Raw genomic sequence first — 144,179 nt, forward strand, 5'->3', positions numbered from 1 at the left:
AAGCGTCAATTTCTCAAGAGTGTCTTTTTCAAAATGGTGAAGGTCATACAGCATTGCTGTCCATAATATACTTGTTATGGTTTGGATGTGAAGTGTTCCCCAAAAAGCTGACATTAGAGACAGTGCAAGAAGGTTCAGAGGAGAAATGATTGGGTTGTAAGAGTCTTAACTCAGTCAGAGATTTAATCCCCTGATAGGAATTAACTGAGTGGTAATTGAAGCTGTAGGTAATTGAAGTTATGGCTGCAGAAGGTGGTAACTGGGGCTTGGTTTAGGTATATAATGGCCAGCTGGAGCCTCTCTCTCTCTCTCTCTCTCTCTCTCTCTCCTTCCTCATTATCATGATGTGAGCTTCTTCCCTCCACCACCCTCTCCCTCTGCGATGTCCAGCCTCACCTAACCTGGAGCCCTGGATGGAGCTGTCCTTTTTATGGACTAAGACCTCCAAAACCGTGAGCCCTCAAATAAATTTTTCCTCCTCTAAAATTATGGGTTGGTTCCTTTAGAAACTGCTGATAAAAAAAAAAGACTGACTAAAACAACAGTCAACAGTAGTTTTGAACTGCTCTCAAAATGCTACAAATAAAGCTGAGTTATTTTTTTCGGACTTCCAAAGGACCAGGAATTACTAATGAAACATGATTTTAATGGCTTTGTTACACATCAAAAGCATCTTTTGTTTTGTTTTGTTTTTTAACATATAAAATCATCCTTAAGTGAGCCTGTATTTTTGGAACTTTTAAGAAATGGCAAGGAAAATCAGAGCAAAGGAAATTCTTATTACAAAAATGTGGTTTGTAGCACATGCATATTTTTTAATACTATCATGTATTTAACTACAATGTAAAGAAGAAAAATATGGAAGGTCCTGGTGGCTGAGAATGGCTACCAGAATTTAGAATTGTGTGAAGAGAATGTATCAGTCTCTAATTCTTTAAAATTTGAATTTTCTGGGGGTAGGGTGTTGGTTCAGTGGTAGAGCACTTGCGTAGCATGTGTGAGGCACTGGGTTCGATTCTCAGCATCACATATAAATAAATAAAATAAAGGTCCATTGAGAACTATTTTTTTAATTTAAATTTTCTTTTACAAATGTGACTTTTTCAAGTAATAGGATTCCATTATCTCCTCATGCTGGTGAAAGAGAAGGATTCCTTTTGGTATAATTAAAACAAAACCATGTGTTTCCTCTCTCTCTCTCTCTCACTCTCTCTCTCTCTCTTTCTCTCTCTCACAGCTGTCAGTTTTACTTTTATCAAGTATGAATGCTTAGTTTGGACATGTTCCTTAAAGTAGCCTACTGTGTGGGAAATCCATCAACAGATATCATCAATTAAATAGTACACATACTTTAAATAAAGAATATATGTACTACTAAAAATGATTAAAATATTAACAGTTATAGGTGATGATATTTTGGATACTGAAGGGCAAAAAGCAATTTCACTGTTAAGTTTATCATAAAAAATATAATAAGCATGGCTGAGTTTTGTAAAAGAGATTTTTGATCTACATTAATGTAGTAACTTATTTTTAGAAACTCTAATGTTAAAATGGAAATTTCCATTATTTCATCTCCAGTATGCCATTTTCTGATAATATGAAACACATACAAAAAGGTAGTAGTAATTAAATGTAGCATTTTTAGGGAAACTATACATTTAGGATATCAAAAATTTTAGAGGTTTTTTTTTTTTTTTTTGTAATTTCTTACCTTCGATTTTTTTTTTTCCTAAAACAAGGACAGAAGAATTCATGTGTGTGCATATATGGTTTAGAAATGAGTTTTCCCTCAAAAGCTCATGTGTGAGATGCAAGAACATTAAGAGTTGAAATGATTTGGGTTATGAGGTTTTTATAACCTAATTAGTGAATTAATCCCCTGGCAGGGATTAAATGAATGATAATTGAAGACAGGTAAAGTGTGGCTGGAGGAAGTGAGCATTGAGGGTGTGACATGGGGGTATTTATTCTGTATCTGGGAAGTGGAATCTCTCTCTGCTTTCTGGTCATGTGAGATGCTTTTCCCCACCATGCTCTTTCGCCATGATGCTCTGCTCTGAGGAATGGAGCCAGCTGTCTTTGGAGCCAGAATGGAGCCAGACCTCTGAAACTGAGCCCCCAAATAAACTTTGCTTCCTCTAAAATTGTTCTTGTCAGACCCATTAGTCACATCAGTTAAAAAGTTTACTAAAACAATGTACATATATTAGATCTTAAGCTCTTAAAAATACCTTGGTCATGACAAACTTTACTAGATCATGCTCGTTTTCTCAACTAAAATGGTTACCTTATGTGAAATCAGGCTTTGAGAGTAGTATTCCCTTTTGTTCTGTCAAAAGCAAAGCTTTCACATTAATTAAAGACAGAAATAATATTCTATAATTCCTCTATTTGATAGAATTTGCTGTTAATCATAATTTGGGGATTTTCCGATACCAGGAGCTGAATAATTTTGACTGCTAGAACACTATCAAAGGATAGCAGACATTTCCTAAAACTGAATCCATGCAAGATACTGATGCTAGTTATACAAGACTATAACTCACATTTTCCACAAAAACCAAAGCACTGACCCTCTTGGGAACTGCAGGTCTTCCAGTTTGAACATTTGGATCTGACTGTACTGAGAATTTAATAATTCATCTGACTGTATTTGCTTTCAAGTGGTTTTTAATCTCATTAACAAATAAAAATGGTCAGTTCCATGGCCAGATCTTGGTTACAGGTTGTAAAAATTATGGCAAATAGTGGGAATTCTCTCTCTCTCTCTCTCTCTCTCTCTCTCTCTCTCTCTCTCTCTCTCTCTCCTTCACACACACACACACACACACACACACACACACACACACTACTCTTATAGGAAAGAAAAGAATTGGGTGGAAAAAAGAAGGCATTTTTGAAAAGACAAATTTGATCTGAATTAGAAATGGGTAGAGTAACTCTTAATGGAAAACAGGAAAAGAGGTAAATTTCTCACCAGGTAATTGCATGAAAAAAAAAAAAAGAAAAGTGCAAAGAAGAAATCACCACCATATACATCAAAGAGGAAATAAGTCAAAACAAGTGTTTGCTAAAATGTATATTAAAACAATGCTACCACAGAGGCAAAAATATCAAGGACAAAACTAAATGATATATATTATGCAATTAGGAACAAGTTATTAACATCTGTTTATGTGTTATATTTATTAAAAAGTCATGTATTACTTATAACTTTTGTGTTCAATTATGAGAAACTCTTATTAGATATCAGATTTAATTTGTGTATGAATACACAGAAATATTCATGTGGCATACATAATTTAACACACTCAAGTTTAAAGCAGCTTATCATTAGTACTTGAAATTGTCTCCTATCCTCCTAATGCTTATTTCTTACTGGTTAGGCTAAAGAACAATAAAGTAAAGTTTTATTACTTTAAGAAACTGAGAAGTAGTGATATTGTTATGATTTTGACATTTTTTAAAAAGTCATGATGAGTTTGTGTTAAAGTTTTTCTCTTTTTAATAATCCCATTTAAATATCTTGGATAATTATTGTCTTTCACCTGATGTCTTAGCATGTACCTGCCTGCTAGAGTATTTCATACATAAAACATTTCAATAAATTCTTCATAAAAAGGAAATTTATGCATGAATATGTACACTCAGAAGGGAGTATTTCTTCAAAATATATTCATTGTTGAAAAGACAGTCTTATAATGCAATTTGTTGACACAAAGTAGTAGATATGACTTATTTTTATCTTGAATATGTAAGAACAAACAACTCTGTCTTTTATAATAGATAATTTTAGGCTTTGTAGTCCCAATAAGAAAGACAATATGTGAAACATGATATATGTTTTTATAATGAGATCTCTGAGAAATGACATTTTTCTTTGTTTATGGTTCTATTCACTAATTTGAGAAAAATTTAAGATTAACTCTTAAAAAAATACTGAATAAATAATTCTATTTTAGTGCCCTCAAAAGTGTCCATTGAGAAGATTTCTCCTTTATTGTGCATATGTATATGCAAGATCATATATTCATATCTCCACATAATGAGCTGGATTTGATCCTTCAAAAACTCTCAGAGGAAATAATAATAAAAAAATCAAAATATTAAGCTTAATGAAATACTTTTTTCACATTTTGTATATAGCATTTTTAATAAAACTTAAAACATAAACACATTAAGATTGCTAGGCTAGGGTTCCATTTTAATTTACATCTTATAATATTCATATGGAGTCCAATGGAGTTGTAGTCCTAAAAAAATAACTCCATTGTTTATTTCACATATAACAGAAGATCATGATGTGAAAATGAAAGTTTATATTCTTTATGTCTCTTTTTGTCACATGAAGTGACTAGATGGAAAATGGCATATATCTATGGTTATTTTTTTTTTGGTCAGTCTTTCAAACATCAATGTAAAACCCACTTGTTCATATTATTTTACCACATTTTTATTAAGTCTGGACTCCCTGAAAGCAGAGACCACAATTTTCACTCTCATCCTAAGACATGCTAAGAACCCTGCAAGAGTGCTTGTGATGTACATAACAAGTAGCAGATGAAAGAGTTATTCTAAAACTTACAGCAGAAAGTAGACCAAATGGTCAAATACAGCATAATAAAACATAACATTTTAAATATACACTTAACAAATAGATGTATTTTAAAATTGAACATTTCTGTATATTTCATGAATAAACATATTTATTAAGAAGATATTGGCCAATCAATCCATAAATATTGCCAAAAATTTCCAATTACTGTGGTTAGTTTATAGATTTTTAAAAGAAGTAGGAACTTAAGTGTTTTGAATACACAGTTATCAGATCTAAAAGTCACTATTTTAGAACAAGGATGCAATAGACAATACATGTACCTTAAAAGTCTTGGAACACACATTTCACTAAATATTAAACTCCAATGAGGTCTCAGAGAACTATCAAAAATTTAAAAACAAGTAATCCTATATGCACATGTAATGAAATTCAAAAGCATTTTTAAAAATGTATTCAAAATGTAATGAAGAAAATATTTGGAGAAATAATGGAGGTACACTTACCAAAAATGAAGATGAAAGATCTTAGGTTGACAGTGAACACAGTGAGCTAGAAATTAGATAAGGAAAAACTTGGATCTAGGTATGTGATATTTAGAAATATAAAAGATTAGAAAATAATTTAAAAATATAATCTTAAAAATTATATTTTTATAAGAAAATATTATATAAATATGAGTGCTTTTTTCATTTCTTCTTTTTTGATCCTCATCTATAATCTTTTTTCTTTTGTATTTTGACTTTGTAAGAAACTCAATTTGGATTCCTCAGAAATTATGTAATAATTTCTTATTCTTAATCTGCTGTTCAAGGAGAGGAACAAAAAAATTCCCATCTCTGTAACAGTTAGAATGTCCTTTTATGTGGTTTTGTTGATGTGCTATTAATCTTCTAATGGGTTTGTGAGTGTATGCTTGTTGGGTGGTTTGTTTGCTTTCAGGGTAATGGTGGAGGAGAGACTAGGCAAAGCAATCTGTTCTGGCTTCTCGAGAGAACCCCAGAACTGTAAGTTTTGTGGGAGTATCTTTAAGGCTTTATTTAAATTGGTCATTCCTTGTGAGAATTTCATAGAGGAGCGGGAAGAGGCCGGTAGCAGCAACTGGCAGGCAAAGGAGCAAGGTGAAAGCAAAGCCTCCTGGGCTTCTATGTCCTCTGATAAACAATGCAGGGTCCAAGGCCAGTTCCCTTCTCACTCATAATGGTCAGTCTCTTCTTAGGGAGAAGAGACTTAGGGAAGTCTCTTAGGGAAGGAGACAATTTCAAATGACAGCTTCGTCTGAGAAGCTGAGACTTCTCCCTGTCAGCAAGGACCTAGGTATTGGGGGAGTCTTTGTGGCTTTGGGAAAATCCTGTTAATGGGAGTGGAAATGTTGTAGGGAGGGTGGGCATCAGCCCACCACGTGCCTCAGAGTGTCCTGTTGAAACTGTCCGCACAATTGAAGGATTGGACCTAGGAGGAGAAATATAAACTAATTACTTAGGGTTAATGAGGGTGGATGCTTCCTATGTATTACAAAAATGTTGAGAAACAGTAAAAGCATTCACAAATGAGTTTGTTTACTTTATATGGTGAAGGCCAAGACTATTATCAAACCTTCCATACCAGCACTTTCAAAGTACTTTCCTTTCAAAATTGTAGCATTATGGTAGAAAAGTAAGTCTAATACCTTTTCTTTTTCTTTTTTTTTAAATTTGCTGTTTTTAGATACATGACAGGAGCGTGTATTTTGACATATTAATCATACATGGAATGCAACCCGCTCCAATTTTGAACCCATTCTTGTAAGTGTATATGATTAGAGTTACACTGGCTGGTATTCATATATGAGCATAGAAAAGTTATGTCTGATTCATTCCACTATCTTTCCTATTCCCATCCCTCTTTCCCTTCATTCCCCTTTGTTTAATTCAACGAACTTCCATACTAGTCCCTTTTTAGCAGAAGCAAAATAAGAAATCATGCATAGCAATATTCAACAACCCCAACTTTTGTTTGAATTTGAGCACTTCTGGAAAAGATTTTTTCTACCCTTTCCTATCTGAGTTAATAGTAACTGTATTCTTGAAATTTTCAATCCAAAGCTCCAGAACTATTCTTAATATCTCTTTGTTTAATTCTGCAGAAGATCCTGTGAATTCAGACTTTTACAATCATTGTCCTCTTGGACTGCATTATTTTTTTCCTAAGATATATCTTAAAACTAAGATTTGGCAAACACCACACCCCCCTCAACACACACACCATGTTTTTTTATTTTAGTTTTTATTTCTAGTAATGCTTACTTATTCCTTTTATTTAAACTATTACTCATTTTCACTTTTGAGAAACAGATTCATTTTATCCTATCTGATTTCCCTTACCAAATTTCACCTTACAACATACAATGTAAATGTATTTCTTATGCTTACAGTCTTCTCAGTAGAACTTAAGCTCTAGATAGTCAGGGGGATTTATTGTTCCTTTAATTACTTTATTCTGGGTGCATGTAATAATTCTGTTGAACTGGAACATTCTTTTTTTTTTTTAAAGAGAGAGTGAGAGAGGGAGAGAGAGAGAATTTTAATATTTATTTTTTAGTTATTGGAGGACACAACATCTTTGTTTGTATGTGGTGCTGAGAATCGAACCCGGGCCGCATGCATGCCAGGCGAGCGCGCTACCGCTTGAGCCACATCCCCAGCCCTGGAACATTCTTTATTTTGCAGAGTAAAGGTTTCCTGACAAAACAATTCTCATTTAAGTAACATCTACTCCATTTGAATTTGAACCATTAGATTTACTACAAAATATGGTTTAAAATATATATTTATGTTTAGAATAACATTTGAGTTTTAAATTGTAGCACTTTTTATTTGAAAGTTTTATGTTTGTTTTTTTTGTTTATATTTTGGGGGGATACCAGGGATTTAACTCAGGGGCATTCGGCCACTGAGCCACATCTCCAACACTATTTTATATTTTATTTAGAGACAGGGTCTCACTGAGTTGCTTAGTCCCTTGCTTTGGCTGAAGCTGGCTTTGAACTCACTATCTACCTGCCTCAGCCTCCAGAACCATTGGGATTGCAAGCATGTGCCACCACACCCGGCTTGTTTGTTTACCTTTATGCCAAAATTTTTACATTTATTTATTCCTCAAAGCAGCTTTATATTATCATAACAATTTTACACATGAAACAAATCCAGACTGGCAGATGTTAGCAAATTGCCCATGGACACAAAGCCAATAAAATAAAATCTTTTTTTTTAACCTTTTGTATGAATAAATATTATATATGGAAAATTAGAAAATCATAAATACAAGGCTAAGTTAATTCTTGAAAAATTAATGTACTCATGGAAGAACAACCTATGACAAGGAAGAACACCAGACAAGTAATTCTTGTGGTCCCCTTCTATCTTTTACAATCTCTGTCCTTCCTCTCTCCAAAGTTACGAGTTTCTACAACACAGGATATTTTTCCACAAACTGAATTTTATATAACCAGAATCATGTATTTTTGTATGCTTTATTTCATTTAATGCTCTATTTAATCACTGAATAATACTCTGTTGTATGACTATACCACAGGGTGTTTACGGGTTCCTTTTGGAAGGACATCTTTGATGAATCTGGGTGCTGAACCATTGCTAAAGTGCCATAAATATTTGTTTAGGTTTCAGTATATGCTTAAATTTTCAAATAATTGCATAAGTACATAGGACTATGAATGTTAAATTAAATGATTTATCTTTTTGGAAACTGCTAAACTATCTTTCAAATTATTTTGCATGTTCATCAGCAAAGAGTTCCATTTATCTGCCTCATCACCAGCAAATAGTAGTGTTGGTGTGAGACTTCAGTGATTCTAATTGCTGTATTGAAATCTCATAGTTGTCTTAATTTTTACTTTCTTTTAAAAAAAAGAAAAAAAACTGCTATTGAGCCTCTTTTCATACGTTTATGGAGGAAGATTATTAAGATCTTTCGCTACTCATTTAATTGAACTGGTACCTTCTTTTTTTGTAATATAGTTGTTGACTCAATTCTTTAGTAGATTTTACATTCCTTTAACTCCTCATTGCTATTTTTGAGTTGTGTTTATGTTTTTTGAAGAGTTGCCACATTTAATCTAATTTATGAAAATTGTTGATGCCAATTTGTTTATAATATTTTTATTATTGTTCTAATGCCTATAGGAACAGTTTAGTGTTCATTGGCTACTCTTTCATTTTCAGTATTAGTAATCTGTATATTTTTTCTTTTTATTCTAGATTGCCTGCTTAGAAATTTATTAATATTATTTTCCTTTTAAAAGAACCAGTTCCATAATTCACACAGTTTTTCTCTATAGTGTTCCTATTTGTGATTTCACTGATTTCTGCTCTGAGTTTTATATTTTCTTATGCTTGTTTTAAATTATAATGAGTATTTTTCTCTAAATCTAATATAAAAGTTAGAGTATTGTGTTTAGATATTTCTTATTTTCTAACAAATGCACTTGGGGCTATTAATTTCTCACCAAACTTCTTCCATTACATCCAACACAGTTTGTTATACTGTAGTTTTATTCTTGTTCAGTTTAAAACATTTCTAATTGCTCTTGACACTTGTTTCTTGACTAATGTTGTACTTAGAAGTATTTTTTTTAAATTATACATATTTAGGGATTTGTAGCTCTTTTCTGTTATTAGCTTATAGTTTAATTCCACTGTGGTATATACAATGCATGTGTTTTTCTTTTATGATAGTGTTTTACATCCTGCATAAACACGAATAAAACTCATGCAATGCCAGCCCCCATCTTCCATGAGATGCTGAAGAATGAATCTATCCCTCCCAGAGCTGTGACTCTTGGTGATCACCCAAGTTCAGATATCTGCTTGCTCTTTGTTAACTGTGTACTTTCCTTGATGTCTAGTGTATTTATTAATGTGACTTAAGTATATATGTTCTTTTTTACTCCCATACTAATAGAACTGATGTTTTTTTGTACATCTGAGATTCTTTTCTTTATCAAATTACACTCCTTTGTTTTGAAATATTTAAGGTAGTGGTTCTTCCTTATTCTGGCTCTGGCTAAAACCAGAATACCATTCAATGCTGATTTCCTTGCAGCCTAGTTGAGTCCAGGTCCCTCTCTGCATGCACTCCATGTTCCAAAGATGTGAACCTGTGATGGATGTTCACTCTGTTCTTCATTATCATTTTCTGGAAAAATGCCATCTTCATTCCATTGTTCTTTGTCTTGTTATATGAACCCTATTCCTTAAATCTCATGCCTTTTGATTATCTTTTTCTCTTCCTCATCATTGCTGCCATCTACTGACTTTCTGGTAACTCAAACCAATTCCATAAGTAATGTGAAACCCAGCACACATTATTATTTTTACACAGGGCACCATACTTTAAGACATGGAACTCATGCAATACTCTAGCTGAGTGGTTTATTTACCTCCTTTTTTAAATAACTAATTTCCCATGCAAGCTTAGCCAATCACTGATAAACTAACACTTGACCTTGTCATTGCAGCACACTGTTTTCAGTCTCATAAATTCAAATATCCTATTCTCTACACAAAATTTATCATCCCAACTTGTTTCCAGTTCATTGTTACTGTTTCTACTGCAATTATTTCTGTTCATTGGAAATGTCCTGCCTTTGCTTGCATTGTATTCTGTCTACATTTATCATTTGCATCCTGCCTTTTTTAACACTATCTATTAATTATAGTATTTTTCATAGGATATCTCAAAATTGCATGTGTTTATGTGACTTTGACAAGCATATCATTATGTATTTCTTCTTCTTAAACACTACATGGAATGAAAAAAAAACTCTCTGCTATAGTTTGGATGTTGAATGATTGGGAGGCAGTGGAATTATTAGGTAATAGGGTCTTGTGGGAAGTTCTTAGGTCATGGGGACATGACTTTGAAAGGGATTATGGGATTATAGCCTCTTCCTCTTGTGCTTTCTGCTTTGCTGCCTGAATGATGAAGGAGTTTTTCTCTGCCATACACTTCCCTCTAATGCAATCCACCATGCTCAGTAAAGGCTCCCCAAAATGGGTCCCTTGATCTTGGGACTAGAAACTCCAAAACCATCTGAAAAATTAAATAGTTTTTTCAAATAAGTTAATTATTTCAGTTATTTTGTTATTGTCACAGATTGCTAGCTAACACAATCTGTAACCTCAGATCAAGGGAGTGCTCTTGGATGAGAGAGAGCACTAATTTCTCAGTCAGAGTGGTAAGACATCCTCACTTGTTGAACCATATCTGCTAAGAAGGAGAAACAAGTATACCTATTGAGCTCTATGCAAACTGCTGATTTATGAGAAACATGACTTTTTCCTCAACCTTTATATGTGAAAGTATTATGCAACAATAAATAAATGATACACTACTCAACTGTGAATTCACAGTACATCATTAAAACCACTTTGAATTTGTCCCAAACTATTTTTATCTACATATGCATAATATTTTTTTTAAATCTAAATATATAACTTTTTCTTCCACATATTCTTTGTACCTAATTGTCACTAGGAGAAAGAAACTACGCTACTTAGGATGTAGGTTTCATTATATTCTCCAAATACATGTGTACTTTCCAATGTGTTCAAACACCGAAACTTGACTCTACTTATAATTTTCAGCATGAGCTTTATTTCAAAACTAATTTAAACTAGAGTATATTATATCAGATTAAAACTTTGCATGTGGCATAGTAAAAACAAAAACTCTACAAATATAACATTTATCTTTACTTTCTCTTTATATATATATATATATATATATATATATATATATATATATATACATACATACATATATATGTATATAATTGAGGTAATAACTCTCTTTTTTATTTTGTAAATCAATATATTAAGTTTATAACATTTTAAACTTTATATAAATATAGATTAGTATAAAGAGTTTCATATACCCTAAATGTCATTCCTCTTATTAGTAACATTTTATATTAGTATGCTACATTTGATATAATTAATAAAAATCCATATATCATCATTAACTACAGTTCATATTTAGTCAGATTTGCTTATCTTTTTTCTAATATCCTTTTAATGTTGTAATATCTCACATTGGAGTTAGTCAACATGCCTTCTGATGTTACTATTCAGTGTAGAAATACCTCCTGTTTTCTTTGTTATTGACATATTTGAAGTATTTGAGGAGTACAAATTTGATATTCTGAAGACTTTTTCTTAATTTGAATTAGTCTATTTTTATCACAATTAGGTATTTTTTTTTGTACCAGGAATTGAACCCAGAGACACTTACCACTGAACCACATCTTTAGCATCCCCACCTTTTTGTCATGTTAAGTTGCTTAGGGCTTCACTAAATTTCTGAGGCTGGCTTGGATCTTATAATCCTCTTTCCTTAACCTCCCAAGCCACTGGGATTACAGGTGTGCACCACTGTGCCTGGTACAACTAGATATTTTTATGTCTCAAGTTCACTAGACCATGGTGCCAAATATATATTAATCTACACTGGGTGAATTTATTGTTTTATTCAGTCTGCTAGTTCAAATGTTCATCTCATTGAAAGATAGCCTCACAGGCACAATCAGAATAAGGTTAGCCAAATATCTGGGCACCTCATGGCTCAGTCAACTTGAAACAAATTAACCATCACAATCTACAGAAATTAAAGTTTTTCACATTGGATTTTTGACTATTATTCTCCATTTATCTATTAATTGAGTCATTTATTCATGTCTGTATAAGTAGATGGATATTTATTTTATACTTGAGTTGAAATCCAATGATACTTCATTTTGTGTTTGTGATTTAAGCATTTACTTTATAAAACCTATAAGATACTTCAGCTTTACCTTTTACATTGTCTGTCCCAGACCAGAGTCAACTATTTCTCCAAAGAGCCCTGGCTGCTTTTGTTGATGAGTAATATTATAAATCAAGATCAGGGCCTTGGTGTGTGTATTGCTGCTGGGGTGCAGACCCTTCTCTTTTTCATCAATTCTTCTACACTGTTACCATCTCAATATCTGCATCTCTCCCATTTTTCTGTATCTGTTGAACTCAATCTAATGGTGATCTGAGATTCCTGCCCATCTCCACAATTTATGTAAAAGTATACATTGTAGCAGATTAAAACTTCAGTTCCATATATCCTGCCTCATCTTTCCTCAATTCAAAACATTCCATACATTTTGATCTTACTTCCTGTCTTTTTTCCTTTTACCTGCTGTATTTCAACACTACCCTCATTGCTTTCATATCTTCATATTTTCTGGCTGGGTTGTTTCAACCCTTTACAGATCCACTTTACCAGACTCTTACATCAGTTCATTTTAGATTTTTGATAGTTGAGCACTAATGTCACTCCTTTCTGTGGAGATTTTCCTTCAGTTGACCAAAATGTAACAGATGCTGTTCGTGATAAATTGACAAAAGGGTGCAAGATGTTCTCCTTCCTTGTCTCTAGAGGAGAGGAACTCTGAGTTGTAACTTGGGTTTCAGATCTGCCCATGGGACTGAACTCAAGGTAGACTCCAGCCAAGACCAAATCCTTGATTAGCTGTCTCAGCCCTGACCTGCCTTCCTCATTCCTTATCTCCTGGGAACACAGCTTCTATAAATAACTTTCACAGGAAAACCTATCTTAAAGCTGCTTTTCCAGGCAACTCTGGCAAGGCTGGCTTTCTGTTAGTAGGTGAAATTGTTAAAGGGACTTTTGGTCACACTTAAAGATCTTACGTTGAGAAGCTAACTATGAAAGAAAATGACCAAATGTTGGTCCAAATAATGACTCATTTTCCAAATTAACAAATTTGTCTCGGATAGTCGGTCACATCTTTGTACCTCAGAACCCTCTTTTAATTATGAAAGAATCATTGTCCTTTATCCTTTTGCTTTTTCTCAAACCCCATTTGAAATTATTTTAGCTTGAATTCAGCCAGATGACCAAAGAAAAGTAAATAAGTACATGCTTTTTCACAGGACAGAAGAAAGAGCATTTTGAAGCAAGTGTTCATTCCTTTCAACCTAGAAAGTCCTTGAGGTTAAGGTGTTCCAGTTTTATCCATAGCTGTTGGTAAATTGTTTTTAATAAGAATGAATAACTACCCAATGAATGAAAAATAAATAAATAAATGATAATTCCTCTTCAAATGTTTTTTTTTGAGGGATTTGTGAAAATTGAATTATAAACTGTCAAAGTGAAATGAAGGTTAGGGAGTTCCTGCTCAGATAAACCCAATAGTTTTATTTCACCATCCATGTCAATGACATAGTCACAATATAGATGTCAAACAATTAAATTCTTGATGGAATTGAACCTCCTTCCAAGTTTTCTTCTTCAAATTTGTCTCTGAAGAAATAGCACACAATCTTGTTGCATCTAAAAATTTACCTAAAATGGCCAGTGGTATTACTTGACTCAAAATCTGTAGTTTTGAAGGATATTCACGTTAAGTATGGCCATATATTTTTTTAATAGTTTCTTTTCAAAGTAAGTAATTTTTTTTTTCAAGGTAACATTATGATGAAGTTCATAACAGAATTCTCTCATTCTTGAGAAAAGAAAAAAAAAGTGTCCTCTTTGGCAGTGGAATTTTAATCACATTTGAATTTTCTTTTTTTTTTTTTTTAAATTTTAATATTTATTTTTTAGTTTTCGGCGGACACAACATCTTTGTTGGTATGTGGTGCTGAGGATCGAACCCGGGCGGCACGCGTGCGAGGCGAGCGCGCTACCGCTTGAGCCACATCCCCAGCCCTTGAATTTTCTTATTCACAATAATTCCACTTTCAGCTCTCTCAGGACCTGCATAGCTGCCCACTTAGCACATGCACGAACAAATGCTTCCAAAATTTGATGCTCATTTTCAAATCTGTTTCCCACAGGTTAGTAATAATTTTAATGGCACAGAAGACATATGTTTCCATCAGGATAAATGCACAGTGGTCCACTATGAGAAAAAAACAAGGCAAATATTTTAGTAAAAATATATACTTTATGTTCTTAGGGTAGAAACATAGAAAATAAAAATAAATAAGCATTTTTTTAGGCTTATTGAGACTCTGAACATTGAGGATTGCTTAATATACTCTTCAAATAGAAATGAAAGACAATTGCCGAGGCTATAATATTTGCTATGTATATAGTTGAACATATAAAAGATAGGAGTCCTCTTATCAGACGAGGAAAAAGGGGAAATTTATTCTAATAAAATAATCAAGAAGGTTTGCAAAGAACAGTGTCATTGTTTTTGATGTATATATGGCTAAACATTGATTCTACCTTTAAGATCTGAAGGGAAACAAATTATCTGGCATCTCAAAACAGTGAGTATGTGTTTGTGGGATAGAAGGTTAAAAAGTCAGGGGAAAAAAGGGAGAAACAGAGAATGCACACACACACACACATTTATATGTATGTATATATAGTAATATAATGGGAGATTAAGTACAACTTTGCAAACTGGCAAATTATTAAAAATAAATTTTCTAATATTCCCAGTTAAAAATTGCACTACTTATAGTAAAATATCTATATTTTCCACTTAAACATTTCAAACTTTTCATGTAACTAAAATAAAAATAAAATAAAACACTTCATTATACCATGCTTGCCTGATTACAGATTCACTGACATAGAACTTCTTCAAAATGAGGAATTGCTAGCTAATGACATAGCATTAGCTTGCACATGCTAGCAATCACAAAATTTCATTTATCTGTGTGTGCGTCCAAAGGGATGATTGAGGGAAGGAAAAGATGAAGCAGAATAGAACATGATCTTGTACTTCTAGAACACTGTCCTCAAACTTTCTCATGCATTAGAATCACCTTGGGAGCTTATTAAATAGCATATGCTTTTATCAAATCACCAGAGATTTTGATGAAGTAGATGTAGGATTGGACTCTGCAATTTGAATTTTTAATAAACACCTCCAGTGACTCTGACACAGGTGCTACAAGAAACATATTTTGAGAAATCTAGAAACAACAGTGTTCTCATCATGGGGATAGACATGCTGGACAGGCTACTGAGAAAGACTGTGAGGAATTTCCCACAAAAGTTGAAAAAGGACAGGTACCATCTGGTGATAATTGTTCAGTAATGCTTTACCCAAAACATTTTTAGTGCTTAAAATCCCTGCCAAATGTTTTTAATGACTTCACCATATTCTACACTTGGAAGTTCTAATTAAGGAGACGGTTGATTTGCTTAAAGTGAAAAAGTGGTGGATGAAAAAGAATGTAGGATGGTTCTTCATTCAGCTTTAACATCAACAGAGAAAAACAAGTTAAAATGGAACAAATGAAAGATTGGGGTTAGATGGTTTAAAAGCCCTCATACACTCTGTACAGAGCACAGATGCATAATTTAAGTTTATTAAAGTAGTTCTACTTTAAAGTGTGTCATTTTGAAGAACATTTTTAATCAATAGTTTATTAAAACAATATCCCACTTGATATACTTTATTTCTAGAATTTTAAATTTTAATGTGACACATATTAATCTGTATTATAGTACCAATTATAATAAAACACTCCGCATGAGGCTTTTTCTTACTTTATTACATCCTATTTCACAAGATAATTTCTTGTATCTTCTGATGTTTAAAGTACAATAAGTATAAAATGAATGCTGCTCTGAAATTTATAAGATGTGTTGCATCTATTGCCATTGATGTCCCTGGTTTTACAGTAGTGTCTGTGATGACAGAAGTAAGAAATTACATAGCAGTTTGATGTTTGGTGTATTGTATATGTCTGTAGATTTTAGTTTCCCCAGTGAGAATCCTCGGGAGTATTGAAAAGCTACTATGAAGTGGATTATTTCCAAATTGTGAATGCTTTGTTAGAATAAGGTAGAAAATCACACACATATACATACACTCAGACACAAATATGCAGCATGCATAAAAATTAGTGAAACTTTTTACAAGTCACATATTTTGTTTTTAAAGGGTAACTCATTCCAATTAAAACAACTCAAATTACCCACTTTGTGATTGGGTGACAAATCAAAACAATTTGGATTATGTGAAAATGAGCTATGTATTAAAGAAAACAGTAAACATAGGAGACCTGTAAAACAGGGTGCTATGCATTTGTATCCAAAAGTGAAAGAATAGTGTGGATTTTCAGAAACAGAGGGCATGGCAATCTTCCTTGTTCTTGCTTTTTATTCATTCTCCCCCACCCCTTTGGTACCAGGGCTAGAATCCTTGGGTGCTTCACCACTAAACTACATCCCTAGTCCTTTTTTAATTTTTCTTTGAGACAGTGTCTTGCTAAGTTGCTTAGAGCATTACTAAATAGCTGAGGCTGGCTTTGAACTAGAGATCCTCCTGCCTCAGCCTCCCACTGGTTCTTCATTTTTAACTCTTGCTGCTTCTCCTTTTGATAATAATAATAGTTTTAATTAAAGCTACTTCAATTTCAATGGGATATTTCCATTTTGCAAAACACTCCCATGTTATTTCCTCATTTGAATTAATTCTCCCGATAGGTTTCCCTTGCATACACACACACACACACACACACACACACAGAGAGAGAGAGAGAGAGAGAGAGAGAGAGAGAGAGACTTTACAGCACCACTTATTTTGCATATACTTAATTTCCAGATTTCATCATAGACTACTTCTCTCCAGAAAGCTTCCATTTACTGCTTAAGACTACTTTGGCTCTTCTGTGGTGGCTTCTGCAGCACTGTACTCATATTCTTTCACATCAGTGTGTTGATTGTCTTTTCCACAAGACTTCCAGTGACTTGATGACAGAGTCTGTAAAAAGTTCTCTGGTGTAACTTAACTCCACAGAGCTACATGAAGTGTGTTATACAGTCTCCTTTTTTCCATATTCTTACCTGCACTTGTTATCTTTGGTCTCTGGTAATAGCAATTCTTTGGGGAGTGGGTGATATCTCATTGAGGATTAATTTGCATTTACCTCTTGATTGGTGATGTTGAGCTTGTCTTAAATATACCTATTAGCCATTTCATATACCTGTATATCCTCTTCTGTAATGTCTCTTTATGTCTAATTTCCATTTTTAGTCTTTTATATTTCATGGTTTTGTGGCTCAGCTTAGTAGGTTCAGCTGGGTGTTTCCTGTCAGGAACTCTCACACAATTACAGATGGCATCTGGGGCACAAGTCATTGGAAGACTTCTTTATTCATGTTTCTGGCTCATGTGTTGGAAAAGTGGAAACAGATTTGAGCTCTTTGGTTTCTTTCTGTGGGTTCTCTCTAAAGGACCAGCTTGAGCATCCTCATAGTAAGGAGTTCTCTGTGTAATAGGACTTTTCATGTGAGGACCAGCAACTAATCAAATTAGTGTTAAGACTCTGGGGTGGAAGACGTGAGGCCACAGAGTTCAGTCTTGGAATGCCCTGAATATCTCTTCCATCACCCTTTATTTTTCCATCACATCAATAAAACTTGCCCAAACTCCAGCAGCAAAGGATCATAATCCACCTCTCCATGGAGGGCTAACAAAGTATTTGTGCCATGCTGAATTTATATTAAACACAGTCGTTTCTATTAATAATATATGATGACTCTGTATAACTCTTTTGGGGGGGGGGCTGTGTGGGGAGATTGAACCCAGGGGTACTTAACCACTGAGTCTCCTGAGCCACTGGTCTGTATAGCTCTTAATGTAACTTATTTTTTTCTTTCTCATGTACTTTACTATGAATTTGTCAATTACTTTGAAATACACCCATTGTCTGCTCTTTTATTACTCTCATTATGGTTAAGCAACCATAATATTTTGCCTAATCATGATAGTCTAAGTATGGGTTTTCATTATGCAGACCATGTTTCACCCAATAGAACCTTTCCTTCAGAATCAATGACCATGCCTAATATGTACAAAGTTTCTATGACTTTCTATCTTAATCAGAGGAAAGTCAACGTCCTAGCTATAGGAGCCTAAGCCATCTCTCCTTGAAAATTTATGAAGATATTATTTCTATTTTTCTTCTTTTACCAGCGTTTTTACCCAGACATGCCTCTTCACAATTTTTAAAACACATCAATCCAATCCCACCTCAAGGGACCTGCAGTTGCTATTTTCTGTAGCTAAAACAATCTTATTCCAGATGTCCCAATGATTTAACCTTTCAATTCCTTTTTTCTTCCACTATGAAACTATAGTGTTCTTTATTTTTTGCTCAGAACAGATTTGAGCACATAAAAAAATGCATATGTATATGTGGAAAATTCCTCAATGTAAAAAAATACTCATATAAAATCTTTTAAAAATATAACTAAGCCGCAAATTTTTTTTTTCAAAAACATACTTGTTAAGTGGAATTAATATGAGTAAGTCAGTTATCTTCATTGTATTGAACTTTGAAATTTTGTATTTCTTTTAATTATTTTGCTAATAAATGATTTTATTTTAATGCAATAAATACTTTTGAATGCATTTTTAATTTTTTAAGTGATGATTTTTCAATGTATTCAAAATAATATATAATTTCAGTACATTGCTATTGGAGATACATTTTCAATCATTTAATGTACAAATATTAGTACATATTTAAGTACTGATAAATGTTTGATGGACACTTGAATAATTGTATTTTTATATTTGTAATTCAAAGTGGAATATAGATATCACTTGGAGTACACTATTAAACCATAACCATCATCATGTTTACATGACTAGATAAATCTCCAAAGTGCTAGTTGCTTTTAATATTATTACAATTGGTGATTTAAAATAAATATGTTGTAATAGTGATTTATATAATTTTCCATAATGGAGTAGCCAGTGTGTACTGTTATATTTATACTTTCTTCAATAAAATAATAATCAGCTCATTTCACTTTGCATGACTTTAATACCATACTCATCTTTTGCTCGTCTAAGGGTGAGTATTTTTTATTGCTTAACATCTGAAAATGGGAACACACAGGCATTTTTTAATGTTTTGTTTTATTCTAACATATAATTAATATAACATTAATACAAATCATTATTAAATGAACAAAGAAAAGAAAGTCATCATTCATAATGATGACTATGATAACATTATATTCTAAAATGTTATATTAGCATGCTAATATTTTTGTGTATTTTCTTTCAGGGATATGTATACATGTGTGTTTTTGTGTGTAGATTCATAAGTTTAAAAATTATTATCTACATCTGACTGTGACCATTATGTATTTTAATTTTGATGAATTTTATCATATGTTTAGTATGTAAAAACTTGTCTGAGGAATTCAGAGCATTGCATCAAGTTATTCAGTTTGTTGTATTTTGGAGTGATTTTCTCAGCCATTTCTCTGATATTGGATACCATTCTTGGTCCCAAGGTTTTGCTACCATAAATAATGCTGCAATACACATCCTCGTGCATAATTCATTATGAGCATATCTGATTATTTCCTTAGGATATATGACTAAACATGGAAAATTGGGTCAAAGACTATGGGTATTTTAATGATCTGGATAAACGATGCCAAGTTGCCCTCCAGAAAGTTTCTCTATCTTTGTTTTCCCACAAGTAACATATTAGACTTCTATTTGCATTTCTTTAATTAGAAGTCATATTGAGTTGTTTAATGTATTCATTAACTGTTTCTAGTTTTTGAATTTTTTTGCACTGATGGAGTTGCACCAGTTGGTAATTTTCTCATTGCCAATTTTTCTTATTTATTAACTTATTAAGAAATTATTTTTGAGTCACATATATAAAAATTGTTTTCCAATTACCACTATTAATATTTTCTTTTTTCAAAACTATACATATTTATTTTATTATTATTTTTTAACCTTTATTATATTGGTTTATTTTTATGTGGTGCCAGGGATTGAACCAGTGCCTCTTGCATGCTAGGCAAGCGCCCTACCACTGAGCCACAATCATGGCCCCAAAACTATATATATTTAAACGTACATGTATTCATTTCTTTCCTCTCTTTCTCTGTCACACTATACCTTTCTGTGACTAACCTTTGTTTAAATTCATAATATTATATATCTACTAATATTTTCTCCTTGCTCCTTGTTTTTTATAGTAATTTCACTAAATTAGTGTGTTTATTTTGCCTTAATTTTCTCTATAAACTGCTACTTGTGATTCTACTATAACTCTTCCATTAAAGATATATTAATTTTATTGATGTGTTTTATAAGGAATTTTGACCTAGGTTGTTTTAAAATGGTCTATGAATTGCCCACCATTAACACTTAGTCTCACGTATTAATGTTATTTTTTTCTTCACAAGGCACCCACATATTTGCATATTTATTGTAAATCCATGGCAGTCTAGGCATGCCAGTGAGGCAAATGTTAAGTAGAACTTCATCTAAACATACCATGTTCCATCTCTTATTATTTTTCTGATACTGTGAAATTACAACTAAATTCCAACTCTCTTTGAATTCCAGTTCATGTAAGGATCTCTTATGAAGTTTTCTGTCTCCTCATTATTCTGTTTTATAATTTCAGGTGTCTGATTCTTAATTTGAAAATGTTTATGTGACTCTGAATATCATCTTGAATAACTAATACATAGCAATACATTATTTGTGTGTCTGATAAAAAATAGCAATAAACCTGTAACATACCAGAGCTTAGCTCCTGTAATTCATTAGATGGTTTATTGATTATTCACTGAATGCACAGACTTGAGATAATTATCTTTAGAGACTTAATTTTTTATTCTCTCTAAAATCATATATATTTATGGGACACCATGGAATGTTTCAATACATGTATATGTTGCATAGTGTTTAGACAAGGCTCAACTTATCTATCTCTTTAAATATTTATCATTTTTATGGTAAAAATTTCAAGATCCCTTTTCTCCAGGATTTTCAGATGTATAGTACGTAATTGTTACCTATTGTCACCCTGCTAGGATTTATATTTATAGTTACACTAAAGCTTCCTACTTTTATGTAGCTGTACCTTTAGCAACCTTCCCTCACCTCCCTTGTCCCCAGCCTCTGGTAACCACCTCTGTACTCTCAACTTTTATGAGATCAATTTTTAGAATTTACATGAGTGAGATCATGTGGTATCCGTTTTCCTGTGCCTGGATTACTTCACTTAACGTTATGATCTCCAGTTCCACCAATGTTGCCACAAATAAATTTTAATAAATAAGTGAAGGGATTAAGCATCTGATCCCTTATCTGTATTTCTGTAAACACTGGGCTCAGAGGTCTTCAACCCAAGTGACAGGTGCAATGGAATCTGAGAATGATATTACATTCTTATATCTGTGCATCATTAAAACACATTCAAAATACGAATACATTTAACTTAGTAAATATTTAAAATGTGGGTTAAAATGAGTTATTTAGTACTACAAAATTACACAGGGAAGAATGATCATCCTTTTACATTAGTAAAGCAATCCATGTTGTAAGTGTCTAAATTTGCCCAAGCATCTGGTATGTCACAAACTTTTGGAAAGAGTTTGAATGTATTCCCATATACAATATTACTCTGTTAAAACATGTGCCAGAAAGCTGGTGTAGGATAAGTTCTCTTTTGCAACAGGATATCTGAAAAATGCCATCAGCCTTCATCAAGATGCATGATTTGGCAAGTAGCTCACTAATTGGGTTTTATAGAGATCATTGTCTTCAGAGTTGCCAGTTGATTGTTTCATTCTCCAATGCGGTGGGAATGTCACAACAGTTATTACCTGCCAACTCCCTGGCAGTTCTGAAGCTGACATCAATCTAAAGCAATCTGGACACAGTCATCTAATATTTTACAACATTTATCAAAAGTTTATAATCATTTATTTTTTAATAACTACAAGAGACAAAAATATCCTCGTGGCCTCCTAGATACAGCATGGAAATAGATTAATTGTAGAAAGGTGCAAAGAGCTCAGAGAAGTTAATTTAGTTTGGATTCATGAAATTACTTGAGGTCTCGGTACTAATATCTTCTCTAATTTCCAAAATTCATGCACTTTTATTAACAAGTGTAAGCTTCTTTCAATCATGTGTTTCTCTCATTCCAAAGAATCTGATGAATGTATAAACTGTGTGAAGATTCCATGTTTCTGTCAACTTGCCAAAAAAGTAAACATTTTTAGTGATGACTATATTCAAGTTCATTTTATTTGCAAGAAACATGATGTTAGGCTGTAGCTTTAGATGCTGCAAAAGCCATCACAAGATAATACTCACTATCAGTATTTTTTCTCACACCAAAGTCATTAGGTAATAGAAAAATATTCAGATATGCATTCCATCTTCTTTAATGGCACATATTACTGATTTTAACATGAATTACCTATTGAGGTCGATGCAAATAATCTCACGAGGAATAAATACTGACTATATTGCAAAGAAACTGAATGCTAGAGTTAACAACAAATCTAGGAACAGGTTTATTCTCCCTTACATTTCACTACCAAAGAAATTGGGGCCACTGTAATGGTGCTATGTCTTTGAATAGAGGATGAATAAATCTTTTGAAATGCTGTTTTAGATGGGAGATGAAATTATTATATTTTCATTATAAGAGAAATACAAGAGCAACTGGAAAGCTAAGAATAAGAACAATGCCTTAAAATATTTTAGTGTGGCATGAACAAACTGATATCCAATAGGTCCAAGTTACATCAAAATTACCTTGTGTATGCCTAGAAAGATGCTCAGTCATATAAAAGAGAAATTTCACGAGGTTTACAGACCCTCCTGAATTCATGAACCCTAGTTTATCAATCTTCCTTTATACTATGTACTTCATGCTGCACAAGAATTCAAACTAAAAGTAATTAATGATACTCCACTGTGGTATTGCTTTCTTGAAGGATATTCTTTCCACTATTGCCAACTTTTTGAACTGAGAAATAAAGTGTGAAAGGAAGCCAAGCACCTGGAATACAAGATAAGAAATGATATCAAAGTATAAATCTTTCTAAGAAAAAATATGTTGTCAGCAAAAATAAACAAATTGACCCATGGAGAATACCAGGAAGCCCAGACAGTATCCAACAGCATATGTAAACTTTTTAAAAGATATGTGCCAGGCTTCCAATGTCATTTTTACTTCTCAATAACCACTGTTTAGAACTTTTTTAATCGAATAATTCTTTCCTAATATGTTTCACAGATTTCTATATATGAGTACATCTATTTCTGGTCTTGATCAGTTTTTCTATCTTTATACAAATATCATACTATGCGTCTTAATCTAACTTCAAGAGACAACCTATTAGCTGCAGTCCATCACTCCTTTTCTTAATCTTTCTCCAAGCTATCTTAGTTGTGTGATTTTTTAAAATATAAAATTTATAACAATTTCTAAATGCTACAGAGATGGTTTTGGAATATATATCAGGAGTATATTATTAATCAACTTGAATTTTTCTATGATCAATTGAAGAAAACTGACATTATATATTACTAAAACTTTTGAACATAAGATCACTATTTTCTTATCTCTTTTCTAATGCCCTTTAAATGTTTCACTATTTATTAAAAAAATGTGCACATCATTTGCTAAATTTATTTCCAAATAAAACACAGCTTTATTGCTATTGTAAATTATATCACATAATCTGTGGTTGAAATATTTGTTGCTGGTGTTCAAAAACAAAATTGGCTTTTTAAATCTTATATCCATTGAACTTTCTAATATCCTCAGTTATTTATAGTAAATTGTAATTTATCTCTGTTTCCTTGTAGAAAATCATTAATGACAAATAATGACAGTTTTATTTTCTTCTTTCCATTTAGTATGTATGTATTTTGTATTATTTTCAAACTGTGCTACATAAAGCCTGAAATGAAAAATCAAAGAAGAAATACAGAATATTGTAATAATTATCATTCACCCTTTTAAAGGGAATGATTATAACATTTAATCATTTAGGTGATTATTTGTTTGTTAATATTTTAAAATTCTATAGATACTATTTCCCATGTTTAAAAAAATTGCTTTTTACTCATTCCATTGAAAGTTAACTTATTATCTTTATGTGCATGGAACTATTTTTGGTGCTTGAGATATATTCTTAAATGGAATAGGACAAAATCTCTGTTCCATGAAATTTAACTCCTAAAGTTCCTTTTTCACTAATAGTTTTTTTTTATTTTTTAAAACTATAAATATATATTAAATTTTATCAAAATCTTTTTCGATGTCTCTTGAGGTGGTTACATTCTTCTTTTATTCTCCAAACAGAGCTATTTTAAAAAAAATATATTTAAACATTTATATGACCTTAAGAAAAATCCCAATTTTCTAAGTGTTACTTTAAAAACTACATTTCATGGGTTGGAATTGTGGCTCAGTGGTAGAGCACTCGCCTTGCCCATGTGAGACCCTTGGTTTGATCCTCAGCACCATATAAAATAAATAAGTGAAATAAATGTATTGTGTCCAACTATAACTTAAAAAAAATTTAAGAACTACATTGCAGTCTTCAATTTACTGATAAAATAAGATTAAAAAATAATATAAGAAAGCCTATACAGATAACCAGCAGAGAGTTGTAGAGGGACTTTCCCACAACATTTAAATGGAGACCAAAATTCATTGGTACCACATCACAGTGGTTTTAGGATCAGTTTTAAATGTGAATGCAAACAGTGTATAGTACTCTTTTATTTTAAAAATGACAAATATCTGGACTTTTGAGACAATACCAAAAATTTGAGTATATCCTAGTTCATTAAAGTGTGTATCATTGGACTGATCAAGAGTTAGGAAAACTCTAAATTCACAAATACCTAATCTTTCCATGCTGTATGTATCTTTAAGCAGAGTTTTCTGGCATATATTTAGAAGGCCACTTCCCTCTCTCTGCATCTCCTCTTGCTCCTTGACAGTTATGGGTTTAACTATCTCTCATTCATGAAGGAATGGAGTTAGCTAAGGATGGTTGTCACTTATGAATTGGCTTATTGGAAGTTTTACTGTGTTTACTCAGGATGTTTGTATCTGTATTCATAAATCATGTAAGTCTGCAATTGGCATTTCTCACATCGTTTTTCTAGTATTGCCAATCAAGTTTTTATTAGAACTATGAAATAAGATGTGGAGTGATCATTTATTCAGGGGAAACTAATTTAAGATCAAATTAATATGTACTTTGAGAATTTCACATTTTTCTGGGCATGTTTTCTTTGCAGAAAAATCCTGGGCATGTTTTCTTTGTAGAAAAATGTGTTAAAATATGGTTTCAGATTATTTAATCACTATAATATAATTACATATTACTCCATTTCTTTTTGAGTCATATTTTTATATTTAAATGTTTATTCAGTTTCTCAAACTTTTTTTGCTATATATTATTGATAATATCCCCTTATTACCCTTATAATGTCTGCTGAGCTGCAGATGTGATGTATGATTTATTTATAATGCTTCTGACATGTGAATTCTTCTGACTCTAACTTGATTTGTTATTCTCAATGTTGTCAAAAAATTAATTTTTGGCTCTGAGATTCTTTACTATGCCTTTTATATTTCATCAATTTCAACCTTTTAATTTATACTTTTTATTTAATGCTACCACCAATTTCCATTTTTTCCACCATCCAGAAATTTCAAGTTATCTTTGATTCCTTCTCATGATCCCTGTGCATGTTTAAAATCTCATACATATTTTTCAAATCTAGGTTTTCTGTTGTTCCTCAAGTATGTTGTCCCTCATCCTAAAAGGAAATTCATAAATGTAGCTTTGTTTGCATTGAATTCTCTTTTTCCCATTCATTCTATTAACATGGGCAAGATTTAATCCATTCTACTCAGAGTTCTAAGCATGGTGTTTATTTTTCTGTAGTGTTTATTTTTACTTCCTGATAATATAATTACACCCAGTTCATTTGTGTTGAGTGAAATAAGTAATCCTTTACTGCAATCTATTCATTTAAAATATTACTTAACTTTCTTTTTCATTCAAGTGCTATCATCATTAGATGACAAGTGATAAACTACTAACATGATCTGTTTGATTTTGCTGAGATTTTGCAAAAGAAAAAGAAGAAAAGAAACAAAAAGTAATTTAAAGTATCAAAACTGATATAGTAAACTAAATGGAACCTATTTGATGAAAAAAGCAAAATTTAAAAAAAAATTTTATTATTACTATTATTAAGATTCATCCTATATCATTCTTAGGATGATTAAGACAATGAAGTCAAGAAAAACAGTGATGGTAGAGTTGATGAGGAAGAGCATTGTGGGTGATATTAAGAAAATCTCAATGTGGTTGGTTTTATTTTGTGTGTCATAGCATTTGGGGGTGTTTGAAACTCTTATAGCAATATGGTGCAAGTGAAATAAACTCTAATGTTAAAACTAGTGTGAATGAAATGCTTTAGCCCAGTTGCCTCTCTAAAAAAAAGTCAATAAATCATTTTAACAAATGTGGTTTATTTCCATACTAGAATTTGAAGAACAAAAATCTTACCTAAAGTAATATTATTTTCCCTTTCTTTTCCTTTTTCTGTTCTGAAGGCATTTGATATAACATAGATTTGCTCTTCAGAGAACAGTGTGAGTACTCTCCACACCAAATGTCTTGAAAGAGGCAGAAAAGAGGCCAACACAAAAACAAAATTTATTTGTGAATAGAAATAAAGACTGTATTTCATAGAGTCAGATGATAGGAAAATTGTGAGCCTGTTGGGTCATTGAATTACCAAAGAAATATCTTTAGCAGCAGAGAATGTGACTTAGTTTTATAAGTACAATTCAAGTTTTATTTCTCATATAGAAAGTGCTTACCCTTCAACAGAGAAAACTGTCATTGTATTTTGGGCCCAAAATCATCTCTCTATAATTTCAATTAGTGAACCATTTACCTTTTTGAGGTCAGTAGTACAATTGAGAGTTTCATGAAATTAATTCCATGGGCCACTGCCCTCATTGAAAATGTGATTTGAAGAAAAGGAAACAGGTAAAAAGTTATAATAAACAATCCTTTTTTTGAAGAATACAGAAGGACACTCAATAAAATGTGACTGTTGTAAATATAGAACTGGTTAATTATATTTTGGAATAGCTATATAAGTGATTGACTCAAAGGGAAATTTAAACTGAGAAAATCTACATATTTTTGATTGTTTTTTTAGTTTGAGTCTAAATTTGAACCTTGGTTTTTCTTTTACTTAATCGACATGTCTAGAAAAATTAGTACTGTACACCAAAATGTATATTTTAAATTGTTTAAGGCTTGTTCCTAGAATGCAAGCTCAATGAGAAAGTAGACAGGGAATACTACATTTTCTATTATATTCTCAGTGTCATACACATATTTCTGACAAAAATATTAAGTGAGTAAAGGTCAAATATCTAATATTTAACAGAATCACTCTTAATTAAAAAAAATTTAATCACAAAAGTATATAATTGGGTAATTAAAATTTTTGGTTCATTTTTTACAAATCACTCTGTTATATTAATTAGTATATAGTGTGTTATTTATAAAATAGATTTATAACTGAGAAGGATATTCAGCTGTCTTCTGTAAAGACAAGAAGATATTCACTCTAATGTGCTGTAGGTAACAAATAATTCTATTATTATAAATCTAACAATGGTGCTTAACAGTTTTGAAGTAATTGGTATATTTCTGGTTTTGTTCTAACAGTTTTAGGTCAATCACTTTAATAATAAAACAACTAAAATATTTGGTGGTATCATAATTCCTATGTCAAAAGTGAGAAAACTGAGATACAGAGCACAATTAACCACCATTACTAGCTATCTCGTGACCAAACTTGAGCAGAGTTTTGGATTAAAAAGTCTGAACTTTACATTCTTATAACATTATCTTCTATTTAATCATGACCTTGAAAACAACAGTAATAAATAGATAAAATGTATTGATTCTTTTTGTGTGTAAGGCACTTTGCAAAATGCTAAATGTGTTTTTTGCCTACTTATTATACTTAAAATTCATGACAATTTTGAAAGAGCATTACTTTAATTATCTTCACCTAAGAAAGAAACTCAATTGCAATGTGATCATATTTACAATTCTGGTAAGTTTAAAACCCAAAAGTTCAACTTGATTTAGTGCCAACATCTTTTTTTTTTTTTTTTTTGTGAGCAGTTATACATATGTGTCCCTGGAAAATTGAAAGGATTTTTTTAACTGAGGAAAAATGCCTAATCTGATCCTCAAAGCCAGTGCTTAGTCAAATAGGTCTACTATGGTAAATACATTGCTTGATATGAACAGAAAAAATATAACCTTGTTAAAGATAATTTAGACAGCACACTTTGAGGATGTGTTTTTCATATTCTTGTTGTTGACATGCCTCATACTCCTACACACACAAACACACAAAGACACACACATGTACGCACACACATGCACACATGTACATAGGCTGTTGAGTATGTTTCTAGGCCAGTAACATGTGCAAAGCACAGTTTAGTTTTCTACTCCTACTTAAAATGAAAAATCCCTTATTTTATCAGAAAAGTGGGTGAAAGAAAGTATCTTTAATTTGGGTCTTGACGGAGTAAGTCAAATTCAATAAGTAAGGTATGTTTAAAAAAATGAATGGATAGAATACAAAGCCAAAGACTTTTGTGATTATAAAATGTGAAAAGTTTCTCATTTTAATATCTCTGATGTTTTAATCAACTTACAACATATTCAATTAGTTACAAGTCAGTCTGTTTTATTTTGAGGTTATAATTGTTACAAATGTCTTTCCTAAGATGCATTTGAATGTTGAGTCTTATAGCTTTCAAGCTTTGATGTAATTCTTCCCTCTGAGTGTAAATAGATTAAGGTTACTCCCTCTTCCACAGCTATCAACCTGAAGCTAAGATTTTCCTCTAAAATTAAACACACCCATTGCTTCTGTCATGAATTTGAAGCCTTATCTTCTGTTATCTGGAAATTCTGTCTTTGCTTTTCTGATCCTAGTATTTTAATTCTGTATTAAAGACACTCCTGGTTACTTTTAAAGTTTAAAAGATGGATGATACATGGAGGATGGCACAACTGACCAGTAAGAACTATCAAAGAGATTAAGTCAAAGGCCACATCCTTAAATTGGGCCACAAAACTACAATTGCCAACATGAGACTGTAGACTGTGTAAAAGTATCCAGGATTCATTGCAGCTCCTGTATGAGGGGGAGGCTCTTTTCCTCCTCATTAAGTCTAAGATGGTTTTATGACTTGTCCAGATGGTGAAGGCAACATAGGGCTCCCAAACTAGAGTCAACAGGCTTTTTGTGGGGCCCTTCTTGCTCTTGGGATTCCTGTCTGGAGTGCAACCGAGCTCAGGAGAGCTGAGTTGAATTGCTAGCTGTGAGACTAGCCAATTAACAGCTAGCCTGAATGAGAGAAACAGTCTACCCTTTATACTTTACTGCAATAGTATAAACAAGAGGCAAACCTGCTATTATGGTTTAAATATGAGATGTCCCCCCAAAAGCTTATGTATGAGACCAAGCAAGAAGTTTCAGAGGTGAAATGATTAGAAGATGAGAGTCCTAGCCTAAGCAGTGAATGAGTCCACTGAATTAATGGATTATGAATTAACTGGCAGTAAATGTAGGCAGGTGGTGTGACTGAAGGAAGTATGGGTGTGCTTTGGGATTTATATTTTTCTCTGGTGAGTGGAACTATCTCACTGCTTCCTAGCTAACATGTCTTGTGCTACTTTCCTCCATCAGGCCCTTCTCCATGATGTTCTGCTTCACCTTGGGTTCAGAGGTATGGAGTTGGCAAACCATTAACTGAACCTTGGAAATCATGAGCCAAAATAAACTTTTCCTTCTCTAAATGTCCTTGTTATGTCTTTTGATCACAATGATGCAAAAGCTAACTAAAATACCTGGAGAAAGCACCAACTCTCCCATTTTCCTGAAGAAATGGTAGGTAGGTGGTGATTTAGGAGGATCAGCATAGGTATTAGAAATCATCTTGTTGTATTTATTTATTTATTTATTTATGTATTTATGTATTTATTTATGTATTTATTGATTGATTGATTGATTGATTGATTGGTTTTGTCCCTTGAACAGAAGTTCCCTGCTGTGTTATGGATATGGGTCCTGGAGGATGTGAAAGAACTAAAGTGCCAAAGGAAAAAAAATAAGGCATGATTTTTTTGGCCAGAAGCTAGATTCCTCAGCCTCTGCCATGGACAGCACATAAAGTAAGCTAAGGCAGCTCCATCACGGATGAACTTCAGTTCAGCACAGCTGCACCTACTCTCCACCAAAACAAGTGTCCACTACTGCTGACGCAGGAATAAGCTGAGTCTGGCCCAGATGGAGAGAGCATTCCAGGTAAGCCCAATTCAAACTATCAACTCAGAATAAAAAGTCAAATAAGTGTCTGTAGTTTTAACCCACACAGTTTTGGTTTAGCTATTCTAATTATACATTCACACAAAGTTAAATTCAACTAACAGTCCCAAAAACCTTTAAAAATTATCCATGAATAGATTTGAAACTTTAAGTATATTGTTATCCAGGCTCTATTTTTTGTGTGTATTTATTTCCAAAGCCAATTTAAAATCAGTGCTGTGTCCTCTGTACTTTTTTGTTGGGTTTCTATGATCTTTGCTTATTCCAGCGGCACTATAGACACTCTTAAAGTTGCTGATTGTGTCTCATATCTAATTTCTGAAACCTTCCCCAACATTCAAAGGTTTTGATCTCCATCCCAGAGAAGGAAAAAAGGTAAAAAGTCAAACATTATACAATATGTATTTCCAATGTTGCAGTATATTGGCCCAAATTTTGATAAACATATAAATATTTTAAACGGTTACATATCAAAGGTAAAAAGATAGCAAGAAAATCAATTCAACAGTTCTCTGGAAAAAATGATGCTCTCTTTCTTTGAAGAATCTGATGTCCAGGAAGGAAAGAGACGTGACTTAAACTTTGGCCTCTGGACATCAGCTATCTGCACTCAGAAAACTACTGATGGAGATGGATATGTACATTCAATGGCCAGTTTTTAGGCCTCTACTGTGAGGTAAGACAGGGGCATGATGGGAGCAAGATGGAATTCAGCGCAAAAGAAAGCTTGTATATGACTCCATCACTTACCCACACTTCTGAATTCACTTGCTAGTTGCAAAATTGGGGGGAATTGATGTAATATGACAAAGCCTATTATGGTCTGGCTTAATGTTTCAGTACTCACTTTCAGAGTAGTTATAAGTTTTTTCTCTCTCTCTTCTTGCAATTTGCTTAATTTGTAAATTGAGGGTGATGTTAGAGGCCATCCCATAGGGTTGTGATGAGGATGGACGTGATGATATGCTCAGGGACAGTGCTGTGGGGACTCCTCCATGTTCCTTCTGTTTCTCCTAACACTGTTCTTGAGGGTAGGAACTCACTTTTGTTCAGTTTTAAATGCCAAGGGACCCTGATAAATGTTACATCCCCAATAAAAATTTGTAAATGGAAATGAAATAGAGAAATAAGTAGAGTAGAAAGGAAAGAGGGAGAAAATAAATTTTTTAAAAAGAAGGGATCAGAGAAGAAAGGGGAGTAAAGGAATAATAAAGAAATTGAGGGGGGAATAAAATGTAATTTCAGGATATTTTTTATGAGAAGTGTCAATAGATTTCCACAAAAGTATGGAATTTACAACCTCATGAAAAGGTCTTAATTACTTTATAAAACTAATACATGCTTAAGTATTTATTAAATTGCTCAAAGTGACAGTAAGTAATATTTCAAACAATGGGTGAGTTAACTGAAGATAAAGAAGAACTCCATATGTTACTATGTAACTATAATTACTATTAAATAATCATTTGGAATTACCAATCAGAGTAAAGGAGCACAGACAGTTCTTGTTTGTTTGTTTTGTTTTTTTAAATAGAGACAAAAATATCAATGAGGCAAAAGCACCCTCAATGGTACTATTTCTTTAAAAAAAAACAAAACACATTTGTTTTTTAGTTGTAGGTACACACAATACCTTAATTTTATTTTTATGTGGTGCTGAGGATCGAACCCAGTGGCTCATGCATGCTAGGTGAACACTCTACCACTGAGCCACAACTCCAGCCCCAATGGTATTATTTCTAAGCCCAAGAACTTTCTAAGAATTCACCATTTAAATTGTCTAATCCTTTTACTAATCCCATGAGGATGGTACTAGGATACTTATCCTAGTATTTCTATTCAAAAAGAGAGGGAGCCCTCTGTGATGATGCACACCTAAAATCCTAGCAACTCTGGAGGCTACAGCATGAGGATCACAAGTTTCAGGACAGCCTCAGCAACTTAGTGACACCCTATCTCAAAATAAAAAATTAAAAGGACTGGGAATGTAGGTCTGTGGAAAATATTCTGATTCCCATTTCGAATGAAATAAAAAAAAATTAAAGAGGAAATTATGACAGAGTGGTTCACTAATTTTCTGAAACTAACAAAGTTGGTAAGAAGTTGATGTTCAAACAATTAAATCCAGAGTTCGCTCCCTTTTAATTGAGCTGTTGTTTTATTTGTTATATATTAGTGGTAGTAATATTACCTTAAGTAATGGAATGAAACTAGAACAAATCATTTAGGTGAGGTTATATGTGAAAACTCACTGGCGAGATGATATGTAATCATGTGTAAGAAGAATTAATTTTCCCCCCTGTGACTCTTGGGAGTATGACAGGAGCAATAAAAGGGAGTTGCAAAGAAATAAAAAGAAATCACACTGAAAGAATTTTCTGACACACAGAGCCATACACAGAGAAATTGAGTTCTTGAAGAATCATGGGCCTTCTTTATTCTAGGACTTTAAATGACCTGGAGGACCACTAAATATGAAAAGGAAAATATCAAGCGTGGTGGGGCTTATAGGCAACATATATATTTTAACCACTATCAACAATACTTCCTGCGGTGAGGAGATTCTATGACTGTGAATACTGGCACATTAGCTAATGTCTCATATTTCTACCGATCCTTTATATTGAGAAATATTGGTTTTCTTGGATAAATAGTATTTGAGTTTGGAGTATTATGGGAGGTCATCAAATGCTGCATTTTTGTCAAATTTTAAGTACAAGAAATTTTGTGTTTATATATTATGCTATTTTAGTCAATAACAAAAGCTATAAAATGATTAAGCCTTAGAAAAAATAGAGTCCCTGAAGAAAGATGAAAAAGAACATATATGTGAGGGGAAACAAAGCTGAATAGAAGCATGAGTGAAGCATTAAATATTTTAAAATAAAACAAAAACTGATAAAAAATGTACTAGAGAAATTCTTCATTCTACCTATCCAGTCCCATTCCCAAGTCAAGGTTAATGCAGCTTGTAATAGATTTAGGAAAAAAATGATTCAGGGTCTGAAAGGTTGGCAACATGAACCAAGAGACAAATTCCAAGTAAATCTTTGGATACCAAGAGAAGAGTAAGGATGTACACAGGCAAATCCAAATAGCATGCCCTGCAATAATGAGCAAATAGTCTAGGTCAGGTCACCTGCGTCTATTTCCTCTTATGAACAGCTCTATTACTTTCCAAACATCATTCTCAAAAGTGGGGAGATTGACAAGTATGTTCATATTTAGAGGCCACCATGATTGTGGAGGGCTGAGATTCAGCATGCTGCTAACAAGACTTGAGGAATCATGGAGGGATAGGGTTAAGCTAAATATGACCCACAATTCACCCTACTCATTCCCCTCATCCATGGCCAAGAATCTAGCTCCATTCATCAAGATATGTTTGGGTCACTGGCACTGTATTCATTGATAACCAGCCATGAGATTCAATGTCTTTAACAGGAGCAGATGAATGCCACTGAAAGGTGCCAAGAGCATGGATGGACATACATAGCTCATTTGGTCCTCAGTGAGCCCTCTGTAGAGACTTGACTTGGCCATTTTATTAACTGCAAATTTAAAAATTGCAGATTTTTTTTGTAATTAAAACTTTGAAGAACACTTGTAATGTTGAAATAGAATTGTGTTGTGATAAAACTAGTGTTCTGAAATAGATGTTGCACATCTGATCAGACATGTCCAAGTGGTCCTTCCCTCTTTAAATATACAACTTTAAAATTTCTTACCCAGACACCTAGACAGAACAATATGTGATAATGAAAAATTAAACTTTTTTTTCACTTAACTTTCATTATTGCTTCCAGTATGGGAAGCCAAAAAAAAAAAAAAAAGGTCCTTGATGCTTTTCTGGTGAGAGGATTGAAAACGTGCTATATGATGATTTTTGATATAGTATTTATATGTAATTCAAGAGTGATCTAATGCAATTTCACAGTATTGTAATTTCACATGGCATCACTAAGATACACTTTTTGATATATGAAGATAATAGTCTATTTCAAGAAGTCTGATCAAGAGCACTCTATTTGGCAAACTTGAGAACATCTAGGAGATTAATCAACAAGAAAAGGACTTAGAACATAATGGCTTATAATGACACACAATGGAGAAATATAAGGGTCTTAAGCTTAGTAATATTCTATTTTCAAATTGCTGAAGTTGCATTGTATAGAAGGAATTTTATAATGAATCAGATAAGAAAAGCCGCAATCAGAATGCAGATATTCCAGGAAACAAGGTTTTAATTTAATAAAAGGAAACTCTATATGTTAGAGCTCATTGAAAATAGGAATCGTTGGAAGCTCTCATGCTAAATGTTACTAACAACTTGTTAGATGAAATTATACTGCTGTGGCTGTAGATGGAACCAGTTTTCACTATATCTTGTTTAAATCCAAGCTTGTGCTATTTTCTGAAGGATGCTCCATAAAAATGATACTCAAATTAGAGTAGCAAACTTCACTTAAAGCATATAAGAAGAACATAGAGAAAAAAAAAGAAAAACGTTGTGCTTTCCTTGAAGCCAACAGAAAAGTAAAAACAAAACAAGGGTTTAAGATACTTGTGTTAAAAAAACAGCACTCTATGAAGTCATAAGGCTTACATTTATTTTCATAAAATAAGAAAGTAAAATGTGTTCTCAGTCTCACAGAGCTGTTGGAGTCTATAAAATGTTTTTCACAATTAAGGAAACAATTTTAGCATTGGCTCAGTTCATGCAAGAGGAACATGAAGATAATTGCATCAAGTACAAAATAATAGTCTTACATAGGGAAAAATAAAAGACCCAACTTGGTGTGATGTATTTTTTTTTTAATTCTGGAAGTTAAACTTCAATGGCTTTCAATTATCAGTAGAGGTCAGGATATATTTGTACAGTGAGTTAGTCAGCTTTATGTTGCTGCTAGCCAATTACCTGACAGAAACAGCTTCAAAAAGGAAATGTTTATTTGGAGCTCACAGTTTCAGAGGTCTCACTTCATGGACACCCAACTGCATTGCTCCTTGCCCAAGTTGAGATAGCATAGAATCCGGGAAGAGCACAGTCTGAAAGTTGCTCAGCTCATAAAGGGGGGTTGGGAGGGACCACAGGAAAGATGCCCACTTCTGGAGCACATCTCAATGACCCACTTCTTCCAAACACACCCCACCTGCCTACAGTTACCATCTAGTCAGTCTATTCAAACAGGTAGGGCTGATTAAATTGGGGTTCCCATAATCTAATCATCTCACCTCCAAACTTTCATGTGGGAGCTTTGGGGAACAGCTCATATCCAAACTACAACATGCAGATTAAGAACTCTTATGAAAGTTCCATAAAATGTTTGGTTTCTTATCAGATATTGAGCTGATTGATCAGCCTGGCTCCCTTCCTACCAACACAGCCATGCTAGAATTCATTTGCCATAAAAACTGCAACATAAGTCTTTATTTTTCAAATTTAAATTAAACTCTAGCCAGATATTTTGATCATTGTTTATATCTTTTACAGTGTATAACTTAGAAATTCAGAAATAAAATATTGTTTATAGTTGAGGTGTGAGAGCCTAAGAAAATTAACTAACAAATTTAACTGTCATTTGTGTTATATCAAGTCTTCCTTTATATTGGTAGTGTGTCCGATATAGAAAGATTCATTATGTGATACCAGTACGAATTGTAACATGTCATCCATCTAGATAATAGTTTGATCTGAAGTTATGCCTGTATGTTCTCAATTGTATTTAAGAAAAGTGCATTTACTTTTCATAGACATGTATGACACACTGTACTACATTCCTATTCATACTGAATATTTTCTAAGAAACTGCATGATTTCTTAACTGATCTTCTAACTTAAAAATAACTCACTTTTATACTCTACATTTGATTTTTATAATTGATTTTAGCAGATTTAAATTTGTCTAGGAACTGCACACAAGACTGAGTTCCTTATGGATTCCAAAATGAATATTAGTTTTCTTAAGATTTTTATAATCAATGAGCAACAGAGGCTTAGGGCTATTAAGTATATTTGCATATAAGTATATGGGCATGAATACATAGAATTAAGGATAATGGATTTACAATTTGACTCAATTATTATTAGAATGAGGGCAAGTCATTTATTCTTATTTCTTCTTAGAGATATATGGATGTCCTTATCTACAAAATCTTGAGATTGTAAACTTGTAACTTCCACAACTAAGAAAGATGTATTTTTGTTGTTTTTAAGCATCCAAATCATGACATTTTAAAAAGTGTAACCTCAATGGGCTAAAACCCTTAAATGTTTTCTTGGTTCAGAAAAAAAAAAAATCTGAGTTAAACTCTACATTTGTTGTTGTTGTTTACTATTAGTTTAATTTAAATATTTTGAGTAGATATTCAGATTTCTTTCACATTTGACTAAAACGTAGTAATGAGGAAAAAGCTATGAATATCATTGAAAAATGATGGTAAAGGATTATTAGTTTTCTCTATTGTTTACTACTTGTTTAATTAATCAAACTAAAATTCCCCACCCTATTGATAACCAAGTTTGCTTATATCATCTGCTTTGTTAATAAGTTGTGAGAAAATCATCATATGATTTTTTCCCATGGGAATTTTTAATACCATTACACATTTAATCCATTTCTTTGTTTCGGTTGTCCATAATAAAAGCATGACTCAAATAGAACCTATTTTTGCAGCTCATATAATAGCAACAAAAAGAAACACTGAGCAATCCTTTAGCCAACCTAGAATTGACCTGTGGCATAAGTGAAATGTAAACATGTTGAATCATGTTTTTGCTGTAAAAACTGAGGTTTGGGGAATGTTTGTTACAACAGCATAACTTTGTAAAAATGTGTTAGCATACCAGCAGAGCAGTGTTTGATCTGTTTTGAATAATTAAAATAATTTTGTATCTATTTTTTGTTGTAGATTTTACTTTAAAAGCACTTTTTAAATTTGTTCTAATTAGTTATACATGACAGTAGAATGTACTTTGACACATCCAACATAAATGGAATATAATTTCTCATTCTTCTGGTTGTATATGATGCAGAATCATGCTAATCGTGTAGTTATATATATACACAGGGTAATAATGGCTGATTAATTCTACTATTCTACCAAACCCCTCTCCTCACTTCACTTCCCTCTACCTAATCCAAAGTAACTCTATTCTTCCCTAGATACCGCCCTCTTTGTGAATTGGCTTCTCCGTATCAGAGAAAACATTTGGCCTTTGGTTTTGTGGGATTGTCTTATTTTGCTAAGCATGGTATTCTCTAGTGCCAACCATTTACTGGAAAAAACCATAATTTCATCTTCTTTAAGGTTGAGTAATATTTCATTGTGTGTGTGTGTGTGTGTGTGTGTATCTCACATTTTCTTTATCCATTCACCTGTTGAAGGACACCTATGTTGGTTCCATAGTTTAGCTATTGTGAGTTGAACTGCTATGAACATTGATGTAGCTGCATCACTGTAATAGGCTTATTTTAAGTCCTTTGGATACAAACTAAGGAGTGGTATAGCTGAGTGAAGTTATGGTTCCATTCCAAGTTTTCTGAGGAATCTCCTTGTTGCTTTCCATAATGGTTGCACCAATTTGCAGTCCCACCAGCAATTTATGAGTGTACCTTTTCCCTCACACCCTTGCCAATATTTATCATTGTAACAAAAACAGTATGGTATTGGTACCAGAACAGACATGTAGACCAGTGATACAGAATAGAAGACAAAGAAACAAACCCACTTAAATACAGCTATCTCATTCTAGGCATAGGCACCAAAAACATTCACTCAAGATAAGATAGACTATGCAACAAATGGCACTGGGAAAATTGGAAATTCACATGTAACAAAATTAAAACACTCTCTCTCACTCTGCACAAAATCAACTCAAATGAGGATCAAAGATGTAGGCATTAGAACAGAGACTCTGTGCCTAATAAAAGAAAAAATAGATCCTAATCTTCACCATGTGGACCTAGGTTCTGACTACCTCAAGAATACTCCTCAAGCACAAGAAAAAAATAAAAACTCAATAAATAGGATGGATTCAAACTTAAAAGCTTCCTCAGCAAAGGAAACCATCAATAACAAGAAAAGAGAGCCTACAGAATAGGAGAAAATCTTTACCACATGCAAACCAGATAGAGCATTACTCTCCAGAATATATAAAGAACTAAAAAAATTTAACTCAAAAAAAAAATAACCCAATTAACAAATGGGCTAAGGAACCGAGCAGACACTTTACAGAAGAAGAAATACAATTGATCAACAAATATATAAAAGATGTTCAACATCTCTAGCAATTAGAGAAGTGAAAATCAAAACTACTGTAAGATTTCACTTTATTCTAGTCAGAATGGGAATTATCAAGAATATAAGTAACAACAAATGTTGATATCTATTTCAATTTTAGTAATTGTTAGATATTTTTCCTTTGTGCTGTTATCTATGAGACTCTTTTAAGGGGTAAATTCATTGAAAACTACACTCATGAGATGAGTTGATTGATATCTGAGTTGAGAGACTTGGTAATGTACTTGCTTGAATTACACAGCAATATCCAGATATATGTCATATGCTACCCATATGACATGTATCAGCTACCATGCTAAGTGTTTTGTGTGCATTCTGTCATTTTTACTTAGAATATCCTCCTAAAACATATCCTCATTATTTGACATCACAAATGAGGAAACTGAGATGCAATGTTTAAGTAATTGGCATGAAGAGATAAACTGTGGGTGGTAACACCAGTATTATTACTTGTTATATCTTATTTTAAAGACCGTGAACAAGAAAACAAATCATAAAACAAACCAAATAGATCCTTTACTAAGGTGAGTAATTTATCAAAGACACCACATGTAAATGAGAGCAGTTAGTATAGAACATTTTCAGAACATCTTGAGAAGCAAAGAGAGAGATGTAAGAACCATGTACACTGAAAATATAACAAACAGGATCATGGACTTATCCAGGTGTAGACTGGCATTGTAGTGAATTAAAAGAGAAATTGTAAAGAATAAAAACTCCTTTTAACATTATAAAAATTAGGTTTTTCATAACATAATTTTAAACCTATAGCAAAGGCACATATTTTTGCCTATAAATGATTTCCAGTAAGTTGATTACCTGTGAGAAAAACATTTAGATAAGTTCTCAGCTTTATACAAGGCATTAAGCATAAGATAAATTAAAAGTACATTAAATAGACATTTTAAATATAAATATAAAATACACAATATACAACTTAGAATAAATATATATCAGAGGAAAATGTCAATTATAAAGTTTTTCTCTTTTAATTTTTCTCATCAGGTCTTTTGGTCTTGGAAGTGAGATAGCTTAATAAAACATTTTTAAAGTACTTTTTGTAATAGGACTTATCAATTAAAAATGATAAAGAAAATGAATTAATGTGAGTTTGAAGAGACTGGTGTTCTTTGGAGAAAGTATAGTAGATTAAAAATGTATTTTCTTATATCTAGCATTTGTTTTGAACAATCATATAATTTTAGAGTTTGAATAAATATATGATTATTTGCATTAACATTTACATTTTTATAAGCCAAACCATTGTGATGTAACAAGATTTGGTTACATTCATCCAGGTGCATCTTACATCTTCCATATTGGTATGAAGCCATTGAATATGAAAAAAAAGATTTTTAACATAAAACCTATGTTTTACCAGAAAGTGAACAGAACATTTTTAAATTTTAATTTAGATATTTGATCTGTTCTGATATGACTTTGTTTTCATCAATTCTGATGGAATTCTTATTTTCATATTTTTTTCTGGACAATGTTATATTTCATTATCCTTCATATTACTTAAAAGAAATATCTCAGAATTTTGATAAATCTATAAAATTGCCAAACAGATATCTGAACTTTAGAAAATTCCATCAAAGTAAAATCAAATAAAGAAAAAGATGCTGGGTGCAGTGGTGCACACTCATAAACACAGTGGCTCAGGAAGCTGAGGCAGGAGGATCACATGTTCAAAACCAACCTCACCATCTTAGTGAGGCCCTAAGCAACTCAGTGACATCCTGTATCTAAATTAAAAAAAAAAAAAAAGCAGTGGGTATGTGGCTCTGTGGTTAAATGCCCCTGGGTTCAATCCCTGGTACCCAAAACAAAACAAAACAAAACAGAAAAAGAGATGGTGTTTTTCTTTCCATCCTTTTTAGTTTGCTTTTATTTGCTCTTCATTGTTTTTATATTCTATTGTTACATAAAATATTTGTTTTAACTTACAAATGCCCTAAATATAATCACAAAGGAATCCAACTGTTTTTCCATTTTGTTTCCATCCTTGAATTTTGTTTCAGAGGTAATATTTCATAAATCTACCCTTAGAGGAATATTCCTGATTACTACATTTTTTTCTCTCCTGTCCTCTACAAACTTGTCTTCAGATATAAAGTTTGATTTAAAAAATCTCTGAACTGTGTTTCCTCCTGTATACAAAAACATTTTAGTGTCTATCACATCCTGCTCAAATGTTCAAATCAAGTAAAAGAACTTTTGAGATATGAGATTATTAATATAAATTATGTTCAGAAAACCATCTTCCAATTACCAGACATTCCTTAAGAGATAAAATAATGCTTACTCCCACTTCCTGGCTAAATATAAAACATGTGCATGTTATCCCGGGAGCACATTAAAAGTAATATCATCTGAAGCAGTTGTCTGGCTTTACCTAGCATACTTACTAGCTGCCTGCAGTAAGCCACGGATATTAGTTAAGGAGAAGTGCTTTTAAATGAGAATGGAGTAAATGAGACAGTGGGGAATTAAACAAAAATTATATCATGATGAGATTTAAAACAGTAAGTAACTGATGGGAGTTAGGGTGATATGTAAATCTACTAGTCAATTTCTAGGTAGGTCATGTGTAAAAGCACTAGAGAGAGACATCTCCATGCGATGACAGCAAGAAGACAGAACCACCTTTCACAGTTATGTTATTCCCCCTAGTCCTGTCCCATTTTATTTCATATATCACTTGCATAGTAGCAAACTCATTATTAAATACTCATATTTTAAATGTGATAATTTGTCTGCACACGTGAAAAGCTTCATACACAAGTAAGATTAACCTTGATAGACTAGACCACATATAACCTGATATGCCTACTTTTTTGCTGTTAGATTTCTTCCTCATCTTGCAATTCTTATCCTGTCCTAATTATTCATTCACTCTGAAGTTGTTCCCTACTATCTTGCTTCATTAATTATTAATTCCAACTACATATTAACTGCTATGTTGACTTGTAAAATATTTAACCTTCAATAAATTCCAAGCACATGACTGAAGAGATCATGTTGCATTTATGATTTTAAACACAGTGTGTAGGACAGTTTGTGCAATGCAATAGGCACCATATAATTACATATGGGATTAAAAAAAAGATTATTCTAACAAATTTGAAAATTTTAAGCACTATTCAATCATTCAATTATTAAATAAATGAACAGTAAAAAGGATATATAAAAATTCCAGGCTTATTGAATTAATATATAAGTAATAAATAATTTTGTAATAACTTAGAAAGTGATTAGTGATTAAGGAACAAAAAAAGTAGACTAGTGCAATTGGTATTACAAAAATTTGGGTCAGGGTCCGGGGCAGGTTATAGTATTAACAGAGGGAAACCTGAGGTTTATGCCTGGGCTGTGCTATTCACTAGGTGCATGACCTAATTTCTAAGACACCTTTGCAAAATTAGGTATTTGAGAGAGATTTACTCTGGGGTGCTTATAACTATAATATCCTATGACTCTGTCTATGCTAAACAGCTCTTACAAAGAAGATGAATCAATGATATAATGCTTGTTACACTCTGAGAATACAAATGGAGCATCAGATGAGAACACAAAAATCGTGGCTTTGACAATGTATGAACAGACATTTGCTGTTGTTTGAGATTCAGCACTAATTTAATTCATTGTCTGAATCACTGCGTTTGAAAAGTTGTTAACAATGTCATAGAATTTCTGCAGTTATTAAAAATAATACAATGAAAAATTAAAAATAATACAATACTATACATAAAATCACTTCATCAGACCATGAATAAAGTACTATTTCATAAGGTTATATAATACTATGTTATATTTATGATGTTATGCAATGCCAAATTTGCTTGCTTTTCTGGAATACAAAATTGTGGTGTAAGAAATGTTAGATATTCATATTGAGTTTAATGTGCAAGATGTACTGCCTGTCTACAATTTTCCAGGTGCTTCTTCAAACTAAAGCTTAACTACTTAAGAATTTCAAATATGACAAATAGCTCTTTGAAGTTGACTTTTGTGTGTGCTTCAGAGAAACACAAGGTGGAACATAAATAAAAACAACTCACAGCAACAAGGTTTAAGATCTGACATTTCTAAGCAGCAGGTTTCTTCTGTCCTTAGGGAGATAAACAAAACTATTGAAATCCCCATTAAGTATATTTATAGTCCAAGTATAATGTCCAGGACATGAAACTAAGATGCCAGACTGCCAGCCACCAACTTTGGGATGGAAGAAAACAGCTTCTTAGAGTGAGTGTTTCAATCTTTTTCTCATCAATATTCCAAAGGCATGGCAGCTTAAACTTTATATGGTGCAGGGGAGCTTCTTTTAGATGCTTTCCATGAATACTTTTTTTAAAAAAAATAAAGCATTATCTGGGGGAAATTCACTTCCTATTTACTGTGGTAGTTCCTTATCCTTGGTCAGGAGGAGGAGGCTAAACAGTTCAGAACTTTTCAAGGCTCCACAGCTGGAAAATAAACATGACTGGTACCTTATTGTAAGAAGATACATGGATACACCGCACTAGGAAGAGCAAGTGTTGCTCCCAGAATGTGTGTGAGAGCCAACAGACGTCAGATAAGATATTTTGAAGAACTGGTTTATTTTCATAGGATATTTGAAACCGACTTTTTCATATATCCCCAGAGGGTCAAAACAGTCAAAATGGGACTAAGGTTGTAGCTAGGTGGTAGAGCACTGGCCTGGCATGTGTGAGGCACAGCATACAAATAAAGGTCCATTGTCACCTAAAAAACTTTTTAAAAAATGGTCAAAATGAATGACTATATCATCCTAAAATTCATGTTAAAGTCCTAACCTTCTGTGGGTCTATGTTTAGTTAATTATGATAAAATGAGGTCATACGTGTGGCCCCTGATCCAATTGGAAAATGCCTTTATAAAAAGAGACATAGGAAAGGAGTATACAATCCAGCTCTAATGTTGGATGAAATTCTCTGATTCCATGGGCTCATTAGGAATGCTGACCAGGAAATATGTTTATAAAAGGAATGTTATTCATTGTAAATATGTGCATTCAACATGTGAGAAAAATTTAGTAATGAAAACTGATGAAAACCAGTGAGTCCCAAGATGTGTGGAAGATATGACATTGAAAAGGGCTAAGAAGTGATAATGAAATAGGAAGGGAAACTATATTTTGTGGTATAGATAGGAAGCATGTTTTAATCTGTGAGTGTGCTAATTCACAATTAGTCATAATGATAACTGAAAAAACTCACTGCTACTTTTATTTTGATGTCACAGTTAAACCTGCATTTCTTCTGATTCAATGTCTCGTTTCTTCTCTCCTCTCTCTCTCTCTCTCTCTCTCTCTCTCTCTCTCTCTCTCTCTCTCATCTCTATATATCTATTTTCCAGAAAGGGATCACAGATGGGGCTGTCTTTCAATGGTAGAGTGCTTATCTAGCATATACAAGGGCCTGGTTAGGTTCTTAGCATTGAGAGAAAAAAAGAGAAGGGGATTGACTAAATCTCATATATACACATATTATAAGGAATTAATCTCAAACTTTGATTTTAAAATTTTTTATAATAATAATTGAAATAGGAGATCAATTTAAAATAGTGGGTCGATTGTAAAGACTATCTCAATAAGCAATAGAATAATAGCCTTGGGTTAGCTCATACTTTAGTATACTTTTTAAATGTTACAAATTAGTAGAGATTTAACAATTTTTTGTCTTTCATCCAAACTTTTTTTTTTCTCCTGAAATTACTCTTTGGAATCATTATCTTTATGCTGAATTAGTGTTTGCTTCAGAAACACTCAAATATAGCAAGAAACAGAGCCTAGAGAATTCTTCTACACTGTGGATTAAATTAATAGTCCAAGTAAGAATCTTGATAAGTAAGCAAAATTCCCATTCCAGAATTTACATATTTATTAACTTTTGCAAAAGCAGATGCCTTTAAATCTCAACTTTCTATGCACAAGTTGTCTGTTTCTCAAAATTATTTGCAGATGTTATATGACAAATTAAAAATAAAATATATGACCTCTTGTTTAGAAAACTGTGAACAAGAATATAGCACAAGCCTTCTCAACTCTGTTTAACAGGCGAATTTTGGTTCATAGAAATGTTTGACAAAAACTTTCACATTCTGTCTTTATATCTGCAAAAGCAGAAATCAGAAATCTTGTTTCTACAAATTCTATGTCAAGCTCTCAGCTACTGAATGTTGAATCTGATGTGGATTACTGTCAAGTGTACTTTTACATCTAAAAGAAACAAAGTAGTTCTATTATTATATTCGTCTGTGAACTAAGTTCATTAAATTTCTGAAAGTTTGATTTCTCTCTTTGATATATTTATGATCTCCTGTTCACTGGGACTCCTTCAATCTTCATTTGCTCTTCTGGCTTTCATTTTTTTTTCCTTTCTATAATGTAGTTTCCATATTGCTGCCATGAAAATCTTTCAAAACCACAGTTTTGTTTTAGTACCAGTTTCAAATAACTCAATATCAGCCATGAGAGCATGCCCATACTTTTTGGCCTCTCTTACAGACATGCAAATATGTGTCATGCGTTGAAGCTCATGTGTGTTCATGTATGTGTGTTTTCACGTGTTCAATCAGGCTCATATCTATCCTCCACCCTCTTTGCAAACTATCTGCTACTTAAACTAACTACTCACAGTTCTCAGAAAATGCCAATTTCACTTGTTTGTTTCCCTAAGACCGCAGAACTCCCATTTTTTAAATGTCCATCCTTCTTTACCTCCAATAACCTAGAAAACAGGATAGAATATTTTACTCATGTTTCAAAATTTATTTCATACGTCTGCTTATTTAAGTACTCTGAAACACCTTCCTTCTGCAAGAAAAAAAATATTCAAATCAATCCTTGTGACCCTGCTGAAGTGTATAAAGGTCTCTAGCATTTTGCAGCACTTATTTTTTCATGTCTTAGCTCCTTCTTCAGAACCAATGACTCTCAGCAGATGAGGAGCCGAAAGTATTTTTATGGTAGTGCAAAACGATAGAATTGGGGAAGCATCAAACTCAGAGGTTAAACCTTTTTTGTCAGTGTATGCATGTCCCCAGGTGTCGGGTTTCTTCTTGAGACTAAAAGGCTCAGGGTTTACTCCAGTTGAACTGGGCTGATTGGCCTGTGCAAAATAATCATACAAAAGACACAAATACCTTTTTGTTCAGGGTCCTTGTGACAGCTCCTCTGATCTTAAGGGTACGGGAAGAGAGAGCAAGAGCATGCTCTGACCCCTTTTATTGAGAAGAAGCTATTCAAATGAGACAAGGGGTCAGGTTTCAGGGGGCTGAGTCTATCTTCATGATGTCCACTGTCAGCAGGTTGACTGACACCTGGGTAGGCCACACCCAAGGGCACAGTAAGAGAAGGGGACACACACAAGGTATTTCCAAGGAAGATTATATCCTAAAAAGGGCAAGGGATTATATTACAAAGAAACAGGTTAGCATAGCTTCACCCATGGGGCTGTAGCAAGACACACCCATGCAGGAGACACCCTTGAAGCCAAGAAGGGTGGGGAAAGCTCTGCCACATTTCTGTGACTGAGCACCTCAGCACCCAGCCAGGGAGTGTAACTCAGTCAAGTGCAAGGTTGGTCTCCCACACCCAGGGAATATCAACTAAGGGTAAAGACAAGGTCATTTTTGTCACTTTATAACCAGTACTCAGCAAAGTACCTAATACTTATTACACAAATGCATAGTGCTTTGTCATGAGAAGGGTACAAAGGTATCCTAAGTATGTGCAACATTTTATTTTTCTTCTTTCTTTTTGTTAAAATTCTTAAAATGGGAAGTAATCTCTGTATTACTTTTGAAATGCATTTTTTAATGTATTGAATTCTGAATAACTAGAAAACTGTAAAGGTGCTTTATGTGTATTTCACATATCTATAGAGTGAGTGCATCTTTTTAAAAAAGGGAGGAGAATGTTTCAGGAAGATTTATCACTATTTTTTCCCTATTAGTCAACCCCTAAGATATGTTTTCAAAATTTTAAAATTGACCTTATCAATCCCATGAACATTAATATTTAAGAAATTGTTTGCCATTAGTATAGCTAAGGCTAGAGCACAGTTAATTTCAATTTTGTGCAAAATTTCCAGGTACTACAAAAATCTATTTCAGAAAATAGTGAGCAACATACTCAGAACTCTGTCCTTGCTTTTAAAGGCAAAGGTTGGTTCTGTGACATCGCAATATTTAATATGTAGTATGTGACTTTCCCCCATATAACTTCATTCTTAAATTTCTAAGTGCTCTTTCTCTCTTTCCACTTTATATCTCTTCCTGCTCCCTGTATCTCTCTCTCTCCCTCTTACCTTCATGTGGAAATTAGACATTAGTGAATAAGTGCATGTGATGTTTCATATCTCTTCCTACATCTAAATTTTGAGAATTTCAAAATAACTTAGACACTTAGCTTGGCTGGTTCAGATCAGAAACTTCCAGTATATCCTTTTTTTTTTTTTTTAAAGAGAGAGTGAGAGAGGGAGAGAGAGAGAGAATTTTTTAATATTTATTTTTTAGTTCTTGGCAGACACAACATCTTTGTTGGTATGTGGTGCTGAGGATCGAACCCGGGCCGCACGCACACCAGGCGAGCGCGCTACCGCTTGAGCCACATCCCCAGCCCCTTCCAGTATATCTTAATGAATATTTAGTTGTATAAGAGCTTGATCACTTATTAACCATATTAATGTTGACTTTTACAGCATTTTAAATCAATACAATTTTCTATGAACAGCAAAGCTGTCTTCTATAGAATATGTTACCTCTAATTGGAAAGTGTATCTAATCAATAATTATATTACATTGTATTATATTATGCCATATTACATTTGACTCTATCAGCTCTTTTATGACTGTTCATTGACTCATTCTTTCATCCATTAATAGAAAAGAGTTGTTGAGCTCCCACTGTGGAGCATGTACCCTTCTAGAAACAGGAGAAAAGGACAAAACCAGACAGAAATCTCTGCCCTGAAGCTTACATCTTTTCTTTGATAGTAAGGAGAACAAATCCCATCTATCTGTATCATACAGATGTTTTTCATGGAACTAAATACAACTCAGAAGTCATTCTTGCTATTCTAGTCATCTTAAATTACACTTTGGCCAGGGTTAGAAATTTTAACATGGCCAAAACCAAAACAAATGAAGTACAGGAGAGTCTATTTGCATCTCACAGTACACATACACATATAGACATGAGTAGGCCATGCATTTCATAGATCTGCATCTACTGGGTCTAATTATTTTGAAAAAGGATTGCTTTGGTAAGCATGGAGCCAATAGCTTTCCATGTAGGATCATACAGAGGAGGCTGTTTTATGGTCTGCTTGCAGGCAGTCACCTGTATCAGCAAATTAATCAGCTAGAAACCTGGGACACCCTGAATAAAGTGCAGCTAACTGAAACAGCTCCACATGTCTTTTTGTTGTTCTTGCTGTTGTTGTTTGTTTCTGTGTTTGCTGCAATTATCTAACTAAAAGATAAATATTCACTCTGAATAATCTGAGTGATTAAACTGTCTTTAATCTTAAATGCTTCTGTTTAGATCAATGGTTTGATAAGATCAACTGGAGTGGTTTTTCTCTCTGGAGGTACTAAGTAACATCTGGAGACATTTTTGGTTGTCATAACTGGGGGAAGTGCTGCTGGCATTTATAGGGTAGACGCCATGAATGCTATCACATTCTCTAAAATAAATAGGACAACCCAACCAAAAAAGAATTATATGGCCCAAGATCTCAACAGCACTAAGACTGAGATTTTGGGCCATATAGATATGGATTAGATAGAAGTGAAGGGATAGTGCTCATTTCTAAAATATATGTGCTCATTTCTAAAATGTTCATTTCTGAAATGTTGTTCATTTTTGGAGAACTTTGCCAAATTTAGAAAACAAAAATGCATGTTGCCCTGTTGAATGCGAAACTCAAATAAAGTCCTTCTTCTTCTTCATTTTTTTTAACTTCTATTTTTTTCTTTTTTAGTAATCTTTTTTTTTGGGGGGGTGTGTGTACGTGTATTTGTGTAAATGTATGAAATACACTATTTGCGACATACAAGTGATACCAGTGTTGGAGATTGGGTCTTTATTCCTATAGTGTTGAAGATTAAATACTCTAGAAATGCTGAGGCAAGTTCAGAAAGCCAGTCTTTTATTTAAGAGAAGGAGAGATGTGCAGACTTCTCTGGAGAGAAAGTGACCCAGAGCAAGGTGTATCTTGCTCCTTTATAGACCCGGGAATCCCCCACCTTCTCTTTCTTCTACATGTTAAGTGCCAAAGGCAGGAAGGAGCAGCACAGGGGATAATCACTAGCACACTCTTGTGCCTGGAGGTGCTCTCCTATCTTCTCAACCTCCATCATTCATTACCTATACTGACTGCCAGACATTCCCCACCTGCCTCAGTTTGTTGAGGAATGTGACATTTCCTGTCCCCTCAGGCCAGCTGGGGCTGCAAGCAGATTGCTTTTTGGCAAAGAAAGCATGTGGGGAGTCAGTACAGTAGGATCATTTTATACAATTATTCTTTTAACCTGGTGTTCCCACCACCATCTGCTATTTGTCCCCCTACACAAGTACTAAAAGTTTATTAATTTTTATTTTAATTATTCAAGTTTTACTTGATGCCTTGTATTTCATATTGCATCTCTATTTGTGAGATATTCAATATCTGTAGACATTGGCTTCTTTATACTATAGTATAGACCTGTTACTTTGTTTATTGATGAAGCACATTGTGCTCCCCATTTACATAAATTTACCTCACCTAGACAACCTACAATCTGGAGTGCAGTTCTGCATCAAAAACAATTGGTAACAATGAAGATGGCCAACTCAAATTGACAAAAAAAAGGTAAAATTCACATTTTGTAGGATAAAGAAACATCTCTTAAATATCCAGATAATTTTTACTGGAAACAAATAATATTTTCACAAATTATGATGGATTCCAGTAGAAGGTTTATGGGTATTTGTGATAAGTAAACATTTACTAATTTTACAGAATAATATGATGGTGGACTAACCCCTCTCTTAAAACATTTCATATAAATATGAAAGAGATGATCAATAGTAGTGAAACCTCAATACCAAATTAGACCCTGGAGGAGCTGTCCCAGTACAAGTTCTAGGAAAAGAGGTGAATCTACACCATGTGAGATGTGGGCTTTGCTGGTGTTTGTGAGTTGACACACTTTTCCAGGACTCCAACAGGATTCCTCAAGTCTCTAGGAGGTTCTAAGCTAAGTTCCTCTTGTGAAACTGCCCCAAGGGACCAAAGGGCCCAAGTTTATGTTCCCTCTTGAGACCAGCTGGTATGCAATGAATAGCCACATGTTAAAAGTCCTGGTCCCTTGCCTTGGTAAACAGTGAGGAAAGGTGACTCTGGCTCAAAGACCCTGGAAAGTCAGCAAAGTCCCCCTTTGTGCTGTGTTGCTGTTCAATACTTCCCATTACTCACTCTCATTTCCTTTAGTTCACCCATGGGGTTAATCTCAAGAAATTCTCCTCTCCAAAATTGATGCTTGGTAATAGCCATCTCCAGAGTATGTTTCTCTGGTGGACAAATTAAGGAGTGTTTTTCATGTTTGTTTCTTGCTGTGAACCCCAATTGGTAAAACGTAGACATCCATATGGTCTTTGCTGTACAGTTTTTGAGTAACATACATGTCTGTGCACTTACACATAGGGGCCTACAGACATGCACAAGTACAACTTTTTGTTTGCATGTCAGTTATGGGATGCTTCTGGGTTTCTATTTTGGGGCCAGGAAAAAACTTTCGGGTGAAGCACTGCCTTTCTGCATAAAGCCAATAGAATATTTTCACTTTCATTTGATCTCCCAGTGAATCAAATCATTCTTATTGTAGTTAACTATAGTAATATATGCTGTAATAACCACTATGTAAAATTCAAGCTATAGATAAATCATAGGTATAATAGTTGAAGGGAAATCATTATTTTTCATGTTACTAATATTATTTGTAATAACATATGTATTGTGCTTTAGGGTTAGCAAGGGGCTGTTACACATTTTTTTCTCATTTTTTTCCTCATGACATCATATGCACTGAGTAGTATCGCCATTATCCTTTAAATAGGAATAAACTGCATTTATTGATTATCTTACCCCAGATCACCCAGGTAAAAAGTCCTAGAATCAGTCAATCCAAGAGTCTTGGTCTTTTTACTTTAATCACAGTGAAGACTAGGTCACTTTAACCCTAGATCTGTGACTAGTCCTGTAACTTTAGAACTGAATGTGCTCCTCGATTCTGAAATTCTTTTTTTGGGGGGAAGTGAGAGGGCAGCATATCTGTGGGTTGGAAGAAGAAAAGAAAAGAGGGAAACTCTGGAAAGGTTTGAAACTATGAACAAATTTGACATAGAGAAAGAAACTTTTCTGAGATACCCAGGACTTGAAACTTAGTATCCAGCACATGAATCATGACTATGTGGAAACTTAACACTTAGAAGGAGATGTAAGTGGAGATCATCCACAATCCTAGCATACAGGATTCCTCAGGAGTGCTTTGTATAAATAATTTATAAATAAACTATAGTGAAAATGTGTATAAATAATTAATAAATAAACTATAGTGAAAATGAAGATGGAATTAGACAGGGAGTCAGTATATATAGGTAAATGGAGTCAGGTCAAATTGAATTGGCCAATTTTGAGTGCATCTAGGAAGTTGGGGACTATCCTCTGAGGGATTGAAATATTAATTCCTTCAGAGCCCTTCCTTCACCCTTATCAAGAACCTGCCCTTCCTCCAAAATGTTGCTAAGATAACCTGTCCCAGGAATAGCCCCTTCCTATGGGGAGCTATAAACTTGTTAATTAATGTGTCCTTGGCTGCTCCATCCTGCCCTTCCCCCTTCAGCCCACCTGTTTCCCACCTTTTAGTCATCCCACCAAGCATCCCTGGGCCTAATCATGAACACAGGAAAGAGAAAGATGAGGGGAAGAGAACAGGAGAACAAAGGAAACCTAGGACATATAAAAAGGGCAGAACATCTTGCTTTCGGAGATACTAAAATACCAGCTATGGCTCCCTTCTCCCTCCTGGGAGAAATCTATGTTACCCCTTTTTGAGTAAACCCTGCTTTACATGCTCTCCTTGGTGTGCTTCTCTAATGTTCAAATTTCAACATGGGAGGAAGCAGAACTCGTCACCCAAACCAGCAGTTTCAAAAACATAAATTTATTGAATTAATAACTTTATTCTGGTCACCCTCAGCTTCTGGAAGGATTAGTCATATGGATGACCCAGGTTACTATAGCATAAATTGCTTTTGGGGGTTGATTATTTGAGCTTGTCTTTTGGATAATGATCTCAGCTTGAGTCTTGACCTAGCAACAGTTAAATGGTGGTGAGGCGCTGATAGGGACTTGATTTGCAACAGGACTAGTGTTGGGGAGGGCACTTAACTGCTACAACTTGTGGAATGTAGTCATGTATGTACATGTGGCTTGTCTTTGGGTCACCTCCATGCCATCAAATTCATTCATCAGAGAATTCTAAGTCATAGCAAACTTACCAATTTATTGTTCTAATTTGCTCTGATTAAACTATAAAAACTTTGAAGGCAAAAATGATATTTTGTGCTATGCTTTCAACATAATGATGAGTTAATAAATCTCTTTGGAAGGAGACAGAAGAATGAATCAGACATAACTTTCCTGTGTTTATATATGAATACACCACCAGTGAAACTCCACATCATGTACAACCACAAGAATGGGATCTTAATTAGAATAAATCATATGTATGTATAATATGTCAAAATACAGTATACTATCATGTATATCTAAAAAGAACAAATTAAAAAAAAGGATTCAGTGGAGAGGGAGATGGTTCTTTATTAAATGGAAGATTTCAACTAGCAGAGAGCAATAGACCAATAGTGTTTTCATGATGACCAAATGCATAATACTGAAAGGAACATGGGAACATCTTGACTAGAGATATGCTACTAGTAAACATTGGAGGAGGGAGACAATAAGTAAGTAGGATAGATGTGTCCAGATTACATAATTTTGATTGTCAGAAAGATGTGATGTTGTTGGTAATAAAGAACAAAAATAGGTACTTAACAGAGAAGTCATCTGATACAATGGAACTTTAGAAAACAAAATGGTTTCCTAATAAGATGGAAACAATACATATCATCATAGAACATCCAAATCCTATGGAAACGATTTGTTAGTTGTCATATAGCATATTATATTAAAAACTACAAATATTATGATATTTTGAATGTTCAAAAAAATCTTCATATTCTTTTAGCATTCAATTCTAATTTATATGTAACTTTAAAAAAAACTACAATTCTAGTCTGTAATATTGATTGTTAATTTTACAAAACATATAAAATCTGCATAAAATAGACCACAACTTTGAGTAATAAATCTTTAAAGGTAGATCTGAAGAAGACCTGGTACATACTTTTTAAAGGACCTGAAATAATTCCAAGTTCTCTGGATTGTCAAAATGCAATCAGTCATTGAACATTTTCTGATTTATGCTCAGTATTTCAAAAATATATATTTTTGTTCATGGTGATGAAAAATGACTACATATTTTACAATGTTTTCCATCACAATTAGACTTCAATGATGTAAGATAATGGTCTCATCTCATTTATAGCTTATGAACAGCAGATCTGAGATGAAGAATTTATCTAGGTTATGTTTTGAGGGTATGATAACTATTTTGGTTAACACAATTCACTGTTATTTATTTATACTGCACTTAAAAAATGACTTTTATTTTTCAAAATAGGTCTATGTATTTGATGTGATGGCCTCCATATATGGGCATACATGTGTCTGTAACTGTTGGTCCACACATTTCTCCTACACTTTTAATATGCTCATCACATGACACATCCTGTGCAGTTTTCTGGGTAGATGTTGTTGTGGTAAATTCTCTGAAAATTTTATTCGAGTGAGTCTATTCTGAAATTTCCTACTCATCTCCTTATCTAAGTTCCTTCCCTCAATGCTGACATCAAATTTTACTTTATCCAAGGTGAATTGCTTCATTTTTTCTATTAAAATGGAGTTTTCATTTGTATTCCACCTTACTTTGTTTGAATATTCAGTATGTTATTTATGCAAATTTTCATTGTATTAATAGCAACTTCTCATTTCTTATCACCTCAAGTGACTTATGAGGTCTTTGAAATTAGGGGAAGACAGGAAATTAGTAGAAAAAAATGAGCCATTGGATGTTATATTTGTATTCATGCCTTAAACACCTGACTTAAACTTCCTACTCCATCAATAAATATTTATTGAAATAAACAAAATATCTGTACATCACTTGTAACAATTTTCTTTTTCCAAAATGCTCATTTTTATAGAAAAAAAATTTTTGGCGAAGGTATTATTTTTAAGAAAAACTGAGTATAGAAAATGGAGAGCAAAAAGATCAATGCCTGTCACTTGATTTTGTGACCACACAATATTATGTTGGGAGCACAAACATTGACACTGTATTCAGCAAATATATTTTTTTTTCTTTAAGTGATATAGCACATTTTTCAAAGTCCTATCTTGATAATTCTGATTTTTTTACAGATGACTATTTATAAACATTACTTGTGCCATTTAAAATTTTAGAAAAATAATATCTCCTTTTATTTCATCATTGGATCAATTTGTATCAACAAAGACAAAATTATATGGAACTATATAAGGGTCTCTGAAAATGAAGACATTGTTAGTATTGTTTTGTATTTCATTATCCACTATGTTGGATTAATGAATACTTTGTCCTGTCTGGAGTAACTCTTCTAAAAATTAATGACAGATTTTTAGAGTATTTTATAATTTGTAAATCATGTGTTATACAAATTATCCTAATTCTTATAGTAAACTGGAAAGATTAACTTTTCAAACTACTAAAGGTTTAAGTTTTTTTTTAAATATTTGCTGTACACTTCTGTTGTTGTTTGATTTGACTTTCTACCTTTGCTCTAAAATGTTTTCATGATGTTTTATTTCAGTTATGTTTTTTTCATAAACCTTTAACATAATGTAAGTATATTACATTTATATGTATGAAAATCTCATAGCGTTTAGATTTCTAACTCCAACTTCATGTTATCACCTCAAAGATGTCCCAGTATAATCTTTATCTAAATAAAACAAACATTATTTTCAGTTCAAAATGGTCTACAATCTTTTGCATCTTCCTGATTTCTGTCTACTACACAAACTTTATCCTTGATATATTACCATTTCAAATCAATTCCTGACAGACTCCAACTTCTTATTTTCCATTGTTATAAAATTATGTAGATTCAGAATCCACAATATTGTATATTTGTTCACCCTTTCATTAATATTTCATCCATGTATGATTTATACATCTAGTAAATACATTTTCCTTCCTTGCCCATTTAACTAAGTCTCATTAGAGGTACTCTTCCAAGCTATGTTCCAGTTTTCTTTGAACATTTGGAACTACTCTAACCCCATGTTTCCTAGAAAATATTTCTGATCATATCACACACTGATACACAAACTTAATGATTTTCTATTACTTTCCAGTTTATTGTGAAAGCCTTACATCAGTAATCATGGTTCCTAACATTGACTGAACTCAGATGGTCCAATTTGTTTCCTTGTGTACACATTCAGTGTGATTGCTAGCATATCACCTATGTTCAAACAAATCTGGGTCATCCAGTGTTTCCTGAAAATGGCTTTGAGTCTGTGGTCATAATAGTCTTCTTCCTAGTTGTATTGCTGCCACCCATCTTCACCTGTCAATGTTTATTTCAAATGCCATCCTCTATAAGGATTTCTTTTGGGTTCCCCTTAACTCAATGCTATCTATCTTCATAGAAAACCCCATAAATCTTTATTTTTTGTTTCTCTGTGAATTTATCTTAATCTAAGTTTTCAAACTGAAAGTGAGAGAGCTGAACCTCTCCTCAGAGGTGCTTCACAAATTGTCTTGTAAGAGAGAAATATGGTATAGGTGAAAATTCTAAAACTCAAGTTTGTACTAATATATGTTAAAAAGTGTTTTGTATAGTTATACAATATGCTTTTGTGATAGCATACTATATAATATAGTACCCAGTATGCTTTTGTTATATAGTATTGTTATAGTATGCTTTTGCTTATTTATTTTGAAGACAGTTTTCAGCAATTTAAATTTTGATAAACAATTACTTTATTTACGTTGTTCTGTATATTCATTTAGCATGAATGTATTGTACTGTAAGCTTCTTTAAGAGCAGAAATTATATTGTTCATTATTTTGTTTCATAATCCATCCCCCAGCATCTAAGGCAGTTGTACAGTTGTAAAATATTGAAGTGCTAAATTGATCTAGCTGCTTTTCAGAGAGTATGTCTTGCAGAAAGTGCACATTTATGAGCATGGGTCCTGATTAATCTAGGAAAGCTGAGTCGTATTAGAAGAATGTTGGTATTCATAGGGAGGGAATTCCACATAATAATGGTTTAGAGCATAGTATCCAGTGGCAAGGTAGTTTTAAATTCTGTCTCTGTCACTCACTAGACAATGATCATGAAAATTTTGCATTGTTTGTCTATGTCTCAATTTCCTCATCTGCAATATAGTGAATAATAGTGAAAGTGCCCAGTCCTCACAGTTAATGCAAATTATAGATGAGTCAAAATATATAGATCACTAACAGTGTTTTGCACATAGTAAAAAGTGTATGTGTTAGTTATCATCAATATTTTTAGTGGATAGGTGTCATCTTTAGTCATACAGCATCTGTGTCCCACTCCTATGTTTGAAGTACTTACCTGGTAAAGAGCCAAAGGTATATAAGAGAGCAGATTCTGTTAGGGCAGGCATGTAGTGAAAGGTTGACCAATCAGATGAGCCATTCCTATTTATTTGACTTAAGAATTAATGATTCTGTGGCTGGGGATGTAGCTCAGTTGGTAGAATGCTTGCCTTGCATGCTCAAGGCCCTGGGTTCAATTCCCCAGAACCTCCCCCGCAACACACACACACACACACACACACACACACACACACACACACACAGAGAGAATTAATGATTCCAACACATAATGGAAAGTCTTTTGGAAGAACATAATATCCAAGGAATTGTAGAGTGGCAGAATGGATTGCAGGGTCCAGGCAATAATGCTTCCATTGTTATGAATTCCAGTTTCTTTCTGATCTTTATCAAGCATATATTTCAGAAAATTGCAGAGATAATGTAAACCACATGTCTATTTAAAAGTATTAGCTTTATTGTGGTAAAAATCACATACCATGTAGTTAAGAGTTGTACCATAACCATCGTATCAATTTCAGAATATTTTGACCACTCCACCTTGTATCCATTAGTGGCCACTCATATTGCCTCCTAATCCTTGCATCTCCAACCAAAGTTTACCACTAATCTCTGGATGGATGATGGATGGATAGATGGATGGATAGATAAACGTATTTGCATACACAAAGCATACTTTGTGACCAGTACTTATCACCTCACATATTTTCAAAGTTCATCTTGTAGCATATATGATTACTTTATTCCATTTTATTGCAAAATAATATTCTTTGGAAAAATATACATTTTTCCCCCTGTTTATCAATAAACTGTTTCCAGTTTTGAAGGGTGGTGTTAGTGACGACCAGTCTTTAAAATTTGTTTTGACTCCAACAGGGATCTTCTCAGCTTCCATTTCCTGTCTTTTCTGGTGGATTAGCTGACCTAGATTTTAGCTTGTCACCTCAATGGAGCTAACAACTTTCCTCTTAAACACTTATCAGCAAATATCTGCTATTTTTATCCCCCTTCGATTTGAACTTCTTGTACTCTGCTCCACATAGAGTCAGTCCCTTTGGAGAAAGCATCAGAACTCTCCATGCTTATCACTTGTCTCTCTGTCTGGACAAAACCACTGAACCACTATTCCAGAGCTAGGAGCCTCAACAGTGACACACTTTCTCAGAGTGACACCCTGCTTTACAAGCAGAGTGATCAGAGTGAATGGAGGTCTCTGATTTTCTCTGCTTGCTTCTTTGAGCCTGGAACCTCCACCTTAAAGCTAGCTGAGTTAAGTACCATTCAAGTCTCCAGAATTTTTGTCCTGCTGTGCCTGGAAAATATACTCCACCCTATGAGTAGGGTTTTGATGAATGTAGGGAGCCACAAACTCTCATCAGTGCTCACCTGAACTATACCTTTTGCTGTACAGAGGGAATGCTGGTGGAGAGTCTCTTTCAAGGAGACATTCTACCCCATGTTCAGAAGCTGGGGATAGAGAGAGCACCACCTTAGCAAGACATGCCCAGAATAGTGTTTCCATCTTGATGAACTGTGATGACAGAATGGCAGTGGGAATAAGGGGGTTTGGTAAGAGGGAGAAGACTGAGATCAATTCTTACATTCTTGATGATCTTACTGAGACTTAGTTTCTTCATTTTTGTTTGTCCTTAGAAACCAAATGGTTTGGATTTTTTACATAATTTCCACCATTTGTGATTGTATCACTAAGTAGCAGGTTTCCAGATATCCTCACGCTGACATTTGAAATAATATCACCCAACGCCCAACTGAAAAATCCCCCTTTTCCTTAAATGATTTAGAATTAAAAAAAAAAACTAATTTTAGAAGCCTACCTATTATTTTATAGGCAATCTAGGAGAGTTCTGTATTACTTACTCTTAAAAAATGTGGTATTGGGATGTTTATGGATGTAGAGAATATAGTGAAATCATTTCCCCAAATTATACCAAATTTAAACTATTCAAGTTGCTTTCTTCAAAGAGATTATTTATATTTCCAAATTAGAATATATGAAAAAAATATTTTACAGCCCTTCTTTTTAAACTACAAGTAAATAAAATAATGTTATTGAAGTTGCATTTAAAATTCTACTTGTCTATATTAAAATGCCATGCTTAAACTACATCTAATGTTAATCTTTCAGTTTTTAGTTTGAAAAATACTATGAAAAATGAGAGAGTTCCTATATGAGATTAGTCCATAATTATAAAGAATAAGGAAAATATAGCAATATGTCTATATATTTATTCCTATATTACAACACAAATTATTTAAACTATCAGGTGTTTCTAAAGAAAACACTTAAAACAAGGTGTTTGGCAGGTGTTTTCTTACTAGACAAAATTCTAAGTTGTGAGAACATTTTGAAATAGTCTGTATTTTCTTCTAGCAGATTTCTCTCACCCTATAAATTCACATGCATTCTGAACAAAGGTTCTTGGTAGATTGTGAATCTAAAGTGTAAATGCTTATCATAGCCAGCACACCAGCCACTAGTCTAGGGTCTAAATCTTCACATATTCCATGTGGCTACAAGTGAGTGCAACATAATGAAGTGACCATACCTTAAGTCCCATGTGTTAGATTAATGTGTTGTACTATGTGTTTCCACTTTTCCTTTTTCCCACAAATAAATAATAAACTTCCTGTGGGCAGGGACAATGTTTTTTTTTGTTGTTGTTTGTTTGTTTGTTTGTTTTTTGAGCATTTGCTCCTCAGTATACATTATGGGATCTTTTAAGTGTATATTGACCCTCCACAAGTAAATAAGGGCATATTTAATATTTTAATTCTAACTTTCTGTACAAGAGATTTGAAAATATTTCCACTACTAAGATATAAATGCCAAAAGAAGAAGAAAAAGGTATCATTCAATACAGAGTCATAATATATCTCATGTGGTGTGTGCTGACAGGCTAGGGACTTGAAGAAACACTGAGTGGGAGTTGAAGACTTGAAGACTGTATCCTATCCTACCCTATTTTGGATATGCAGGCTTCAGCTCCATCATTTGGAAAATTTACTTTTAGTTATTATTTACTTTTAGTTATTATTTTTAATTTAAAAAAGCTGTAATCAGTCCTTTTAATATTCCATTTACAGTTTATACTTTTCAATTAACCAGTTCTTGGTAATAAACTTTATTGATTATATAGCCTTTTCTCCCTTTGTGTGGGTCTTTATGGTTGGTATGTACCTAGTTTTTTTACTACTGGGTGAACAGAACTGCATTTTTAAATTAAATTAATGGCCATCTTGAGAAGCTAAGCCAGAACACTGACAAAGAAAAACTCAATTTTAAATAAATTCTCCTAAATTTACCAATTTTTCTAGAAAAAGTATAGACTGTGGTTGTTTGCTAGAACAGTTTTTGAGTGAATAGCGATGATATGAGACAGTTTTGTGCCATGAATCACAAAATAACAATCATATATCACAAATATATTCCCTCTGAATTCTTTACAGTGTGATAACTTTCTAAAAAAATTACAATTATCACTGTGCATTTTTATATTTTTATTTTTATTTTGTCCATTTTATGAAAGAGCAACATATGTTATTTGAATAATGCTAATCATGATGACATTTTGTAAGTTATTGCCCAAGCAATATGTAAATACAGAATAAAGAGCAAACTGAAAAGAATTCTTTCATTTGTTTGACATACAGTGTTTAGGTCATAAATTACAATGTGTTCTGTGAATTCCATACATTTCTATGTCTCACTAATTTTTATATTGTTTACAGTTATATATACAGCCTTATTTGTCTGGTCTTTTTCAAAGTCTGCTAATGTAGGAAGATGATTTTAAATAATCATCATACGCAACATACTCTTAGCAGAATCAAGGTGTTCCACTGATAAATTGAATAGTGAGTCTTTTTTTGATTTGTTGGAAAAATTCCTAATGAAGATAGTTCTGTTCAATTTTATGTTTTCGTACAAATGTATTTTGACTCACAATGTTGGTTCCTTTTGCATCTTGATGATTTCTCCTGTATTTGAGATTATATCTGGCTTGCAAAAAATGTGTATTTAGATTGTTTTAGGTACAAAATACTCGGTATCTTCTTTTCTATTGAGTTGTCTAGTAGCTAAACCAATTGAACAATTTTAAGAACCAGGAATCTATCTAAAATATTTAAGAAAACAAAAGTAACATTTTAAAAGTGAAAGAAAATTAGTATTCCAGGCAGTTGAAACTATTTGAGTACTACAAAGTGCACTAAGTTACCTTATGTAATCATTCTCAAGTGGCCTTGAAAATTTTCCATCCAGAAATAACTTAGGACTTGCCAGCCATGCAGAGCTGAATTTAAGCTCTTGGGCTTTCCTTCTCTGGATGAAAAGGATCCTCATGATATGTCATAAAACACTGATAATATTATATATCAGAAATGATAATTAAGATACAAATGTTTATTTATTCTTTTAAACATTTACATTAAAATGGGCATTTTACTGTTATAGTTCTGCAGAAATAGAGTTAGAAATGTACTTCAATGGTGCAGATAGTAATTCCTGTTTCTTAGGCACATAATCACTTATTTAAAAACAAAACAAGCAAAAAAAAAAAAAAACAATCAAACAAAAAGATAGAGAAAAGGCAGGTTTGAAGAACAACTTCCTAAGGCTGACAGCAGCAGAGGCTGAAACACAAGTCATTATCTGGATTACACAATGGTGTTTTAATTCAGACAATTTTTTTTGAAGTTTTAGCATTTTTCCCTTCATTAGCTTAATTTTTACCCATTATTGAAAATAATCTAGGAAGATAATGCCAATATTTGCATAATCAAGAAACAGAACATCCTTTCTTCCCCTGAATGCCACTAAGCTTGATAAAGATATATACTTGAAAAATACAGACATCTATGAAAAATGCTTCACAATAGTGAATGTCAATAACACGAAATGTATTTCTGTACTGTTGATATTTAAAACAAAGGCTTCTTTTTGAGTATCATATAAGAACTTTTCTTAAAAGTAATTATTTTAATTTTACTATTAATTCCCTTTGCCCTCTCTTTAGTAAAATTTAAAAAAATAAGGTTAGATTATTCACTCTACTAAACAACTTATGAATAGATTTCTTCAGATTTTACCTGTGTCTGAGCAGGTAAAATCTTATTTTACAGATGACATAGTTTCTCTGTGAATATTTTGAATACTTTATTCAAAATATTATAGGTGAAGTAAGCCATTTATGAATTCCAGGTAGATGTAAGGAAAGGATATAATAGGAAACTTAAGTTTCATGCTCAAGGATCTTCTCTTCAACATTTTTAAGCACTATTTAGTAAATGTTACCCTAGCACAATATGCAGTTATAGAATGAGAGAAATTAGTAGCTGGATCTTGCTAAGAAGTAATATTTTCTATAATAAAAAAAAAAACAGGAGTACTTTTGAAAATATTGGAAGCTGCCTACAAAAAAATCAAAGAAGAGATTGTGGATTCTAAGGAAAGTATCCATAAGTTTGTTAGACAACCCAGAGCATTAGAAAAAATATGGTCTGTTTTTACTCAGTTCATTCAGTTGAAGTTGGTCATCCTTTACTATCTTATAATACTAACAAGAACCAAATTTCTCATAATTTTAAGTGGGAAACACTATGTTATAGGTATATTTAAAGCTCTCAAATAACTTCCAAAAAATAAAATGAAATTTATAAACTCCTAAAAGAAGTATCCAGTGTCACATAAAATAATAAAACATCATAAATATTGCTACCTTGTCTTCACTGCATCAATGTAATTATTAACAAACAATTGTTTTATATCCAGAGAGATGGTCTTCTTCATGGTAATTACTTTTCTTATCTGCTTCACTTCTTTTTATATATATTTTTTCAATTTTTATTCAGTTTCTTTGTGACTAATTGCACAGGAACAGACAAGTGCTAACCACAAGGCAGTGTAAAATCAAGTTCAAGATGAAGCCAACATGGCAGTTGGCAATTCAGCATAGATTTGCCAGAGGCATCATTTAAGAGCCAATAGAATGCAAAACACTCTTTCCCATTGTTGGGATCCTTTTCAAAACTTACTGTTATGGTTTGGATGTAAGGTGTCCCCCAAAAGCTCATGTGTGAGACAATGCAAAGTTAGAGGAGAAATGATTGGGTTGTGAGAACCTTAACACAATCACTGAATTAATCCCCTGATGGAATTAACTGAGTGGTAACTGAAGGCAAGTAGGGTGTGTTTGGAGGAGGTGGGTCATTGGGGCATCCCTTTAGATTATATATTTTGCAGCTGGGGAGTTGAGTCTCTCTCTCTCCCTTCTGATCACCATGAGAGCTGCTTCTCTATGCCACACTTTTCTGCCATGATGTTTTGCCTCACTCTGAGCCCCTAGGAATGGAGTCAACTGTCTATGGATGCAGACCATAAAAAAACTAAACGCCCAAATAAACTTTTTCCTTTACAATTGCTCTGGTCGGGTCTTTTAGTCACCACAGTGAAAAAAACTGACTAGAATACTTTCTTATGTGATTTTAACATTCTAATAAATGTATTTGAAACTTAATTCAAGTCATTCCATTATTTTAAATATGTTATTTTAGAAGAAACATTTTTGTTCAGAAGTAAACATAAATTCTTTCAATTTAAGTACTGACTGAAAACCACCCGATTGAGAAATGTGCATAGTTAGGGAATCTGGGATTAAAAACAAAAGGATGTTCTATAGGGAAAATATTAACCTAGGAGACAGATTGCAGAGATATGCCCCAATTCACATTAAGATTACAGAAAATTAGCAGAAACTTCACAGTTTACATAGAGTAGACTCCTCACCAACTTGAAAGCTTAATGAAAACAAATATAATTTTCTGGCTCCACAAAACAGAACTTTCCATAAAGTAGGCTTCCAATAAAGATTTATGGATTTGAATTTAAATCCTATGTCACATAAGTATAATCTAAATACAAACCACAACTGGATTGATATGTGATTTGGAAGGAAAACAGGAACCATCGTTTTCTCTTGCTCTTAGGGTTACTCGTCAAGTCAGGTTGTATTTGCAGTTTCATAGGTTGCAGTAAAGTTGGTGTGATATTCTTAGAAAATCTTGTTTTAAACAGTAGTTGATCATGTGCTTTCCAAATTTTCATTACAATCATCATCAGAACAGTAATAATAGTGGGTGCCATATCTGCTGATGAATTGCTACCCATTTTCCTCTGTTAACTCAATGAAGCTTACAAACAATGGGTTACTGAGGTATTTGCTAATTCCATTCTAGAAGGCGAAAACAAAGAAGGTGAGAGAGGGTAAGCTACTTTCCCAAGATCATATGGTTGGAAAACAACAGAGAGGAGATATAATTCCGGATCAGTCTGCCCAGCATACTTTCCCTTTCCTCTGTATTGAATTAACATAGAGAAAGCAAAACATAATCAAGAAAAGGACAGGTGGGCACTCTGAGTCTCTGTTGCCTGTTCTAAGAATCAAAGAGAGGGCCTGCATGCTCTATTTACCTGCAAACCTTTGATGTTAGTTAGGCATTTAAAAAATAAGAAAAAAAAAATAAAAAATAAAAAAACTTTGCTACTGGGCAACCACTAAGGGGCAGTGATACACAACAGTCAGCACATGGTGGTTCTGAGCAGTGAATCGTGGCAGCTACAAGTCCATTGCAAGGAAAAGAATTGAATCCTCTTGGTTTTATTTCTCAGTAGAGAACTGGAGCAGAAACAAACCAAAACACTTTGTCTCCCCCCCAGGATCTAGTTATACCTTTTGTTAAGACAAACACATCACATTCAATTCTCCTGTCCAACCACGGATAAGAAAACCAACTGGAGCATCCAGATGACCCTCACACAAAAATAAACCGTGTCTTTGTTTACAGATCTCTTTCTTGTATTTAACTACTGTCCAGTGTTCATAGAGTCGAACAAGTTAACATCCCACATTAAAAAATATCCTTTCCTCGTGGCTGACATGTAAAATATCAAAAGATTCGCAATGTCTGAATGCTTAGTCTAGCAATTAAGATCCTGATAGTCAATTGCTTCCAGCTCTTTGAGCTCCAGATTCTTTGCAAAATATGCTTAGATGTTCCTTTTACGATGGGCTAGATTGGATGCAGGGAAATAGCTGTTATAAAGGTTAGGGGGAAATCCTTATACTATAATTGACGTGCTGTATTGATCTGGTACAAAATTCAACCATTACTGAGACAGATGGGGGAGCTCTGAGACTCTCAATCCAGAAATTGCATCAGCTATTGCTGATGCTGCTGCACATACTGACAATAGCTACAATCTGAAAAGCAGGGTTTACATGCCTGAAATAAATTGTTTTGATTAGAACCTTTAGGAGAGAAAGTCATAAGGTACAGTTTTATTGACTACTTGCCAAACAACACAGACCCATGCACTGTAAGCTTGTTTTGCTCTTGTAAGTCAAGCACCAACTAGACTTTTATTTTCTAAGGTTATGGACTTAGAGTATAATGTATTATCATTTACTCTGAATTATTGCACACATGGCATACTAGGAAATTGAATTAATTTTCCAGTACTGCTGACCTCTGTGTATATCTTCATGTATTTGCTCCTTTCCTTGTAGCAGGCAGACTCTAATTTTGTGTGATAAAGACTTCTTTGATTTCCTGATAATCTGTTAAATATTGTGCCCAAAAATGTGGGTTCAAAACGCTGCCACTGTGCTCTAAAAAACAAATTGCAAAGAGAATAATCCTATAACTAGCCATATTAATAATGCTTTCTTGCTTTTTCTGCTCCTCTTCTCCCTGAAGCATATTTTTTTGCCTGCAGAGAGGTTTCTTTTAATCTATTGCTGTTTTTCAAAAACAAGACAACTCAGTGCAATCAACCAAACAAAATTTGGACAAATCATTGTAAAATTCAAAACAAGAAGTCAGCATACTTGTTTTCTGAAGTTGGACTTGTGTTCCATTATCCCCCATGAAAGCAATTCATCGTGATGCTCTTTTCTCAAAGAAATGCATAGAGATCATTCTCCTTTCTTACATTTTTAGCCAGCATATATGAGTGGCCATTACAGATAGAATTGAGCATGCACAGTTTCCTTAGGAGTACTACCTGTAATGATAACATTCTGGTGTGTATGTAGTACCTACACAAAACAATCAGCTTGCCTTGGAGAATCGTGTGTGCATGTTTTCCATACAAATGCTTTCATGAGACCATAAGTAAGGGCACAAACCAAAGAAAACTGCATATGCATTATATGACTTATTTTATCATAGGTATTGTATTGTATGATTTATATGTTATTTCATTGCATGTCCAATTTACCAAAAAACAAAACAGAACAAAACAACATCTAGCATACCACTATATCTCTAAAATGTAAACTTCAATTTGTCAATCTTGTGGTATTTAATAATTTTATGGTATTTACTAATCTTACTACATTCTAAGTTTGTGTTGGAGTAATTAATCAATTAACAAAATGCATGTAGAACATGATGATTGCCCTCTAGGATTTTTAAATCTGTTCAAGAGATCTGAATCATTGCGTTTCATTGTTAGCTAGGAAATGCTACATGTCAAATGATTATTAAAGCCACGTAAGAAGATATCAATAAGAATTATATAAAGATAGCTGAAAAGAATACTTTCTTCATATTACAAACACCTGTATTTTTTTTAAGGACACATATTAGTTAAAATAGCAACACCAGTATATCTGGTTCACATTTGACCAATAACACTCAAGGTTTCATAAATTGTTCTTCATATGTGCTGACTCTACTAGCTTCTAAAATGGTGAGATCCAGGGTCTCAATTTTTAATAACTCATTTGAATGACAACTTGCCTAGCTTTCAATTTATAAGCTGTAGGAGAGCTAAAGGCAGAATTAAATTTGCTAGAATCTGCACATTGGATTTGGGGCTAGATACAAAACACGGGACTGCAAATATATTTTTCACCAGTCTGCATTATCAGACACCACCATTAATGCTAATTGCAAGGTAACTATACATTTCAAAGTGATACGAACACAGGGCCACGATTTATATCACAATGTTTTAATCATTATTATTATAGCATAAATAAACTGATGATTGCATGAAATTACCCAACGTATCTTTGTATGCTGGAAATTGCAGGTATAATTATATGGGGTCCAGTTATATAAAACATTTACCTTATCAGTTTATGCTGTCATTGAGAATTTCAGGTTGCCATATGCAGCAAGGGGGTATGTAGTGGTTTAACTGCAATGAAACAGTTAACTCCAGTCCCTCTGCTCTTAAGCAGTCAGGAGGGTCATAAGCATTGAAACAAATGGAGCATCATTTATTACCTCTTTCTCTTCTGCTGTGTTTTTGAGAGGAAGTATTGGCACTTACTTTGCAACAGATTTGATCTTCTGTTCTCTGAGGAAATGCTGTCACTGGTATTATTTACTCTCTGAGCAACAAATCCTCATAAATTATAATGGTTCTCCAGACAGCCATTTACAAATTTAATCAGAGATGATTTCCTTGCCTTTTTCAATTATCCCCAAATTATATTCACTCAAGGTAATGTACTAAGTCCTCTACCATATTTATTACAGAAACACAAGTGCAGCATGCTTCCAGTCTAAAGGATGTCACTGAAGATATATATATATATATATATATATATATATATATATATATATATATATATATAGAGAGAGAGAGAGAGAGAGAGAGAGAGAGAGAGAGAGAGAGAAGAGAGAGAGAGAGAGAGAGAGGAAAGAGAGAGAGCGCTTGTACCTTGTTGAAAAGCAAATGTTAGTCCACTTCCTTGACAATGTCTGTGTTACAAGAGATTCTAGGTCACCTTGCATGAAAAGATGTTTTATTGCTTCTTGTTGAGAACACATACCATTGAAATAACAAATAATAGAATGCTCATATGAACCAGAACTTTATCCCTGTAGCTAATTTTGAAGACATATCTAAATTTGTGTTTTGTGTCCACCATTGATCAACTATATATACTCATGAGAATGTTTTAGCATTCTGTAGGACTAAGTTTTTTCAAATGTAAAATGAGATAATTCCATACATCATACAATCATTGTTAGGAATAAATAGCATAACGAATATAAATAATATAGAGAACTCTTTCTATATCAAATAATAAATGGCAGCTGTTAATAGTAACCTAAGTTTTTTTTTAAATGAATTACCTTATCCAAAAAAAGAATTTAAATAACTGTCAAGGCTTATATAAAGAGTCCAGATAGTCCAGGGTTTGAACATATGTCTTCAATTTCATATTACATTCTGATAAATTCTTTGGTATAGTAGTTTATATTATATATAATATTCAAATGTAGATTATTCCCTAAGCACTTTGAACAACATTTAGGAGAGATTCTACTAATTTTGTGCCATTTTAAGTCATGAGAAAAATGAATAGATACTTGTTAGCTCTGGATATTTCCCTAGAAATTCCAATGACATTGTATGCTCACCCCATAATTGTTTCTATATTTGGACTTGGTTCTGTTGGATAGTTATACTGGATGAAGTAGAACTGCCTCAAAAATCAAAACTCAATACAATTTAAGTTAATAAGTGTGATGATGAATTTTGTGCATCAACTTGACTAAATTATTAGGGAACCCAGACCTTTGACTGAATATTATGTCAGATTATGTGACTCTGTGAGGGTTTTTTAGATGAAATTAATATTTGAATCAGTAGACAAAGTAATAGAGACTGCCCTTCAAATGTGAATGGGCAGCATCCAAATCTCTGAGGGCCTAAACAGAAAAAAGGTGTATTACAAAGCATCTGCCCCTACTTCTGCCAGAGTACCAGCCTACTGGGAAGGCCATCAGTCTTCCTCTGTTCTAGAATTCAATTCACCTGATTGGCTCTGCTGATTCTCAGGTCTTTGAACTCCATATTAATAAATCCACCAATTGTCAAAGGTCTCCTTATGGCTAACAAAAGTTAGTTTCTGGTATTTCTCAGTAACTATAATTATGTGAGCCAAATCTTCAAAATAAATCTCTTATATTTTATCAGTTCTGTTTCACTGGAAAACCCAAACTAATGTAATAAACTATGGAAAGGACTCAAGACCAAGATCCAAGAGTAGGATAGCCTCAAGAAATTGAAATAATAACATTTCTCTTTCATATGTGGAACATGAGAAGAGGGCCACAGCTGGGAGTTACATTTGATCTATTTTTGCTATAATGCTTTCTGGGAGGTAATAATGTAAGATATCAAAGAAATATGTGAAGAGGCATAATGAAAGCTACAATCACAAAATTACATAAAATTATCCTTTTTAAACAGTTGATTAGCTACTAGTCAAAATTTGAACAAGAAGACATTAATAATTTCCTTAAAAATGAAGGCAATAACCAAAAACACAAAGACAATAATTAATCATTTTAATGTCCATGATTATCCCAAATCTTCTGAGCTTCAAGAGTTAGGATGTGAGATAGACAAACTTTTAAAGAATAAACCCCCATTGCAATAATATTAAAAAGAAGAGTTTTCAAGAAAAAAATCTTGGTTTTAACATGTCACTGTATTATGTAAAATTAAAATTTAAAAAAACAATAAAAACAATTTTAATCTATTCCTGTGTCATTAATTTTGGTTATTTGATTCTCTTGTATTGATTACTGGGAAAAAAAGTAGCATTTGATCATTTACAAATAATAAATGACCAAAAATATATATACTTTTAAAATATTAATCAAAAAACTTTAAATGTCTGTAAAAAGCATGTGCAAGTATGTACATATTTGTATATGTGATTTGATGACTATCATTAGGTAGGAAAGGCAGTATATATTGAAATGTACAATAATGTGCTGCTTATTGACAGAGATGTTCTGAGAAGTGAGCTCTTAGGTAGTTTTGTGGTTGAGTAAACATCATAGAGGGTACGTACATAAACTAAGATGTCTACAGCAAACAAAGATGGACAGTTGACAGGGTAATACAGCATCAACTTATATATGCCATCTGTCATTAACTGGAATGTTGTTATGTCACTAGGACACAGAGACGGATAACTGAGTCTCTAAGGTATTCTTTTTTTTCATATTTATTTTTTAGCTTTAGGTGGACACAATATTTTTATTTTATTTTTATGTGGTGCTGAGGATGGAACCCAGTGTCCCACGCATGCCAAGCGAGTGTGCTACTACTTGAGCCATATCCCCAGCCTTCTAAGGTATTCTAATACCTTAATAATGTTTCTCTTCCTTGGTCAAATTTTAAAAATGAATCTAAAACAGAAGAGAAAGATGGAGAGAGAGAGAGAGAGAGAGAGAGAGAGAGAGAGAGAGAGAGAGAATACCACCTCATTTCTAGGGGAGGTGGGGATGAAGAGTCCTTTAGTCCTCTGACTGTAACCCTTCTAAATCTTACCTCCATTAATAGAAATTCTGAAATGTCTAATATATGACCTAAAGCATGAACATAGTGATTTTTTTTTCTTACAAAGAAGTAGAGCAGCATCTTGGTAATCAATAAAATGGGAGCTACAATTTTGTCTCAAATATTTTACCACCAAAAAAGTGTGACACAACAATGCAGCTTCCCTTCAACTTCAACGTTGTATCCATTTTTCAACTATCATAGTCAATGTCTTATATATTAGATTGCCTGTACAGCACATTTATTTCGCCCTGGAAGTCTACTCAAGCAATGTGAAGGTCACATCTGTTTTGTTTTCATAAGCTTTACATACAACATAAAAGGTGACTGTTATCTGTCTTGCTTCTGTACTTTAACAAGATAACATGAATACCTTTGTGTTCTGTTTTATGCATATTGAGTACATTTGAAACTCATCTCCTCCACCTATTAAAAAAACGTCTTCTATACCAGTAGCATTTTTAAAAGAATTCAGATTTTATTTTACTTTGTGTACAAAAGTATTGAATTAGGATTTGGCAGTAGTAACTAAGCTCTATTCATAATCTTAACTAAGGAATAAATATCATTTCATTACAACTTTTCTTAGTGAAGCACTGCTGGCTTTGCCTTCTAAACTCTTTTCTGATTTTTTCCCCTCAGCTTTTAAAACACTTGAGATGAGAAAAACCTCATGAGGTCAGGCTCTGGAAGTACATCTAGTTTGCACACCCCAATCCTTTTTTGGCATGTTCTCTAAATAGCAGACAAGGGAATCTCGACTTTCAGGACTAGCTATTAAGCATTTATTAGAAATGAATAACACATTTGCCAATTTTCATCTCATTTTGTAGTAAAGATGAAAAAATACTCATGTGAGAAAGTATTATGAACTAGTGATTACACTTTCTTTATTTACACTACCAAACTGAGATTACATAGTTGAAAATGAAAATATTTTTTTACCTAATTCTAAGTATGAGAATGTTTAGAAACCTCCCAGTGATACTTAAAACTGGGTAGGCAAGTTCAATTTTAGGTTGTAAGACCACATGGCTAACAGAATAAAAGATGTATTTTCTATTGTAAGTGTTATCACTATTCTTAGTTCTCTTTTGATCCTTATATGTCTGATCCCTGTGTCTCCTGATTCCCTACTTGAGAAAAAAAAAATGAATTGTTTCCTCCTTTTATCTGAATGATATCTCAAATTTATAGATGTTTCATTTATTTGAATTTTATAAATTAATGTTGCTCATAAACACCATTGAATTATGACTCAGTGTTTCACAAACACTTAATTATTTACCTCAGTAACAAATTTATAGTTTTCATTATATTTATAATAGCTTTATTAACTTTTCATTACTTAGATGCAATTGAACATTAATAAAATCTCAAACAATGATCATAGCTAGGAGATTAAGTGACAAAAAAACCCAGAAATGCAGAAATCAACTCAAACAAAACCTAAATTTACTGGAGACTTAGGAGGCAAAGCAAGTAAATTTCCTTTTTGTGTGTGTGTCTACCTCCAGGAAATCAAAGTACCACCAGATTTTTAGTAAAATAGTTGCAATTTTTCAACCCTTGTATATTAATGGAGATTCTCAAATTTTTATTTTTATTTTTTCCTAGAATGGCTTAGGATCATTATCCTGGTATTTCCCCAATCCTTTGTACTTAAAAAAATATCTACGTGACATATTAATGACAGATTTTGCGTGGATATATATGAATCACATTCAAATGATTTTCAGTATATCTGTTTAATATATGAATAAATGAATCATCTGGGATGATTCATATTGAATTCTCTTACCTATAGCAATGATTTAAGAATATATATTTGAGGTATGTATTTGATTCTCCTTTTTTAACACTTTTACTATATTTATTATTATTTTGCATTTAAACTGAGCATTAATACTGCTCCCCCTGAAAAAAACAGTCAAGAGAAAACGATAGACAATTTTTCAGAATTCCTTGATTCCCTGATGTTTTATTTTTTTTTCCTTCAAATGTAAAGCGATATGTTATCTGTAGGCCAAGTGCTCTGAGTTCATTTTCCACTTATGAAAATCCAAGCATGCAAATATCCCTGTGCTCTCAGAAATGCAAGCTCAATTTAAGTTATGTCACTGAGGAACAAAGGCAATTAAATTAGCTCTCCCTGTTCTCCTTGATGCCTTTCTCCTGACCCTACCAGGTTACTGATAATTTGTCTCAAAAAACATGTCAGGAGAACTCAAGATCAAACTCACATGCTACTTGCCATCATATGCTTCACTCAACCTCCGGAAGAAAAAGGCATGAATAAGACTGATTTCCCTTGCTTACTTTCCACTGTGATGAAAACTTTCCTCTTGAGTCCTAGATCTCTGTTGACAATACTATTCTCACACCTAAAAGTTAAACTTTCATTTCCACGTTAAATGTCATTGAGGTGACCTTCTCTATGGAAGCACAGTGATTAGAAGAAGACAAATGTTCCTAATATCACCTTCAGTTTACTTTTGCTAATGGCATTCTCATAGAATTTTAAATGTGGATGGGATCTTAGCAAAAAGAATAGGTAAGCTCACTGTGGCATTGTGTGACCAACATGCAGGCATTAAGCGACTAATAGATTTGGCGAATATCTTGCGTGGGAAAGTATCTAATTAGGATTTGGCAATAGTATCTACGCTTATTAATGTAATAAAACAAAAAGAGGAGAACATTTGTAAAAATCCATAGTGATAATTGTGAATATGTTACAATTTATCCCAGTTGTTTAGCAGATAGACAGGATTAAAGTCCAGTTTCTAGATACACTTATATTAGCTGGTTGTGGATGTAGCCAGCCCAAACCAAAGTGTCCCAATGCACATTAATACTTGTTGATTGGTTGTTTACCATAATTCCAGGTGACTGATTTTACATGTCTCCTAAATATTTTCACAAAGTAGAATCCCATATTCTGCTAGTTTGAGAGCACTTATATATTATGTCTGATGACTGAGAAACAATTATAAAATAGAGAAAATATCGTCAAACCCACCAAGACATACTAATTCAGTGCAAAACTGCAGGCATAGGCACAAAGATTAGGTAAACATAATGGTGTTATTCTGGAAGATTTATGTATAAGAAACTTGGTTATTTTATTAAACAATTTTATCTAATTACTTTTTTTTTCTTTTTAAACAAAACAGAGATAATGACCCTTGTAGGATAACAAAAAAACATTGTTAATGACAGAGCATCCACATTCATACAATGGAAAAAAATGTGAATAAAATTCTAAGCATTGCCCTGAGTGGGATCAAGGAATACTGAAATGCTTAACTGTCACATTTTTTAACCTTTTTCAGCCAACCTGTGCAAAGCAGTAGGAAGAAATGTCAACTTAGAGACACTGTCCATCAGACTGTGGCTTAGTTCATGCATTGATAAATGTATTTAGAGCCCCATGGGGAATCACTGTGGGCACTGACACTTAAGGTTTATGCAGATGCTAAAGGCTCAATGGTAAATGAAATTCAAGCAGGTATTCATTTATTATGTCTTTACAAAGATGTAAATTATTGGGGGAATTAGGAATGCATAACCAAGAGTTTATTTAATCATGTGATCCCAGATAAGAATTAGCCCTATCTGTAGAATCATTACCATATGAGACATATTCTCCCCTTCTTGCTCATAGGGGCCCTTCCTACTGGGGCCAGGAATGGATGGCAGTTCTGCTAACTACACAGAGTTGGAGGAGGAACAAAGCTAAACTCTTCTGCCCTGTCTTCTAAAGAGGTCATTCTTTCAAGCAGTAGCTTTAGCAATTCACTTCAATTTGGAGGAAATGAGTTTTTGTTGCTTGACTGTCCTGTTCTCTGAAATACCTTTAGCTTGTCAATAGGAAAGGTCCATTTGGGGTTCAGTCAGTGCATAAAGGAGGTTTTTCAGTCACAGGAGAACCTTGCCTTTCAGTAGAGCTACTTTCCCACCTTCCCTTTCCCACATAATTCCCAGTCTCGATCTTAGAGTTGTATTGTTTGAAAACCATTACTGTTAGTATTGGTATGAGGATTGTGATCTAAAACTTGGCTGTAACCATTTCAAAGTGCTAAAGTTAGTAGTAATGCCACTTCAGTGACTAAAGGAACACCAGCTGAATTGAAATGTTCTCTTGTTAATGGGAGAAAAAAATAAACTCTGCAACTTCAGGGAGAGTGAGCAACAATGACTCTCACAATGCTGAGAGCAGCAGGGAGTCCTTCTGTACATACGCGTTGAAATAATCATGTCTTGGTCATATTGGGAATGAATTTCTATTAAGAGTAGATGTGGGTCTTTATGCTGCAGGCTACTGGACTCTCAACAGGAATAAAAATGCCTCCCTGAGAAACCTGGGTGCCATTAGATAAAGGACACCTAAATGGCCAGGGGTGAGGATATGACACATTTCCCAATATGTCAGAACAGAATCAGGATTTGGCATTAACTTCCAAATGGCACTAATTCGCAAACCAATTTTTAATCAACTTGGCTATTTCCATATATCTATTTTTATATTTCTTGCCTGTCACCCTAATTTGCAGTCACTTCTACAGGAGTGCTATTTTTGGATTCCATTTTTACTCCCTTTCTATGCCTTGTGTTCCTGTCTCTTTAATTTCTATTGTACTCGCCACTAGATATAAGAAAAACAGGCATACCAGATTGCGGTATACTGATTCTTGATTATTTTACTTCAGTGGCATAGATACCTCATCTATTAAATAATTATTAATCAATAGTGATGGAACTACTAAGGGAAGATAAATGATAATACTATATAAAAGTGAGCAGACAATATCTTTTCTTTTTTTTTTTAAGAGAGAGTGAGAGAGGGGGAGAGAGAGAGAGAGAGAGAGAGATAATTTTTTTTTTAAAGAGAGAGTGAGAGAGGAGAGAGAGAGAGAGAGAGAGAGAGAGAGAGAGAGAGAGAGAATTTTCTTTTTAATATTTATTTATTTATTTTAGTTCTTGGCGGACACAACATCTTTGTCGGTATGTGGTGCTGAGGATCGAACCCGGGCCGCACGCATGCCAGGCGAGCGCGCTACCGCTTGAGCCACATCCCCAGCCCCAATTTTTTTAATATTTATTTTTTTAGTTTTCGGCGGACACAACATCTTTGTTTGTATGTGGTGCTGAGGATCGAACCCAGGCCGCACTCATGCCAGGCGAGCGCGCTACCGCTTGAGCCACATCCCCAGCCCCCAGACAATATCTTTTCAATTAAATTTTAGATTTTTATATAATAATTAATAATGAACTACCAAAATCTACTTAGGAAAGAATAAAGTCCCTTCCTTTTTTAACATATTAATTCTCATAGAGTCATGTAAGGTCTGGGAGCTCTATCCCACACTGAAAAAAAATCCCATCCCATGATTCTTTGACAGTCTAATTCTGTAAAAAGTCAGTTTAAAATTGTATTGTTGAGAGGGTAAATTTCTGCACATATATTGAGCTATGCTTTAAGTTCAATAAACTTTCTTTCAAAATGAATAGTTTACGAGAGTTCTATCAGCTTTTCACAAATATGTATAAGTAAACTTTCTCATTTTTATTTATGGATTTTGGAAGAATAATTGCTGAGTTATACAACTCACAATAGCTACGTCTCAGATTTATAGTGCATGCATATATCTTTTAGAATGCAAAGCCCTTGCACAGTGGGATATGTGCTCTGGGCATGCATCAAAAAGAATTTCCAAATTGTGTATTGGCATGTGGAAAGGGAGGGTGGATTATCAGTAATATTGAGTTATTAATTATTCAGCTTTACTGCCATCCATTATAAATAATGTATATGACATTCAACAATAGAACAGAAATTCCTATCAGCATGCAATGCTTTTTAAACATATATTGGGACATCCAGGTATTCATAATATAATTAAATGATCCTGAATTTTAGTATGAGAACTTCATCTTCATCAGGAGTAGTAGGGGCAGTCCTCTATTTTCCTATACTTCTGGTGTTAACCCAATAGCTAGCATGATGCAAAATAAAGTCAGAATTGGAAAAATGGGGGGCTGGGGTTGTGGCTCAGCGGTAGAGCGCTTGTCTAACCTGTGCATATTCCTGGGTTCGATCTTCAGCACCACATAAAAATAAATAAATAAAACAAAGATATTATGTCCAACTACAACTAAAAAATAAATATCAGAAAAAAGGAATTGAAAAAATGTGTTATATCTGTTGGGAGAAAGAGTTTAGATGATATTTAAACTGTGATCAGGAGCAAATTAAGGTAGAGTAAATGAGAAAGATAATATTTCTCATTTTTTCCACAAATACCATATGAGATACAAGGTCCTGCAAATCAATACAATTATACAGCAACTCCAACAGAGAGGCTATAACATGTAATTTACAGAACATAAATACTAAAATGTTATTAAGAATATTCAGATAGGCACAAGGTCACTAAACATCAGAAACATAAGAATGGAAATCAACAATGAGATATGAGCTTAAAATCATTTTCTTGGCAAAACTTTAATAGCTGGATATTTTAAGCATGATGGAGATTGTCAGGGCACAATGGTTTTCAAGTACTGGTGGTGTCACTGCAGGCTACAGAATCCTTACTGAAGAGCCACCCAGCTAGCACTGCCAAACAACTCCCATGCATACATATTATCCTGGCCATTCTGCTCTTGGGAATATATAATGCAGAATTTCTTATACAGCTCCAGAAGGGGGCATTTATTAGGATGTTTAATACACAGTGTCATGAAGTAGTAAAGAATTACAGGCACTCTGGGTGCCCCTCACTTAAAAAGCAGATGGAGAAATGTAGCGAATACACTCCAAATAGCATTTAGAAGCAAGGAATGAGCACACAACTATCAGAGCATAGAGCATGGCTGGATCTCATAAACACTGTCCTGAGTAACAGAAACAAGAAGCAAAAACAAACAAGCACCAGAAAAAAAAAAAAAAGAAACCAGGGATGGAAACCAATATCTATATCTATATATTGTATATTGTTTTAGAAAACACAGAAACAAAAATATATGCTAAATATATAAGAAATACCTCTGTGTAAGGAATAACAGTAAAATGTCTGGAAAAATAAAAATAAAAGTGGGGAGGAAGAGAGAAATTAAAGGAGAGAGGGAGGGAGATAGTACTTTCAGGGAGGGGTCTGAATAGACAGAAAGCTGCAAAGACATGTACAAGTATCTCTTTCCCTCCCCCCTCCTAGTATTCGTTATTGATTAACATAGTTGTATGAAAAAAATTACAGGAGGCCAGAGCAGAAATGTTTAGAGGGAGTAGTTTGCACAAAGAGCAGGGAATATAGTGCCTATCCCGACCAGCTAGCTTGAAAAATCCTATTACTTATAATTATTGGATAGAATACTAAGAAAAATCTTATCTTTGCACTGGAGAATAATTATCCCTAAGCCCAAACTGCTCTCTGTTCCTAGCTTAAAAACCTTAAAAGAAAGAATTTAAAGATCAAACTGTTTTGAAATAATTTAATTGCATATCAGAACAAAGCTCAAGGAACAAGAAAATAGGATCCACAATGAGAAGAAATATCAAACGTCTGAATTCAACTAAGAACTGTGACACATTTAAGAATTAGTAGAAAAGGACCTTCTAAAACAGTTATTAAAACTGAGTTCTGTGAGTTCAAAAAGTTAAATAGTGGCATAAAATACCTTTGGAGAAGGAAACTAAATGGTCTGAGATTAATAGATGATAGATGGAACTAATGACAGATTAGAAATTGCAAAAGATGGGCTGGTGTTGTAGCTCAGTGGTAGAGCACTTGCCTAGCATGTGTGAGGCACTGGGTTCTATCCTCAGCACTACATATAAAAATAAATAAATAAAGATATTGTGTCCATGTACAACTAAAAAATATTTTTAAAAAAGAAATTATAAGAGAAAAAAGAATGAAATTTATTAAATATAAAAATGATTGAAAAAGAAACAGAAAGAGGAAAAAAAGAATTTTTAAACATTAAAAACACATATATGAGCCATGGGGCAATAAAGTTTTCCATTTATTCTTGATTTTGCTAAAAATTTTTAGTAGGTATGTTGGGCTTTGTCAAATAATTTTCTACATCTGTCATCTTAATAAACAAAATTGGATTTTAATTTTTAGTTTGTTAATATGGTGAATTGTATCTATTGATTCTTGAAGGTGAGACCAACTTGAATTGCTCAGATTAATTGCCACTTAGTCAAGAGATATTATATTTATACCTACAGTTACATTTGATTGGCTAAATTTCATTTCTAATTTTTGCACTTAAGTGCATAAAGAATATTGTTCCATAATTTTATTGGTATTTTTCCAGTATGGGTATCAAGTTAATGCTTATCCTGATAGGAAGAATTAAAAAGTATGCTCTTTAATTTTCTGAAAAATTGTATAAATTGGATTAGTCTCTTTAAATATTTGTAGAAAATATGAAGGCAGCCATCCAAGTGTTAGGTTTTTTTTTTTTTAAGAGAGAGAGAGAGAGAGAGAGAGAGAGAGAGAGAGAGAGAGAATTTTAATATTTATATTTTTGTTTTTTGGCAGACACAATATCTTTATTTGTATGTGGTGCTGAGGATTGAACTCAGGCCCTACAAATATTGCTGTCTTGATAGATTTAAGGTTATTCATGTCGTGTCTTCTTTTGTAGTGACACCCCCTTTCTCCACAGAAAAGTCTTAACTGGGCTTCTCCAGAAATCTTCACCATGGCTGATATTAGGACTGTCAGCAAAAGAGTCTCTACAACAGAGTTCGATGTAGATAAACTTCCTATTTTCATTTTTTTTAAAAATTTAATTGATTTTTTTAAAATATACAACTGTGGAATGCATTACAATTCTTATTACACATATACATCACAATTTTTCATATCTCTATTTGTATATAAAGTAGGTTGACACCCAATTTGTGTCTTCATACATGTACTTTGAATTATTATATCCATCACATTCCACCATCCTTGCTAATCCCCTGCCTCCTCCCTCTCCCTCCCTTCCCTCTTCCCTATCTAGAATTTATATATTCTTCCCATGTTCCCCCTCCCTACTCCACTATGAGTCAGCCTCCTTATATCAGAGAATACATTTGGCATTTGTTTTTTTAGGATTGGCTAACTTCACTTAGCATTATCTTCTCTGATGCCATCCAGTTACCTGCAAATGCCATGATTTTATTCTCTTTTATTGCTGAGTAAAATTCCATTGTGTATATATGCCACATTTTTTTTATCCATTCATCCATTGAAGGGGATCAAGGTTGGCTCCTCAGTTTAGCTATTGTGAATTGTGCTGCTATAAAATTGATGTGGCTGTGTCCCTGTAGTATGCTATTTTTAAGTCCTTTGGGTATAGTCTGAGGAGAAGGATAGCTGGGTCAAATGGTGGTTCCATTCCCAGTTTTCCAAGGAATCTCCATACTGCCTTTTATATTGGCTGCACCTATTTGCAGTCCCACCAGCAATGTATGAGTGTAACTTTTCCCCCACATCCTTGCAAACACTTATTGTTGTTTGTCTTCATAATAGCTGCCATTCTGACTGGAGTGAGATGATATATTAGAATAGTTTTAATTTGCATTTCGATGATTGCTAGAGATGATGAGCATTTTTTCATGTATTTGTTGATTGATTGTATATCCTCTTCTGAGAAGGGTCTGTTCAGGTCCTTGGCCCATTTGTTGACTGGGCCAAAAACATGTGCTGGAGAAAAGATAGCATCTTCAACAAATGGTGCTGGGAAAACTGGAAATCCATGTACAACAAAATGAAATTGAATCCCTATCTCTCACCATGCACAAAACTTATCTCAAAATGGATCAAGGACCTAGGAATTAAACCAGAAACTCTGCATCTAATAAAAGAAGAAGGAGGCCCCAATCTTCATCATGTGGGATTAGGCCCCAACTTCCTTAATAAGACTCTTATAGTGCAAGAATTAAAACCAAGAATCAATAAATGGGATGGAATCAAACTAAAAAGTTTCTTCTCAGCCAAAGAAACAATCTGTGAGGTAAACAGAGAGCCTACATTCTGGGAGCAAATTTTTACCCCTCACATATCAGATAGAGCACTAATCCCTAGGGTATATAAAGAACTCAAAAAGCTAAGCACCAAAAAAACAAACTTCTTATTTTTGTGTTGCCCTATCTTACTTGGCCACCAACCTGGAAGAAATCAGCACTCCAGGTGCTGGACACCCCCTTACTAGTTTTTCACAACCATGTATCCAGTCTAGTAGTTTGTAGAAATGTGTAAACAAGGCCTCTGACCTTGAGATGGAGCTTCACAGAGATGTCTACATTTCTAAGATAAGAGAAGCTACCAACTGGGCTCCATGGTAACAGCTGGCAGGGGGAGCAAAGAAAGGGGAGAAGAAGCTCTCCCCTTCTCAGGTGTTGTCCTTGACTGGTTAACTTGCCCAAAATAGTGAAAGAAAAAGGTGCTTTTATGTGAACTTCTGCAGACTGTGAACTTCTGAGCCCCTCCTCTTACATGCTGGTTATAAAATTCTGAAACTACCTGAACTCAGGGTTCAGGGGATTAATTATTACAGCAAAAGCTGTGCCCTCTGAACCTGGCTGCAGCCAAATAAAGCCATTTCCTGCTATCTTTGGTGCCTTGCCTTGATTGTCCCTACAACACTTTAGGAAACCTTGCTTGGTAGCTTGTGTGTTCATGGAATTTGTTCCATTCATCACAAATGCTAATTGGATAATTATAAGTTATTTATAATATTGCTTTTAAGATCTTTGGAATCTGTAGGCATGTTCCTTCTACCATTCCTACTATACATAATTCATATCTTCTCTTTTTCTAAATATTTTGTCTAGATAATTACCAATTTATTCATGTCAGAGAAACAACTTTTCATTTTAATTTTTCTGATTTTTTTTGTTTTATACTTCATGATCTACTAAGAACAAGTTAATCATTATAATTTATTAAATTTAAATCTTCTCCTCTTTGAAAATCTCTGGGTGAAATATAACTCAAATACATCTAAAAGGCACATTTGAAAATCATGTATCTGATAAAGAACTTGTATATAGTATATAAAATAAACTTTAAAAACTCAAAGAATAAAAAAAAGCAATATTTAAGTGGCATAGAAATGGATGCTTTTCCAAGCCAATGCATAGATGGTAAATAAACACAGGAAAAAATATTATTTGAAATAATGAGATAGGCCCATATTCCCATTATGATGATTAATATTAAAGAGAGTATCTTTACTTAGTGTTTACAAAGATGAAAACTGGAATTTTCATATAAACCCAGTGAGACCGTAAAATATTAGAGTCATTTTAGGAAATATTTTTATAGTTTTTAAAAATTGTTAAACATACACCTACCATAGAATGTATCCATTTTACCCCAGGGAAGTTAAAAGGAAATATGTATACACAGATTTGCACATGAATGCGCATAGTCTCTTTTTTTTAATGAACAAAAGTTGGAAATAACCTACACATCTATTTACAGGTAAATAAATAAAAGTATATTGTTATAGCTATAAAATAAATTATTACTTACCCCTCAAAATTAAATTATTGATAAAACAAAATAGATGAATTTCAAAATGATTTTGCTGGAGGAAAGATATCTGAGGAATGGGGAAGGTATATATTTTAAGGCCACTTTTCTATTAATCCTGGGAAATTCAAAGTGACCTATTGTGGGTAAAGAAAACCATGGTTACTTGGGGTGGAGGGCACTCATGGGTGGTACACAAAGCAGGAGAGGGGGCTTACAAGGGGGAAGGAAGAAACTTAGGACAATGATAGAAACTTAGGACAGCTCATTCTCTACATTTTTTTGATGAGTTAACACACATATATATCTATGTCAATGCTTATCAAATTGTCCACTTAAATGTGTACAGTATTATTGTATGTCAGTCATACTTCAATAAAAATGCATTTTAATAAATGTGTACTAAAGACACAGAAAAGCACATGAAGGATACCATCCACGTGTTATGAAAGGGCTTCACTGAACTTGAGTAAAGTCATAGGTAAATCCAAACCATGCAAACGAAGTATGAATGGCTTCTCTACAGTTCAGCATGGGCTTGTCAAAGCCCCACTGCAGGTCATGTCTCCAAGGCCTGGAGTCCCTCATTAGCTTTCCCTCCAGCAGAGAGCATGAGGGCAAAAAATTTTTGACCTAAGTGATATTGTACTCACTTACCTTTTAACTTACTGAAACCACAGGTAGAGACTATATTTTATATGAAAATATAAGAGCAAACTCACTTTCTATAAGCAAGAGATAACTCATTTTAATTTCAATGTAATTAAATACAAAATTAGGATTTTACTTGTGTGTCGACTTCCTATTTGTCAGGTAGAAATTTCAAGGAAGCCTGTGGGCAGCAGCAACAAAGCAAAGCAAAACAAAGGCCTGTGCGCCTGGTTTTGATCAACAAGGGTCATCGGCTCCCTTAAGAAACTTACAAGTTCATTTCACATGGTTACCTCAGTTCCCTCTGCCCGCCTGCCCTCCGCCTCAAAATCTTTGCCAAGGCTGGGAACCATGTGATCTTATTACTAGGAGTTCCTAATACTTCTTTGGGAAACCTCAACCGAGCACATTAAAGGGCCCTAGTCCTAACCACAGGACTGCACCCCAATCCATATTCTCCAGGCTCCTAATTCCCTTTTTTAGCTTGAAAGTAATACCTTCTGTTCATGTTCTCTTCAGTCTCTCCTCCTCCAGGGAAGACTGATTTTATCAGTGGATTTTGGTTTTAGGAAAGAAATGCCACTTAAGGAGAGTGGCATGCAGATGATGTCTACTCTTTCTTCCTGCCAAAAGCACCTGTTAAGAAACATGAAGCTCAGATTCTGTATCTGTAGGAAAAAAGGAAAGAAAGGAGGAATTGGAAGGTGTAAGAGCTAAATTGATACTCAACATCTCACAAGAATTCAAAGTCTTTAATTTCCAAATTGCTTTCATGGGATTTACAAAAATATATTCAGCAGTCCTGGCATGAGTGAAGAGGTATCTCCAAAGAAGCATGGTCCCAAGTGTTCCTGGAGAAAAGGGGCAACTCAATTCAGCAAAGCAGGGTTCTTGGCTTATGAAATAGAAAAGAATTTTAGGACTTCACAATCAGAGGCATGGATGGGGGATATTTAGGAAATTAAATACATATTCAAGGGAGAATAAAGACAATCACAAGATAGAGATGCTTTGGGGAGTAAACCAAGAATTAAGCATTCAAGAGAGAATGTGGGCCATCTTGAGAGTGAGAGATGCTATTTAGAAGTTACCAGCTCTTTTTTTAAAGGAAACTTAGTGAGGATGCACATGGAAAGGTATATAGAAATGATGTCGGTCTGGTCATCTCAATACAAATTCTGGTAGTCTGGTTGATCTTTGGCTTTTTAGTCTCTATGATTTTTGTTTTCTGATCACTAGACAGCACTGGAAAGTCCCCTAACACTCAAAATACTATATCTCTATTTAATCAATTAGTCTGAGATCAACTTAACAATGAACAGGTAATTTTACAGATTTTTGAGGAATTTGGGAGGTTTAGGCCTGGAAGGGAGACATAGTTGGGGAGTGACTGCCTGGAAAAGTATGTGGAACCTCTCGATTAAAATCCTCTTTTCTTGTCTTTACTCTGTGTCTCCTTTATACCTATTTCTTATTTCTTCTATGTTACCCCAGTCTCTTTCAGTGAACAACTTAATGAAAGTTGCAATGATTTACAAAACATTGCAGTTCCTTTGTATAAAAAGCAAGGCCAGTAGAACAAGCTTCTATTCTATTGGAAGTAAAATATACCACATGACTATTCTAAACCTGTGCTATATTTGTGAGCATGTGTAAGTATATTTGTGGGTGTATAAGATATAGGGACAGATAAACAGAAAGCTATACTGTAGTGCAAGGTTTTGCATATGGAAGGTCGACTAAAATCTCATGTATTTGAAGGCTTGATCCCTAATGCAGTAATGTCCAAAGGTGGGACTTTGGGGAAGTATTTGGATTAGAACGGCTGTAAGCCCAGGAGTGGATTAATTCACTTGATAATCTCATAATTTAAATGGACTACTGGGAGAAGTAGTAGAAATTAGGTATGTAGAACATGGCTGGTGTAAGTAAATCACAGTGCGGTATGTCCTTGAGGACCATATTCTATTCTTGGACTCTTCTTCTCTATGTCTTATGATCCTTGGCTGCCATGAACTGAGCAGATTTCTTCTGCCTTTCCCTTCCACCATGATGTTCTGCCCTAAGAAAAAGGCCTGGCTGGATTAAACCTATGAAACAGTCAGTCAAAAGTAATTTTTTCTCCTAAGTTCTTATCAGCTATTTTAGCCACAATGACACAAAACTGACTAATACACCTACGGTGTCCATGAAAAATACACTTTTAGCATAGTTTGCATACATCTGAAGGCTTTCTCAGACACTGGACTTTACTATTATCACTTTGGCCTGCGTAAGAAAATATTTTAAAGATCATTGCTACTTGAAAACAGACAAAATAGGCTTAGAGTTTTTTACAAAAAATAATAAAAATTAATGTGACAAAAGTGGAATTTGAAGCCAAGTTGTCAACTCCTCTGTCTTAATTCTCATAAAATCCAAACATTATATATGAGAGGTATGGCTAGAATGCTCATGATGGAACTCAATCCCCAATGGAAGAAAGTTAGCAGGTGGGACCTAATAGAAGGTGTTTGATATTGATGCCATTACAAAGGGGGGATGCAGGAATTTCTTTCACCAGCAATCTTCTAAGATCTGTCATGTGCTAATGCAGCAAAAGGGCTCTCATCAGGTGCTGGCAACTTAATATCTGGACTTATCAACTTTAGGAAGCCAGTAAATTTATGTTCTTATAAACTGTCTCATGTGCAGTATTTTGTTATAACATTACAAAACACAAAAAGATTTGCCAACAGAACTAAATTCAAATTCTGGCTTGATAATTTATTATGCAAAATGCACTCTTCATTAAAATGATGATAGCCAATAAGATAACTACTATGCTTACTACCATCAAGGGAATCATGTCCAAATATGCAAACAGCTTAATAAGCCAACTTGATTTTCTTATTATGAGCAATTCCTCTGCCTTTGTCTAGATTAACTGTGAAAATGTTCCTAAATTATTTTAGTGGTGTTTACCTTTAAAAAACATTTAAAAAAATCTTTTGTCTATTTGGCATAATTTTCCATTCTTAATACTAATGAAATAACTAAATTCAGGTAGAAAACTTGTGCAGAGCTTTCTAATTAATATTAGTCACTACTTTGTTTATCTTTTACTGGAAAACACATGTATGAGCAATTTTTAACAAGTGAGCAAGAGCTTCAAAGATAAGAACCCTTGATGGAGAAGTTATTCATTTACAGTAAACGCCATACAATATATCTAGTAAAGCACAGCTAAACAGTCTAGTACTTTCCTTCCATTTGCCATTTCAAACCGAGTTTTCATCTCTTCCTTTTTTTCTCTCTCGCTGAGAAGTTGATCCTATGAACTATATAACCCGGACAGAAGGGCTATAGCAAATGATTTCAATTTTGTTTGGTTGGTTTTATTGGGTTCTAGATAAGAAAAAGAAAAAAGGAAAGTGTGTTCAAGGTCCTTATTCACCTTGCTGGCTTTGTGTGAAACCAACTTAGGTGGTCTTTGTCCTTTAAAAGGGAATCCATTCTATGAGATTCTTCTTTCTAGCTTTTGGAAGCTGCCCTTTCCTTTAGCCCAGCCTTGGGAGCAATAATAGTTCTGTTGCCACTACTCAAGAATCTTAAAATATCCCCCCCCTTTTTTTTTTTACCATTTCCTCTATCCAGCCACACCTTTGTAATTGATTTCTTTTTTTTTTAATTTATTGTTGGTCGTTCAAAACATTACAAAGTTCTTAATATATCATATTTCACAATTTGATTCAAGTGGGTTATGAACTCCCATTTTTACCCCGTATACCGATTGCTGTATCACATCAGTTACACTTCCATTGATTTACATATTGCCATTCTAGTGACTGATATATTCTGCTGTTTATCCTATTCTCTACTATCCCCCTTCCCCTCCCCTCCCCTCCCCTCCCCTTTTCTCTCTCTACCCCCTCTACTGTAAATCATTTCTTCACTTGTATTATTTTTCTCTTACCCCTCCTTTCCTCTTATATGTAATTGTGTAATTGATTTCTTAGTAAATAAACTCTTTTCAAGTTATCCTAATTTGAATATGCCATCTGTTTCTTGTCTGAATCCCAATTGACACAAATTATACTGTAATATATAAAGCTTTGTTCCTAACTATATATCTTTTTTTTCTACAAAATTAGTAGTATTCTCTGTACATCTTATTTGTCTCAATTAATAACATGTATTGTACATTTTCCCCATTAAAAAAAGGAGATTGACCATGTTAAAGTAACTTTTAAAGAGTATAAAATTAGGTTGTCTCTAAGATGAAAAGTAATATTTTCTACAATGAAAATATTTATGGTCACAAAAAGACCACAATCCACAATTTAACAAAATCCCACTGAAAAATACTGATTGTAAAATTAACATCACCTTGAGATTGAAGACTATTAACATTTTTGAAAAGAGAGTCATTCTTTTCTTCCAAACCCACGTGTCAATATTTTTCTTTAAAGTAAATCCTCACTGGATAGGTGCACAGGTGTAATTGATTGGATGGGCTGAGGTAGGCAGATGGAGAATTTGATGCCAGCCTGAGCAACTTAGTGAGATCCTATCTGAATATTTTAAAAAGTAAAAAGTAATAAAGAAAGAAGGAAGGAAAGAAAGAAAGGAAGGAAGGAAGGAAGGAAGGAAGGAAGGAAGGAAGGAAGAAAAGCAGGGTGAAGGGATGTAGTTCAGTGGTAGAGTGCCCTGGGTTAAATCCCCAGTACTGCAAAAATAAATAAATAAATACATAAATAAATTTGATCCTCGTGCACATATATAATGAGACAGAGCATGTTTACCACCTTGCTAAGTGTACGTATTACTCGAAAGGGAAAATTATCATGCAGCAGTGTGATTGGAGGTGGGTCTCATCACCCCTGAGATGAAGGATGAATAGCTCATATTGGAGTACTGAAAAATCTCTGCTGCTATCACTGGCAACAGGTCTTTTGTAGAGCCTAGAGTGGCTTATCCTCTCAGCCAACACAGCAACATTAGCAGGGTAGGAGGGAAGACATCGCTGAGTCAGACTGAGCTAACTGGGGTGTGTGTCCTTCCTTCAGCTGTCAGGCTTCTGCAATAATTCCCTCCTTGGGTAGCTTCCCTCACTTACCCTACTCAGTTTCTTGGGACCTCTGCATATACCCACACATAAGTTCTCATTTTCTTGACATCTTTCTAGCTCCAATTGATATGCTACCAGGATAGTCTAATGAAATGCAAAGCAAGTGTCTTTCTAATTTTATAAATACTTTAGAGAAGTGTTAAGTAACATCAATGAAGGAAATACACTATCTTGGAATCTAAAAGGAATAACATAACCCTGAGAAAAATTACATTTTCACAGAAATAATACCATATGGCAGAGTGAGAACTACTTTTCTTTATTTACATCATTTTATTATTAAATGTTCCGTATGCTATTGTCTGAGAGATTGGAACCACATTGTGTTTAAACAGAATCAGTTCTATTTATTTAATGAAAATGACAAAAAATCATAGTTGTTTATTTCCAAGAGAGCATACCATCTCTTCCATGGCACTCCTTTCTTTGTGAATTCCATCAATTTTTGGCTAGAAAATGAATTTTTGTAAATGCCCTGGAGGAATCCGCTTTCTTTTAACTGGAAACTATCCCTTTTTCAGAATTTTTTTTTTTTTTTTGTCAGTACTAAGTTTCAAGAGTCTTGCAAAACCTAGTCTCTGTGCCTATGTGAATTCTTTTACCATTTAAAAGCTACATTAGTCTTTTTAAGCCAAAGAAGAATGGGTATTCTCTGTTAGTCATACCATTGTGTGACTTGGAATCTCAGTCTTTAAGAACCTTACAGCAAAGAGCACTGTAGCTTCTTAAAGAAACACGGTATAATACTGATATAGTCCTCACTAGGACTTAAATATGTAATAGAAATATCAATATATAGTATGAAAATTAACAATCGTAGACATACGACTATAAAAAAGGCTTAAGAAATCTTTATGACACAAAAATGGGTGCTGATGTATTATAAATATTAATCTTACTAGGGTTCCCAACTTATTTCTGCATTCACACATGGAAAATAAAATATGCAGTTACATGATATCTTAAATCTAACCTAATTTATGATAGTGTGATAAGCCTAATAATGCTCTCCACCAAAAAGGGTACATACTGTAATTCCTAGAACTTAGGACTGTGTTACTCTATTCAAACTCAGATATTATTAAGGATCATGACTTTGAGATGAGAAAATTATCTTCCTTGATGTGAGTAAGCCCAGTTAATGTGGGTACTCATAGGGACCCTCAGGTGTAATGGCAGAAGAGATGAGTCAGGGAGATCTGGGGCAAAAGGGAAGCTAAGGAGTGGGTCCAGGCATGAGAAGGTCTGGAATACCATCACTGGCTGACAGCCAACAAAGAGACACGGGCTTCACCCCGACAAACACACAGACGAGATGCTGCCAACAACCTAGACGGTCCTGGTAATAGATTCTCCTTATCTCTTCTGGATAAGAGGGCAGCTCTTATTTTGATTTTGATGTTGTCAGATGGGTGCAGTGGAGTGCACTGATCTTCAGAAGGACCGGACAATACATTCATGCTGCTTAAGCCACTGAGTCGGTGGTAAATGTTTGAGGCATCAATAGAAAACTCACATAGTAGGAGAGCTTTGTGATTGTTCTGTAGTCCCAACTCTTCTAAATAATATGATTCATGTCACTTAAACCATTTTATTTAATTTTTTTCTAATGTATTTATCTTCAACACACAGAAGGAGTCCATGAACCAAGTGGCACTGCCTGATCAAGGCAATAACAAACTGTGTAGTGTGTAGACATTAGAATGTTCTTCTAAGACACATTAAAATAACTTTCTCTAGTGTATCTATATGGTATCCTGAGATGTAAGTGTGACCCAGCCTCTTTGCCTCTGTTATTTGTTCCAGTATACATGGCTGTGTGAACAAAATTTGGCCCATCAAGGGCTCTGTGACGGCAGTTACTGAGGGGAGGGTTTAAAATTGTTTTCAAGTTCTGTGAAAAAGAGTCACTGACGCTGAGAAATGAGAGATGAAAAGAGATAGGGAAATGAGAGCCGAAGGCATTTCAGTCTTAGTCTTGGTTCCACTTAGTCTTCAGCTAATTTCCTACTTCAACATAATAAGTTCCTTTTTTCTTAAGTAACACATTTCTAGACAAATGTGTTTCTGTCATTTACAAATGAAAACTCGAGGTTGAGTATTACATTAGTTACCTATTGATGCTGTAACAAATATTCATCCACAGTGACTTTTAAACCACAGAATTTATTGTCATATAGTTCTGTTGGTCAGAAGTTCCACATGAGTCTCACTGAACCGAAATCAAAGTGCCCACAAAGCTGTGATCCACCTGGATGCTGTAAAACAACCTTTTCTTTCATGTGTTTCTCTGCTTCTAGGTTGTCTCTTTCCTTGGCTGGTGATCCCTTTCTGTTTCCTCAAAAGCTAGTAATGTTGCTTCCTTCTGTGACTTTCTTTCATGAGCACGTCTTTGATTCTTCTTCCAGTTCACACTTTCTCTTTTAAAGGTCTTCTCAATTACAATGCCCCACCAATAATTCAGGACAATCTTTATACAGTAAGGTCAGCTGATTAGCAAACTTAATACCAACTTCAACCTCAGCTCTCCATTTTCCATGTAATCTAACATATTGAACTATTATTGAGATTAAAGCATGGAAATCTTTGTAGCAGCATTTCTCTGCCTACCACAAGTACTGAGGGTTCATAGAACATTGATCAAGAGTATTGGCTTTGGCACACTGGGAAATTGGGCTCAGGTTCTACCTCTTCCTTATTTTATGACCTGGGGATGCATTAATGTTTTTTATTCTTGGTTTTGTCAACTAAAAATGGTAGTAATTGGAACTACCTCATATGAGAACTTTAAACATTAAATTTCTGCCAGATAAGGTGCATATGTCATTCCAGTCCAGGAGGCTGAGGCAGGTTCAAAGTCAGCCTCAGCAACTTAGCAAGGACCTAAGCAAATTAGCAAGACACTGTCTTAAAAAAATGTGGTGGTGGGGGACTGGGGATATGGCTTAGTGGTTAAGGGCTTCTGGGTTTATTCCCTTGTATCAAAAAAAATTTATATTATTACTTAGAAAAGTACTAAAATAGTAGTAATATGATGAATTTCAAATGTAATTGTAAGTGTTGCCAAGAAAGGAAAATATCACCAGAATCCTTACTTTGGTGGGTGGAAGATGGTGACTGTGATGAGGATTATAAATAATGATTCCCTTACCTTTTTGGTATGGGATAGTGGTAAATACAAGGGACAAAACTATCAAGTGAAAGATCCCAGGCTTGGGGAGCACATCAATGCATTGAGTTGTCTTGAAGGAATATTGAAATAAAAATGCTGCTGATAGGATTGTAGTTCGGTAGTGTCTAGTAAAGTTAAAGAATTCACATACCTGGTGGCTTAGCTTTTTCAGGCAGCTTCAATGAGATACTGTAAACCAAATGATTTACACAATATAAATCTATTGGGCTAGAGTTATGATGGCCAGAAGTTCAAAACTAGGGATCACCAAGGTTGTTTCCTTCTGAGGGCTCTGAGGAACATCTATTCCATGCCTCTCTCCTAGCTTCTGTTAGGACACTCTGGTGTCCCTTAGCTAACAGAAGCATCATCCATATTTCTGTCTTCATCTTCAGATACTGTACTTCTTGTGTGCATGTCTCTGCATCCAAATTTCCATTTTATAAGGATACCTGTCATACTGGATTTCAGTGACCTCATCTACACTTTATTATGTCTTCAAATAAAGTCACTTTCTAAAGTTCTGGGCTTTGACAATGCAAGATAGGAATTTTAGTTGAAAAAAAATTCAACCTAGAACTTTGAATGATACAAATTCCAGTTTAGAAATTGTTTTAGTCTTTTTTGTACTGCTGTCATAGTATATCTGAGATGGAGTTAATCCTAAAGAACACAGGGTTTTTTTTTTTTTTTTTTTTTTTTTTTTACATTTAGTTCTGTAGTTTGTAAAGTCCACGGTGTAGGGGCCTCATATGGAGAAGGCCGTCTTGCTGTGTTATCCCAAGACAGAAGGCAGAAATCAAGAAAGCACAAAAAAAGAAAGAAAAGAGGCCAAACTCATCCTTTTATAAGGAACCCACTTCAGTGATAATTAATCTATTCCCATCGAAACCACATTAGTCTATTGTTATCTCATGAACTAAACACATCTTGAACTTCCCACCTTTCAAAACTGTTGTATTGGGGATTAACTCTGCAATATATAAACACTAAGGGACACATTTAAATCATAGCAGGGAGGGGGTTGGCTGGGGATGTGGCTCAAGCGGTAGCGTGCTCGCCTGGCATGCGTGCGGCCCGGGTTCGATCCTCAGCACCACATACCAACAAAGATGTTGTGTCCACCAAAAACTAAAAAAATAAATATTAAAAAAAATAAAATAAATCATAGCAGGGATATACAGAGAAAACTATTGCACAAGCGTACCAGAACATAGGCAAAAAGATGTCCATTGATACCTTGCTTTTCATGGTTTACTATTGGAGGGAAAAATCACCATCAGAATGACCATAGATTTAAACATATACTATTAAACAGAATTTAAAGGTATTTATACACATCAGTGTGAATAAATCCTCAAAGCATAATGCTGAATGAAGAAGGTTATAATCATGAAACATAAATGTATTTTTAAGCATATAATGAAATAGCTTTTATTGTTTATGTAAACATAAATATTTATGACATTACAAACAATTACTGGAAATAACTTCTACAAACTGAAAAGGAGAAGGAGAAAGGGGAAGTGAACTGATGAGAGAAACAGAGTCAAGCTCAACCTAAGTCATTAATGACCTATTTCTTTGTTTTAAAAGGTCTGAATCATTAAAAAAAATAGTTAATCCTAATACAATAATTTGATATCTAATTGTTACTTATTTTATAATTTTTTTAAACTACAAAAATTCTCTAGGACAAGAAAAAAATTATATCAATAACTCCAAACTTGAAATTTTTAGGTCAATGTTTCTTAATTGATGCAGAATGTTTGGATAAACCATGACAAAAAAATGGGTTCCTAACATCATCATTTCTATCTTAAAGCCACCAGATGTTTGTGAAAGTGTTAGGTGGGCACATTTGCATTTAATTTTGTGTAAATATACATATAGATGCACTTAATTTACATACTGCTTTAAGAAGGTTTAACACCGAATATGTAAAGTAAAATACTACAACTTAGTAATTGAATTAAAAGTCCAACTTTCAAGGTTAAAATCTAACAGAATTTTGGAAGACTCTTCACAACAGTATTTTAAGGGATGATTTAATGTTATTGCTCTTCGGAGTAATGGAAAACAAAAAACTGATAATGGAAGAAGAGAAAGAAAAATAGGTTATTCCAGGACAGCCAGGAGGAAGTATGAGGCAGTGTCTGAGCATATGGGTGTTAGAAATCCCTCTTAACTTGTTGTGTATACCACACTTTTTCCTCTATATGAAAAGGCTAATAAACATAAGTACATCTTAAAATTGTAGAAGGTTTAATAGAAATAGAATGTGTTAAGGACCTGGAGCATTGAAGTTATTCTTTTTAAAGTTATAATTTTGAAGCATTAACATATTTTTCTGAAAACCTTGTAGGATTATTTACTGGATAGTGGAATTGACTAAGAAATACTTGAGAACGGTAAAATTTAAAAAAAAAATCCAGACCTATGTAATAAAATTTTCTAACTTGCATAACCCCATTGCTCTAGTGGGAGGAGGACCTTGGCAATAGGGAGGGTATTTTGAGGGCAAGGTCTATTCTAGTCTCAAGGTTTAGGCAGAAAAGTCTTTCCCTAATGTGAGGAGAAGAAAATCAGGCTTGGTGTGGGAGCAAGATGAGCAGGTGTAGGGTGAGATACAAAGGAGTGGGTAAGAAAAGCAGGTGTGGGGATGAGAGGAACCTGTGTGGGGGTGAGAAGAGAAGGTGGTCTTGATTTGACAATTGATCCAGGGACTTTTTTTTTTTTTTTTGGAAGGGGTCAGTCAACTCTCAGGAAGGCCCTGACTGAGAAGCTGTTCTGAATTCTAATGCCTGCTGTGTATTGCTTTTGTAATTATTAGCACACTATTTATGCAAATCCATAAGATTCCCTGTGATATTTTCATGCATTCATTCATTGTGTGTTGGCTGTATGCATCTACTCCTCTTTCTCTGACCCTCATCTCCTTCTCCTCTCCTTGGCATCTTTCCAGTTTCCAGTAATTCCTCTCCTAATTTTAGGTATTTCCTTAATTTCTACATGTGATATTTCTTTATCTTTATCTGCCTTGTTTCACTTAACATGAACCCTCCCCCCACCCCAGTTACACCCACTTTACGGTAAATGAGAGGATTTCATTCTTCTTTTTGGCTGAACAAGACTTTATTGTGTTTAAGCACCATGTATTCTTTATCCTTTCATCTGTTGATGGGCTCCTAGGTTATTCCATATCTGAGTTATTGTGTATAGCACTGCAATAAATCTTTAAAAAAATTAAAAATAGAATCAGCAAACGATCCTTCTCCCCCACTTCTGAAGGAACACCTGCACATAAAAGTCTACTGCAGCACCAAATGCTTGCTTACATTCAACATAAAACCAAGGTCTAGAGAGGGGGGAAATTAGATTTTCTAGAATTTGGCTAAATGAAGTTAAGGGACATTGTTGCTTGTTAGGTCAGGTCAGATAAAGCAAAGAGGGGAACTAATCACAATAACATGGCAGCAGCTAATGAACTGAGTGAAGGTCGAAATCGATTACACTTTGTAAAATCCTTTTCCAAAAAAGTGAATTTGTATGTAACTTTCCAAAAACCAAACAAAACTCTATTTAGATCTTCTGATTAGCAAATAGCAGTAGTTTTATATCTTACCAAGGTGTTAAAAAAAGAAAGGTATTTTTTTTTCTGCAATATGTATGTTCCAAAATTATTGGTTCAATATTTATTTTAGTGATTTTAGTAGAGGCTTGCAAATATGTGCTGTGACTATTTTATTACACTTCAAGCCACTTGAAACTTGAGCTTACTATTGGCAAGTTTTATCTTTCAAATAATATGATAGCATCCTTTGGCACTGTGGTTTTATGTAAGGTTTAAAGGAGAAGGAAAGCTAGTTTTTAAAAATGTAAGTCTTTGTTTCCACATAGAGAGGTTTAGTTAAGAAAGTCATAAATATTGTAATAGTTAGAGAAGCATAACTAAGTTAAATGAAGCTCAATGAATTTGTTTAGTGATGTTCTCTTCTTCTGTAAAATATGAAATCAAAATATTTAACTCAGATAGTGTTTTCTTTTGCTTTCCAGTTTTCCTTTCACATAAATATTTTAAAATACTAATGGAATGGAAATAGTCATTAATGTATTAGCTATATAGGTTGCAGAATTTTATAAAATATGAAAATAACCTTGACAAAAATGAAATAAGATATAACCATCCTGTTACAAAATAGCCCAAGGAAGATTATTAAAAATAAAAAGTAGTACACAAAAGGGAATAAAACGCATTAGTTACACACATGCAGACTCACTGTTATTATTTGTATCTGGAATGTCCTCCAAGGCCTCATGTGTTGAAGCCTTTGTCCCCAGTGCAGCAATATTCTGAGGTGAGGCTCTGGGGGGACTGATTGGATAATGAAGACTCTGACCTCATCAGTGGACTAATCCATTGAAAGATTCATAACTAAGTGTATTATTTGGAGGTGGTAGAAACTGTAGGAGATGAGTTCTTTAGACGGTGTGCCTTTGGGGACTCCATCTTGTTGTCTATTCCTTCTTTTCTCTTTCTTTGCTTCATGGCTGCCATGAGGTGAGCATTTTTGCTCTGAGACACCTTTCCACCATAATATGCTGCCTTACCTCGGGCTCAAAGCATTAGAGCTGGCCAGCCATGGACGGAAATCTCTCAAATTATGAGTCAAAGTAAATCTTTCCTCCTTGCAATTGATTTTCTCAGGTATTTTGTCACATTGATGAACAGCTGACTAATACAAACAATTTTAGGGTTCATCTAGAATAAATTTCAGAAAGATATTTTACACATTTTGTAAAAATTTAAGCTGTATCTCTAATCATCTTCTTTCTATATCTTGACCTAGACTTCTGAAATCCTATCACTCTTTGGTCATTTTGATTAATATACATCTTTTCTATATCTTCATTGCTAGTTCATAATAGACCTATGTGATTATGTAGTTTATTTCATTTTTCTTTGTTTATATATTTATTTTCTGTGACAGTCGTGATAGAATCCAGGCTGCACATGTTCTCTAGCACTGAGCTTCATCCATAACCATTAAGTAATTTTCAACAGGTTAAGTTACCAGCTTTTAATTCATGGTTAATATAATTATAAAGAAGCACTTATCACATTTGAATCACAAGCTTGTAATTGTTAATATTTTATGGTGAAAACCTATGACGTATAGCCTTCCCTTTCCCTAAATAACTTCCCTTCCACTCATAACCTGAGTTTCTCATTTGTTATTTGATTTGTTTGCTTGAAATCAAAGAGGTAATGGTAGTAGTACAAAAGCAAATGAACTCAAAGGAACAAAAAATACTTGTTGATCAACTGAAACTTGGAAACTATAAAGGTAAAAGAACTTTTTTGTGGGGTCTTTGCATTGTGATTTGAGAGAGAGAGATTGTGATCATTTGGGATAAATGTCTTGATGGAGTTAGGGAAAATAGAGTCTTATATAAGAAAACAACAACCAAAAAATAAAGAAACAATAACAGCAATAAAACCCTCTTGAATCTTTACAAAAAAGGTAATTCAAAATTGTATAGAGAAATCCATACTCAAGTTGAATATAAGTGAGAAATGACAAGAGATTTGTGACCCATAGAAGATGAAGAAAACAGTGTATAAGCCACATGGAAATGACCATAAAATAAGAAGCTCTTGACCATGTTGTGAGCCTATGGACCTGATCAATGGTCCAGTCGTTCCCGTCAGGTCCAGATTCCTGAGGTCAGAGTGCAGAGGACCAGAGTTCACACTCCCAGGTCACAGCTTGAGACCTACATAAATTCTGTTCCCTTAATTGCTCCCAAATCTATTTTGAAAGGTCTTCCTGTGCCACTCCCATCATGACTTTACTTTTATTTTCACAGACTAATTTATTTAGATTCCACTCACTTGATGTACACCTTCCTAATTCCTCTAACTAGAAAACCTTTGAAATTCTGGATTATTTTGAATAGGCAAAACAGAAACTCAGTGGCCTTCAGTGTACACTAAGTGAGCAGTGTTCATATGATGAGCAATGGTGCCTTTGAGGTCTCTTGAGGGTCCTATAAATAATCTGGCTGAATTAAATAATCATGAATTCGTGATAAGGTGCTCAGTGTGGCAGCAGCCACCTTCAAAATCCCAGATAAATCTTTTTATGCTCTTTACCTCTGGAGACCCAAGGGAAGCTTCAGAGCCTGGTAAAATAACCTTGTAGATTTGTGTCTAAAAGATCTATACATGGTATGATTAGCTCAGCATGGCAAGTAGAAATTGGGTCATATTCACTTTTTCATGTTTCATCCATTTAGGTATATACGTTGAACTTCTTTTATAAGTAGGACACTAGTAGGTGCTGTTATCCTAACATGATTTGAACTATTCAAATGCATGAAAGATATAAGTTAAAATTTGCAACTCACATTAACTTTTATAATATAAATGTACACAGGTTACTAAGGAAGTGCAAGACTGGTGTCTACAGCTGCTGAAGGAATCATGGCCAGTTTTGTTGATCACATGGTACTTGTGGAGAATCATAGTACAATACAAAAGGGTATCCTTTCAAGTACTGAAATAACTTTTTTTTTTTCATTTTCTTAGCTAATTCTATGACAACCTTTATACAATAAACCCTTGGATTTTAAATTTTGTTTCATTTAAATACAACTATTAAAAGTGACCCTCAACTTCCAAATTACATACTATCTAGTTCTCCTTAAAATAAAGTTAAATTACTTTCTTGTAGAAATAATAAAAGCCAAGTGAAATTGGTTTATATAATAAAAAGCATTCATATGAAAGAATCATGAATACTTTAGAATTTTTGTTTTTGCAATTCTTTTTATCTCTGTGCTTTTCTTCTATTTTGCCATGTTCTCTAATTCTGCCTTTTACCCTATGTATGTTTTATACTCAGGTGGCTTTTACTATGTCAGTGACATGATTTCAGCTGCTTCTAACAACATGTTTGTGTTGCAAACCATCTAGCAGCCATCAGGTATAAATTCTGCCCATCAAGATGAATTTTCCAAATTGGGTCCATAAACACAGAGATATTAAAATTGAGGTTACTATCATGTATCAGATAATCCCAAGGGAAAATTAATGGGTTCATGTGAATTGTTTTGAAGAACTGTGGGGTCTGGTCTCCAGACCAGGAACTGGGTTGATGTAATCTGGTTCATATGAAGAGTTGAGGGGGACAGTGAATATCAGTCCCTGGAAGAACATAGACAGTGGCTTAGCATCATAACTTTGCTTTTTTATTCTCTACTAATCTTGTATTCAATGCCTACCAGCAAGATATTTTCTAAGCTTTTGAATGTGGAAAATAATATACTGTTTTGCTTTATGTGAATGAGGTTATTTGGGGAGGTCTTCAGTTATGCCACTTATAAATATCTATGAACTTCACTAGTAATATTTAATTTTAGAATACTGTATACTAAGAGAAAATGGAATAACTTCTAAGACTGACACTTTTATTAGGTTTGCAATTGCTACCACATTATAACCCCTTAAATTTAATGGCTTAATACAATGAAATGTTTCTGTTGTTGTTGTTGTTTTAACTTATAGCTCTGCAGGTTAAATGAGGACATGTGTGAAAACAGATAAACTGCAGGTGTCTGAGGATCTGCACGCTTTGCTGGAGGTTCTAGGAATAAGGTGTTTTCAGGTCATTTCCTTGTAACCATTGGACCATGGTCCCCATTTTCTTGCCCGCTGTAGATGAGCATCTAGGGGCTGCCCCACTCCACAGCTTGTGGCTTTTCTTCTTCACTTTTGTTGCTAGTCATGGAGGGTTAAACCTCTCTCACTTTGAATTTCTCTGACACCCTTCATCCAGGAAACAATCTTTACTTTTAAGGAGATTAATATAATTTAATATCTAGTTTACCTAGATAATCTAAAACAGTCTCCCCATCTCTTAATCGCCTCTGCAAATTCCCCTTTGCCACATTTACAGATTTGGGAGATTAGACCTGGATGTCTTTGGGGGGACCATTTTTCTGCCTAACAAAATACACAAAAGTCCACATCACTTTCAGAGTTATGTCCTCAAAATTAATAGTTACTCAGGGTTGTGCAGAGCAGCAGAAAAAAAATGTAATCTCTCTCTCTATCTCTCTCTCTCTCTCTCTCTCTGTGTGTGTGTGTGTGTGTGTGTGTGTGTGTGTGTGTATAGATATTTGTTTTAAGAAATTGCCTGCAGATTATAGAAGCTGCCAAGTGCAAAATATGCAGGGCAGTTCAATAGGCTAAAGGTTCAAGGAAGTACTCATGTTGCATCCATAAGTCCAACAGCTGTATGAAGGCAGATTTCCTCTTACTGGAAGTACTTCAGTTTTTACACTCAGGCCTCCAAATGAGTGGATGTGACCCACTAGTATGTAAAAATGTGATGTGTAACCGATGTGATTCTGCAATCTGTATTTGGGGTAAAAATGGGAGTTCATAACCCACTTGATTCTAATGTATGAAATATGATATGTCAAGAGATTTGTAATGTTGTGAACAACCAATAAAAAAAATTTAAAAAAAATAATTAGGGGCATAGAATAATCTTCAGGTGCATCATATTTATGCATAATGATTATTCAAAAATTTGTAGAGTCTGTTTAAAAATGGTATATAAAACAACAAGGAAATAACTCATAAAAATAAAAAAAAATTACAGCAATTTTCTGTATAAGGCATATATTTTATAAGGTATATGGCAATTGACCTTTTAGGAGGGTGTAGCATTAAAAATAAAATTTTCATGATTATTTAATTTTTTTGATTTTAATAAGATGTACCTTTCAACAAAACTGTTTATTGATTTTAGAATTCCTAGTTGTTGTAGTATAGCTTGCTTAAGTTTAAGATACATAAATAGGCATTTCAATTAAAAAAAATAAAAGTTAATCTACTTCACTCAAAATATATTGATATATATTTTAGTTCCAACTAAAAAATATCTTTGTAGGAACATTTCAACTGATATTTGAACAAACATTAGTACTACAGCCTAACCAGATTAACACATACAATCAGTCCATGATTATTCATTAAAGTTTTCCATATACAGTGTACTGTGCTTCACCACATTTTTGTATGAGCCATTTAAATTTCTATTTTTCTGATATAGAAAATGAACCTTATAAAAGTGAAATACTTTATCTGAAGTCATAGAAATAAAGAATGAGTGGTAATGACAGTTCCTTTTCTTTTAGCCAATCTTAAAAATGATATGTCATTGTTCATTGACGAGAAAAAGATTTGTTTTTTCTTTCTTGGGTAGCATGTAAATCTAGTTATCAAGCACTTCTTCAATCTCACTTCTTACATTCTGCTGAAAATTTCAAGTCCTGAGTGTATTCTTAGTAATCATGATGCTATAGTATAACAGGTTTGTCACCACCCACAAGCAACCAAAATTGTGCTTATTGACATCTGGCTAGTGGATAGCCAAGTTTTAGGATCTCATTCAGAAAGTTCAAGTCCTAAAACCTTTGTATACCCTTTTCCCCATATCCTCTGTAATGTTTATTGTTACTTGTATTCTTGATAACTGCCTTCCTGGTTGGAGTAGGATAAAATCTCAGTGCAATTTTAATTTGCATTTCTCTAATTGCTAGAGATGTTAAACAGGTTTTCATATATTTGTTGACTGTTCATATTCATTCTTTTGGTATATATCCAAGAGAGTTAAAATCAGCACACTATAGTGATACAGCCATATCAATGTTTATAGCAACTCAACTCATGATGGCTAAGTTATGGTCTCAACTTAGATGCCCATCAAGGATGAATGGATAAGGAAATTGTAGTATATATACAATGGATGTATACATGGATTATTACTCTGCCATAAAGAAGAATGGCCTTATGACATTCACTGGAAATAGATGGATCTATAGACTATTATGTTAAGTGAAATAAGCCACGTCCAAAAAACGAAAGGTAGAATATTTTCTTTGATATGTGGAAGCTAACCCACAACAAGGGAGTGGAGAAAGAAGTTCATTGAATTAGACAAAGGGGAATGAAGGGAAGAGAGGCAGATAGGAATAGGAAAGACTATGTAATGAATCTGGAATAACTTTCCTATGTACATACATGAGTACACCATAGCAAATCTCATCATCATGTACATCCACAATAATGGGACCCTAATTAAGATAAGATATATTCCATGCTTGCATAATTATATCAAAATAGATTCTACTGTCATGGATAACTAAAAAAATAATATTTTTTTTTAAAAAAAATTGTGTTACAAACTGCCTTAATTTAATTTCCCTGAAAGTTGAATCTGTAAAGATTGCTTTTAAGTAGTTTATTTTGCAGATGAGGAAGAGAAAAAAAATACATAGATACAATAATATAATGATTATTGTAGTTGCTGCTTAGTAATATCAACAATTAAACTCATTTCTACCTAGGACTGTTTTAAGCATGAGGCAGAATAGACATCAGACTGACCTAATAAAGATCTGGGAATATAAAGCTTTTAATCTCCAATCCCTGCCACCACCACCCCTGCCCCTCAGGTTTCATCAATATTATTTATTTCTTACATTAGCAAGGCTAACCTTGGGAGAAAATCTTGAGATATCAAAGCAGAGAGATGCAGCAGTTAATTATTTATATAGGACATTGGCATAAATAAATAGAATTTTTCACCATTGATGAGATGAAATTAGACAAAATGAAAGATTTTCCACATGTCAGACATGTGAGCACACTGCAGTATCTGCTGGTGTAGAGCATAATGGGAGTTGGAAGTCAAGATCTAGACATGGATACACGGAGAAAAACATGTCTATATGTATGTTTGTAGCTTTCAGGTTTCTTTTTGTTATAACAAATGCCTGAGATAATACACTTATAGAGAAGAAAGGTTTATACTTTGGAACACTGTTTTCGAGGTTTCAGTCCACAAGTGTTTGACCCCATTGCTTTGTGTCTATAGTGGCATAGCACATCCTGGTGGGAGTACATGGTAGATGGGGTCTGTTCACCTCATGGCCAGATGGAAAAGAGAGAGAAAGAAGAGGGCCTTGATCCAATGATCCTCATTCAAGGGTCATGATCCCTTCTCTTCAAGAGCATATCCTGAATGACCAGAAGGTTCTGCACTAGGCCCCAACTTTTAAAATTTTCTTCATTTCTCTGTAGCATGAAGGTAGACACTAAGACTTTAACACATAGGCCTTTGGGCGACATTCCAGATCCTGACTACAGAGATAATAATTCCCTAAGTGGTGTTCTACATTTAAGGGAAGTATAACACCATTTTACACATGAATTATATATATAAGAAATAATTATTTGTTTCTAATGAACGAGTTACTTTCTAAGCACTATTGTAACAAATTTCCTAAAACCCAGTGGCTTAAACACACAAATGCTTATTTTCTCAGTTGTGAAACCCAGAAAGTGCAAATCAGTTTAACTGAGCAGAAATCAAGGTGTCAACAGAGCTGCAACCTCTCTAGAGACTCTGATTGTCTGATTTTCAAACTTCTGGTGACTAATGGGGCTGTTTGACTAGTGGCTGTATTGCTCCTGTTTGCTTCTCTTCTGCATCCTTCTTAGAAGTATGATACTTGTGGCCATTTTGCATTTTTAATTGATAAAATCAATTATTTGTGTATTATATGTATTATTTGTGTATTAATGTATTTATGACATATAATACAAAGTTTTGATATGTATATATTTAAAATGGCTCAATCAAGCTAATTAACCTATATATTATCTAAAACAACATATTGCTTTGTGATGGGAACACCTAAAATATACTCTATCAGCAACTTTGAGTTATAAAATACATTTTAATTAACTATAATAATCATGATGTACAATAGATCTCTTGAAATTATTCCTTCTAATTGAAATTTTATGTTTATTTGGGTAAGATCACATGTAGTGCCATTTGGATAATGCAAGTAATCACACCATTGAAGTCCCATTTCCTACTGTGTAGCAACCTTTCAATATATTTCATACTTTTCAGTTACTATAACAGACTCATTCTTCTAGTTCTATTTATTTTTAAGCTTGTTTGTCATATATTTCAAAGCTTTTACCCTTTTACACATGCATGTTAGAACTGTACGGAGATAATGACAAAAATGTTGGTGTAGTATCCATGTGGCTGTCTATCATTATCACTTCCTCTTCAGGAATGGGAAATATGTGGAGGAGTGTGGCAAATTTGGATGCTAACTTCTCTAAGTTTGTAGTTTACTTTCAGTGTGGTTCGAATTCGTTTGCTTTCTGTACAATCCAAGTTCATTTATATTTCTTGCAATATGAATAGGTGATATTTCCAAACATGCTGCAAAAGAGTCAGTCCTAATTACATGTATGTTGAACTTTGTCACATTATCTAGCAGACTATATTGGTCAGGGTTGTGTAGGGAAACACAGGACATGTGTGTGTGTGTGTGTGTGTGTGTGTGTGTGATATGTGACCATAGAGGCTGAGAAGTCCCATGATTTACCATTTACAGCCCAATGCCACAAGAAAATTGGAGGTGGTATTCAGTCCATGTTTGGAAGACTGAAAGCCAGGGGAGACAATGGTATAAAACCAGTACAAGGTCAGGAAAAAAGGAAATGAGGTATATCAGCTAAAAATAGATAAATAAAAGGAAAAATCCCTTCTTCCCTGTCTTCTGTTCTATTCAAATGTTTGGATGATACCCACTGGCAGCATGGAGGGCAAATTATTACTTAGTTCACTCATTCAGATGCTAATCTTGCCTAAAAATATCCTCTCAGACACACCCAGACACAGTAGTTAATCTGGCCCATCAAATTGTCACATAAAATTACCCATCCCACAAGCCCTCAATTGATGACATGAAAGCAGATTTATGTGATCCTCTTCCTCCCACTGATTGATGTGGCCCTGAAATATAGCATTCACACTTTGATATCTCCAGTAGTCAGCAGTCAAACTTGAATGTACCTGTGCAGTCCTTATTCCATATTCATTAGGACTGAGGACTGAAGGATCCTCATCTGAGTCCTTATTTGTCTGGTTGTTCTTCCATGATCTCTCATCCTAATTTTATTTCACTTATTTTATTAGTGTAGATTGTAGGTGTGCAAATCAGTACCTAAAATATGAACAAAGCAGGTCATTAAATGTGAACATTTCCACATGATAGAAGCTCAAAATAACTATCTCACTGAATGGTGACCCAGTCCCTAGAACTCCTCAAATGGCTAATACAAGGATACAGTAGGCTTTTGGTGTCTGATAGATACTTGTCTTCTACAGGTATATAATGACTGAAATGGAAGACAGTGATAGGAGGCAGTTTGACTTACCTTGCTGGTATAAATTTCTCCAAAAACATCAAAATTTGAATTTTAAATTATTTCATTGATTTTATGTCTATGTCTATATATTGTGTATTTCATGTAAGTTTTATAATTAATGAAATTTTCACAGTTGCATATCAAAGATAATTTCCTGTCCAATTGTGCTTTCATTCATTACTGTGTTTCTTATGGCTACAAAATTTTATTGATCTTGTCAGGTTTTCCAGAAATAAAGTTGAGAAACAAGTTTGTGTCAGGGCTTCCAACTCTGAGCTTATTTTTGCATACACATTCATCCTATATTAGTATAATGCACACATGTTCATCCTATATAATGCTGCCAAATAAATCCTGGACTTGTATTTTTGGTCATGATCCCTTCATTCAATTGTTGTTCTCAAGTATTTTCTTAGCAGATGCACAATAAAGAATTTAATCTTGACTTAAGTGTTGCTTGATCTTTGCTTTTATCTCAGGAAATAATCTTACAATCCTTGGAATATCGTCCTCTACAGGAAGGTCTTTTTGTCCAGAGTTGTTACTAGTCTAAAGGTGTAATTTTGAGTAGGAATTGAGAAGGCCAGATGGTGTAGGCTTCTGCAATGTGATATAGGCTAAGAGATTTGGGTCACATGACTTTTGCTCCAGTTCCTGAGGGTCTAGAGACTTGATCAGTCATGAAGACAGTCAAACATGTTTATGTGACAGAATCTCAATTAAAATTTGCACACTAAGGCCTAGGTGGGCTTTCCTGATACAGTACTCTGTTATAGAAACACATCCTTGATGGAAAAGAAATATTATCTATACTCCATGGAAAAAGAAGACATGGGAGTTCCATGGCTAGAACTTTCTTGAACTCTATGAAGTTTTCTGGTTGAATTTAATCTCTATCCTTTAATGTAATAAATCTTAACCATGAATATAACAGCATTCATTGAATTCTGTGAATTGTTTTAACCAATTAGTGAAATTCAGGGTAGTCTAAATTAACAACGATTGACAGCAGAAGAAAGGGTAGCCTTATGGACTGTGCTTTCTCTGTTGCAGAGCTCCAGTGATACTTAGATTTTTAATCCAATATTTTACCTTTTAATTTATGTTTCTAGCTTCCATCTTACTGTCGTGCTTTCTGAAACATGAACCTTCTGTTCTAGAAAAAATGCTTCAGTCAGAGTGATTCTACCTCTTCCCTGATGGGTAATACAATTGTAGCAATGTCCCAAGTTGTTTACACATTCTTTGCCTACACCTTGGGTAAGGCTTACCGGTACTATCTTATGGTTTCCCAAAGGATTTTATTTATCTAATAGGTAATAACCAATAAGAGGCGACTTGACAATTACTTACACATCAGAACTTGATCTCTCAATTTTTTAAAAATACCTGTTCTGCCAAGTTAACAAAGCTGAGCTATATATCTGGATGATAAGAAACACATAGTAAGTCCTAATAACCCCTACTGTACCAGCTGATAGTTTACTTACCATCAGACACTGACAGAAGCCACATTAGAATATCTAGTAATCAGCTGACCCATAAACTAAATATAGATGCTTAAATAATCTCAGATTATATAATTACTCTCAGAAAGGAACTGGATTTGATTAGTACTTATACAGGAACATTGACTTATAATGAACAAGGAGCATAAGGAGAATGATCCATTTTTCAGTTATGCTGTCATCACAGATATTATGAAAGGAATGGGTAGATAAAGAGTTGATTTCAGTTTTATCTAAAGCATTCGTATTTTCTTGAAGATTTGTGACTTCTTGAATAAAAAGTATATTAAATAATGAGTTATTTATCCATTATACTTTTGACATTTTGGATGTGAATTTTTAATTCCAAGGGCACATTATAGTATATTGCATATTATACTGCATATGATCCCTTTTTTCTTTTGGTATACCCCTCGGGCACTCAACCACTGAGCCACATCCCCAGCCCTATTTTGTAATTTATTTAGAGACAGGGTCTCACTGAGTTGCTTAGCACCTCACCATTGATGAAATTGGCTTTGAACTCACATTACTCCTGCCTCAGTCTCCTCAGCTACGGGGATTACAGGCACATGCCACTAAGCCCAGCCTGCATATGATCTTCATGTAATAAAAAATATTTTAGTCATATTCTACTACAACCATAATCTAATTTATTAAATTTTTTCTTGGCTTGTCTATATAGCATCCTTTTTGAAACCTTTTATAATTCATTAGAAGAGCAGTATATTCTTAATATGGGCTATCACATTAATGGATATATTAGGAATAGTAAGGTAAATATAATACATTAATGGGTAGATGGGTTATATCTAGTGAAATCTGTAGCATGTTTTAAGTTTTTGCCTAAAATTTTAATGCAAGTCTTTCCAAATATTCAGTATTCAAAACCTAACTCTTATGGACAGAAGATTTCTCCGTTCATATATTGAACTCTCACCACAATGTGACTATGTTTGGAAATAGGGCTTTTAGAAAAGTATTTAATGTTATGAAATCATAAGGATGATACCGTAATCCAACAGGATGTGTGTCCTTATAAGAAGGCACCATAGACCCTTCCCTCTTCACTGAAGCCCAGAGGAAAGGTCCTGTGAGCACTTAGTGGTTGTCTGCAATCTAAGGATTTAGGCATCACAGGACTCCAACCCTGCTGGCATTCTGAGTGTGTACTTCTAAACTTCAGAGGTGTGAAAAAAATCCTCTTTGTTTTGATCTATTTGTTTAATGCTATGTAAATTTTCTTTGTTTTAATCAGTTATTTCATCACTGCAAACAAAAATCTTGACAAGAATAATATTAGAGGAAGAAAATTTTATTTGGGGGCTCACAGTTTCAGAGGTCTCAGTCCATAGAGAGCTGACTCCATTCCTCAGGGCTTGAAATGAGGCAGAGCATCATGGTGGAAAAAGTGGTGGAGGAAACAGTCTCAGGGCATGGCATCAGGAAACAGAGAGAGAGCTCTCCTCACCATGACAAAATATAAACCCCAAAGGCACTCACGGACCCTACCCTCCAGCCATGCCCTACCTGCCTATAGTTACCATCCAGTTAATTTCTATCATGGGATTAAGGCTCTGATTAGCATAAGACTCTTATAACCCCAATCATTCCATCTCTAAACTTTCTTGCAGTGTTATCACACATAACTTTTTGAAGGACACCATATATCCAAGCCATAACACCCTTGTTTTAGCACTTGGTCTGGCAATTTGTTATAGCAGGCCAAGCAGAGTAATATACCACCTATTGTTAAAATTGATCTTTATACATTCTTCATTGTGGGTTTTTGCTTATTACCCATCCAATTTTACCTTATTGTTTTTAGGAACTAAATGATGTTTATCTTCCAGAAACTTAATTGAAGTCTGTAACTCATTTTAATTAGACCTCTCAATGTAATATTGAATAATGGAAAATTCATTATCACCAACTCCTTTAAAAATGATAATTAAGACATCCTAATACTTTAATTATATTTATTCATGTTTTACATGCTTAAAATAAAATAAATGATAAATATCATTTTTAATGCTATGCAAATTTTCAGCAGTTTTTAGGACTTAGGTGTACCATATTTGCATGGCTTTGTATTTGTACACATGAAAATTAATATCCAATAGGTACAGAAGCAAAGGGTACTACACTTATGACCACATGAATGAGTAGATGAGCTACTATTTCCTGAGAGCTTCTTTGCTACCTTTGTTCATTCTAAAACATACATAAATCATCAATGAAGTGATATCTTCATGTCATAACTATAAATTTCTGAGATGTCTGACTAGATCATAGTAGGAAAAAAGATGAAATTGGTTAAATATTGTGTATTACCCAGAATTATTAAAGATCTTATGAATTAATGAGGATCATGTAACATTTGAATGAAAAGATATAGCAATATTGGAGACAAAGAAATAGTTTACTCATGAATTTGAATGTAGCAGGCCATTCTGAGAGGTAATACCATTGTAAATTGGTCAATGTGTCAGGACATCTAATAAGATTTGAAAAAAAGATAAAGAATAGGATTCTGCCTGGGTAGATGACAGGAATTGAACAGAAATATGGTATAAGACCATACTAACATTTTAAATCTCCAAGGTCCTATTAAAATCTTCACAAAAAAAAAAAAAAGCTCATTCTGTTCGGACTGCTGTTGGTCCTTTAGCATTGCAATAACAGAACACTGCAGAGTGCATAATTTGTAATAAACAGAAATCTATTGGCTCATAGTTCTAGAGGATGGGAAGTTCAAGTTTGAGGGGTTGGCATCTGGCAAGAGACTACTACATAGAGAGTGCGAGAGAGAGACAAAGGGAGCCAAACGATTCTCTTTTTATGATCCATGATAGTAAACTCACTCCCATGATAATAACATTATCCATTAATAAGGCCCAATCACTTCTTAAAGGTTCTGCCTCTTAATACTGTTGCAGCAATTATGTTTCAATATTAGGAAGGGACACACTTTTGAATGATAGCTCAACCCTGTATTCCTTGCCTGCTGTTATTTGTTCTCCTTTATGCTTGTGTTATTTCTTTTTCTATTTTTTTTGGACACTTTGTAAAAATACCTGAGAGAAACATTTTTTGGCTTATGGTTTTGAGACAGGGCCAAGGACAGGTAGCTGATATCAAAGAAAAGGAAAAGGGTAAGTAACAGTTCTCCATCAACCAGTTGCTAACACCTCCAGAAGAAGGGAAGGATTGTATTTTCTAACACATGCAATTATCCCTTGGATGGTTCTTTTCCTGCCTTTTTGGCAGGTATGGAAGAGAGGACGAGATCCCTGGGTGGCTCTTTCCCTGCCTTTTGGTCATGTAGAGAACATAGGAAGAGATGGTGGAGAAAAGGAAAGAAAAACTGACATCTTTAAAAATACAAGACATCCCCTCTCCCATGGGCTCATGGTTTTGGGTATAAAAATCATGGGCACCAGCTCTGGGTCCCCTTCTACTCTCATGAGAAGTATGTTTTTGTTCTATCCCTTAAATAAAACTTGTAAAGAATAATAATAAAGAGAAGACACAGACAAGGTACAGGGGCAGAGGTGGTGACAGAGTGGCTCTTTGTCCAAGCGGCCATGTTTATTTGTACCAATAAGTTACATTAGGTCATTAGTACCATAACCATATTATTGTTGAGAGTATCAGTAAGGTTACTTATTCTGCAGTTACATTTCATAGTTACAAGATGCTGTGTTAGGAGCCTTGTGCAGTTCTCAAGAAGGTCCATTGTCTGAAGTTACTGTAAGATGGGCGGCTCCAGGAGCACTGGAGCTTGGTGAAACATTGTAGTTATCAAGCAAGCTAGTTCCTTTATTCCCAGGAGTTATGTGCCTAAGATTAAGATCACAAAGCTGGTAAGGCACTAGCACAGAGGACATTACCATAGACACCTGCATCCTGTGCCTTTGTACAGAAACTTCCCCAGGCACCAAGCATGCCACAGCCATGAAGTCATCAGGGACCTCAACCCCAAACACAGAACCCTTACAAAAAATTGCTTATTCTTGTCTTGGTGTTTCTCAGGTGTTTAATCTTAAAACCTTGGGTAATGAGGACCAGATCCTGATTTTAAAGACTGGTATCAGTTTCAGAGATTTCAGTCCATGATTGCTTGGTCCCATCGCTATGGGTCTGTGGTGAGACAGAAAACCATGTCAGGGAGCATATGGAAGAAAAGAGCTGCTCACTTCAAGGCAGCTGAGAAGCAGAAGGAGCATGAGGAAGGATCCAGGGACAATATATGCTCTTCCAGGGCATAATCCCCTTGATGCAATTCCTCATCTGGGCCCTACCTCCTACAGTTTCCATCTCTTTCCAATTAGACCCCACTTCCTACAATTTCTATCAATTCCCACAAACCTTGTGTTCTGAACTCCTAGAAACCAAAAGCCAAATGTTCTCTCTGATAAGTGGATGCTGCTACATAATGGGTGGCAGGGAGAGGAGGGAAAAATGGAGGAACTGTGATTGGGCTTGGGGGGAGGGGAGATGGGGGCAGGAAAGTTGGTGGAATGAGATGGACCTCATTACCCTAGGTACATGTATGAATCCACAAATGTGCAACTCTACATTGTGTACAACTTGAGAAATGAAAAGTTGTGCTGCAATTGTGTACAATGAATCAAAATGCATTCTGCTGTCATATATACCTAATTAAAATAAATAAATAAATACATAAAAATCCCAACTCTGAACACTGCTGCCCTATAAAGCTTTTTTAGTCCATGAGCATTTGGCAGATATGTCAGATACAGACAATGATAATTGTGCAACAGTCTGCACAAGAAGTCCATTACTTTCCATCACATTACCATTACAACACTGTTTTAAAAATACCTATCTTTCATAACATCAAATTTCTCTCAATAATACTTATTAAGACTGATGTAGTTTTCTCCCAGCATATTGTCTGCTGCCTAGTTGGTGTTAAGTTTTTTAAAAAAATAAACATTAAACTTATCCTATGAGTAAGTAAAAATATTTGCCTCAGTGAACATGGTATAGAGAAATGGTGTATTTAGAGGATTTCAAAGATATTAAATTTCAATAATGTGAATTACTAAAACCTAAAATTTTGTTAAAGAGACAAGCGCAGCTGGCTTTTTCTTTCCTCAAATATTTCTGTTCATTTCATTGTATACTTTCAGCTTATTTTCTATTAATTAAGCCAATTTATGTAGCTTCTAAGTTCTGAGTGAATTCCCTTTCTAACAATTTGACTATTTGCTTTTTATATGCATGCTTGTCAATGAATAAATGTAGATTTCTCTTGTGTTCTGAGCTCCTAGAACTTACTGTGCTGATGTTAATATGGTAAGTGACTATCAACATGCTGAAGTACTTAAATGTCAAGATCAAGTACTTTGATGACATTAATTTAAATATTTTTTTAAAAGCTCTGATCACATAATTTGTTTTGATTACACTTTGCTCTAGGATGAAAACAAACTCACTTATTTTTTCTAATATAAATTATTAGTGATGGAATAAGATAATATGACTTTATCAAAAAACTAAGAAGAAATTTATTAACATTTAAAATTAAATACACTATTAAAAAAGCAAATACTTCCAATGTGAAATAGTACTGCAGTAAACTTATTTAAATTTCTTTCTTTCTTTCTTTCTTTTCCTTTTTTTTTTTTTTTTTTTTTTTGCTGTTGTTAAGCATTTGAAATTGACTTATAACCAATTGAGTATATTTTACTGCCTTCAGGGTACTGCCATGATTTTCCTTTAGACTTAGTGGGAGCTGTTGGATGAGCCAGATACACACTGGCTGGAATTGCTATCTTAGAAACAAATTTTAATAGAAAACGCTCACACACACACTTGCAGATACATACTCACACATTTTAATTTGAATATTTTTTGTTCTTGTATAGAAAAATAATCTCTTCTTTAAAAAAAAATGTTTGGCTTTACTTCTCAATGTATTATTTGCTTGGATCATGGCACATAGAGAGAATAAATTAGGTGGATTTGAAAACCAAACAATTGAAACATAAAATTAAGAGAAGGTATAGGTAAATGTTTCACCTCTACCCCAATAAATGACCCAATTTTTACACCATTTTATGTATGCCTTTCATCTCTGTTAGAAAATTTAATTTCAAGGTAGCCCTTTTCAATTTATGAAGTGGTCAAGCCTTTCATATAATGGTGAAATCTGTCTCTTCCTTAACTTCTTTTATTCTTAAATATTACTTATTTGCTTATGCTAATATTTTTCTTTTATTGTGTATTATTTCAAATACATATTTCAAAAATTCCCAACAAGTATTGGAACAATAAAAATATATCATACCAGATAACAATTGCTCCTATATCAATGTTTCAAAGTAGATAATGGGTGTGTATATGTGTGTGTATGTGTGTGCACGCGCGTAATCATGCACCCACTAGGCTTCCTTCATCAAATTATTATCTCATCCCTTTCCTCGCCAGAATTAATGATATCCTGTATTGATTATATATTATTGAAACTGTCTTCATTTACTAATTCAAACAAGAGTTGTTGAATGCCTACTATCAACCAACATCATCTTTGTCACTGCATAGAAGAGTTTAACATATACAAAATTTATAGGAAACACACAAATTGATGTTTTAATAAATTTGCATGGCATTGTTTTCATGGTTTTAAAAACTTTTAAATGATGACACATATAGGCTTCTATTTCAGCAACTTTTTGAAATTATTGTCATATAATGCTTTTTGAGATAACTTATGTTAAAACATGTAACTTGAGCTGGGGACATAGCTTAGTGGTACTTGTGTAGAATTCATGAGGCTCTGCATTTGATCTCCAGCACTGGAAAAAAAAAGAATGAAAAAGGAAAAGAAAAAAAAAGCATATAATTATAGGCAACACATGTAACAGAGTATACAGAATCCCCGTGCAAGAACAAATTATTTTCATATCCCTATTGATAAGATACACTAAGTTTATCCATATAATATATATTCTTACTGATTTTCTTTCTCTGGTTATGAAAAACTACACTGCAATTCACATTTTAAACATGAGTTTCTAGATATATAAACTTTAATTTTATATCTAGGAAACAAATTTCTATCTCAAAATAACACATATATCTTCCATATTAGCTGACACTGATAAAATGCTCATCCAAGAGTCTACATCAATCTACTCTCCAGATAATAATGTATGAGGGGTCTTGCTCTGCCATATATATACTATGTGTCATTATTTTCAAAGTTTTTCATTTTTAACTTTAACATAAAATGTTTTAACATGATTGTGAATTGTGCTTCCTTGATTACAAGTGAAAAATGAACATTTTTTTCAAATATTTTGGCATAGAATCTATGATTTGGATAACTACTTCCTCTTTTGGTATTTTCTCTTTTGTTATTAGTGTCTAGAAATACAGGCATTGTATACAATTCATTGTTTTAATTATTACTTTACCTCTGTAACTTTTATGGAAGTCATACTTTTAATTTTAATGAGGTCAAGCAATTTTTTATGCTTTGTTTTCTTAATGTCTTGCTAAGCCAAGACCATAAATAGATAATGAAACATTTTCCTGGATATTTAAACATTTTCTCCTTCATTAAATAATTTATTGACCAGTATGTTATTTATTTTTTTCTCATGCTGGAAAATATAGAAAATTAATTCCTCCATTGTTTTATGTATGGATACTTTTGGTTCATATACATGTTATTTATTGAACAAATAGTTATCATCATTTAGATTCCATTCCATCTGAATAATACATCAAATTTTAATACAAACATAGGTTGTCTATAGTCAGTGTATATTAGCTTTTTCATTTTTCTATTAATCTATAGCACAAGTGTTTTTGTCAAATTCTTTTAACAATCCACATAAGTGAACAAAATATATTCATGCAATTTCTACATGGTGAATTCCCTCTGTTTTGGATGTTCCTATCATATTGCTTTGTCCATTTGATTTTTGACATATGTGTCAACATAGGCCAGAAATAGAAGCCATATTAGCACATTTGAACACTGAAATGAAAGAATGAAAAAGGAAAAGAAAAAAAGAAAAGAAATATCTTGAAATCCTGGACTAAATCCCAAGTGAACAAGAGTATATTTTATACATTAATTTTGATTTTGTTTCATATATTTTATTTAAAATATTTCCTCCTGCAGATGAGGATGATGTTTTTATTTCCATTAACATTTTTATACAGTTTTTTCTATCAAAGTTAGACTATAATGATAAATGAAATTAGATAATGTCCTCTCTTTTCCTATCTATGTAACATTTTTATAAGAATATGTTTTCAAAACTCATTTATAAAATTATTTGATGTAATTTTTTTCATTTTCAAAATACATTTTGTTATTGATATGTAAATATTAAAATTCACTTTTAGAAATGAAGTTACATTTTAACAAATATTATAAGAAAGTGTTAAACAGATAAATATAGAAAGATACATACATATTTTAAATAAAAATAACAGATACAGAAGCATATCTAGTGCTTAGTATTTGTTGAAAAATGAAATTAAAGACTAATAAGTCAAAGGACAGTGAGACTGGAGGGATAAGGAGAAAAAAAATTGAGGGCTGCTTATTTCAAAAACAGTTAATAGCCTATCACATAGAAAAAGTAAATTATTGAACGCAATAGTCTAGGGATGCTGTGGTCAGATTTTTACTTTAGTTACATTATTTTAACAGTGTTTGTTGTCGATAGATTTGAAGGATTCAAAGTTAAGATATTATTTTCATGATCTTGGTCATAGTTTGATCTTCTAAAGCAGTTCCATGGCAGTCTAGATAAGCAACATGTATCAAGTTTCTAGCTATAGTGACTGATAAGTGGTGGTAATATTACCCAATGGGAAAATACTGAAGTAAGATTAGAATTAGGGCATCATGTGTTCAGTTTACAATATAGTGACTACTTTATTGAATTATACCCCATACATGTTATTAGACTCATTGAAATGAGGAATGTGAAATATTTTAAGAAGTTATGACACTAATTTAGGCATACAATATATGGCATTATTATCTTCTTTAGAAAAGAGAACTGTATTAATCAGAACTAATGACAGTTATTTTCTTTTTACCTAAAAAGAATGGACTATGGAGGTAAGAGGGACTGAATTAAGATTAAGTCTAGATATAAAGATTATTACATTATATATGTTGACTCCCTAGCTTTGACATTCTATGAATCTGTTTGGGATTTATGTATTTTTAATATAACCCTATTCCTATAGTCTTCACTAACCTTTTTCTTTTAAAATTCAGTTAAAGAGAACATTATAATAATATCCTCTGTGGAAGAGTTCAATTATGCTAAAGCTACCACACTTTGGTGAGAAACCATCAGTCTAAATAAAGGGTAAAAAGCATAAAAAATTATCATGAAACTACTGATCTCATCTACTAAAGAGAAATTACATTGCTAACTAATTATGGTATACAAAGCCATACTTATTAGTCTCCTTAAAGAAAAATATTTGTCTAATCCTTAGAAATAACAATATTTCACATTTATAGGACAAGTATAATGCTAAATTATTTACAATAATTATTTTAAAAGGTGGGTACTTTTAGTATACCATTTAACGTTGATGAGACCAAAGTTTAGAAATAATCCTTTGAAAGGATCTACTTAGAACCTGAGAGTCGGAATGAAATTATTTTAAGTTGAAGACATTTGAGATTTAACATATGCAGAAAGTCACCTTGAAGCTTCCTTTATATGACTAAAAGTAACAATGTCTTTTACTTTTTGGGTTTCTATAACAAAATACCATAGACTTGGTAGCTTACAAACAACAGAAATTTATGAAAACTGGGGAGTTCAAGATCAAGGTGCCAATAGTTTCCATGCCCAGAAAGGGACAATATTTCTGTCTGTAGATGGTACCTTCTAGCTTTCTCCTGACAGATGGAAGAGAAAGACTTCCTTTACAAGAACATGGACCCCACACATGTCCTAAGCATCTTCTAAACTCTCATTTTCTAATACTGTCACATGGTGATTATGGTTTCAGCATATGAATTTTAGACGGACACAAGCATTCCAACTGTTGCAAGAAACTTCTGGAAAATTAAGTTGCATTAATGCACTCTTTAGGGATGGCCTACTCTTACAAGGACAAGAAAAACCTATCATGAATTTCTTCTCCAGGAGGTTATGGTCCTTAGAAAGATGGAATAACCACTCATTCCTATAAAGACAAATATTATCACACATTTTCTTGTTTCCTCTTCCTTCTTTTATCTGTTTCTGTTTATACACAAATCAACCTTTTATCCTATCAATCTGTCTTTATTTTAACTTGCAGGTTCCAAGTACTGAAATAAGCTGTTAGAGAAAGTTTGGAGTTTTGTCCTTCTCTCTTGTTCCACTACACAAATTTAACAACTGGTGGGCTAGGCCTCAACTGTATGCTTCAAATAGCCACGTTCCTCTTTATTATTCTCTGTTTACTCTTTTTTTTATTTATCTTTGTATCTCTTAAATTTCAAATTTTATGGTCCCTATAAACAGGGTCACAACTCTCACTGATTACTAAAATAGTATCACACAAACATGTAATTTGCCCCTTATAAAATACATGGTTCTGTGGTCTCTTTCTCCAGTTCCTACCAGCAAAATATCTTAGATGTTTCTGTTTTGTTTTTATTAAAACAAAACCTAAAATATAGGTCTTGACCACAGGTCTATGAGGCTATTAGTCCACTCTGACAGCAATGTGAGGGATTGCTGTTTTTGGCATAGAGCCAGGCACCTTTCAGCTACACTGAAGGTAGAATTTCATGCGAACAAAATGTCAGCAGTTTTGAAAGTTTGCTGTTGAGATAAACAGCACTTTAAAGTTTCCTGGTAAGCAGCATTCTTCTGAAAAGTAACTCTACCTTTAAGGAATCAAGTGACTCTGGCCCTATGTATTTGTTTCTGTGTCTGTGTTGTCACCAATGTAGATTGGGCATACCATGGAGGGGGCCAAGCTGTGCTAATCAGGTTTACAACACTGATTTCTAAGCCTCAATGTAGTTTCCAGCTCTGTTTATTTATTTCCACTTCCAATTTGGTTATTTTATTTTACATTTTCATACAAAAGACTTTAAATATATTTCCTAGAATTAGATTTAAAAGAAAAGATAGTAAATTAAGCAATTATATACATATGCATGATATGCATATGGAATTATATATGATGTGTGTGTGTGTGCACACGCGTGCATGTGTGTGTGTGTGTGTGTGTGTGTGTGTGTGTGTGTGTATCCCTTTCCCCAAACCCATACTACATAGGAATATGTAAAGAATAGGTACACTCATCACACATCCATTTTTATTATTATCTTATTATAATTAATCCCATAATGGAATGGATAAGTGTCATAATAATGATTAGGAATACTCAGTTACTAATCAAAAAGTGATAGACTAAAAAAAAAATCTAAATTTCTTAAAATACACAGGCTGATTTCTGGTTCTTTGAGAATAATGATTTTCTTAATCTTTAATATTTTTGTTTCATAGGTTAAAGATTTTTTTCATGGTTTTATAATTAAATCATTTACTGATATGATTCTATTTAAAATTCTATTTAAAAACCTATTCTTTAAACAGTGTAAATTCCTACTGAAGTTAAACAGGTAGGTAAAAAGGTGTGAGAAGAAAAATTGTTAATTGTGTGTTATATTGGTGGTTCCTTAATTATATAACTGTGAAAGAAGAGGAATTGTTTGATCTTTTTTTTTTTTTTTTTTTTTTTTTGCTTTTATAGGGGAATTTTGAGAATCAAAACCTGTGACTGTCTTTGCAAAACAAAGAACCAATTACATGTTTAGTCAATAAGTAAAGAATGGCTGGTTACATATTTTGTTTTGTTCATTTATTTCCCCAGCTACAGTTACAAGGTTTTCTTTGAAAGTGCAATAAAATGAGCTGGTCTCTGGATAGAGAATAGAGAAAAGAGTGCTTTCTTTTTTTCATAACATTCCAGCAGTGTGGCATAGAATGCACAGGAAGTCTCTGAACTGCAGGGTGATGAGGTCACACCGCAAGGGGTCTTGTTGGGAGATCAAGATCTGTTTAGCAGGCTCCAGTGAGAATAACTGTTCAGGCCTTGTGCTCAGGGTGGGCTTTGGAGGAGTTCAGGGAACAGTTACTAGGAAAAGTAAAACTTGAACAAAACAAAAGGGGTTAGGGGAGAAGGAGGATGACCTTCGAGTGCTTTCATCTTTCAAATATTCTTTCTTTTGTCCTCTACTCCTCTGCTACATTTTCCAGGTCATGTGTACAGGGAAATAGGGCATACTCAGGCTCATGGACCCATTTAAGGTTAGTGCCTAGCCCAGGGCAGTACCTACCAGGCTCCCACAGTGATTAGTGGGCAGAAGAGAGCTCCAAGCTGCCACCTTATTTATTTGGGCTCAGTTATCCCAATATTTCTGTTTGGAAAGAAAGGATCCTAATTGGCTCTTCTTCAGCAAAAAGAGTATGTTTGAATGTTGTACCTGGAAGATGACTGGTTTTCAGCTCTTGGCTAACTTTGAAATTTTCCCTCCTCTAAATGACTCTTGTACTTTGAAGGTGACAAAAGGCAAATAGCACTACTTGACCAAATCGATGTCAGTCCCACCACAAATCCAGAGCTTGTGCATGCAACACCAAGGCTAAGCACAGAAGATTCACTCTACCCTGAGGAAAAACAGGAAAATGAGCCAGTTAGGATTCCCAAGGAGACATTGATAGAGCCACATTACTTCTTTCTGGTTCGAGGGAACTTCCAAACACAAAGAAACAAGCAAAAATGTCTTAGTGAAATGGGGCAAAGCTAACAACTGTTTTATACAAAATAGAAAACAAAACACCCCAAACAGAAATTAAGTCAAGCAGACTCGGACTTCCCCTTTCTCTCTCTCTCTCTCTCTCTCACACACACACACACACACACACACACAATTTCCTAGGAAATGTTGTAGTGGAATCAAGTATATAAGAACACATTTCATTTGAGGGGAGAGGAGTGTTTCCAAACTGGGTTAAGAAAAACACATGTAATGTACACTAACTAAAGCATAGCCAAAGCTTTGATTGAATATTTTGAATGTTCTTATCATCAGAAAATATGAGAAAACTGCAATTGTATGAATGCTTTTCTTTCAATTATTTGTTTTGTTGATTTTTCTTGCACCCAAGAAAAGTTTCTTGGATAAGGAACTTCCTCTTTTGCATTATATGTTCTGTTGAGAAGAACCTTTTACATTTATTCATGTATAGGCAAAAAATTGTTTTTATTACATGGTATTGGATTTTTACAGTTAAACACACATACACACACTTACAGGTGTGTGTGGGTATTTATAAATACACACACACTATATATATATATATATATATATATATACACACACACACACACACACACACACACACACACATACACACACACACACATATATAAACAGACATAATGGCTTATTTGTAAAATTTAAAGTGTTTATTGGGTTATTTTCAATAGATATTACTTTTTTATCAAAAAACCACTGTATCATACCAATGAGGCTTCTAATGTTAAGACCTGAAATTTCAGTTAAATACATTTTTTCCCTATTTTTGTGAGAATAATATAATTTCACTGTGATTGGAACTGGAATGACAGAGGTGACCTAAGGGTTTCCTTTTTGACTTTGTAAGGAGTGCTGTCTTTGTTACTCAGTCTTAAAGATATCCACTTCCATAAATCTAACAGTAGATCATTTGCCTTAAATCTAAGAGGCCTCACCATTTGGAATTTAAAACTTCTGCATCAGTCTGCCCTGGCGTCACACTGGGATGAGTCAAGCCATCAGACGTTATCTCATTGGGAAAGAAAAATGATCATGTCTGAGTACCAGGAATAACGATTCTAAATATGGACAGGTCTAATTCATTCAACATTTCAATTATGGCCAAGTGACGCATGCTGGGAGGGCTCAACCTCTACAGCTGGAACTCTTAGCTCTTTTGGAAGATCTGGGAATGCAAATTTGTAGAGGATGAATGATATATCACTTTTCTGGAATGAATGGAATGGCTAACCATACAGAAATGTTTCAGAAATCTTTGTGGTTACATTGCATTTTCTTAACTGTTTAATTCTCTATCCATTAAAAGCAATTGCAATACCCAACACACATCCTCCTACATATTTGTTCTTAATATTGATTTTCATGTTCTGGTCATTTAAAAATATTATTATTAATATGCATATTTCATCTCCTTTGAGTAATTGCATTTGCATTTGTGTAAAGAACTATAAAAATAAATGGTAAAAATATTAGTTTGAATACTCTGAGCCTTTTGCAGTGGCACATACCTATAATTCCAGCTGCTTGCAGGGCTGAGGCAGGAGAACCACAATTCAAAGTTCAAAGCCAGTCTCAGCCACTTAGAGAGGTTCTAAGCAATTCAGCAAGAACCTGTCTCAAAATAAACAATGAAAAGTGATGGGGATGTGGCTCAGTGGTTAAGTACCCCTGAGTTTAATACCCAGTACCAAAAAGGAAATAAAAAAGAAATTAGTTTGAACAAAAATAATATGAACATGTATATTTTAAAAATTATTAAAATTCTGAAGAGTAAATAATATAATATCTTATACTTACTCACAAATGCCGTAGCTAAAATGAAACAGACAATTTCTGTAAGACTATCTATTAAAATTGGTAGTATTTTTGGTGTTGCCTATTTGGCAATTTTTCAAACCATCATCAGAGAAGCAGTATTTCTAAACACACTTCTCTACTTCTTTTCCACAAGGATCCCAAGGATCAAAATCAAGGAAAATTGCTAAGCCAAGCAAAGAGTGGCCTGACACATCTAGATTTTAACATGCTATAAGAAAAGAGGGAAATATGTTACATTTGTGGTGAGTTTTAATGTCTCCTTGTTAGATCACAAAATAGATTCCTTAGCACCATAGCTGTCTTATTTCTCACTAGAGACTTGTCCTTTGACAGAGATGAATGAAGTATGAAGAACATACATATGAGGTAAAAATCAAACTTTTAAAACCCACATTGCAATTTCAAAAGCTTATAAATATGAAAATGCCATTGGTAAATTTTACTATGCCTTATTATCTTCCTGTATTTGTAGACATCAATTTTTAAAAAACTGTTTCTGATTACATTGAACATACACATTTATTTTCCAAATTCAAGGGTCATCAATGCTTAATATCTTAAAAAAAAGTATAAAATACTGCTTGGAAAAGGCTTTTAAGAAAATATTAATTGTGGGCTGGGTTTGTGGCTCAGCAGTAGAGCACTTGCCTAGCATGTGTGAGGTCCTGGGTTCGATCCTCAGGACCACATTAAAAAACAAAGAAAATAAAAGTATTGTGTCCAACTACAACTAAAAAATAAATATTCGAAAAAAGAGAAAATACTACTTGTGTTTTGAGTAGAACTATTTCATTAATAAGTTTCTATGAGCAATGCCATTTAGATTTCATCATGAATTTAAACTATTATCCTAAGTTTCACAATAAGAATTAGGATGAGTACTTTAAATAATACTAGCTGGAAAATTACACATATATTACAGATTTCTACAAAATTCATCTGAATTAGTTCTGGCTTAATTTAACCCTTGGCAAAATTTTCAAAGATACATAAATTCTTCAAAGATAAAAATAAACACTTTTATAAGCATTGCAATTTTTGATAATTTTTACAATCCTGTGAAAAAGTGGGAACAGTTAACATTTTCATTTTACATATGAAGGAATAAAGCTCTGAAAGCTTAAGAAAATGTAACAATATTTTCTGGTTTCTGACCAGCAAAATTGAGATGTAAATACAATTCTGTACTCACTGCATCACACTTTGCAGTTACTGTCTGAAATGTATAGAAATATTTGTTCAGTTTCTAAATCCCCTACATTTTTCTTTATTCCTTCTTTATCAAAAAGTCCTGGTGTTAGGGTTGGGATGTGGCTCAGTGCAGAGTGCTTGCTTAGCATGTGCTAGGCCCTATGTTTGATCCCCAGCACCACACACACACACACACACAAAAAAAAAAAAAAAAAAAGCCTAGTATTATCTTCTATATTAACATGTTATTCATTTAATGGAATTTTGAGGAATTTATAGGCAACATTTTTCAGAGAATCATTGGGTTGCACTGGATCTGGTCTAACTCACTTCCTGCAGATAGGTAAGCAGACTCTAGTAAATCCATTCTTATTATCATCTTTCTATTTAGTCTTGAACAGAACTTAGAGCTGCTTAGTCTAGAATTTAATCATCCTTGGAATGAAGAAGTAGTTATGTTGGACAAAATTCACTCTGGATACAAATTAAATCTGTTATTCCCTAATTTAGAGTTAATCACAATTGATCAAATCCTATTCAAATTTACCCAATATTCTATAGTCAGGTAAATTTCATCTCTGACCACTCTAGACATCAAAGATCTATTTTCTTTAGTTCTGAGTATAAATAGTAGTTCCTAAATATCTACATTACATAATAAGTAGTATAAATTGAATCCTATTTTTTTCATTATTTTAGTCCAATCTGCATGAGTTTCATAAATTATAGCACCATTTGTTGAAGAGGCTATCCTTTCTCCAATGAAAGTTTCTGGTGCCTGTGTCTAGTATGAGATACCTGTATTTATTTGGGTTTGTCTCTGTGTCTTCTATTCTGTACCATTGGTCTCCCTCTCTGTGGTTGGTGGCTTAGTTTGTTGTTGTGATCACATGGGGACATCAATGAATTTCAGCTCTTTCTCTCTTTCAAAATGGACTCTCACCAGCAACAGCAACTGTACAGGGAGTTCCTAGCCCTCCCTCCAATCCTGAACTGGGGTGGTATCCTCTTATTCAGAGGCTCCAGCCTCTTGGATTGAGCAGCTACTGGTTCTTCTAGCTCTCCAGTCTGCAGAAAGCCAATGTGGGTCTATCCAATTTCTGATTCTGTAAGACAATCTAACAAATTCCCTTTTATAATTTCATAGCTGTATCTATCATTTGTATATATCATTGTATCTGAAGGATGCTATGGGGAATCCAAACATTTTGATGAAGCACAGAGGAAGAAGAGGAGGACTTTTCTCCTCTTCTCAGCTATCAATATTAATTCCTAATAAGTTCCTATTAAATGAGGTAGTCCCACCTGGCTGAGTTCCAGTGGATACAGTTTTGAAATCAGGTGTGAAGTTTTTATCACCCCCCAAAAAACTTTGTAATGTACATCATTTCAGTTTTCTCTCCACAGGAGAGGAGGAGGAGGAGGAGGAGGAGGAGGAGGAGGAGGAGGAGAGAGAGAGAGAGAGAGAGAGAGAGAGAGAGAGAGAGAGAGAGAGAAACTGAGAAGTTTTCCTCCTTTTTTTTAAATAAGCATACAGGGAGATCAAAGAGTTACAAATAAACTCATTTAAAACATGTGTGTTTGTACTGAAGCTATCCATTCATTTATTTATTCCTTCATACATATTTGTAAAACATCAGACATGGATTAGGAACTTTCATTTTATTTTTTATATTTCTGGTTGCCTTCACCTTAGGAGTAGTTGCCAAAATATTTTCTGACTTATAAAACTTTGAATAATTTTTCCTAATAAAATTAAGCCAATCCACAGGAAGCACTTTTCTAATGACTTTATCTTTTACTGAAGACTCCGTATGTTGAAAACTTGAACTATGGTCTGTATTTACCTTATGAACACCAGATATAGACTTGATTATTGCAGCTACTCTCTTTTCCTTGAGAAGTTGGCACAAAGTTATACGTGTTTTCTCAGTGCATTCTATATTATGTGCTTTTAACACATTGACCTAGTCCTATTCCCTGAAAGATTTCCCTAAATTTTTTACATATATTTTTGTTTGTTTGTTTATCACCCTATTAGACTATTTAGTAATCACACACCGTCTCAATTCTGTACTTGTGAAGTTGAGCTGGGAGTACATATATAATAGACCTACCAAATGCTGATATCTGATAAATCTTTGGAGAGGAAGAGAAATCATATCTCCTTTTCTTTTCTTAGAACTCATATTAACTCAATGAACTGAAAATAACAAAATATAAAAAAAAACAAGTGATGTATGAAATATGTCTTAAGCTTTGGGAAAAATATAAAGAATACACTCATGATTTGCATAATGTAGAAAACATTAAAATCAAATGACCCAAAGTCCATGAAGACACCCCCAAAATATTAGATTGAACTCACAAGTATTTCAGAGAATTTTTGCCCCTGCACAGATGACATCTGTTTTCCTGTGTATGTCAAATTTTCAAACTGTGTCCTGTAATTTTCATCCTGAAAACTAGTTCGCACTAAAGCAGAATATTCTTATTGTATAGATTGTCACCAAAGTCAGTTCTTCCCTAAAACCCTTCATTTTTTTAACAAATTCTTTCTTCATCTAAGTTTTTCCCCTCCCTTTCCATGAACTGTTTTGCTTTGCACGTTGATATGGTTTGGATATTTAATGTCTCACCAAAAGCTCACATGTTAGTGCAAGAATCTTTAGAGGTGAAATAATTATCTTGTGGGAGGCATAAACCTCATTAGTGCATTAGTCCATTTTATGGATTAATAATTTGAATGAACTACTGGGGGCTAAGTTTGGTAGGTAAAACACAGCTGGAGGAAGTAGGTCACTGGGGACATGCTCTTGGGGACTGTATTTTGTCCCTGGGTCTTCTCTTTCTCTCTGTGCTTTCTGGCTTTCATGAGTTGAGCAACTCTTTTCCTCCAAGTCTATGGCATGATATTCTGCTTCATATAAGAGCCAGAGCCATTAAGTGAGCTGATAATGGACTGAATCTCTGAAAACATGAGCCCAAAATAAAGTTTTCTTCTTCTAAGTTGTTCTTGTTTGTATTTTGGTCACGGGAGGAAAAGCTGACTAACACACACATATTCTTTAAGCCATCCAATCATTTTTTTTTCCCCAAGAGGACAGCTTGCTACCCTGTCAGCATTAATCTAAATTATGGAAAGAATAATGTGATCCTCCTCACCACTTATTGTTTTTGCCTTTAAAACTTCTTTGTAATCTGTAACGCAGACCCCATAATACATGTTCAAGTTTGCTTGAATCTGTGTTTTCCCAAGTTGCAACTCTGATTAACCCAAACAAACTCTTTTAATTAATTTGTGCCTCGACAATAATGGAGAAAATACAGAAAGCATTTTAAAATAATTTATAATGCATTTAATTGTGCTGAATTTCATAACAAATGCATATAAACAAACATTGTGAAGAGAAAAAAATGGAAGATTCTTTTTAGGTAAGGTGTGTTGGAGGTGATACAGGTGAGTCAAGGAAACTTTCACAGAACTTCAAGGAAAGTGCTAAAAGAGTACTTGGTGCCACAAATTAATTGATTGCCCTATCCCAACCTTACTTCTTTTAAGGTTGATTATGTTAGTAATTCATGCAGTAATTAATTTTCTGTTTTATTCTCCTCTAAACTCCGTACTGCAATTTCAATGACAATTTAATATATATATATATATATATATATATATATTTTAATTGTCAATGGACCTCTATTTTATATATTTATATGTGGTGCTGAGAATCAAATCCAGTGGCTCACAAATGCTAAGCAAGCTCTCTTTCATGGAGCCATAACCTCAGCCCCTCAATGACATTTTTATTCCTTTTTCCATTCTCCATGATCTTAATGCTTACTATTGAAGAGATGTTCACCAAACATGTTGAGATTGAAGGAATTCCTTTCCCCCAGTAAATCAGTGTGCCTTTCACTTTAGCAGGGACTTGATGGAGACTTAACACTATATGTGCCAAATGTAGTCATTCTTGACCAGACTGAGAGTTCTCCATGGGAAAAACTCCAGAGTTTAATAATTTATGTTTAAAGTTATCATAAAATAACTAAATAAAATATATTGAGGGGCTGGGTAGAGCACTTGCCTAGAATGTGTGAGGGACAGGGTTTCATTGTCAGTACCAAATAAAAATAAATAAAATAAAGATATTGTGTTCATCTGCAACTAAAAATAATAAAATAAAAAATAATGAACTGGTGTCTCTAAAACTCTCCTAAATTATTGAAAAGGATTCACTAAAGTCATTAATAAGGATTTAGCATTGGGTATTATGTTGTCTACAAATGAATTAAACAGTTCCTATATTTTCTATAAGCTTGAACACTATGGGGCTGGGGATAAAGCTCGGTGCTAGAGCACTTGCCTTGAAGGTTCTATGGATCCAATTCAGAGCAGCTCAAAGAAACAAAAAGAGAAAGAGAAAGAGAGAAAGAAAGAGAGAAAGAAAGAAGTAAGTGAAAATTTCAGTTGTTATTTGCTATAATAATTCATATGCTACTTTCCAAAATATGTAAGTATGTCATTATAATCCAATAATTCCAAAAGGTGGGAAACCAGAAGAGATTCATAAATATGAGAGAAGCAAATCATGCAGAGAAATATTATTTTCTCCATCATTCCTTAATATTTTTCATCGCAGCATATCAAATCAAGCTCTAGGGTTAACAGAGACAAATCACAGGAGAGCCTGAGCAGGGTGAGGCCACACATTGATCTGACAGCAATATCTGAGCATGTTTTACAGGAGTAAGAAACTCCTAAAGCAATTCCACTAAATGGATGATTTGTGTGTGTGTGTGTGTGTGTGTGTGTGTGTGTGTGTACGTGCACTAGTGACTTAAGCATCAAAACACGTGGTCTCTTCAAGATGCAAAGTTATCTAAAATTGACCAGATGGATTTTGAAAAGGCTTTCTTCTTCTGCAGCAGTATTTCTCAAAGTGCAATCTTCTCTGTAGCAGCTGTATAGTGTGGAAATATTGGACTTGCTTATTCCTGAGCCTTGCCCCAGACCTACAGAATCATAAATCCTCCAAACCTGTCAGGTGATCCTGATTCACAGTTAAGTTCAAAAATAACTGGTTTATAGGACCAATTTGGATGCTGAATTTTCTGTGGAGATGAATTTCCTTTAACAAGTTCCTTCTTTTGTTTATGTATTATTTGACTGAACCTACTTTCTTCCACATTGTATGTTATTCTGTTCCTGTTTCCCGTATGTATAAGAAGAAATTATACTTTCTTTGAAGATTGGACGGTACCCATTTTATATACCTTTATGGTCTAGCATAGTGTTGCTAAAAAAAAAAAAAAAAGTACTCCATAAGTGTTCTGGTGAAGGAAGAGTCAATTACTTGATAACTGCACTAGCTAAAGCTGACTTTGCAGACAGTCTCACCTGGGCAAAGCATTGCTTTGGGGAGTTGATGCTAAATGTTGACCTGAAGATACCTAAATTCCAAGAATCAGACATGGCTACTGTTAATCCAGAGACACACTGTCCCATTTAAAATTATATTGGAGATTCTTGTTCTTTCTCTTGCTGTTACCCCATAAGCATATAGAAGAGAGGGAAGAAAATAAATCTAATCTTAGGAATGTTTGTACGCAGTCTGAGCCCTGATAAAATGAAGAAGAATGAACTGTGTTTGCCAAAACCAGAGTCCTCACTAAACAATTCAGGTGTTCCATTCACCAGAGTTACTTCTTCTGTAGCTCATCAGAGCTGGCAATTGAGTGAAGACCATTCAAGTCATCAGAGGGAGAAAAAGTAAAAATTTCACCATTATTCTGAGGTACCAAATGAGTATGCAATCATATCTTATGAAAATCTTGTTCATTTCTCTAATTTATTTTTGGCTACATGGAGCTTGAGGTGTGTTGAGAACCTGTTTTCTTTTGAGAATGGTTCACCTATAACCTTGTATACTTTCTAAATAACAGTCCAAATGTGTGCTCAGACATATTAACCATGAAAAATGAATTTAGCAATCCAGTCTCTGAGGAAACACACTATTTGTCAATGTTTTATTTTCTGTGATCCACCGTTAGCAGTAATTTTCATGTATATGATCTACATGATGGCCTGATGAGAAAAGTCTTTATTGATTGTTGGGAAACTGAAGTTCAGAGAGGTTGGGTAAGTTTCAACAGGTCACACAGCTGAAGAGAAAAAACAAAATCTCATCTGTTTTCTGGCAGAGAACTTGAATTTTCAAAAAATATCTCAGAACTTATGAGAACATTTATTTCTTCAGAGACTTTAGTGGATATAGCCTTAGGTGTCTTCATGTGATTTTTAAACTTAAAACTCTCTTTTGGTGAAAAGCTTATTTTTTGGCTTCTCAGAAGCAATTTTATTTACTGTTCCTTTACTGATCAAGTCTCCTGTGAATTTTCTATTTACTCTCCGAACAGTGGAGAGAGGGATATCTGTTAACCTGGTTGTGCACGCCATGCGGTGACCTTTCAGTGCCTTTCTGGTTCTGGTTGTTGGAGACTGTCCTCTTCCCACCTGCTTCTGTTTGTACTCTCTGAACCAATGTTTGATTTTAATTTTAAAATATCTCCTTCTATTATCTTTTCTAGGTTCCAAAATTTTTATGCCACTTTCATTGGTACTTTTCATTCTTTCCAATTCATCTAACACACACACACACACACATACACACACACACACACACACACACACACAGATAAACAGAAGTGTCGAACAGATTGTAACATAAGGGAATATTGAGTTTGGGCAAAAGGTTTAGACCTAAATATTTTCTTAAACAGAAGTAAAAGAAATTAGGTACAAGTAAAGAAATGGCATAGTTGGGAGATTGGGGCACCAGTTGTATGGATGAAATTGCCACAGGTTTGCCATCAAGTCCTACAAACCAAATTGGTGGATCATGGTGCCTCTACATGAGCAGGAGAAGAATATGGACTGACTTTCTACTTGTTGAGAAAATAAAATCCGCATGGACACCGACACTATCAAGGGAACGTTGGACTCAATAGTTCTTCTTAATGCCATATACATTGGGTGGAATCTTGCATTCATTCTTGTTGACTGTGGCTGGTGGAGATGATTGAACAATTTCTGTCTCATACTGGGCTAACCCCAAACCGAACTGTGCAACCAGTTTCTCTGCTGTTGATTTTCCATTTTGTTCCGTCTCTTTCTGTACTCCTATTCATTCGGATTTTAGTGACTGGCTTCATATTTCCCCTTTTCACAAAATTTCCCCTGAGTCTATGTCTTAGTCCATTTCTTTTGTTATAACAAAATACAACAGACTAGGTAATTTATAAATAGTAGAAAGGTATTTCTACTAAAAGGTGGGAAATCCAATATCAAGGTACCAGCAGATTTTGTGCCCTCTAAAGGCTTGTTAACGGCTTCTGAAGTGGTGTCTTGTTGCCATGACTTCCAGAGAGGATAAATACTCTGTCATTTTTGTGGAAAATGGAAAAAAATCCAAAACATAATATTAACTCCCTTGAGTTGTTGTGTAAGGGCATTAATCCTTACTGAGGACTAAGCCCATGTGAATTATCACACCTCTTATAGGTTCTGGTATATTATTTTTGAAGAGACATAAACCCTACCAGTTTAATTTTAGTACAAACATCAAAAACTTAGTCACAAAATATTAATAGATGCTATTTTTCCATGATAATATGCAATATAACTTAAATGCACATACCCAGAAAATAACATTAGACTTTTTTGTTTTTTAACTATTGGGGCCAACTGAATAAGGGCCATAAGAGAACTCTGTGAGGCATTTTTAATGCATTATACCATTAATTAGCACAACAGTTTCATGCAATCAGTATTATTAAGGAAAATCTAAGTCCTTTGAAATGCTACCAAGTTACAGAGAGTGAATGCTGAAGCTATGAATCAGATTCAGTTTTCTGTGGTTTCAAAACCAGAACATTTTACCCAGGGTAAATCCAACCTGAAACTTACACAATCTGGAGAAGCTACTCTAATGAAAGTAATTTGAAATTATGCTTGCACACAAATATAAACATGAGTACTCATGTAGAATGAGGTCAAAAAGTAAAACTGAACATCTTAATAAACTGTGCAAATACAAAAAGAATTTCCAAACTAGGAATCAAAATATTTTAATTTGCAGCTTCTTTAATGATTTGTCTTACATGTTGATTTTATTTTGTGAAGATTTTAGAGTTTCTATAGAAATAATAGAAATATAATCAACTTTTCACTATCAAGGTTAATCATGTTTGTTCTTTTAAGACTTCTGGCTTCACAACACAATATTAATGTATTCTTCTGCAAGGGCAGTCATGAGAGCATACTGCAGATTGTGGCTAAAACAAAAGAAAATTATTTCTTATGTAATTGAGGGCTGGAAGTCAAAGATCAAGTGCTGGCTAATGTATAGAATAATGTATAGCCCACTGCATGGCTCTCTCTTGTCCAGCGAGGAGGTCCATGGAACAGGGTAGAGGAGAGTGTGGCTGTGGAGTCGTTGATCAAGACCTATGGAGACCAAGCAGGAAGCAGGTCTGATTTTATTGCGCGGTTACCATGTATGTACATTCAGGTAGTAGCTAAGCAGATTGCAAGCAGCCACTAATATAATTGCTGGCCAACTGTCCCTGCAGCAACCAATCAAGGAGTGGGACATGGAGCAAGCACAGGGACTGCAACAGGTAGCTTCACACGGTTTGCCACTCACAAACTCGGGAGAGTGGTTTGCCACTCAGAAGCCTTTAATGTATGCCATGTATGCAGTACTCGATGCACTTGGCCCCACAAAATGCAACTGATATTTTCATGTCGAACTTATATTTTGAAATTTTTCCGAACTTATTTATTGTTCTCAGCAATTTTTAATGGATTCTTCTGTATTTTTCTACATTCGGGTATGGCATCTGACAACAGAGAGAGTTTTACCTCTTCTTTTCCAGTTTGAGTGCCATTTATTTATTTATTTTTCTTGCCTAATGTTTCTTTCTGGCAAGGACTTTGGATTCAATGTTGAACCAACAGGAATACTTGTCTTGCTCTGCATTTTATGGGCAAAGATTCCAATTATTCACTAGCGAGTATTGTTAGGTATAGGTTATCGATGTCATCATTCTAGGCAAGTTTGATTTTTTTCCCCTAGTTTACTGAGTTATGATTAAATGGTGTTAAATTTTGTCAAGTGATTTTTTTTCTACATCAATCAAGATAATCATGTGAGTTTGTATGTATGCATTTCCCTTGTTCTATTATGGTGCGATCTCACATCATTTTTTTTTTTTTATTAAACCACCCTAATTTTCCTGAAATAAATTCCACTTGGTCATGACTTATTATTCATTTTGTGTACTTCTGAATTTTTTCACTAGGCTTGGAGATTTTTACAGCTGCAATCATAAGGGACATTGGTTTGTAGATTTTTTGCAATGGATTTTTCTGTCTTTGTTATTAGAAAATGTCCTCATGCATAGATTTAGAAGTGTCCCCTCATTCTAGTTATTAAAATATTGGTGTCATCTGCACTTTGTTGGATCACATACAGTGTAATTTTTGCAATTTTTCACCAGTTTCTATGACTAGAAAATGTTTTCTATATATATAGGTAAAATTTTGAAATTTTATAGCAATTTGTTAACAAAAACAAGGGAACATATATGAAAATGTGTACGTAGTACATGCTATAAAATTATATTTACATATATTTAAGATAATTGATGGGAAAATAATGTATTTGAAAATTTAATTTATTCAAATATGTTATGAAAAATTTATAAGGTACTGAATACAACTGAGTGCCTGTGAACATATAATTATATGTGAACACAGAATAAGAGAATGACTTTATGTCCATGTATGTGAATGCATGAACACATCTTTTTATTGTTTGGGAACAATTTATATAGCCAACCATTTTGTCATAATTCCATATAACTTTAATAAAATTCATAATCCTCTTGTTTTATTTCCTTTCTCTTTGTTGTACATATTTCATGAGTATTACTTTAAAGAAAGAAGATGAGTATCTTTTCCTGGCTACTTTAAAATCCTGAAATATCTGATTTGCACCTTTTGGGAGAATATATTATATAACTAAAAGAATGTTGAATTACAGTGCTATTCTCCACATGTTTTGTAGCTTCTAAAAATACAAAGAGAACTTGTTAAAATCACAATTAGATTGCATGAGTTTAATTAACCTATTTTAGGTTTGATACTTCAAGAGGACTAAATATTTCTCAAGATGGAGACCCTTTTAACACTGTGATCAAACATTCAACAGCCTTGAAAAAACATTTCAAGATTAAGCAGACCATGTTATACAGCCATCATCTCATAAATGTCCTTGAAATCAACAGTCTGAAAATTAGAACTGCAAAAAAAATTGGAACTAAAATTCATACTATTTTGAATATAACAAAGTACAATATTCTGCCCAAATTTTAAAATAAAGATAAAAACTTTATTTGGGATAAAATTAAAGGTCTTAAAATATTTTATTATTTAAAGAACATGAAAGATGACTATATTTCAATTTGAGAAACTATGAATAAAAAACTAAGAAATCCAGCAGCTAGCAATGTATTCATATGCTTAAAGAGAAAAGAAATGTGTTTATATTAGTTAAAATGTACAGTACCAGCTACACAGAATCAATAGGTTTTGGGGATTCAATATATAGTTTGGTGACTGTGTTTAAAAGTACTGTATTATAAACTTGAAATTTTCTAGGAGTATATCTTAAATACTCTCATCATACATGCACAAAAAGTTAACTATGTGAAATGAAGGATGTATTTATTAACTTATGGTAATCATTTCCTAATGTGTACCTACATTAAAATATTATGCCTTAAAGTACACCTTAAACTTTTAAGTAAAAAAAAATGAAACAAAAGAAAATTATTTAAAAGTATGATAAATATAATAAAAAGAAAAAAACAGAAACAAAATTTTACTTGAAAAGGCAAATGAAGTAGATGAAACTTTTGTCAGCTAAGTTAAAATAAAAACAAATTAAAAGTAACAAAATAAAATGAGAAGTCAGGGCATACAAAGGTCATTACCTACAATAAACAATATTATAACAATGAATGTGTTTTAAAAGAAATTGAAAATTAAGTCAGAAAAACAAAAGTGGTTAATTTGGACTCAGGAAGAGCCAGAGTACTCAAGATCATCAATAATAGTGGGAAATATTTAAGAAATATACTTTGTAAAATTGTGCTGACAGTCAGCATCACTTTACCATTGAATTACAGCTAATTTTTAGGGGAATAGTTGGTATACCCTTGTAGAATAAAGACCATAGGAGGGGTGGGAGTATAGCTCAGTTGGTAGAGTGCTTACCTTGCATGCCCAATGCCCTGGGTTCAATCCCCAGCATCACAAACAAACAAACAAACAAACAATGACCATAGAAAATTATCTGAAGTTTAATGAAAATAAATCAAGCATAACCTTAACAAAATGCCACATTACAAAAGTCTAATAATTTAGCTTCTCATTATAGCTGAAAACAATCTAAAAGCAATAATAATAATAATAATAATAATAATAATAATAATAATAGCAGCATAGTAAAGAATAGTATCCAATTAGAAATTATAGTTTATTTCAAGAAGAAAATAATGTTTTGGCTTAGGAAATAAAAGAAATACATACATTATTATAATCAAAAGATAAGAGACAAAATATTAATTCAATTATAACAACATATGATAAAGATACATTTTATACATTTAGTAAATCAATAATTAAAAATAAATAAAATAGGCATAAAATATATCAATTTAATATATGTAGTTAATATGAAAAAAGTCACATGTTAAGTATTGAAATTGTTGCTGACTTTGGTAGCAAATGTGAACATCCTTTTATCATCATGGTTTAAATAAAAAAAATTAATAAAGGACATAAAATTTAATCTGGAACAGATGTATAAGTCTTTGGAGTAGAAAAATTTAATTTCAAAATATTTCAGTTTTCCTAAGTAAATCTATGCATCCAATGATTTTTAATCTAAGAATTCCTTTATTAACTAAAGAGATCTTTTGATGAAAATAGTCATTTAAGATTTTTCAAAACCTCAGCTGTGGTTGTGTAACTCATAAAATGTTATATCATTGGCCTAATATGTGGGAGGCCCTGGCTTCAATCCCCACCAAAAAGCAAGAACAGTAAAAAAAAAAAAAAAAATGTTATCAATTAAATTTTGAAGAAAAGAAAACTAAAAGGGAAGAACTTTAAAATATATATATAAATTATCTCAATAAATTTTAATATTCATTGCATGTTGAAATGACACTTTGGCTATATATATTTTATTAAAATAAAATTATAAAAACTAATTTCTAAGATACTCCAATAACTTTAATGTTCATTAAAAGATGCGCAGACATGTAGAGTATAAACACAATTCAGCATTATTAGCCTCAAAGGTGGAAAGCCAGCCATGTTCTCCAACATGTTTGAACCTTGAGGACAGGATGCCAAATGAAATCAGATGCAGGAGGACAAATACTGCATGATCCTATCATGAGTTATCTAAATAGACCAACTCAGAGCAGCAGAGAGTGGAATGGTAGTGCCAAGGGGCTGAAGAAGAGAAGTGGGAAGTCGTTCAACAGGTGTAAAATTACAGTAATGCAAGATGAGTAAGTTCCTGGCATCTACCACTCACCAATTTTCCTGTAGCTAAGAATCCCGTATATGTGAAAATATATGCGACAATTTCTAAAAATTGGCAATCGGCAGAACATACTACTAAACTCATGTATACAAATAAGGTATCAATAAGCAAATAAAGTATATATAGATAGATATTTTTTAACCAGATATTTATAGATATAGATTTATTTACTTCCTAAAAGATGAATCTTCACATAAAAAGTTATTTCCAAAATTATCTAAGCAAGCAAACAAACAGAAAGCAAAACCAGAAAATACCGACAGATAATTAAACATTAGTGATGTCTACTTGTTATTTTTCATATAAGTGGACCTTTTGAGATCACCATATTAACTTTATCCACACTAAAACCAAGAGTCAGGGTGGGCTGCTTTAGGAAAGAAAGGCAGTAAATGAGGTAAAAGAATTGAAAATAATCCTATAATCCTAACACCAATGGATCAGTCTCCTGGAATTTAAAAAGAGGGGAAAAAAGAAAAAACAAACAGTGTGGTGGGGGATGAAACTTGAAAAGTATGTGAGCCACTTGTCAATAAGGATGCAGAGACCTACTTGTGGAAGCAAAAGAATCACCTGGAAATAGGAGATATCCTGGAGAGACCTAGAGGTGAACAACTGAAAGAGCAATGCCAGGAATAAGGTAGTTTCAATGAATGAAAAGAAAGCAGGTATTAGCTTCTGAGAATCATTTCCTGCTAAGAAGAGCCAGTGCTCTTAGGGAAATGCCTGCACCATGGACCAGAAAAAGAAAGGTACTGAGTGACGTTGGAATATCTTATGTTATATCAGAAAGCAAATAAGAACTAACATACCAACATACAAACATACTAAAGAACAAAGAGATCAATCCTGAAGGAGTACCCATGGGCTCAATCTTGTACATTTGAACAACATTGATATCAGTAATTTTTCACTTTCTTCATTGGCTATAAAAGATTAAATTAAAATCCATGAATCCCGTGTGTGTGTGTGTGTGTGTGTGTGTGTGTGTGTGAGAGAGAGAGAGAGAGAGAGAGAGAGAAGGACAGAGAGAGAGAGAGAGAGAGGTTGTAAAAAATAATGGAGAGTTGCAGAAAACAGAATTTGAAAATGCTAAAGGACCATTGCACAGATAGCAGGATGTTAAAGCCTCAAACAAATGTGGCTTTGCTGACAAAGATCTGATTATCACTTTCCATATAAAATGAGTAAAAAGCACCATTAACTGTTGGATCCTGGCTTAGAAAAAGTACAGTCAATCTTGGGGATAAAAAGAGAAAATTGAAGTAGTAGATGGTTTTAGAGAATTAGTAAGTGACACAACTAATTAAATAAGTAACTTGTTTAAGTAATTAAATACACTGCTGGAAACTGCCCATATTTTCAGCATATGCATGCAAAGTATTTTTGTAGTAAAATGTCAAAATTCCTGTAGCTTAATTTCAAGAGATTTTATTCAGCAAATAGAGATAAAGAAAATGTGAAAAATATAGTTATTGAACCTAGATCTTTCGCATGGATTATCAGTGCTTGTCATTTTTTTAAACTTTAGAGGGAAAATTAGTGTATAAGTAGAAAATTAAATATATATATATATATATATATATATATATATATATATATATATATTTGTATACATATATAGTTTATATGTATACACACACACACACACACACACACACACAGATATGTATACCTGGGATTGAAATCAGGGATATTCAAGCACTAAGCCACATCCCCAGCCCTATTTTGTATTTGATTTAGAGACAGGTTCTCAAGGAGATGCTTAGTGCCTCACTTTTCCTAAGACTGGCTTCGAACTCATAATCCTCCTGCCTCAGCCTCCTGAGCTTCTGAGATTACAAGTGTGCACCACAGCGCTCTGCATTATTGATATATTCTTTAGTTACAAAAACAATAATAAGGATCCTTAAGATAAAATAGTCATGCATAATTATATAAAATAAATAATATTTTATACTAAGCAAAGTTAAAGACAGACATAATAAACCAAGAGTTAAATCCATAAACAGTGAGAATTTTGAAAACTCATAAAATATAAAAATTTGAATAAGAATGGACATATTTTGTTAATTGGTATTTTACACAAACAAAAAAATGAAAAAGAAAAACCCAATGGGCAAAAGAATTATATCAGAAACTTTTTCAATGTCATTGATATTAAGGAGAATGATAAAATAGTAAAGAGTAACCATTTTAACCTACTATTTTGACAAAATACTTTGAAATTTGATAGCATTCATTACTATTAAATGCATCAGGGTAAAACATGTATAATTGGAACACTGTCCTAATAAGAATAAACCAGTATCTTCTAAAAGTAAATTTTGCTAGGGAAAAAAAAAGAAGACAAAAAATCAGCAACTTCCAGATTATGGCATTTTACAGGCATATTTGCTGAAACGAGTAATCTAACTGTAAGCAAACTAAATGTCAAAAAATGTGGAATTGTTAAATAAATCATGCTGCATCTGTAGTTAGACAACGAAACAGTTAAATTAATTTGTTATTTATACATTGACCTAGAAGTACAACTATAATATACTATTCAGCAGTATATAAAACTGTCTTTGATAAAACATAAAGATGCAAAAAATAAATAAACCATATGTGTGCATATGTTTATAAAAGATTTACCAATAAAAAGGTAAAATTTAAAAGAAGAAACTCAAAACTGTTAACGTGACTTAGTGCACCTCAAGGTTAGGGAGAAGAAAGGAGGGAGTAAGATTATTGGAGCCTAATTTATAAAAGTCTGTATTCTTTGAATTTTTACAAATATATGTATTCATTTTTCCAATTAAAATTAACATAGTAAAAGAGAAAAAAATCACACAAATCAACAGCAACAAAGAAGCCACTATTGAATGAATTATATTCAGTTAGACACAAATTATTATTTTCTGATGTGCAAAAGTTTGACTGGAGGCAGACTGCAAAGAGAAAGGATTTATGAATCTTTTCATGTAAAATTAATGATGTAGTATAATGTGTGGTATTTTTACTTTAAAAGAAGGTATCACAATGTGATACTTTATTATTATGCCATTTTAATTGCTATATCTCTGTGTGCTTTATTGTGAATATTTTGGTTTTGAATTTTTGACCCCAGGCAATTTTATTATAAAGTAGGGTTTCTTTTCAGAGATTAGAAAATGTTGCAAATCAAAAGGATAAATTATAAACAAAAGGAATTGAAACTTGCACTCTTAAATTTTCTCGTTTTTTTTTTCTCTTTATGCTCATGGAACAAAGTGAACATTCAGTAAGTTAATTTAAAATAAATAAATGAAATAAATAGCTGCAATGAATCTTAAGACGAAGTTTAGGGGAACTGTGGCCTCAATTAGTAAATTAGAAAAATCAAGAAGAAAATTATCTCTTAAAGGTAAAATATAAAATAAAACCCCAGGCCTAGAAAAACACTACATAATAATTTCCTGTAGTAACTAAAATGAGTATGATATTTAGGATTAGTAGTTCTCAATGTCCACATTATACACATTAGGATAGTATGGTAAGAAAAATATTGGAATGGAAATCTCTTATCCTGGATTTTCTTATTCCCCTGTTATCCTGGTCCTGCAATATCTAACTGACAAAGTAACCTCTTGTGTCAAGTTTCTCCTCTCCTCTGGTTTTAATAAACTATGATTGGGTTATTTCTCCTCATAAATGTTTGAAGATGCAGGATTCATATATCCCTGTTGAAGTTACTTTTTAACTTGACATCTTCTCAACTATCAACCTTTATAACCTTGATGGCAGTGATCATGTTATTGAAGTTCACTAGAATAAGATTTATCATAGTAGTGGGCTCATATCACACATTAGACAGATATTTGTTGAAATCAATGAACTAATCTATGTGGTGCTGGACACTGCAGATTTATTGAAAGTAGGAAGGGATTTGAATGGATATCTTAATGCCAAACCAAATGTGATAATTCTTTTCTCTTTTCGAAAGAACAACTTGCTACATACTCTGGGTGGGCTACTTTTTCTGTGTTGTAAAATTATTAGCTCATACCTACTCTTCACTCTTTAATTATATTTGAATTCCTTTACCTTCTCATTCTAAGGATAACTTTGTGTATACATCACTAGAAAAATAAATGCATTCCAACTGGAATGCTCATATCTATCTATTTGTCATTGGGTTCCTTGCATTCTTCACTGGATATTTAATGAAACATCCTTATTCTTATCAAAGGCTATCTCCTCTATGTCATTTGGCTCTCATCCTTACACATATGCCCAGAAATTTCATTCGTTTGATTGTCCTCAATTATATATCACTGTGTGTGTGTGTGTGTGTGTGTGAGTGTGTGTGTGTGTGTGTGTGTGTGTGTGTGTGTGTATGTGTGATGCTGGGGATTGAACCCAGGGCCTTGTGCATAGAAGACTGGCACTCTACCAACTGAGCTACCTACTTTGCCATTTAAATGAGATCCTTGTACACCAACTTTCTTTTATCATCTTCAATTCTATTTTCAGATTACATAATACTCTGAAATTAGCTTGTTTATCCATGTTTACTTAATCATCATCTGCCTCCTTTCCATTACACTGGCACATCTATGAAATAATAGAATCCCTTGTATCATCATTAGGGCTTCATTGCAAGTATCAAGACCCATGTCTCCTGCAAACATCTGAATAAGTGAATGTCAGATATCTCTTATAATTTATAGATTACTATCAAATTTTATTTCATAGACCATAAAAATTAGAGTTATAGTAAATAATAAATATGGATTTAGTGTAACGTTTTATTTTCTTACAACTAAAACTAATTAAACAAATTCAAAATTAATTACATAAAATACTTAATTCCAGAAAAGATTTTCAATTTAAAGGAGATTTTAATGATGAAAAGAAATAGGATAGCCAAAAGTGAATGACTTTATATGGATAAACATGGGGGTGCAGGTGCCTGTTATTACATGTGTAAGTGCATCTATCTAGACATTTTTAAAATAACATTTGTGAACATCATCTAACATCATTATTCCACAATGTTTTTCTGAATTAAACTTCAAATGTATTCCACTTTCAAAGATACATTGACGTTTTTGTACATGTACCTAGATTTGTTGATTGGAATAATACCATTAAAGACTCTCAGTACTTGAAACTTCAGCTAAAATTAAATCTCAAAATGGCCACCTATGGCCAAAGAAAAATACAACTGAAACTTGTATAGTGAAGTCTCTCGAAGATTCTTATGTCAGAATTATCAGAAGAAAAATTTTTTATTTTGTGGTTTTTTGTGTAATTTTGAAAATGCTGAAGCAGGGAAAAGTTATGCAATTAAAGGCATATGAAAAAGAGGGTGCAATGGAAGATGTTTAAATCAGAAATATTCTTTAGAAAGAATAACTTTGATTTAATGTATCTATTGTTCAACATTTTATGTGCATAAAGGTTAGTAGGTGATTTAATATTCATTTGTATTTTGTGTAAGAGGTACGAGTCTAAAGCAATGATTTACAAAGTATAGTGCACTGACCTCCAGGTGCCATTGCGACCCTTTCAGAGGGTATACAAGGTAATGCTGAAGCTCTGTCCCCACTTGCACTAAGACATTGTCTTTATCATTTTATTGACCTGTGCCCTCATGATGCAGATGAAATTAGTAGGTAAGTCTTCTGGTGTCTTAGCATGTACTATAAAGCAGTGACACTAAACTATAATTACTGTATTCTCCACTTGCATGTTCTTGTAGAACACGTTTTATATTGCAAGTACACCCATGCATACACACATGTACACACTCATAATATGAGTTACACATAAGGATTTTCTTCATTAAGTGGGAAAAATATTATTTTGTAAGATTTCAATCGTTATGGTATTCTGTGATGAAATTGTAAATATACAAAAACCATTTCTGATCCTATCCAAATTACTCTGTTTCTTCAATGAAAATTACTATGTGATGGTATTGTGAGCTATACCAGTTACTCTTTTCAAGGAATATCATTTCTGAAAAACAACTACTAAAGACAAAAAAATGGAAAAATATAGCTATTTATGCTTCAGTATTTGGCAGATATTATAGCATACCTGAAAAAAAGTGAGACTGACACTTTCAAGAAAATAATTGACTATTTGTTGTCAATTAAAAAGTCAAGGTGTAAAGCAAGCACTGGAATTTTGAGAAACTTGCATTTACCAGTCAGAACTTCAGAGCTACCTAAAGATCTTTTTCTGCTGAAGTCAGAGGTGGTATTTATAATTTTTATAATGATAACGGTGTGAATTCTTTTGGAAAATTTACATGTCAGTGACAAATGAATTATGTTATAAATTCATGCTTGGGTAAAATATCTACTTAAAGTTTAAGATAAATCAAAGGATTTTAATGTTATATAGTATAGAAATTTATTGATATGATTTTAGATTCTACATGGCAAATAACTTTAAGAACTATGATAGGATAGCTTGGGTATAGTATCATAAATATTCACAACTGTCAAAGAATGTTATAAAAATATCTGTTTAAACATACTTATGAGAGACTTTATTTTATTTATATATTTTGAATGCAAATGAGGAATGAGATTCTAGTGGTCTTCTCTTAAGCCAGAAAATAAGGAGATTTATAAAAACATGGAAAATGGCCATTCTTTTCACATTATTTTGCTTTTGAAAATATAGTTTTTATTTCATAGTACATATAACATTTACAATTTGCATAGATTGGCTTTATTATAATTTACAATAATTCAAAAATGCATGTATTTTTAAATTTTAAAACTATTTTTTAAAATTTTATAATTAGTTTTGATTTATTATCCAGGAGATGTCAAAAAATATAACACATACAAACAAAAGTTCTTCATCGCCCACAATAATTTTAGAGAATATAAAATAGTCTTCAGGAGAAACTATGTGAGAACCACTTGTCCACAATAGTTTAAAACACTTGAAGTTTGAAAGAAAAACAATCTTCCCTGAAATTCCAACAAATGAAAATTATATTGTATGGCTGCTCTCTGCTGGAAGGGAGCAAATTCTAACAGATAAATTATACATGTGTATGTGTATCTCTGTGTGTGTGTATTTATGATATTAAGTAAATAGAAATATATTGAGTTATATGAACATATAACTCATGTCCATAAAAAGTTAAAAGTAACTGATGAAAATATAAGAATCTTCACATTTTCAAGGACCACATGAACTCACATGTATATTGCTGGATTATATTGACAATTAAATTCACTATGAATATGAAAAGCATTTACTCCACATGGGCCTGATTAGAAATAGGTCAACCAACTTGTTTATAGGCAGAATGTAACTCTTTGAGCAGGTACAACAGATTGGATTTGCATAATCAAAAATACAAAATTCTTTTGCTTTGTGAAAAATTAGTGAATTCAAAGTGTGAAGTTAATAAAATGATCTGATTCTGAAACTAGATTAAATTTTTCTACTTTAACTCATTGTCAACCTAATGCTTCTCTTTTAATATAATACTTTATTTGAGAGGAATCAAAATATTGTATCTTAACATCCTAAGCTTCTAAGTTCTTCATTGCCCTGCAAATTCTTCACCCAAGGGTTTGTAAATGCACAGAATTGTAAGCTTGGATCATAAAGAACCAACACAGAGGCATGTACTGAGGTGATGTCTTGCTCAATGTTGCTGTGCTGATTTCTGTGGGCTCACACAGGATTTTGCTCCACTGATTTGACGGCAGGTTGGTTTAGGTCACATTTTAACAAGTTTCATTTCTGCTAACAGAGCTGTTATCATTCTCCAGAGCTTTCTTCTCTGCACAGCATTTTCCAGAGAATGTGTGTGTGTGTGTGTGGTATAAAATGTTATTCTTTTACAATGCTGAGTATTCAATACGCAAGGTCACTTTTAAAAGCAGCCCCTTTAGTATTGATGGAGCTGTCTCCTCTGGCTTGTTTCTCTTAAAATATTGGCTAATGGATGACTACAGGTGATTTTTAAAAAGGGAGCATTAGTCAGGGATTAAAGTGCTATAGCTTCCCTTACCTGTGTGAGAAGGTGCCAGGTTGATATGTGATGGATGGTCTTGTATAATGTTGGGAGCTACTCTCTCCATTTATATGAAACATCTTTGACCACATGGGAAGCAAAATCAATATATGAGGTAATATGGTGTATAGTATAAGTCTATCAGAATAACTTAAAAGACAAAATAGTTTTTAAAAATAGTTTCTATATAACACATGCTACAAAGCAATACTAATAGTCTAATTTTCCAGTCTTCAGAGTGGCAGTGAGTGGCTGTGAGTCTTTGGTCTGAGGGGGCGATGCAGAAGAGAGCTCAGCTCTTTCAACTCTTCAGATGAGTCATCTTGGGGGATTTCTTCTTAATGGGACATTATGAATGGATTGTGTCCTGCCAAAGTGTCTGTTAAAATCTTAACACCTAGTAGCACAGAATGTGACCTCTCAGGGAAATAAACATATTTGTAATGTTAAGATGGCTGAAATTGGGTGGGCTTCTTTGACAGTATGATGGGTATCCATATATGAGATGAAGGGTCTTTCTGTGAAGTCCATATGAAGGTGGAGGCAGAGACTAAAGTATTGCATCTACAAGCCAAGGGATGCTAATGATTGACAGCTGTCACCATAAGCTAGGAAGGAAGCATGAACAATTTTTCTCCAAGAACCAAGCATGCTGAGAAGGCACTAACAATTTTTACACCTTAATTTCTCATTTCCAGTCTTCAGAAAGAAAAAAAAAATTGTTGTTTTAAACCACCTTGTTTGTGGGTAGCCCTACTAAACTAATACATGAGGCTTCTGTGACGATTATTATGTTCTAAAATGTGGAAAGAGAAATTCATTGCATAATTGATTAAAATATCTCCTAATTAAATTATGACTCCAATATAAACTTTTACTGTGGATGAAAAGAAAGAACATCATGAAGACATTTTCTTCTAAAGAGCTCACAAAACAATTTGGATTAAAATGAGGGAGCATTGATATTTTTGCACTTTTACTTATATGTATATTGGCATAAAATATATACATAAAAATATGGAGTATACAGGCCATAGGAGCCTTATGTCTTCTTCAGACTCTTTAAGTTATGGAATATATGTTCTTCCTAGGCTGATAGTAGGTATTAGTGTTGAGAAAAATACCAAAATAAACACTGAATGGTGACTAGGCCTTTTTATAGCCTCTGGGAATCAGAATGAAAGTGTGACACTAGCATTCTAATTGTTTGATAGAGCAGGGCATGTTTTCTTTTCCCATTGATGGGGAATCTCATGTATTCTTTTCTCAAAAGGCCATCAGTAGCAGTGCTCAGGGGGAGGAGAGTGTTTCCTGGCAGGGTTTTTCCTTCATCCATTAAGCTGACCCTTTTCTGACCAGGGCACCTCTTTGAGAGAATGAGTAGGAGTGAGAAAACATTCGTATAACAGAAGTCTATTTCCATTGGAAAAGGCAGAAGTAGAACATTAGTTTGCATTGAGAAAATGTTTAATTATTTCATTAACACGAGACTCAATTTAAGGAAGTTGTTTAAATGAACAAATAAATTTGCTCTTTGATTGAGATGATTTTTTTCAATTACAAGGCTATACTTTTCTTTACTGTTTTGTGATTTAATTTTCTTAAGATTATTGCAAAAGGATGGCATTTGTTTAGAGTAATTATTTAAATTACCAGTGCTTCTTGCTACTGCCCATATCAAGGTTGAATGTTCACTTAATTTTACTTATAATCCTTTGATGAAGAAAATCTCATAGTCCCCAGCAATATATTATCAGGATTTTTTTTGACACAGTGTAGATCTTACAGAAAACACGAATTTCCTATTGTTAAGAGCCTCACATTCTTAAGTATTATAAAATATGCTGTAATAGAACCATTAATCTAGATGGCAGACACTCCGGACACTCTATTCTCACACTTACTATATGTTTTAACAGAGCAGGGTTGCAAGAACTATTCATACACACTAGTTTT

Source organism: Spermophilus citellus (assembly GCF_964194105.1).
Source record: "Spermophilus citellus genome assembly, chromosome: 8".
NCBI lineage: Eukaryota > Metazoa > Chordata > Mammalia > Rodentia > Sciuridae > Spermophilus > Spermophilus citellus.